Below are 144,179 nucleotides of genomic sequence, written 5' to 3'. Positions count from 1 at the left end.
TTACAGAAAACCGTATATTTCGATGCAAATCGACGATTTCTCGCCGATTTTCGTTGTTTTCTGGCTTGAATTCGCAAAGAAGAGCACGAAATCTACAAAATCATCACTTTTTACCAAGATTCTACGGCTGAATTGCAAGAAAACAGCAGAATTCTGCACGAAATCATCAAAATTCTTACAGAAAACCGCATATTTCGATGCAAAACAACGATTTCTCGCCGATTTTCGTTGTTTTCTGGCTTGAATTCGCAAAGAAAAGCACGAAATCTACAAAATCATCACTTTTTACCAAGATTCTACGGCTGAATTGCAAGAAAACAGCAGAATTCTGCACAAAATCATCAAAATTCTAACAGAAAACCGCATATTTCGATGCAAAACGACGATTTCTCGCCGATTTTCGTTGTTTTCTGGCTTGAATTCGCAAAGAAGAGCACGAAATCTACAAAATCATGACTTTTTACCAAGATTCAACGGCTGAATTGCAAGAAAACAGCAGGATTCTGCACGAAATCATCAAAATTCTTAGAGAAAACTGCATATTTCGATGCAAAACAACGATTTCTCGCCGATTTTCGTTGTTTTCTATCTTGAATTCGCCAAGAAGAGCACGAAATCTACAAAATCATGACTTTTTACCAAGATTCAACGGCTGAATTGCAAGAAAACAGCAGAATTCTGCACGAAATCGTCAAAATTCTTAGAGAAAACCGCATATTTCGATGCAAAACGACGATTTCTCGGCGATTTTCGTTGTTTTCTGGCATGAATTTGCAAAGAAGAGCACGAAATCTACAACATCATGACTTTTTACCAAGATTCAACTGCTGAATTGCAAGAAAACAGCAGAATTCTGCACAAAGTCATCAAAATTCTTAGAGAAAACCGCATATTTCGATGCAAAACGACGATTTCTCGCTGATTTTCGTTGTTTTCTATCTTGAATTCGCAAAGAAGCGCACGAAATCTACAAAATCATGACTTTTTACCAAGATTTAACAGCTGAATTGCAAGTAAACAGCAGAATTCTGCACGAAATCGTCAAAATTCTTAGAGAAAACCGCATATTTCGATGCAAAACGACGATTTCTCGCCGATTTTCGTTGTTTTCTGGCTTGAATTCGCAAAGAAGAGCACGAAATCTACAAAATCATCACTTTTTACCAAGATTCAACGGCTGAATTGCAAGAAAACAGCAGAATTCTGCACGAAATCATCAAAATTCTTAAAGAAAACCGCATATTTCGATGCAAAACGACGATTTCTCGCCGATTTTCATTGTTTTCTGGCTTGAATTCGCAAAGAAGAGCACGAAATCTACAAAATCATCACTTTTTACCAAGATTCAACGGCTGAATTGCAAGAAAACAGCAGAATTCTGCACGAAATCAACAAAATTCTTAGAGAAAACCGCATATTTCGATGCAAAACGACGATTTCTCGCTGATTTTCGTTGTTTTCTATTTTGAATTCGCAAAGAAGAGCACGGAATCTACAAAATCATGATTTTTACCAAGATTCAACGGCTGAGTTGCAAGAAAACAGCAGAATTCTGCACGAAATCATCAAAATTCTTACAGAAAACCGCATATTTCGATGCAAAACGACGATTTCTCGCCGATTTTCGTTGTTTTCTGGCTTGAATTCGCAATGAAGAGCACGAAATCTACAAAATCATGAATTTTTACCAAGATTCAACGGCTGAATTGCAAGAAAACAGCAGAATTCTGCACGAAATCATCAAAATTATTACAGAAAACCGCATTTTTCGATGCAAAACGACGATTTCTCGCCGATTTTCGTTGTTTTCTGGCTTGAATTCGCAAAGAAGAGCACGAAATCTACAAAATCATGACTTTATACCAAGATTCAACGGCTGAATTGCAAGAAAACAGCAAAATTCTGCACGAAATCATCAAAATTCTTACAGAAAACCGCATATTTCGATGCGAAACAACGATTTCTTGCCGATTTTCGTTGTTTTCTGGCTTGAATTCGCAAAGAAGAGCACGAAATCTACAAAATCATCACTTTTTACCAAGATTCGACGGCTGAATTGCAAGAAAACAGCAGAATTCTGCACGAAATCATCAAAATTCTTAGAGAAAACCGCATATTTCGATGCAAAACGACAATATCTCGCCGATTTTTGTGGTTTTCTGGCTTGAATTCGCAAAAAAGAGCACGAAATCTACAAAATCATGACTTTTTACCAAGATTCAACGGCTGAATTGCAAGAAAACAGCAGAATTCTGCACGAAATCATCAAAATTCTTACAGAAAACCGCATATTTCGATGCAAAACGATTATTTCTCGCCGATTTTCGTTGTTTTCTGGCTTGAATTCGCAAAGTAGAGCACGAAATCTACAAAATCATGACTTTTTACCAAGATTCAACGGCTGAATTGCAAGATAACAGCAGAATTCTGCACGAAATCATCAAAATTCTTACAGAAAACCGCATATATCGATGCAAAACGACGATTTCTCGCCGATTTTCGTTGTTTTCTGGCTTGAATTCGCAAAGAAGAGCACGAAATCTACAAAATCATGACTTTTTACCAAGATTCAACAGCTGAATTGCAAGAAAACCGCAGAATTCTGCACGAAATCATCAAAATTCTTAGAGAAAACCGCATATTTCGATGCAAAACGACGATTTCTCGCTGATTCTCGTTGTTTTCTATCTTGAACTCGCAAAGAAGAGCACGAAATCTACAAAATCATGACTTTTTACCAAGATTCAACGGCTGAATTGCAAGAAAACAGCAGAATTCTGCACGAAATCATCAAAATTCTTAGAGAAAACCGCATATTTCGATGCAAAACGACGATTTCTCGCTGATTCTCGTTGTTTTCTATCTTGAATTCGCAAAGAAGAGCACGAAATCTACAAAATCATGACTTTTTACCAAGATTCAACGGCTGAATTGCAAGAAAACAGCAGAATTCTGCACGAAATCGTCAAAATTCTTAGAGAAAACCGCATATTTCGATGCAAAACGACGATTTTTCGCCGATTTTCGTTGTTTTCTGGCTTGAATTCGCAAAGAAGAGCACGAAATCTACAAAATCATCACTTTTTACCAAGATTCAACAGCTGAATTGCAAGAAAACAGCAGAATTCTGCACGAAATCATCAAAATTCTTAGAGAAAACCGCATATTTCGATGCAAAACGACGATTTCTCGCTGATTCTCGTTGTTTTCTATCTTGAATTCGCAAAGAAGAGCACGAAATCTACAAAATCATGACTTTTTACCAAGATTCAACGGCTGAATTGCAAGAAAACAGCAGAATTCTGCACGAAATCGTCAAAATTCTTAGAGAAAACCGCATATTTCGATGCAAAACGACGATTTCTCGCCGATTTTCGTTGTTTTCTGGCTTGAATTCGCAAAGAAGAGCACGAAATCTACAAAATCATCACTTTTTACCAAGATTCAACGGCTGAATTGCATGAAAACAGCAGAATTCTGCACGAAATCATCAAAATTCTTAGAGAAAACTGCATATTTCGATGCAAAACAACGATTTTTCGCCGATTTTCGTTGTTTTCTATCTTGAATTCGCCAAGAAGAGCACGAAATCTACAAGATCATGACTTTTTACCTAGATTCAACGGCTGAATTGCAAGAAAACAGCAGAATTCTGCACGAAATCATCAAAATTTTTACAGAAAACCGCATATTTCGATGCAAAACGACGATTTCTCGCCGATTTTCGTTGTTTTCTGGCTTGAATTTGCAAAGAAGAGCACGAAATCTACAAAGTCATGACTTTTTACCAAGATTCAACGGCTGAATTGCAAGAAAACAGCAGAATTCTGCACGAAATCATCAAAATTCTTACAGAAAACCGCATATTTCGATGCAAAAGGACGATTTCTCGCCGATTTTCGTTGTTTTCTGGCTTGAATTCGCAAAGAAGAGCACGAAATCTACAAAATCATGACTTTTTACCAAGATTCAACGGCTAAATTGCAAGAAAACAGCAGAATTCTGCACGAAATCATCAAAATTCTTAGAGAAAACTGCATATTTCGATGCAAAACAACGATTTCTCGCCGATTTTCGTTGTTTTCTATCTTGAATTTGCCAAGAAGAGCACGAAATCTACAAAATCATGACTTTTTACATAGATTCAACGGCTGAATTGCAAGAAAACAGCAGAATTCTGCACGAAATCATCAAAATTCTTACAGAAAACCGCATATTTCGATGCAAAACAACGATTTCTCGCCGATTTTCGTTGTTTTCTGTCTTGAATTCGCCAAGAAGAGCACGAAATCTACAAAATCATGACTTTTTACCTAGATTCAACAGCTGAATTGCAAGAAAACAGCAGAATTCTGCACGAAATCATCAAAATTCTTACAGAAAACCGCATATTTCGATGCAAAACGACGATTTCTCGCCGATTTTCGTTGTTTTCTAGCTTGAATTCGCAAAGAAGAGAACGAAATCTACAAAACCATGACTTTTTACCAAGATTCAACGGCTGAATTGCAAGAAAACAGCAGAATTCTGCACGAAATCATCAAAATTCTTAGAGAAAACCGCATATTTCGATGCAAAACGACGATTTCTCGCCGATTTTCGTTGTTTTCTGGCTTGAATTCGCAAAGAAGAGCACGAAATCTACAAAATCATCACTTTTTACCAAGATTCAACGGCTGAATTGCAAGAAAACAGCAGAATTCTGCACGAAATCATCAAAATTCTTAGAGAAAACCGCATATTTCGATGCAAAACGACGATTTCTCGCCGATTTTCGTTGTTTTCTGGCTTGAATTTGCAAAGAAGAGCACGAAATCTACAAAATCATGACTTTTTATCAAGATTCAACGGCTGAATTGCAAGAAAACAGCAGAATTCTGCACGAAATCATCAAAATTCTTAGAGAAAACCGCATATTTCGATGCAAAACGACGATTTCTCGCCGATTTTTGTGGTTTTCTAGCTTGAATTCGCAAAAAAGAGCACGAAATCTACAAAATCATGACTTTTTACCAAGATTCAACGGCTGAATTGCAAGAAAACAGCAGAATTCTGCACGAAATCATCAAAATTCTTACAGAAAACCGCATATTTCGATGCAAAACGATTATTTCTCGCCGATTTTCGTTGTTTTCTGGCTTGAATTCGCAAAGAAGAGCACGAAATTTACAAAATCATGACTTTTTACCAAGATTCAACGGCTGATTTGCAAGATATCAGCAGAATTCTGCACGAAATCATCAAAATTCTTACAGAAAACCGCATATTTCGATGCAAAACGACGATTTTTCGCCGATTTTCGTTGTTTTCTGGCTTGAATTTGCAAAGAAGAGCACGAAATCTACAAAATCATGACTTTTTACCAAGATTCAACGGCTGAATTGCAAGAAAACAGCAGAATTCTGCACGAAATCATCAAAATTCTTAGAGAAAACCGCATATTTCGATGCAAAACGACGATTTCTCGCTGATTCTCGTTGTTTTCTATCTTGAATTCGCAAAGAAGAGCACGAAATCTACAAAATCATGACTTTTTACCAAGATTCAACGGCTGAATTGCAAGAAAACAGCAGAATTCTGCACGAAATCGTCAAAATTCTTAGAGAAAACCGCATATTTCGATGCAAAACGACGATTTCTCGCCGATTTTCGTTGTTTTCTGACTTGAATTCGCAAAGAAGAGCACGAAATCTACAAAATCATCACTTTTTACCAAGATTCAACGGCTGAATTGCAAGAAAACAGCAGAATTCTGCACGAAATCATCAAAATTCTTAGAGAAAACCGCATATTTCGATGCAAAACGACGATTTCTCGCCGATTTTCGTTGTTTTCTGGCTTGAATTTGCAAAAAAGAGCACGAAATCTACAAAATCATCACTTTTTATCAAGATTCAACGGCTGAATTGCAAGAAAACAGCAGAATTCTGCACGAAATCATCAAAATTCTTAGAGAAAACCGCATATTTCGATGCAAAACGACGATTTCTCGCCGATTTTTGTGGTTTTCTGGCTTGAATTCGCAAAAAAGAGCACGAAATCTACAAAATCATGACTTTTTACCAAGATTCACCGGCTGAATTGCAAGAAAACAGCAGAATTCTGCACGAAATCATCAAAATTCTTACAGAAAACCGCATATTTCGATGCAAAACGATTATTTCTCGCCGATTTTCGTTGTTTTCTGGCTTGAATTCGCAAAGAAGAGCACGAAATTTACAAAATCATGACTTTTTACCAAGATTCAACGGCTGATTTGCAAGATAACAGCAGAATTCTGCACGAAATCATCAAAATTCTTACAGAAAACCGCATATTTCGATGCAAAACGACGATTTCTCGTAGATTTTCGTTGTTTTCTGGCTTGAATTCGCAAAGAAGAGCACGAAATCTACAAAATCATGACTTTTTACCAAGATTCAACGGCTGAATTGCAAGAAAACAGCAGAATTCTGCACGAAATCATCACAATTCTTACAGAAAACCGCATATTTCGATGCAAAACGATTATTTCTCGCCGATTTTCGTTGTTTTCTGACTTGAATTCGCAAAGAAGAGCACGAAATCTACAAAATCATGACTTTTTACCAAGATTCAACAGCTGAATTGCAAGAAAACAGCAGAATTCTGCACGAAATCATCAAAATTCTTAGAGAAAACCGCATATTTCGATGCAAAACGACGATTTCTCGCCGATTTTCGTTGTTTTCTGGCTTGAATTTGCAAAGAAGAGCACGAAATCTACAAAATCATGTCTTTTTACCAAGATTCAACGGCTGAATTGCAAGAAAACAGCAGAATTCTGCACGAAATCGTCAAAATTCTTAGAGAAAACCGCATATTTCGATGCAAAACGACGATTTCTCGCCGATTTTCGTTGTTTTCTGGCTTGAATTCGCAAAGAAGAGCACGAAATCTACAAAATCATCACTTTTTACCAAGATTCAACGGCTGAATAGCAAGAAAACAGCAGAATTCTGCACGAAATCATCAAAATTCTTAGAGAAAACCGCATATTTCGATGCAAAACGACGATTTCTCGCCGATTTTCGTTGTTTTCTGGCTTGAATTTGCAAAGAAGAGCACGAAATCTACAAAATCATCACTTTTTATCAAGATTCAACGGCTGAATTGCAAGAAAACAGCAGAATTCTGCACGAAATCATCAAAATTCTTAGAGAAAACCGCATATTTCGATGCAAAACGATTATTTCTCGCCGATTTTCGTTGTTTTCTGGCTTGAATTCGCAAAGAAGAGCACGAAATCTACAAAATCATGACTTTTTACCAAGATTCAACGGCTGAATTGCAAGATAACAGCAGAATTCTGCACGAAATCATCAAAATTCTTACAGAAAACCGCATATTTCGATGCAAAACGACGATTTCTCGCCGATTTTCGTGGTTTTCTGGCTTGAATTCGCAAAGAAGAGCACGAAATCTACAAAATCATGACTTTTTACCAAGATTCAACGGCTGAATTGCAAGAAAACAGCAGAATTCTGCACGAAATCTTCAAAATTCTTACAGAAAACCGCATATTTCGATGCAAAACGATTATTTCTCGCCGATTTTCGTTGTTTTCTGGCTTGAATTCGCAAAGAAGAGCACGAAATCTACAAAATCATGACTTTTTACCAAGATTCAACGGCTGAATTGCAAGAAAACAGCAGAATTCTGCACGAAATCTTCAAAATTCTTACAGAAAACCGCATATTTCGATGCAAAACGACGATTTCTCGCCGATTTTCGTTGTTTTCTGGCTTGAATTCGCAAAGAAGAGCACGAAATCTACAAAATCATGACTTTTTACTAAGATTCTACGGCTGAATTGCAAGAAAACAGCAGAATTCTGCAGGAAATCATCAAAATTCTTACAGAAAACCGCATATTTCGATGCAAAACGACGATTTCTCGCCGATTTACGTTGTTTTCTGGCTTGAATTCGCAAAGAAGAGCACGAAATCTACAAAATCATGACTTTTTACCAAGATTCAACGGCTGAATTGCAAGAAAACAGCAGAATTCTGCACAAAATCATCAAAATTCTTAGAGAAAACTGCATATTTCGATGCAAAACAACGATTTCTCGCCGATTTTCGTTGTTTTCTATCTTGAATTCGCCAAGAAGAGCACGAAATCTACAAAATCATGACTTTTTACCTAGATTCAACGGCTGAATTGCAAGAAAACAGCAGAATTCTGCACGAAATCATCAAAATTCTTACAGAAAACCGCATATTTCGATGCTAAACAACGATTTCTCGCCGATTTTCGTTGTTTTCTAACTTGAATTCGCCAAGAAGAGCACGAAATCTATAAAATCATGACTTTTTACCTAGATTCAACGGCTGAATTGCAAGAAAACAGCAGAATTCTGCACGAAATCATCAAAATTCTTACAGAAAACCGCATATTTCGATGCAAAACGACGATTTCTCGCCGATTTTCGTTGTTTTCTGGCTTGAATTCGCAAAGAAGAGCACGAAATCTACAAAATCATGACCAAGATTCAACGGCTGAATTGCAAGAAAACAGCAGAATTCTGCACGAAATCATCAAAATTCTTAGAGAAAACTGCATATTTCGATGCAAAACAACGATTTCTCGCCGATTTTCGTTGTTTTCTATCTTGAATTCGCCAAGAAGAGCACGAAATCTACAAAATCATGACTTTTTACCAAGATTCAACCGCTGAATTGCAAGAAAACAGCAGAATTCTGCACGAAATCGTCAAAATTCTTAGAGAAAACCGCATATTTCGATGCAAAACGACGATTTCTCGCCGATTTTCGTTGTTTTCTGGCATGAATTCGCAAAGAAGAGCACGAAATCTACAAAATCATGACTTTTTACCAAGATTCAACGGCTGAATTGCAAGAAAACAGCAGAGTTCTGCACGAAATCGTCAAAATTCTTAGAGAAAACCGCATATTTCGATGCAAAACGACGATTTCTCGCCGATTTTCGTTGTTTTCTGGCTTGAATTCGCAAAGAAGAGCACGAAATCTACAAAATCATCACTTTTTACCAAGATTCTACGGCAGAATTGCAAGAAAACAGCAAAATTCTGCACGAAATCATCAAAATTCTTACAGAAAACCGCATATTTCGATGCAAAACGACGATTTCTCGCCGATTTTTGTTGTTTTCTGGCTTGAATTCTCAAAGAAGAGCACGAAATCTACAAAATCATGACTTTTTACCAAGATTCAACGGCTGAATTGCAAGAAAACCGCAGAATTCTGCACGAAATTATTAAAATTCTTACAGAAAACCGCATATTTCGATGCAAAACAACGATTTTTCGCCGATTTTCGTTGTTTTCTGGCTTGAATTCGCAAAAAGAGCACGAAATCTACAAAATCATCACTTTTTACCAAGATTCTACGGCAGAATTGCAAGAAAACAGCAAAATTCTGCACGAAATCATCAAAATTCTTACAGAAAACCGCATATTTCGATGCAAAACAACAATTTCTCGCCGATTTTCGTTGTTTTCTGGCTTGAATTCGCAAAGAAGAGCACGAAATCTACAAAATCATCACTTTTTACCAAGATTCTACGGCTGAATTGCAAGAAAACAGCAGAATTCTGCACGAAATCATCAAAATTCTTACAGAAAACCGCATATTTCGATGCAAAACGACGATTTCTCGCCGATTTTCGTTGTTTTCTGGCTTGAATTCGCAAAGAAGAGCACGAAATCTACAAAATCATGACTTTTTACCAAGATTCAACAGCTGAATTGCAAGAAAACAGCAGAATTCTGCACGAAATCATCAAAATTCTTAGAGAAAACTGCATATTTCGATGCAAAACAACGATTTCTCGCCGATTTTCGTTGTTTTCTATCTTGAATTCGCCAAGAAGAGCACGAAATCTACAAAATCATGACTTTTTACCAAGATTCAACGGCTGAATTGCAAGAAAACAGCAGAATTCTGCACGAAATCGTCAAAATTCTTAGAGAAAACCGCATATTTCGATGCAAAACGACGATTTCTCGCCGATTTTCGTTGTTTTCTGGCTTGAATTCGCAAAGAAGAGCACGAAATCTACAAAATCATGACTTTTTACCAAGATTCAACGGCTGAATTGCAAGAAAACAGCAGAATTCTGCACGAAATCATCAAAATTCTTACAGAAAACCGCATATTTCGATGCAAAACGACGATTTCTCGCCGATTTTTGTTGTTTTCTGGCTTGAATTCTCAAAGAAGAGCACGAAATCTACAAAATCATGACTTTTTACTAAGATTCAACGGCTGAATTGCAAGAAAACCGCAGAATTCTGCACGAAATTATCAAAATTCTTACAGAAAACCGCATATTTCGATGCAAAACAACGATTTTTCGCCGATTTTCGTTGTTTTCTGGCTTGAATTCGCAAAGAAGAGCACGAAATCTACAAAATCATCACTTTTTACCAAGATTCTACGGCAGAATTGCAAGAAAACAGCAAAATTCTGCACGAAATCATCAAAATTCTTACAGAAAACCACATATTTCGATGCAAAACGACGATTTCTCGCCGATTTTTGTTGTTTTCTGGCTTGAATTCTCAAAGAAGAGCACGAAATCTACAAAATCATGACTTTTTACCAAGATTCAACGGCTGAATTGCAAGAAAACCGCAGAATTCTGCACGAAATTATCAAAATTCTTACAGAAAACCGCATATTTCGATGCAAAACAACGATTTTTCGCCGATTTTCGTTGTTTTCTGGCTTGAATTCGCAAAAAAGAGCACAAAATCTACAAAATCATCACCTTTTACCAAGATTCTACGGCAGAATTGCAAGAAAACAGCAAAATTCTGCACGAAATCATCAAAATTCTTACAGAAAACCGCATATTTCGATGCAAAACAACGATTTCTCGCCGATTTTCGTTGTTTTCTGGCTTGAATTCGCAAAGAAGAGCACGAAATCTACAAAATCATCACTTTTTACCAAGATTCTACGGCTGAATTGCAAGAAAACAGCAGAATTCTGCACGAAATCATCAAAATTCTTACAGAAAACCGCATATTTCGATGCAAAACGACGATTTCTCGCCGATTTTCGTTGTTTTCTGGCTTGAATTCGCAAAGAAGAGCACGAAATCTACAAAATCATGACTTTTTACCAAGATTCAACGGCTGAATTGCAAGAAAACAGCAGAATTCTGCACGAAATCATCAAAATTCTTAGAGAAAACTGCATATTTCGATGCAAAACAACGATTTCTCGCCGATTTTCGTTGTTTTCTATCTTGAATTCGCCAAGAAGAGCACGAAATCTACAAAATCATGACTTTTTACCAAGATTCAACGGCTGAATTGCAAGAAAACAGCAGAATTCTGCACGAAATCGTCAAAATTCTTAGAGAAAACCGCATATTTCGATGCAAAACGACGATTTCTCGCCGATTTTTGTTGTTTTCTGGCTTGAATTCTCAAAGAAGAGCACGAAATCTACAAAATCATCACTTTTTACCAAGATTCTACGGCAGAATTGCAAGAAAACAGCAAAATTCTGCACGAAATCATCAAAATTCTTACAGAAAACCACATATTTCGATGCAAAACGACGATTTCTCGCCGATTTTTGTTGTTTTCTGGCTTGAATTCTCAAAGAAGAGCACGAAATCTACAAAATCATGACTTTTTACCAAGATTCAACGGCTGAATTGCAAGAAAACAGCAGAATTCTGCACGAAATCATCAAAATTCTTAGAGAAAACTGCATATTTCGATGCAAAACAACGATTTCTCGCCGATTTTCGTTGTTTTCTATCTTGAATTCGCCAAGAAGAGCACGAAATCTACAAAATCATGACTTTTTACCAAGATTCAACGGCTGAATTGCAAGAAAACAGCAGAATTCTGCACGAAATCGTCAAAATTCTTAGAGAAAACCGCATATTTCGATGCAAAACGACGATTTCTCGCCGATTTTCGTTGTTTTCTGGCTTGAATTCGCAAAGAAGAGCACGAAATCTACAAAATCATGACTTTTTACCAAGATTCAACGGCTGAATTGCAAGAAAACAGCAGAATTCTGCACGAAATCATCAAAATTCTTACAGAAAACCGCATATTTCGATGCAAAACGACGATTTCTCGCCGATTTTTGTTGTTTTCTGGCTTGAATTCTCAAAGAAGAGCACGAAATCTACAAAATCATGACTTTTTACTAAGATTCAACGGCTGAATTGCAAGAAAACCGCAGAATTCTGCACGAAATTATCAAAATTCTTACAGAAAACCGCATATTTCGATGCAAAACAACGATTTTTCGCCGATTTTCGTTGTTTTCTGGCTTGAATTCGCAAAGAAGAGCACGAAATCTACAAAATCATCACTTTTTACCAAGATTCTACGGCAGAATTGCAAGAAAACAGCAAAATTCTGCACGAAATCATCAAAATTCTTACAGAAAACCACATATTTCGATGCAAAACGACGATTTCTCGCCGATTTTTGTTGTTTTCTGGCTTGAATTCTCAAAGAAGAGCACGAAATCTACAAAATCATGACTTTTTACCAAGATTCAACGGCTGAATTGCAAGAAAACCGCAGAATTCTGCACGAAATTATCAAAATTCTTACAGAAAACCGCATATTTCGATGCAAAACAACGATTTTTCGCCGATTTTCGTTGTTTTCTGGCTTGAATTCGCAAAAAAGAGCACGAAATCTACAAAATCATCACCTTTTACCAAGATTCTACGGCAGAATTGCAAGAAAACAGCAAAATTCTGCACGAAATCATCAAAATTCTTACAGAAAACCGCATATTTCGATGCAAAACAACGATTTCTCGCCGATTTTCGTTGTTTTCTGGCTTGAATTCGCAAAGAAGAGCACGAAATCTACAAAATCATCACTTTTTACCAAGATTCTACGGCTGAATTGCAAGAAAACAGCAGAATTCTGCACGAAATCATCAAAATTCTTACAGAAAACCGCATATTTCGATGCAAAACGACGATTTCTCGCCGATTTTCGTTGTTTTCTGGCTTGAATTCGCAAAGAAGAGCACGAAATCTACAAAATCATGACTTTTTACCAAGATTCAACGGCTGAATTGCAAGAAAACAGCAGAATTCTGCACGAAATCATCAAAATTCTTAGAGAAAACTGCATATTTCGATGCAAAACAACGATTTCTCGCCGATTTTCGTTGTTTTCTATCTTGAATTCGCCAAGAAGAGCACGAAATCTACAAAATCATGACTTTTTACCAAGATTTAACGGCTGAATTGCAAGAAAACAGCAGAATTCTGCACGAAATCGTCAAAATTCTTAGAGAAAACCGCATATTTCGATGCAAAACGACGATTTCTCGCCGATTTTCGTTGTTTTCTAGCTTGAATTTGCAAAGAAGAGCACGAAATCTACAAAATCATCACTTTTTACCAAGATTCAACGGCTGAATTGCAAGAAAACAGCAGAATTCTGCACGAAATCATCAAAATTCTTAGAGAAAACCGCATATTTCGATGCAAAACGACGATTTCTCGCCGATTTTCGTGGTTTTCTGGCTTGAATTCGCAAAGAAGAGCACGAAATCTACAAAATCATGACTTTTTACCAAGATTCAACGGCTGAATTGCAAGAACACAGCAGAATTCTGCACGAAATCATCAAAATTCTTACAGAAAACCGCATATTTCGATGCAAAACGATTATTTCTCGCCGATTTTCGTTGTTTTCTGGCTTGAATTCGCAAAGACGAGCACGAAATCTACAAAATCATGACTTTTTACCAAGATTCAACGGCTGAATTGCAAGAAAACAGCAGAATTCTGCACGAAATCATCAAAATTCTTAGAGAAAACTGCATATTTCGATGCAAAACAACGATTTCTCGCCGATTTTCGTTGTTTTCTATCTTGAATTCGCCAAGAAGAGCACGAAATCTACAAGATCATGACTTTTTACCTAGATTCAACGGCTGAATTGTAAGAAAACAGCAGAATTCTGCACGAAATCATCAAAATTCTTAGAGAAAACCGCATATTTCGATGCAAAACGACGATTTCTCGCCGATTTTCGTTGTATTCTGGCTTGAATTCGCAAAGAAGAGCACGAAATCTACAAAATCATGACTTTTTACCAAGATTCAACGGCTGAATTGCAAGAAAACAGCAGAATTCTGCACGAAATCATCAAAATTCTTAGAGAAAACTGCATATTTCGATGCAAAACAACGATTTCTCGCCGATTTTCGTTGTTTTCTATCTTGAATTCGCCAAGAAGAGCACGAAATCTACAAAATCATGACTTTTTACCAAGATTCAACGGCTGAATTGCAAGAAAACAGCAGAATTCTGCACGAAATCGTCAAAATTCTTAGAGAAAACCGCATATTTCGATGCAAAACGACGATTTCTCGCCGATTTTCGTTGTTTTCTGGCTTGAATTCGCAAAGAAGAGCACGAAATCTACAAAATCATGACTTTTTACCAAGATTCAACGGCTGAATTGCAAGAAAACAGCAGAATTCTGCACGAAATCATCAAAATTCTTACAGAAAACCGCATATTTCGATGCAAAACGACGATTTCTCGCCGATTTTTGTTGTTTTCTGGCTTGAATTCTCAAAGAAGAGCACGAAATCTACAAAATCATGACTTTTTACTAAGATTCAACAGCTGAATTGCAAGAAAACCGCAGAATTCTGCACGAAATTATCAAAATTCTTACAGAAAACCGCATATTTCGATGCAAAACAACGATTTTTCGCCGATTTTCGTTGTTTTCTGGCTTGAATTCGCAAAGAAGAGCACGAAATCTACAAAATCATCACTTTTTACCAAGATTCTACGGCAGAATTGCAAGAAAACAGCAAAATTCTGCACGAAATCATCAAAATTCTTACAGAAAACCACATATTTCGATGCAAAACGACGATTTCTCGCCGATTTTTGTTGTTTTCTGGCTTGAATTCTCAAAGAAGAGCACGAAATCTACAAAATCATGACTTTTTACCAAGATTCAACGGCTGAATTGCAAGAAAACCGCAGAATTCTGCACGAAATTATCAAAATTCTTACAGAAAACCGCATATTTCGATGCAAAACAACGATTTTTCGCCGATTTTCGTTGTTTTCTGGCTTGAATTCGCAAAAAAGAGCACGAAATCTACAAATTCATCACCTTTTACCAAGATTCTACGGCAGAATTGCAAGAAAACAGCAAAATTCTGCACGAAATCATCAAAATTCTTACAGAAAACCGCATATTTCGATGCAAAACAACGATTTCTCGCCGATTTTCGTTGTTTTCTGGCTTGAATTCGCAAAGAAGAGCACGAAATCTACAAAATCATCACTTTTTACCAAGATTCTACGACTGAATTGCAAGAAAACAGCAGAATTCTGCACGAAATCATCAAAATTCTTACAGAAAACCGCATATTTCGATGCAAAACGACGATTTCTCGCCGATTTTCGTTGTTTTCTGGCTTGAATTCGCAAAGAAGAGCACGAAATCTACAAAATCATGACTTTTTACCAAGATTCAACGGCTGAATTGCAAGAAAACAGCAGAATTCTGCACGAAATCATCAAAATTCTTAGAGAAAACTGCATATTTCGATGCAAAACAACGATTTCTCGCCGATTTTCGTTGTTTTCTATCTTGAATTCGCCAAGAAGAGCACGAAATCTACAAAATCATGACTTTTTACCAAGATTCAACGGCTGAATTGCAAGAAAACAGCAGAATTCTGCACGAAATCGTCAAAATTCTTAGAGAAAACCGCATATTTCGATGCAAAACGACGATTTCTCGCCGATTTTCGTTGTTTTCTAGCTTGAATTTGCAAAGAAGAGCACGAAATCTACAAAATCATCACTTTTTACCAAGATTCAACGGCTGAATTGCAAGAACACAGCAGAATTCTGCACGAAATCATCAAAATTCTTACAGAAAACCGCATATTTCGATGCAAAACGATTATTTCTCGCCGATTTTCGTTGTTTTCTGGCTTGAATTCGCAAAGACGAGCACGAAATCTACAAAATCATGACTTTTTACCAAGATTCAACGGCTGAATTGCAAGAAAACAGCAGAATTCTGCACGAAATCATCAAAATTCTTAGAGAAAACTGCATATTTCGATGCAAAACAACGATTTCTCGCCGATTTTCGTTGTTTTCTATCTTGAATTCGCCAAGAAGAGCACGAAATCTACAAGATCATGACTTTTTACCTAGATTCAACGGCTGAATTGTAAGAAAACAGCAGAATTCTGCACGAAATCATCAAAATTCTTAGAGAAAACCGCATATTTCGATGCAAAACGACGATTTCTCGCCGATTTTCGTTGTATTCTGGCTTGAATTCGCAAAGAAGAGCACGAAATCTACAAAATCATGACTTTTTACCAAGATTCAACGGCTGAATTGCAAGAAAACAGCAGAATTCTGCACGAAATCATCAAAATTCTTAGAGAAAACTGCATATTTCGATGCAAAACAACGATTTCTCGCCGATTTTCGTTGTTTTCTATCTTGAATTCGCCAAGAAGAGCACGAAATCTACAAAATCATGACTTTTTACCAAGATTCAACGGCTGAATTGCAAGAAAACAGCAGAATTCTGCACGAAATCGTCAAAATTCTTAGAGAAAACCGCATATTTCGATGCAAAACGACGATTTCTCGCCGATTTTCGTTGTTTTCTGGCTTGAATTCGCAAAGAAGAGCACGAAATCTACAAAATCATGACTTTTTACCAAGATTCAACGGCTGAATTGCAAGAAAACAGCAGAATTCTGCACGAAATCATCAAAATTCTTACAGAAAACCGCATATTTCGATGCAAAACGACGATTTCTCGCCGATTTTTGTTGTTTTCTGGCTTGAATTCTCAAAGAAGAGCACGAAATCTACAAAATCATGACTTTTTACTAAGATTCAACGGCTGAATTGCAAGAAAACCGCAGAATTCTGCACGAAATTATCAAAATTCTTACAGAAAACCGCATATTTCGATGCAAAACAACGATTTTTCGCCGATTTTCGTTGTTTTCTGGCTTGAATTCGCAAAGAAGAGCACGAAATCTACAAAATCATCACTTTTTACCAAGATTCTACGGCAGAATTGCAAGAAAACAGCAAAATTCTGCACGAAATCATCAAAATTCTTACAGAAAACCACATATTTCGATGCAAAACGACGATTTCTCGCCGATTTTTGTTGTTTTCTGGCTTGAATTCTCAAAGAAGAGCACGAAATCTACAAAATCATGACTTTTTACCAAGATTCAACGGCTGAATTGCAAGAAAACCGCAGAATTCTGCACGAAATTATCAAAATTCTTACAGAAAACCGCATATTTCGATGCAAAACAACGATTTTTCGCCGATTTTCGTTGTTTTCTGGCTTGAATTCGCAAAAAAGAGCACGAAATCTACAAATTCATCACCTTTTACCAAGATTCTACGGCAGAATTGCAAGAAAACAGCAAAATTCTGCACGAAATCATCAAAATTCTTACAGAAAACCGCATATTTCGATGCAAAACAACGATTTCTCGCCGATTTTCGTTGTTTTCTGGCTTGAATTCGCAAAGAAGAGCACGAAATCTACAAAATCATCACTTTTTACCAAGATTCTACGACTGAATTGCAAGAAAACAGCAGAATTCTGCACGAAATCATCAAAATTCTTACAGAAAACCGCATATTTCGATGCAAAACGACGATTTCTCGCCGATTTTCGTTGTTTTCTGGCTTGAATTCGCAAAGAAGAGCACGAAATCTACAAAATCATGACTTTTTACCAAGATTCAACGGCTGAATTGCAAGAAAACAGCAGAATTCTGCACGAAATCATCAAAATTCTTAGAGAAAACTGCATATTTCGATGCAAAACAACGATTTCTCGCCGATTTTCGTTGTTTTCTATCTTGAATTCGCCAAGAAGAGCACGAAATCTACAAAATCATGACTTTTTACCAAGATTCAACGGCTGAATTGCAAGAAAACAGCAGAATTCTGCACGAAATCGTCAAAATTCTTAGAGAAAACCGCATATTTCGATGCAAAACGACGATTTCTCGCCGATTTTCGTTGTTTTCTAGCTTGAATTTGCAAAGAAGAGCACGAAATCTACAAAATCATCACTTTTTACCAAGATTCAACGGCTGAATTGCAAGAAAACAGCAGAATTCTGCACGAAATCATCAAAATTCTTAGAGAAAACCGCATATTTCGATGCAAAACGACGATTTCTCGCCGATTTTCGTGGATTTCTGGCTTGAATTCGCAAAGAAGAGCACGAAATCTACAAGATCATGACTTTTTACCTAGATTCAACGGCTGAATTGTAAGAAAACAGCAGAATTCTGCACGAAATCATCAAAATTCTTAGAGAAAACCGCATATTTCGATGCAAAACGACGATTTCTCGCTGATTTTCGTTGTTTTCTATCTTGAATTCGCAAAGAAGAGCACGAAATCTACAAAATCATGACTTTTTACCAAGATTCAACGGCTGAATTGCAAGAAAACAGCAGAATTCTGCACGAAATCGTCAAAATTCTTAGAGAAAACCGCATATTTCGATGTGAAACGACGATTTCTCGCCGATTTTCGTTGTTTTCTGGCTTGAATTCGCAAAGAAAAGCACGAAATCTACAAAATCATCACTTTTTACCAAGATTCAACGGCTGAATTGCAAGAAAACAGCAGAATTCTGCACGAAATCATCAAAATTCTTAGAGAAAACCGCATTTTTCGATGCAAAATGATTATTTCTCGCCGATTTTCGTTGTTTTCTGGCTTCAATTCGCAAAGAAGAGCACGAAATCTACAAAATCATGACTTTTTACCAAGATTCAACGGCTGAATTGCAAGAAAACAGCAGAATTCTGCACGAAATTGTCAATATTCTTACAGAAAACCGCATATTTCGATGCAAAACGACGATTTCTCGCCGATTTTCGTTGTTTTCTAGCTTGAATTCGCAAAAAAGAGCACGAAATCTACAAAATCATGACTTTTTACCAAGATTCAACAGCTGAATTGCAAGAAAACAGCAGAATTCTGCACGAAATCATCAAAATTCTTACAGAAAACCGCATTTTTCGATGCAAAACGACGATTTCTCGCCGATTTTCGTTGTTTTCTGGCTTGAATTCGCAATGAAGAGCACGAAATCTACAAAATCATGACTTTTTACCAAGATTCAACGGCTGAATTGCAAGAAAACAGCAGAATTCTGCACGAAATCATCAAAATTCTTACAGAAAACCGCATATTTCGAAGCAAAACAACGATTTCTCGCCGATTTTCGTTGATTTCTGGCTTGAATTCGCAAAGAAGAGCACGAAATCTACAAAATCATGACTTTTTACCAAGATTCAACGGCTGAATTGCAAGAAAACAGCAGAATTCTGCACGAAATCATCAAAATTCTTACAGAAAACCGCATATTTCGATGCAAAACAACGATTTCTCGCCGATTTTCGTTGTTTTCTGGCTTGAATTCGCAAAGAAGAGCACGAAATCTACAAAATCATCACTTTTTACCAAGATTCTACGGCTGAATTGCAAGAAAACAGCAGAATTCTGCACGAAATCATCAAAATTCTTACAGAAAACCGCATATTTCGATGCAAAACGACGATTTCTCGCCGATTTTCGTTGTTTTCTGGCTTGAATTCGCAAAGAAGAGCACGAAATCTACAAAATCATGACTTTTTACCAAGATTCAACGGCTGAATTGCAAGAAAACAGCAGAATTCTGCACGAAATCATCAAAATTCTTAGAGAAAACCGCATTTTTCGATGCAAAATGATTCTTTCTCGCCGATTTTCGTTGTTTTCTGGCTTGAATTCGCAAATAAGAGCACGAAATCTACAAAATCATGACTTTTTACCAAGATTCAACGGCTTAATTGCAAGAAAACAGCAGAATTCTGCACGAAATCATCAAAATTCTTACAGAAAACCGCATATTTCGATGCAAAACGACGATTTCTCGCCGATTTTCGTTGTTTTCTGGCTTGAATTCGCAAAGAAGAGCACGAAATCTACAAAATCATGACTTTTTACCAAGATTCAACGGCTGAATTGCAAGAAAACAGCAGAATTCTGCACGAAATCGTCAAAATTCTTAGAGAAAACCGCATATTTCGATGCAAAACGACGATTTCTCGCCGATTTTCGTTGTTTTCTGGCTTGAATTTGCAAAGAAGAGCACGAAATCTACAAAATCATCACTTTTTACCAAGATTCAACGGCTGAATTGCAAGAAAACAGCAGAATTCTGCACGAAATCATCAAAATTCTTAGAGAAAACCGCATATTTCGATGCAAAACGACGATTTATCGCCGATTTTCGTGGTTTTCTGGCTTGAATTCGCAAAGAAGAGCACGAAATCTACAAAATCATGACTTTTTACCAAGATTCAACGGCTGAATTGCAAGAAAACAGCAGAATTCTGCACGAAATCATCAAAATTCTTACAGAAAACCGCATATTTCGAAGCAAAACAACGATTTCTCGCCGATTTTCGTTGTTTTCTGGCTTGAATTCGCAAAGAAGAGCACGAAATCTACAAAATCATGACTTTTTACCAAGATTCAACGGCTGAATTGCAAGAAAACAGCAGAATTCTGCACGAAATCATCAAAATTCTTACAGAAAACCGCATATTTCGAAGCAAAACAACGATTTCTCGCCGATTTTCGTTGTTTTCTGGCTTGAATTCGCAAAGAAGAGCACGAAATCTACAAAATCATGACTTTTTACCAAGATTCAACGGCTGAATTGCAAGAAAACAGCAGAATTCTGCACGAAATCATCAAAATTCTTACAGAAAACCGCATATTTCGATGCAAAACAACGATTTCTCGCCGATTTTCGTTGTTTTCTGGCTTGAATTCGCAAAGAAGAGCACGAAATCTACAAAATCATCACTTTTTACCAAGATTCTACGGCTGAATTGCAAGAAAACAGCAGAATTCTGCACGAAATCATCAAAATTCTTACAGAAAACCGCATATTTCGATGCAAAACGACGATTTCTCGCCGATTTTCGTTGTTTTCTGGCTTGAATTCGCAAAGAAGAGCACGAAATCTACAAAATCATGACTTTTTACCAAGATTCAACGGCTGAATTGCAAGAAAACAGCAGAATTCTGCACGAAATCATCAAAATTCTTAGAGAAAACCGCATTTTTCGATGCAAAATGATTCTTTCTCGCCGATTTTCGTTGTTTTCTGGCTTGAATTCGCAAATAAGAGCACGAAATCTACAAAATCATGACTTTTTACCAAGATTCAACGGCTTAATTGCAAGAAAACAGCAGAATTCTGCACGAAATCATCAAAATTCTTACAGAAAACCGCATATTTCGATGCAAAACGACGATTTCTCGCCGATTTTCGTTGTTTTCTGGCTTGAATTCGCAAAGAAGAGCACGAAATCTACAAAATCATGACTTTTTACCAAGATTCAACGGCTGAATTGCAAGAAAACAGCAGAATTCTGCACGAAATCGTCAAAATTCTTAGAGAAAACCGCATATTTCGATGCAAAACGACGATTTCTCGCCGATTTTCGTTGTTTTCTGGCTTGAATTTGCAAAGAAGAGCACGAAATCTACAAAATCATCACTTTTTACCAAGATTCAACGGCTGAATTGCAAGAAAACAGCAGAATTCTGCACGAAATCATCAAAATTCTTAGAGAAAACTGCATATTTCGATGCAAAACAACGATTTCTCGCCGATTTTCGTTGTTTTCTATCTTGAATTCGCCAAGAAGAGCACGAAATCTACAAGATCATGACTTTTTACCTAGATTCAACGGCTGAATTGTAAGAAAACAGCAGAATTCTGCACGAAATCATCAAAATTCTTAGAGAAAACCGCAAATTTCGATGCAAAACGACGATTTCTCGCTGATTTTCGTTGTTTTCTATCTTGAATTCGCAAAGAAGAGCACGAAATCTACAAAATCATCACTTTTTACCAAGATTCAACGGCTGAATTGCAAGAAAACAGCAGAATTCTGCACGAAATCATCAAAATTCTTAGAGAAAACCGCATTTTTCGATGCAAAACGACGTTTTCTCGCTGATTTTCGTTGTTTTCTATCTTGAATTCGCAAAGAAGCACAAAATCTACAAAATCATGACTTTTTACCAAGATTCAACGGCTGAATTGCAAGAAAACAGCAGAATTCTGCACGAAATCATCAAATTTCTTACAGAAAACCGCATATTTCGATGCAAAACGACGATTTCTCGCCGATTTTCGTTGTTTTCTGGCTTGAATTTGCAAAGAAGAGCACGAAATCTACAAAATCATCACTTTTTACCAAGATTCAACGGCTGAATTGCAAGAAAACAGCAGAATTCTGCACGAAATCATCAAAATTCTTAGAGAAAACCGCATATTTCGATGCAAAACGACGATTTCTCGCCGATTTTCGTTGTTTTCTATCTTGAATTCGCCAAGAAGAGCACGAAATCTACAAAATCATGACTTTTTACCAAGATTCAACGGCTGAATTGCAAGAAAACAGCAGAATTCTGCACGAAATCGTTAAAATTCTTAGAGAAAACCGCATATTTCGATGCAAAACGACGATTTCTCGCCGATTTTCGTTGTTTTCTGGCTTGAATTTGCAAAGAAGAGCACGAAATCTACAAAATCATCACTTTTTACCAAGATTCAACGGCTGAATTGCAAGAAAACAGCAGAATTCTGCACGAAATCACCAAAATTCTTAGAGAAAACCGCATATTTCGATGCAAAACGACGATTTCTCGCCGATTTTCGTGGTTTTCTGGCTTGAATTCGCAAAGAAGAGCACGAAATCTACAAAATCATGACTTTTTACCAAGATTCAACGGCTGAATTGCAAGAACACAGCAGAATTCTGCACGAAATCATCAAAATTCTTACAGAAAACCGCATATTTCGATGCAAAACGATTATTTCTCGCCGATTTTCGTTGTTTTCTGGCTTAAATTCGCAAAGACGAGCACGAAATCTACAAAATCATGACTTTTTACCAAGATTCAACGGCTGAATTGCAAGAAAACAGCAGAATTCTGCACGAAATCATCAAAATTCTTAGAGAAAACTGCATATTTCGATGCAAAACAACGATTTCTCGCCGATTTTCGTTGTTTTCTATCTTGAATTCGCCAAGAAGAGCACGAAATCTACAAGATCATGACTTTTTACCTAGATTCAACGGCTGAATTGTAAGAAAACAGCAGAATTCTGCACGAAATCATCAAAATTCTTAGAGAAAACCGCATATTTCGATGCAAAACGACGATTTCTCGCTGATTTTCGTTGTTTTCTATCTTGAATTCGCAAAGAAGAGCACGAAATCTACAAAATCATGACTTTTTACCAAGATTCAACGGCTGAATTGCAAGAAAACAGCAGAATTCTGCACAAAATCGTCAAAATTCTTAGAGAAAACCGCATATTTCGATGTAAAACGACGATTTCTCGCCGATTTTCGTTGTTTTCTGGCTTGAATTCGCAAAGAAGAGCACGAAATCTACAAAATCATCACTTTTTACCAAGATTCAACGGCTGAATTGCAAGAAAACAGCAGAATTCTGCACGAAATCATCAAAATTCTTAGAGAAAACCGCATTTTTCGATGCAAAATGATTATTTCTCGCCGATTTTCGTTGTTTTCTGGCTTCAATTCGCAAAGAAGAGCACGAAATCTACAAAATCATGACTTTTTACCAAGATTCAACGGCTGAATTGCAAGAAAACAGCAGAATTCTGCACGAAATTATCAATATTCTTACAGAAAACCGCATATTTCGATGCAAAACGACGATTTCTCGCCGATTTTCGTTGTTTTCTGGCTTGAATTCGCAAAGAAGAGCACGAAATCTACAAAATCATGACTTTTTACCAAGATTCAACGGCTGAATTGCAAGAAAACAGCAGAATTCTGCACGAAATCATCAAAATTCTTACAGAAAACCGCATATTTCGATGCAAAACGACGATTTCTCGCCGATTTTCGTTGTTTTCTGGCTTGAATTCGCAAAGAAGAGCACGAAATCTACAAAATCATGACTTTTTACCAAGATTCAACGGCTGAATTGCAAGAAAACAGCAGAATTCTGCACGAAATCATCAAAATTCTTAGAGAAAACTGCATATTTCGATGCAAAACAACGATTTCTCGCCGATTTTCGTTGTTTTCTATCTTGAATTCGCCAAGAAGAGCACGAAATCTACAAAATCATGACTTTTTACCAAGATTCAACGGCTGAATTTGCAGAATTCTGCTGTTTTCTTGCAATTCAGCCGTAGAATCTTGGTAAAAAGTGATGATTTTGTAGATTTCGTGCTCTTCTTTGCGAATTCAAGCCAGAAAACAACGAAAATCGGCGAGAAATCGTTGTTTTGCATCGAAATATGCGGTTTTCTGTAAGAATTTTGATGATTTCGTGCAGAATTCTGCTGTTTTCTTGCAATTCAGCCGTTGAATCTAGGTAAAAAGTCATGATTTTGTAGATTTCGTGCTCTTCTTGGCGAATTCAAGCCAGAAAACAACGAAAATCGGCGAGAAATCGTCGTTTTGCATCGAAATATGCGGTTTTCTGTAAGAATTTTTGATGATTTCGTGCAGAATTCTGCTGTTTTCTTGCAATTCAGCTGTTGAATCTTGGTAAAAAGTGATGATTTTGTAGATTTAATGCTCTTCTTTGCGAATTCAAGCCAGAAAACAACGAAAATCGGCGAGAAATCGTCGTTTTGCATCGAAATATGCGGTTTTCTCTAAGAATTTTGACGATTTCGTGCAGATTTCTGCTGTTTTCCTGCAATTTAGCCGTTGAATCTTGGTAAAAAGTCATGATTTTGTAGATTTCGTGCTCTTCTTTGCAAATTTATGCCAGAAAACAACGAAAATCGGCGAGAAATCGTTGTTTTGCATCGAAATATGCGGTTTTCTGTAAGAATTTTGATGATTTCGTGCAGAATTTTGCTGTTTTCTTGCAATTCAGCTGTTGAATCTTGGTAAAAAGTCATGATTTTGTAGATTTCGTGCTCTTCTTTGCGAATTCATGCCAGAAAACAACGAAAATCGGCGAGAAATCGTCGATTTGCATCGAAATATGCGGTTTTCTGTAAGAATTTTGATGATTTCGTGCAGAATTCTGCTGTTTTCTTGCAATTCAGCTGTTGAATCTTGGTAAAAAGTGATGATTTTGTAGATTTAATGCTCTTCTTTGCGAATTCAAGCCAGAAAACAACGAAAATCGGCGAGAAATCGTCGTTTTGCATCGAAATATGCGGTTTTCTCTAAGAATTTTGACGATTTCGTGCAGATTTCTGCTGTTTTCCTGCAATTTAGCCGTTGAATCTTGGTAAAAAGTCATGATTTTGTAGATTTCGTGCTCTTCTTTGCAAATTTATGCCAGAAAACAACGAAAATCGGCGAGAAATCGTTGTTTTGCATCGAAATATGCGGTTTTCTGTAAGAATTTTGATGATTTCGTGCAGAATTTTGCTGTTTTCTTGCAATTCAGCCGTTGAATCTAGGTAAAAAGTCATGATTTTGTAGATTTCGTGCTCTTCTTGGCAAATTCAAGATAGAAAACAACGAAAATCGGCGAGAAATCGTTGTTTTCCCTCGAAATATGCAGTTTTCTCTAAAAATTTTGATGATTTCGTGCAGAATTCTGCTGTTTTCTTGCAATTCAGCCGTTGAATCTTGGTAAAAAGTCATGATTTTGTAGATTTCGTGCTCTTCTTTGCGAATTCAAGCCAGAAAACAACGAAAATCGGCGAGAAATCGTCGTTTTGCATCGAAATATGCGGTTTTCTGTAAGAATTTTGATGATTTCGTGCAGAATTCTGCTGTTTTCTTGCAATTCAGCAGTAGAATCTTGGTAAAAAGTGCTGATTTTGTAGATTTCGTGCTCTTCTTTGCAAATTTATGCCAGAAAACAACGAAAATCGGCGAGAAATCGTTGTTTTGCATCGAAATATGCGGTTTTCTGTAAGAATTTTGATGATTTCGTGCAGAATTTTGCTGTTTTCTTGCAATTCAGCCGTTGAATCTTGGTAAAAAGTCATGATTTTGTAGATTTCGTGCTCTTCTTTGCGAATTCATGCCAGAAAACAACGAAAATCGGCGAGAAATCGTCGTTTTGCATCGAAATATGCGGTTTTCTGTAAGAATTTTGATGATTTCGTGCAGAATTCTGCTGTTTTCTTGCAATTCAGCTGTTGAATCTTGGTAAAAAGTGATGATTTTGTAGATTTAATGCTCTTCTTTGCGAATTCAAGCCAGAAAACAACGAAAATCGGCGAGAAATCGTCGTTTTGCATCGAAATATGCGGTTTTCTCTAAGAATTTTGACGATTTCGTGCAGATTTCTGCTGTTTTCCTGCAATTTAGCCGTTGAATCTTGGTAAAAAGTCATGATTTTGTAGATTTCGTGCTCTTCTTTGCAAATTTATGCCAGAAAACAACGAAAATCGGCGAGAAATCGTTGTTTTGCATCAAAATATGCGGTTTTCTGTAAGAATTTTGATGATTTCGTGCAGAATTTTGCTGTTTTCTTGCAATTCAGCCGTTGAATCTAGGTAAAAAGTCATGATTTTGTAGATTTCGTGCTCTTCTTGGCAAATTCAAGATAGAAAACAACGAAAATCGGCGAGAAATCGTTGTTTTCCCTCGAAATATGCAGTTTTCTCTAAAAATTTTGATGATTTCGTGCAGAATTCTGCTGTTTTCTTGCAATTCAGCCGTTGAATCTTGGAAAAAGTCATGATTTTGTAGATTTCGTGCTCTTCTTTGCGAATTCAAGCCAGAAAACAACGAAAATCGGCGAGAAATCGTCGTTTTGCATCGAAATATGCGGTTTTCTGTAAGAATTTTGATGATTTCGTGCAGAATTCTGCTGTTTTCTTGCAATTCAGCAGTAGAATCTTGGTAAAAAGTGCTGATTTTGTAGATTTCGTGCTCTTCTTTGCGAATTCAAGCCAGAAATCAACGAAAATCGGCGAGAAATCGTTGTTTTGCATCGAAATATGCGGTTTTCTGTAAGAATTTTGATGATTTCGTGCAGAATTCTGCTGTTTTCTTGCAATTCAGCTGTTGAATCTTGGTAAAAAGTGATGATTTTGTAGATTTCATGCTCTTTTTTGCGAATTCAAGCCAGAAAACAACGAAAATCGGCGAGAAATCGTCGTTTTGCATCGAAATATCCGGTTTTCTCTAAGAATTTTGACGATTTCGTGCAGAATTCTGCTGTTTTCTTGCAATTCAGCCGTTGAATCTTGGTAAAAAGTCATGATTGTGTAGATTTCGTGCTCTTCTTTGCGAATTCAAGCCAGAAAACAACGAAAATCGGCGAGAAATCGTCGTTTTGCATCGAAAAATGCGGTTTTCTGTAAGAATTTTGATGATTTCGTGCAGAATTCTGCTGTTTTCTTGCAATTCAGCCGTAGAATCTTGGTAAAAAGTGATGATTTTGTAGATTTCGTGCTCTTCTTTGCGAATTCAAGCCAGAAAACAACGAAAATCGGCGAGAAATCGTTGTTTTGCATCGAAATGTGCGGTTTTCTGTAAGAATTTTGATGATTTCGTGCAGAATTCTGCTGTTTTCTTGCAATTCAGCCGTTGAATCTTGGTAAAAAGTCAAGATTTTGTAGATTTCGTTCTCTTCTTTGCGAATTCAAGCCAGAAAACAACGAAAATCGGCGAGAAATCGTCGTTTTGCATCAAAATATGCGGTTTTCTGTAAGAATTTTGATGATTTCGTGCAGAATTCTGCTGTTTTCTTGCAATTCAGCTGTTGAATCTAGGTAAAAAGTCATGATTTTGTAGATTTCGTGCTCTTCTTGGCGAATTCAAGCCAGAAAACAACGAAAATCGGCGAGAAATCGTCGTTTTGCATCGAAATATGCGGTTTTCTGTAAGAATTTTGATGATTTCGTGCAGAATTCTGCTGTTTTCTTGCAATTCAGCTGTTGAATCTTGGTAAAAAGTGATGATTTTGTAGATTTCGTGCTCTTCTTTGCGAATTCAAGCCAGAAAACAACGAAAATCGGCGAGAAATCGTCGTTTTGCATCCAAATATGCGGTTTTCTCTAAGAATTTTGACGATTTCGTGCAGAATTCTGCTGTTTTCTTGCAATTCAGCCGTTGAATCTTGGTAAAAAGTCACGATTTTGTAGATTTCGTGCTCTTTGCGAATTCAAGATAGAAAACAACGAAAATCAGCGAGAAATCGTCGTTTTGCATCGAAATATGCGGTTTTCTCTAAGAATTTTGATGATTTCGTGCAGAATTCTGCCGTTTTCTTGCAATTCAGCCGTTGAATCTTGGTAAAAAGTCATGATTTTGTAGATTTCGTGCTCTTCTTGGCAAATTCATGCCAGAAAACAACGAAGATCGGCGAGAAATCGTCGTTTTGCATCGAAATATGCGGTTTTCTGTAAGAATTTTGATGATTTCGTGCAGAATTCTGCTGTTTTCTTGCAATTCAGCTGTAGAATCTTGGTAAAAAGTCATGATTTTGTTCATTTCGTGCTCTTCTTTGCGAATTCAAGCCAGAAAACAACGAAAATCGGCGAGAAATCGTCGTTTTGCATCGAAAAATGCGGTTTTCTGTAAGAATTTTGATGATTTCGTGCAGAATTCTGCTGTTTTCTTGCAATTCAGCCGTAGAATCTTGGTAAAAAGTGATGATTTTGTAGATTTCGTGCTCTTCTTTGCAAATTCAAGCCAGAAAACAACGAAAATCGGCGAGAAATCGTCGTTTTGCATCGAAATATGCGGTTTTCTGTAAGAATTTTGATGATTTCGTGCAGAATTCTGCTGTTTTCTTGCAATTCAGCCGTTGAATCTAGGTAAAAAGTCATGATTTTGTAGATTTCGTGCTCTTCTTGGCGAATTCAAGATAGAGAACAACGAAAATCGGCGAGAAATCGTTGTTTTGCATCGAAATATGCGGTTTTCTGTAAGAATTTTGATGATTTCGTGCAGAATTCTGCTGTTTTCTTGCAATTCAGCCGTTGAATCTTGGTAAAAAGTCATGATTTTGTAGATTTCGTGCTCTTTTTTGCGAATTCAAGCCAGAAAACAACGAAAATCGGCGAGAAATCGTCGTTTTGCATCGAAATATGCGGTTATCTCAAAGAATTTTGACGATTTCGTGCAGAATTCTGCTGTTTTCTTGCAATTCAGCTGTTGAATCTTGGTAAAAAGTGATGATTTTGTAGATTTCGTGCTCTTCTTTGCGAATTCAAGCCAGAAAACAACGAAAATCGGCGAGAAATCGTCGTTTTGCATCGAAATATGCGGTTTTCTCTAAGAATTTTGACGATTTCGTGCAGAATTCTGCTGTTTTCTTGCAATTCAGCCGTTGAATCTTGGTAAAAAGTCACGATTTTGTAGATTTCGTGCTCTTTGCGAATTCAAGATAGAAAACAACGAAAATCAGCGAGAAATCGTCGTTTTGCATCGAAATATGCGGTTTTCTCTAAGAATTTTGATGATTTCGTGCAGAATTCTGCCGTTTTCTTGCAATTCAGCCGTTGAATCTTGGTAAAAAGTCATGATTTTGTAGATTTCGTGCTCTTCTTGGCAAATTCATGCCAGAAAACAACGAAGATCGGCGAGAAATCGTCGTTTTGCATCGAAATATGCGGTTTTCTGTAAGAATTTTGATGATTTCGTGCAGAATTCTGCTGTTTTCTTGCAATTCAGCTGTTGAATCTTGGTAAAAAGTCATGATTTTGTTCATTTCGTGCTCTTCTTTGCGAATTCAAGCCAGAAAACAACGAAAATCGTGAGAAATCGTCGTTTTGCATCGAAATATGCGGTTTTCTCTAAGAATTTTGACGATTTCGCGCAGAATTCTGCTGTTTTCTTGCAATTCAGCCGTTGAATCTTGGTAAAAAGTCATGATTTCGTAGATTTCGTGCTCTTCTTTGCAAATTCATGCCAGAAAACAACGAAAATCGGCGAGAAATCGTCGTTTTGCATCGAAATATGAGGTTTTCTGTAAGAATTTTGATGATTTCGTGCAGAATTCTGCTGTTTTCTTGCAATTCAGCCGTTGAATCTTGGTAAAAAGTCATGATTTTGTAGATTCCGTGCTCTTCTTTGCGAATTCAAGATAGAAAACAACGAAAATCAGCGAGAAATCGTCGTTTTGCATCGAAATATGCGGTTTTCTCTAAGAATTTTGATGATTTCGTGCAGAATTCTGCTGTTTTCTTGCAATTCAGCCGTTGAATCTTGGTAAAAAGTGATGATTTCGTAGATTTCGTGCTCTTCTTTGCGAATTCAAGCCAGAAAACAACGGAAATCGGCGAGAAATCGTCGTTTTGCATCGAAATATGCGGTTTTCTCTAAGAATTTTGACGATCTCGTGCAGAATTCTGCTGTTTTCTTGCAATTCAGCCGTTGAATCTTGGTAAAAAGTCATGATTTAGTAGATTTCGTGCTCTTCTTTGCGAATTCAAGCCAGAAAACAACGAAAATCGGCGAGAAATCGTCGTTTTGCATCGAAAAATGCGGTTTTCTGTAAGAATTTTGATGATTTCGTGCAGAATTCTGCTGTTTTCTTGCAATTCAGCCGTTGAATCTTGGTAAAAAGTCATGATTTTGTAGATTTCGTGCTCTTCTTTGCGAATTCAAGCCAGAATACAACGAAAATCGGCAAGAAATCGTCGTTTTGCATCGAAAAATGCGGTTTTCTGTGAGAATTTTGATGATTTCGTGCAGAATTCTGCTGTTTTCTTGCAATTCAGCCGTTGAATCTAGGTAAAAAGTCATGATTTTGTAGATTTCGTGCTCTTCTTTGCGAATTCAAGCCAGAAAACAACGAAAATCGGCGAGAAATCGTCGTTTTGCATCGAAATATGCGGTTATCTGTAAGAATTTTGATGATTTCGTGCAGAATTCTGCTGTTTTCTTGCAATTCAGCCGTTGAATCTTGGTAAAAAGTGATGATTTTGTAGATTTCGTGCTCTTCTTTGCGAATTCAAGATAGAAAACAACGAAAATCGGCGAGAAATCGTTGTTTTGCATCGAAAAATGCGGTTTTCTGTAAGAATTTTGATGATTTCGTGCAGAATTCTGCTGTTTTCTTGCAATTCAGCCGTTGAATCTTGGTAAAAAGTCATGATTTTGTAGATTCCGTGCTCTTCTTTGCGAATTCAAGATAGAAAACAACGAAAATCAGCGAGAAATCGTCGTTTTGCATCGAAATATGCGGTTTTCTCTAAGAATTTTGATGATTTCGTGCAGAATTCTGCTGTTTTCTTGCAATTCAGCCGTTGAATCTTGGTAAAAAGTGATGATTTTGTAGATTTCGTGCTCTTCTTTGCGAATTCAAGCCAGAAAACAACGGAAATCGGCGAGAAATCGTCGTTTTGCATCGAAATATGCGGTTTTCTCTAAGAATTTTGACGATCTCGTGCAGAATTCTGCTGTTTTCTTGCAATTCAGCCGTTGAATCTTGGTAAAAAGTCATGATTTAGTAGATTTCGTGCTCTTCTTTGCGAATTCAAGCCAGAAAACAACGAAAATCGGCGAGAAATCGTCGTTTTGCATCGAAAAATGCGGTTTTCTGTAAGAATTTTGATGATTTCGTGCAGAATTCTGCTGTTTTCTTGCAATTCAGCCGTTGAATCTTGGTAAAAAGTCATGATTTTGTAGATTTCGTGCTCTTCTTTGCGAATTCAAGCCAGAAAACAACGAAAATCGGCAAGAAATCGTCGTTTTGCATCGAAAAATGCGGTTTTCTGTGAGAATTTTGATGATTTCGTGCAGAATTCTGCTGTTTTCTTGCAATTCAGCCGTTGAATCTAGGTAAAAAGTCATGATTTTGTAGATTTCGTGCTCTTCTTTGCGAATTCAAGCCAGAAAACAACGAAAATCGGCAAGAAATCGTCGTTTTGCATCGAAATATGCGGTTATCTGTAAGAATTTTGATGATTTCGTGCAGAATTCTGCTGTTTTCTTGCAATTCAGCCGTTGAATCTTGGTAAAAAGTGATGATTTTGTAGATTTCGTGCTCTTCTTTGCGAATTCAAGATAGAAAACAACGAAAATCGGCGAGAAATCGTCGTTTTGCATCGAAATATGAGGTTTTCTGTAAGAATTTTGATGATTTCGTGCAGAATTCTGCTGTTTTCTTGCAATTCAGCCGTTGAAGCTTGGTAAAAAGTCATGATTTTGTAGATTTCGTGCTCTTCTTTGCGAATTCAAGCCAGAAAACAACGAAAATCGGCGAGAAATCGTCGTTTTGCATCGAAAAATGCGGTTTTCTCTAAGAATTTTGACGATTTCGCGCAGAATTCTGCTGTTTTCTTGCAATTCAGCCGTTGAATCTTGGTAAAAAGTCATGATTTCGTAGATTTCGTGCTCTTCTATGCAAATTCATGCCAGAAAACAACGAAAATCGGCGAGAAATCGTCGTTTTGCATCGAAATATGAGGTTTTCTGTAAGAATTTTGATGATTTCGTGCAGAATTCTGCTGTTTTCTTGCAATTCAGCCGTTGAATCTTGGTAAAAAGTCATGATTTTGTAGATTTCGTGCTCTTCTTTGCGAATTCAAGCCAGAAAACAACGAAAATCGGCGAGAAATCGTCGTTTTGCATCGAAATATGCGGTTTTCTGTAAGAATTTTGATGATTTCGTTCAGAATTCTGCTGTTTTCTTGCAATTCAGCCGTTGAATCTAGGTAAAAAGTCATGATTTTGTAGATTTCGTGCTCTTCTTGGCGAATTCATAATAGAAAACAACGAAAATCGGCGAGAAATCGTTGTTTGGCATCGAAATATGCGGTTTTCTGTAAGAATTTTGATGATTTCGTGCAGAATTCTGCTGTTTTCTTGCAATTCAGCCGTTGAATCTTGGTAAAAATTCATGATTTTGTAGATTTCGTGCTTTTCTTGGCGAATTCATAATAGAAAACAACAAAAATCGGCGAGAAATCGTCGTTTTGCATCGAAATATGCGGTTTTCTGTAAGAATTTTGATGATTTCGTGCAGAATTCTGCTGTTTTCTTGCAATTCAGCCGTTGAATCTAGGTAAAAAGTCATGATTTTGTAGATTTCGTGCTCTTCTTGGCGAATTCATAATAGAAAACAACGAAAATCGGCGAGAAATCGTTGTTAGGCATCGAAATATGCGGTTTTCTGTAAGAATTTTGATGATTTCGTGCAGAATTCTGCTGTTTTCTTGCAATTCAGACGTTGAATCTAGGTAAAAAGTCATGATTTTGTAGATTTCGTGCTCTTCTTGGCGAATTCAAATTAGAAAACAACGAAAATCGGCGAGAAATCGTTGGTTGCATCGAAATATGCAGTTTTCTCTAAGAATTTTGATGATTTCGTGCAGAATTCTGCTGTTTTCTTGCAATTCAGCCGTTGAATCTTGGTAAAAAGTCATGATTTTGTAGATTTCGTGCTCTTCTTTGCGAATTCAAGCCAGAAAACAACGAAAATCGGCGAGAAATCGTCGTTTTGCATCAAAATATGCGGTTTTCTGTAAGAATTTTGATGATTTTGTGCAGAATTCTGCTGTTTTCTTGCAATTCAGCCGTTAAATCTAGGTAAAAAGTCATGATTTTGTAGATTTCGTGCTCTTCTTGGCGAATTCATAATAGAAAACAACGAAAATCGGCGAGAAATCGTTGTTTGGCATCGAAATATGCGGTTTTCTGTAAGAATTTTGATGATTTCGTGCAGAATTCTGCTGTTTTCTTGCAATTCAGCCGTTGAATCTAGGTAAAAAGTCATGATTTTGTAGATTTCGTGCTCTTCTTGGCGAATTCAAAATAGAAAACAACGAAAATCGGCGAGAAATCGTTGTTTTGCATCGAAATATGCAGTTTTCTCTAAGAATTTTGATGATTTCGTGCAGAATTCTGCTGTTTTCTTGCAATTCAGCCGTTGAATCTTGGTAAAAAGTCATGATTTTGTAGATTTCGTGCTCTTCTTTGCGAATTCAAGCCAGAAAACAACGAAAATCGGCGAGAAATCGTCGTTTTGCATCGAAATATGCGGTTTTCTCTAAGAATTTTGATGATTTCGTGCAGAATTCTGCTGTTTTCTTGCAATTCAGCCGTTGAATCTTGGTAAAAAGTCATGATTTTGTAGATTTCGTGCTCTTCTTTGCGAATTCAAGCCAGAAAACAACGAAAATCGGCGAGAAATCGTTGTTTTGCATCGAAATATGCGGTTTTCTCTATGAATTTTGATGATTTCGTGCAGAATTCTGCTGTTTTCTTGCAATTCAGCCGTTGAATCTTTGTAAAAAGTGATGATTTTGTAGATTTCGTGCTCTTTTTTGCGAATTCAAGACAGAAAACAACGAAAATCGGCTAGAAATCGTCGTTTTGCATCGAAATATGCGGTTTTCTCTAAGAATTTTGACGATTTCGTGCAGAATTCGGCTGTTTTCTTGCAATTCAGCCGTTGAATCTTGGTAAAAAGTCATGATTTTGTAGATTTAGTGCTCTTCTTTGCGAATTCATGCCAGAAAACAACGAAAATCGGCGAGAAATCGTCGTTTTGAATCGAAATATGCGGTTTTCTGTAAGAATTTTGATGATTTCGTGCAGAATTCTGCTGTTTTCTTGCAATTCAGCCGTTGAATCTAGGTAAAAAGTCATGATTTTGTAGATTTCGTGCTCTTCTTGGCGAATTCAAGATAGAAAACAACGAAAATCGGCGAGAAATCGTTGTTTTGCATCGAAAAATGCGGTTTTCTGTAAGAATTTTGATGATTTCGTGCAGAATTCTGCTGTTTTCTTGCAATTCAGCCGTTGAATCTTGGTAAAAAGTCATGATTTTGTAGATTCCGTGCTCTTCTTTGCGAATTCAAGATAGAAAACAACGAAAATCAGCGAGAAATCGTCGTTTTGCATCGAAATATGCGGTTTTCTCTAAGAATTTTGATGATTTCGTGCAGAATTCTGCTCTTTTCTTGCAATTCAGCCGTTGAATCTTGGTAAAAAGTGATGATTTTGTAGATTTCGTGCTCTTCTTTGCGAATTCAAGCCAGAAAACAACGGAAATCGGCGAGAAATCGTCGTTTTGCATCGAAATATGCGGTTTTCTCTAAGAATTTTGACGATCTCGTGCAGAATTCTGCTGTTTTCTTGCAATTCAGCCGTTGAATCTTGGTAAAAAGTCATGATTTAGTAGATTTCGTGCTCTTCTTTGCGAATTCAAGCCAGAAAACAACGAAAATCGGCGAGAAATCGTCGTTTTGCATCGAAAAATGCGGTTTTCTGTAAGAATTTTGATGATTTCGTGCAGAATTCTGCTGTTTTCTTGCAATTCAGCCGTTGAATCTTGGTAAAAAGTCATGATTTTGTAGATTTCGTGCTCTTCTTTGCGAATTCAAGCCAGAAAACAACGAAAATCGGCAAGAAATCGTCGTTTTGCATCGAAATATGCGGTTATCTGTAAGAATTTTGATGATTTCGTGCAGAATTCTGCTGTTTTCTTGCAATTCAGCCGTTGAATCTTGGTAAAAAGTGATGATTTGGTAGATTTCGTGCTCTTCTTTGCGAATTCAAGATAGAAAACAACGAAAATCGGCGAGAAATCGTCGTTTTGCATCGAAATATGAGGTTTTCTGTAAGAATTTTGATGATTTCGTGCAGAATTCTGCTGTTTTCTTGCAATTCAGCCGTTGAAGCTTGGTAAAAAGTCATGATTTTGTAGATTTCGGGCTCTTCTTTGCGAATTCAAGCCAGAAAACAACGAAAATCGCCGAGAAATCGTCGTTTTGCATCGAAATATGCGGTTTTCTGTAAGAATTTTGATGATTTCGTGCTGAATTCTGCAGTTTTCTTGCAATTCAGCCGTAGAATCTTGGTAAAAAGTCATGATTTTGTAGATTTCGTGCTCTTCTTTGCGAATTCAAGCCAGAAAACAACGAAAATCGGCGAGAAATCGTTGTTTTGCATCGAAATATGCGGTTTTCTCTATGAATTTTGATGATTTCGTGCAGAATTCTGCTGTTTTCTTGCAATTCAGCCGTTGAATCTTTGTAAAAAGTGATGATTTTGTAGATTTCGTGCTCTTCTTTGCGAATTCAAGACAGAAAACAACGAAAATCGGCTAGAAATCGTCGTTTTGCATCGAAATATGCGGTTTTCTCTAAGAATTTTGACGATTTCGTGCAGAATTCGGCTGTTTTCTTGCAATTCAGCTGTTGAATCTTGGTAAAAAGTCATGATTTTGTAGATTTAGTGCTCTTCTTTGCGAATTCATGCCAGAAAACAACGAAAATCGGCGAGAAATCGTCGTTTTGCATCGAAATATGCGGTTTTCTGTAAGAATTTTGATGATTTCATGCAGAATTCTGCTGTTTTCTTGCAATTCAGCCGTTGAATCTAGGTAAAAAGTCATGATTTTGTAGATTTCGTGCTCTTCTTGGCGAATTCAAGATAGAAAAGAACGAAAATCGGCGAGAAATCGTTGTTTTGCATCGAAATATGCGGTTTTCTGTAAGAATTTTGATGATTTCGTGCAGAATTCTGCTGTTTTCTTGCAATTCAGCCGTTGAATCTTGGTAAAAAGTCATGATTTTGTAGATTTCGTGCTCTTTTTTGCGAATTTAAGCCAGAAAACAACGAAAATCGGCGAGAAATCGTCGTTTTGCATCGAAATATGCGGTTATCTCAAAGAATTTTGACGATTTCGTGCAGAATTCTGCTGTTTTCTTGCAATTCAGCTGTTGAATCTTGGTAAAAAGTGATTATTTAGTAGATTTCGTGCTCTTCTTTGCGAATTCAAGCCAGAAAACAACGAAAATCGGCGAGAAATAGTTGTTTTGCATCGAAAAATGCGGTTTTCTGTAAGAATTTTGATGATTTCGTGGAGAATTCTGCTGTTTTCTTGCAATTCAGCCGTTGAATCTTGGTAAAAAGTCATGATTTTGTAGATTCCGTGCTCTTCTTTGCGAATTCAAGATAGAAAACAACGAAAATCAGCGAGAAGTCGTCGTTTTGCATCGAAATATGCGGTTTTCTCTAAGAATTTTGATGATTTCGTGCAGAATTCTGCACTTTTCTTGCAATTCAGCCGTTGAATCTTGGAAAAAAGTGATGATTTTGTAGATTTCGTGCTCTTCTTTGCGAATTCAAGCCAGAAAACAACGGAAATCGGCGAGAAATCGTCGTTTTGCATCGAAATATGCGGTTTTCTCTAAGAATTTTGACGATCTCGTGCAGAATTCTGCTGTTTTCTTGCAATTCAGCCGTTGAATCTTGGTAAAAAGTCATGATTTAGTAGATTTCGTGCTCTTCTTTGCGAATTCAAGCCAGAAAACAACGAAAATCGGCGAGAAATCGTCGTTTTGCATCGAAAAATGCGGTTTTCTGTAAGAATTTTGATGATTTCGTGCAGAATTCTGCTGTTTTCTTGCAATTCAGCCGTTGAATCTTGGTAAAAAGTCATGATTTTGTAGATTTCGTGCTCTTCTTTGCGAATTCAAGCCAGAAAACAACGAAAATCGGCGAGAAATCGTCGTTTTGCATCGAAATATGCGGTTTTCTGTAAGAATTTTGATGATTTCGTGCAGAATTCTGCTGTTTTCTTGCAATTCAGCCGTTGAATCTTGGTAAAAAGTGATGATTTTGTAGATTTCGTGCTCTTCTTTGCGAATTCAAGCCAGAAAACAACGAAAATCGCCGAGAAATCGTCGTTTTGCATCGAAATATGCGGTTTTCTGTAAGAATTTTGATGATTTCGTGCAGAATTCTGCTGTTTTCTTGCAATTCAGCCGTTGAATCTTGGTAAAAAGTCATGATTTTGTAGATTTCGTGCTCTTCTTTGCGAATTCAAGATAGAAAACAACGAAAATCAGCGAGAAAACGTCGTTTTGCATCGAAATATGCGGTTTTCTCTAAGAAATTTGATGATTTCGTGCAGAATTCTGCTGTTTTCTTGCAATTCAGCCGTTGAATCTTGGTAAAAAGTCATGATTTTGTAGATTTCGTGCTCTTCTTTGCAAATTCATGCCAGAAAACAACGAAAATCGGCGAGAAATCGTCGTTTTGCATCGAAATATGCGGATTTCTGTAAGAATTTTGATGATTTCGTGCAGAATTCTGCTGTTTTCTTGCAATTCAGCCGTTGAATCTTGGTAAAAAGTCATGATTTTGTGGATTTCGTGCTCTTCTTGGCGAATTCAAGATAGAAAACAACGAAAATCGGCGAGAAATCGTTGCTTTGCATCGAAATATGCGGTTTTCTGTAAGAATTTTGATGATTTCGTGCAGAATTCTGCTGTTTTCTTGCAATTCAGCCGTTGAGTCTTGGTAAAAAGTCATGATTTTGTAGATTTCGTGCTCTTCTTTGCGAATTCAAGCCAGAAAACAACGAAAATCGGCGAGAAATCGTCGTTTTGCATCGAAATATGCGGTTTTCTGTAAGAATTTTGATGATTTCGTGCAGAATTCTGCTGTTTTCTTGCAATTCAGCCGTTGAATCTTGGTAAAAAGTGATGATTTTGTAGATTTCGTGCTCTTCTTTGCGAATTCAAGCCAGAAAACAACGAAAATTGCCGAGAAATCGTCGTTTTGCATCGAAATATGCGGTTTTCTGTAAGAATTTTGATGATTTCGTGCAGAATTCTGCTGTTTTCTTGCAATTCAGCCGTTGAATCTTGGTAAAAAGTCATGATTTTGTAGATTTCGTGCTCTTTTTTGCGAATTCAAGACAGAAAACAACGAAAATCAGCGAGAAAACGTCGTTTTGCATCGAAATATGCGGTTTTCTCTGAGAAATTTGATGATTTCGTGCAGAATTCTGCTGTTTTCTTGCAATTCAGCCGTTGAATCTTGGAAAAAAGTCATGATTTTGTAGATTTCGTGCTCTTCTTTGCGAATTCAAGATAGAAAACAACGAAAATCAGCGAGAAAACGTCGTTTTGCATCGAAATATGCGGTTTTCTCTAAAAATTTTGATGATTTCGTGCAGAATTCTGCTGTTTTCTTGCAATTCAGCCGTTGAATCTTGGTAAAAAGTGATGATTTTGTAGATTTCGTGCTCTTCTTTGCAAATTCAAGCCAGAAAACAACGAAAATCGGCGAGAAATCGTCGTTTTGCATCGAAATATGCGGTTTTCTGTAAGAATTTTGATGATTTCGTGCTAAATTCTGCTGTTTTCTTGCAATTCAGCCGTTGAATCTTGGTAAAAAGTCATGATTTAGTAGATTTCGTGCTCTTCTTTGCGAATTCAAGCCAGAAAACAACGAAAATCGCCTAAAAATCGTCGTTTTGCATCGAAATATGCGGTTTTCTGTAAGAATTTTGATGATTTCGTGCAGAATTCTGCTGTTTTCTTGCAATTCAGCCGTTGAATCTTGGTAAAAAGTCATGATTTTGTAGATTTCGTGCTCTTCTTTGCGAATTCAAGATAGAAAACAACGAAAATCAGCGAGAAAACGTCGTTTTGCATCGAAATATGCGGTTTTCTCTGAGAAATTTGATGATTTCGTGCAGAATTCTGCTGTTTTCTTGCAATTCAGCCGTTGAATCTTGGAAAAAAGTCATGATTTTGTAGATTTCGTGCTCTTCTTTGCGAATTCAAGATAGAAAACAACGAAAATCAGCGAGAAAACGTCGTTTTGCATCGAAATATGCGGTTTTCTCTAAAAATTTTGATGATTTCGTGCAGAATTCTGCTGTTTTCTTGCAATTCAGCCGTTGAGTCTTGGTAAAAAGTCATGATTTTGTAGATTTCGTGCTCTTCTTTGCGAATTCAAGCCAGAAAACAACGAAAATCGGCGAGAAATCGTCGTTTTGCATCGAAATATGCGGTTTTCTGTAAGAATTTTGATGATTTCGTGCAGAATTCTGCTGTTTTCTTGCAATTCAGCCGTTGAATCTTGGTAAAAAGTGATGATTTTGTAGATTTCGTGCTCTTCTTTGCGAATTCAAGCCAGAAAACAACGAAAATTGCCGAGAAATCGTCGTTTTGCATCGAAATATGCGGTTTTCTGTAAGAATTTTGATGATTTCGTGCAGAATTCTGCTGTTTTCTTGCAATTCAGCCGTTGAATCTTGGTAAAAAGTCATGATTTTGTAGATTTCGTGCTCTTCTTTGCGAATTCAAGCCAGAAAACAACGGAAATCGGCGAGAAATCGTCGTTTTGCATCGAAATATGCGGTTTTCTCTAAGAATTTTGACGATCTCGTGCAGAATTCTGCTGTTTTCTTGCAATTCAGCCGTTGAATCTTGGTAAAAAGTCATGATTTAGTAGATTTCGTGCTCTTCTTTGCGAATTCAAGCCAGAAAACAACGAAAATCGCCTAAAAATCGTCGTTTTGCATCGAAATATGCGGTTTTCTGTAAGAATTTTGATGATTTCGTGCAGAATTCTGCTGTTTTCTTGCAATTCAGCCGTTGAATCTTGGTAAAAAGTCATGATTTTGTAGATTTCGTGCTCTTCTTTGCGAATTCAAGATAGAAAACAACGAAAATCAGCGAGAAAACGTCGTTTTGCATCGAAATATGCGGTTTTCTCTAAAAATTTTGATGATTTCGTGCAGAATTCTGCTGTTTTCTTGCAATTCAGCCGTTGAATCTTGGTAAAAAGTGATGATTTTGTAGATTTCGTGCTCTTCTTTGCAAATTCAAGCCAGAAAACAACGAAAATCGGCGAGAAATCGTCGTTTTGCATCGAAATATGCGGTTTTCTGTAAGAATTTTGATGATTTCGTGCTAAATTCTGCTGTTTTCTTGCAATTCAGCCGTTGAATCTTGGTAAAAAGTCATGATTTTGTAGATTTCGTGCTCTTCTTTGCGAATTCAAGCCAGAAAACAACGAAAATCGCCGAGAAATCGTCGTTTTGCATCGAAATATGCGGTTTTCTGTAAGAATTTTGATGATTTCGTGCAGAATTCTGCTGTTTTCTTGCAATTCAGCCGTTGAATCTTGGTAAAAAGTCATGATTTTGTAGATTTCGTGCTATTCTTTGCGAATTCAAGATAGAAATCAACGAAAATCAGCGAGAAAACGTCGTTTTGCATCGAAATATGCGGTTTTCTCTAAGAAATTTGATGATTTCGTGCAGAATTCTGCTGTTTTCTTGCAATTCAGCCGTTGAATCTTGGTAAAAAGTCATGATTTTGTAGATTTCGTGCTCTTCTTTGCAAATTCATGCCAGAAAACAACGAAAATCGGCGAGAAATCGTCGTTTTGCATCGAAATATGCGGTTTTCTGTAAGAATTTTGATGATTTCGTGCAGAATTCTGCTGTTTTCTTGCAATTCAGCCGTTGAATCTTGGTAAAAAGTTATGATTTTGTAGATTTCGTGGTCTTCTTTGCAAATTCAAGCCAGAAAACAACGAAAATCGGCGAGAAATCGTCGTTTTGCATCGAAATATGCGGATTTCTGTAAGAATTTTGATGATTTCGTGCAGAATTCTGCTGTTTTCTTGCAATTCAGCCGTTGAATCTTGGTAAAAAGTCATGATTTTGTAGATTTCGTGCTCTTCTTTGCGAATTCAAGATAGAAAACAACGAAAATCGGCGAGAAATCGTCGTTTTGCATCGAAATATGCGGTTTTCTCTAAGAATTTTGATGATTTCGTGCAGAATTCTGCTGTTTTCTTGCAATTCAGCTGTTGAATCTTGGTAAAAAGTGATGATTTTGTAGATTTCGTGCTCTTCTTTGCAAATTCAAGCCAGAAAACAACGAAAATCGGTGAGAAATCGTCGTTTTGCATCCAAATATGCGGTTTTCTGTAAGAACTTTGATGATTTCGTGCAGAATTCTGCTGTTTTCTTGCAATTCAGCCGTTGAATCTTGGTAAAAAGTCATGATTTTGTAGATTTCGTGCTCTTCTTTGCGAATTCAAGATAGAAAACATCGAAAATCAGCGAGAAAACGTCGTTTTGCATCGAAATATGCGGTTTTCTGTAAGAATTTTGATGATTTCGTGCAGAATTCTGCTGTTTTCTTGCAATTCAGCCGTTGAATCTTGGTAAAAAGTCATGATTTTGTAGATTTCGTGCTCTTCTTTGCGAATTCAAGATAGAAAACAACGAAAATCAGCGAGAAAACGTCGTTTTGCATCGAAATATGCGGTTTTCTCTAAAAATTTTGATGATTTCGTGCAGAATTCTGCTGTTTTCTCGCAATTCAGCCGTAGAATCTTGGTAAAAAGTGATGATTTTGTAGATTTCGTGCTCTTCTTTGCGAATTCAAGCCAGAAAACAACGAAAATCGGTGAGAAGTCGTCGTTTTGCATCGAAATATGCGGTTTTCTGTAAGAATTTTGATGATTTCGTGCAGAATTCTGCTGTTTTCTCGCAATTCAGCCGTAGAATCTTGGTAAAAAGTGATGATTTTGTAGATTTCGTGCTCTTCTTTGCGAATTCAAGCCAGAAAACAACGAAAATCGGTGAGAAGTCGTCGTTTTGCATCGAAATATGCGGTTTTCTGTAAGAATTTTGATGATTTCGTGCAGAATTCTGCTGTTTTCTTGCAATTCAGCCGTAGAATCTTGGTAAAAAGTGATGATTTTGTAGATTTCGTGCTCTTCTTTGCGAATTCAAGCCAGAAAACAACGAAAATCGGCGAGAAATCGTTGTTTTGCATCGAAATATGCGGTTTTCTGTAAGAATTTTGATGATTTCGTGCAGAATTTTGCTGTTTTCTAGCAATTCAGCCGTTGAATCTTGGTAAAAAGTCATGATTTTGTAGATTTCGTGCTCTTCTTTGCGAATTCAAGCCAGAAAACAACGAAAATCGGCGAGAAATCGTCGTTTTGCATCGAAAAATGCGGTTTTCTGTAAGAATTTTGATGATTTCGTGCAGAATTCTGCTGTTTTCTTGCAATTCAGCCGTTGAATCTTGGTAAAAAGTCATGATTTTGTAGATTTCGTGCTCTTCTTTGCGAATTCAAGCCAGAAAACAACGAAAATCGGCGAGAAATCGTCGTTTTGCATCGAAATATGCGGTTTTCTGTAAGAATTTTGATGATTTCGTGCAGAATTCTGCTGTTTTCTTGCAATTCAGCCGTTGAGTCTTGGTAAAAATCATGATTTTGTAGATTCCGTGCTCTTCTTTGCGAATTCAAGATAGAAAACAACGAAAATCAGCGCGAAATCGTCATTTTGCATCGAAATATGCGGTTTTCTCTAAGAATTTTGATGATTTCGTGCAGAATTCTGCTGTTTTCTTGCAATTCAGCTGTTGAATCTTGGTAAAAAGTGATGATTTTGTAGATTTTGTGCTCTTCTTTGCGAATTCAAGCCAAAAAACAACGAAAATCGGCGAGAAATCGTCGTTTTGCATCGAAATATGCGGTTTTCTTTAAGAATTTTGATGATTTCGTGCAGAATTCTGCTGTTTTCTTGCAATTCAGCCGTTGAATCTTGGTAAAAAGTGATGATTTTGTAGATTTCGTGCTCTTCTTTGCGAATTCAAGCCAGAAAACAACGAAAATCGGCGAGAAATCGTCGTTTTGCATCGAAATATGCGGTTTTCTCTAAGAATTTTGACGATTTCGTCCAGAATTCTGCTGTTTACTTGCAATTCAGCCGTTGAATCTTGGTAAAAAGTCATGATTTTGTAGATTTCGTGCTTTTCTTTGCGAATTCAAGATAGAAAACAACGAAAATCAGCGAGAAATCGTCGTTTTGCATCGAAATATGCGGTTTTCTCTAAGAATTTTGATGATTTCGTGCAGAATTCTGCTGTTTTCTTGCAATTCAGCCGTTGAATCTTGGTAAAAAGTCATGATTTTGTAGATTTCGTGCTCTTCTTTGCAAATTCATGCCAGAAAACAACGAAAATCGGCGAGAAATCGTCGTTTTGCATCGAAATATGCGGTTTTCTGTAAGAATTTTGATGATTTCGTGTAGAATTCTGCTGTTTTCTTGCAATTCAGCCGTTGAATCTTGGTAAAAAGTCATGATTTTGTAGATTTCGTGCTCTTCTTTGCGAATTCAAGCCAGAAAACAACGAAAATCGGCGAGAAATCGTCGTTTTGCATCGAAATATGCGGTTTTCTGTAAGAATTTTGATGATTTCGTGCAGAATTCTGCTGTTTTCAAGCAATTCAGCCGTTGAATCTAGGTAAAAAGTCATGATTTTATAGATTTCGTGCTCTTCTTGGCGAATTCAAGATAGAATACAACGACAATCGGCGAGAAATCGTTGTTTTGCATCGAAATATGCGGTTTTCTGTAAGAATTTTGATGATTTCGTGCAGAATTCTGCTGTTTTCTTGCAATTCAGCCGTTGAATCTAGGTAAAAAGTCATGATTTTGTAGATTTCGTGCTCTTCTTGGCGAATTCAAGATAGAAAACAACGAAAATCGGTGAGAAATCGTCGTTTTGCATCGAAATATGCGGTTTTCTGTAAGAACTTTGATGATTTCGTGCAGAATTCTGCTGTTTTCTTGCAATTCAGCCGTTGAATCTTGGTAAAAAGTCATGATTTTGTAGATTTCGTGCTCTTCTTTGCGAATTCAAGATAGAAAACATCGAAAATCAGCGAGAAAACGTCGTTTTGCATCGAAATATGCGGTTTTCTGTAAGAATTTTGATGATTTCGTGCAGAATTCTGCTGTTTTCTTGCAATTCAGCCGTTGAATCTTGGTAAAAAGTCATGATTTTGTAGATTTCGTGCTCTTCTTTGCAAATTCATGCCAGAAAACAACGAAAATCGGCGAGAAATCGTCGTTTTGCATCGAAATATGCGGTTTTCTGTAAGAATTTTGATGATTTCGTGCAGAATTCTGCTGTTTTCTTGCAATTCAGCCGTTGAATTTTGGTAAAAAGTCATGATTTTGTAGATTTCGTGCTCTTCTTTGCGAATTCAAGATAGAAAACAACGAAAATCAGCGAGAAAACGTCGTTTTGCATCGAAATATGCGGTTTTCTCTAAAAATTTTGATGATTTCGTGCAGAATTCTGCTGTTTTCTTGCAATTCAGCCGTTGAATCTTGGTAAAAAGTGATGATTTTGTAGATCTCGTGCTCTTCTTTGCAAATTCAAGCCAGAAAACAACGAAAATCGGCGAGAAATCGTCGTTTTGCATCGAAATATGCGGTTTTCTGTAAGAATTTTGATGATTTCGTGCAGAATTCTGCTGTTTTCTCGCAATTCAGCCGTAGAATCTTGGTAAAAAGTGATGATTTTGTAGATTTCGTGCTCTTCTTTGCGAATTCAAGCCAGAAAACAACGAAAATCGGTGAGAAATCGTCGTTTTGCATCGAAATATGCGGTTTTCTGTAAGAATTTTGATGATTTCGTGCAGAATTCTGCTGTTTTCTTGCAATTCAGCCGTAGAATCTTGGTAAAAAGTGATGATTTTGTAGATTTCGTGCTCTTCTTTGCAAATTCAAGCCAGAAAACAACGAAAATCGGCGAGAAATCGTTGTTTTGCATCGAAATATGCGGTTTTCTGTAAGAATTTTGATGATTTCGTGCAGAATTTTGCTGTTTTCTAGCAATTCAGCTGTTGAATCTTGGTAAAAAGTCATGATTTTGTAGATTTCGTGCTCTTCTTTGCAAATTCAAGCCAGAAAACAACGAAAATCGGCGAGAAATCGTCGTTTTGCATCGAAAAATGCGGTTTTCTGTAAGAATTTTGATGATTTCGTGCAGAATTCTGCTGTTTTCTTGCAATTCAGCCGTTGAATCTTGGTAAAAAGTCATGATTTTGTAGATTTCGTGCTCTTCTTTGCGAATTCAAGCCAGAAAACAACGAAAATCGGCGAGAAATCGTCGTTTTGCATCGAAATATGCGGTTTTCTGTAAGAATTTTGATGATTTCGTGCAGAATTCTGCTGTTTTCTTGCAATTCAGCCGTTGAGTCTTGGTAAAAATCATGATTTTGTAGATTCCGTGCTCTTCTTTGCGAATTCAAGATAGAAAACAACGAAAATCAGCGCGAAATCGTCATTTTGCATCGAAATATGCGGTTTTCTCTAAGAATTTTGATGATTTCGTGCAGAATTCTGCTGTTTTCTTGCAATTCAGCTGTTGAATCTTGGTAAAAAGTGATGATTTTGTAGATTTCGTGCTCTTCTTTGCGAATTCAAGCCAAAAAACAACGAAAATCGGCGAGAAATCGTCGTTTTGCATCGAAATATGCGGTTTTCTTTAAGAATTTTGATGATTTCGTGCAGAATTCTGCTGTTTTCTTGCAATTCAGCGGTTGAATCTTGGTAAAAAGTGATGATTTTGTAGATTTCGTGCTCTTCTTTGCGAATTCAAGCCAGAAAACAACGAAAATCGGCGAGAAATCGTCGTTTTGCATCGAAATATGCGGTTTTCTCTAAGAATTTTGACGATTTCGTGCAAAATTCTGCTGTTTACTTGCAATTCAGCCGTTGAATCTTGGTAAAAAGTGATGATTTTGTAGATTTCGTGCTCTTCTTTGCGAATTCAAGCCAGAAAACAACGAAAATCGGCGAGAAATCGTCGTTTTGCATCGAAATATGCGGTTTTCTCTAAGAATTTTGACGATTTCGTGCAGAATTCTGCTGTTTTCTTGCAATTCAGCCGTTGAATCTTGGTAAAAAGTCATGATTTTGTAGATTTCGTGCTCTTCTTTGCAAATTCATGCCAGAAAACAACGAAAATCGGCGAGAAATCGTCGTTTTGCATCGAAATATGCGGTTTTCTGTAAGAATTTTGATGATTTCGTGCAGAATTCTGCTGTTTTCTTGCAATTCAGCCGTTGAATCTTGGTAAAAAGTCATGATTTTGTAGATTTCGTGCTCTTCTTTGCGAATTCAAGCCAGAAAACAACGAAAATCGGCGAGAAATCGTCGTTTTGCATCGAAATATGCGGTTTTCTGTAAGAATTTTGATGATTTCGTGCAGAATTCTGCTGTTTTCAAGCAATTCAGCCGTTGAATCTAGGTAAAAAGTCATGATTTTATAGATTTCGTGCTCTTCTTGGCGAATTCAAGATAGAATACAACGAAAATCGGCGAGAAATCGTTGTTTTGCATCGAAATATGCGGTTTTCTGTAAGAATTTTGATGATTTCGTGCAGAATTCTGCTGTTTTCTTGCAATTCAGCCGTTGAATCTAGGTAAAAAGTCATGTTTTTGTAGATTTCGTGCTCTTCTTGGCGAATTCAAGATAGAAAACAACGAAAATCGGCGAGAAATCGTTGTTTTGCATCGAAATATGCAGTTTTCTCTAAAAATTTTGATGATTTCGTGCAGAATTCTGCTGTTTTCTTGCATTCAGCCGTTGAATCTAGGTAAAAAGTCATGATTTTATAGATTTCGTGCTCTTCTTGGCGAATTCAAGATAGAAAACAACGAAAATCGGCGAGAAATCGTTGTTTTGCATCGAAATATGCGGTTTTCTGTAAGAATTTTGATGATTTCGTGCAGAATTCTGCTGTTTTCTTGCAATTCAGCCGTTGAATCTAGGTAAAAAGTCATGATTTTGTAGATCTCGTGCTCTTCTTGGCAAATTCAAGATAGAAAACAACGAAAATCGGCGAGAAATCGTTGTTTTGCATCGAAATATGCAGTTTTCTCTAAGAATTTTGATGATTTCGTGCAGAATTCTGCTGTTTTCTTGCAATTCAGCCGTTGAATCTTGGTAAAAAGTCATGATTTTGTAGATTTCGTGCTCTTTTTTGCAAATTCAAGCCAGAAAACAACGAAAATCGGCGAGAAATCGTCGATTTGCATCGAAATATGCGGTTTTCTGTAAGAATTTTGATGATTTCGTGCAGAATTCTGCTGTTTTCTTGCAATTCAGCCGTTGAATCTTGGTAAAAAGTCATGATTTTGTAGATTTCGTGCTCTTCTTTGCGAATTCAAGCCAGAAAACAACGAAAATCGGCGAGAAATCGTCGATTTGCATCGAAATATGCGGTTTTCTCTAGGAATTTTGACGATTTCGTGCAGAATTCTGCTGTTTACTTGCAATTCAGCCGTTGAATCTTGGTAAAAAGTCATGATTTTGTAGATTTTGTGCTCTTCTTTGCGAATTCAAGACAGAAAACAACGAAAATCAGCGAGAAATCGTCGTTTTGCATCGAAATATACGGTTTTCTCTAAGAATTTTGATGATTTCGTGCAGAATTCTGCTGTTTTCTTGCAATTCAGCAGTTGAATCTTGGTAAAAAGTCATGCTTTTGTAGATTTCGTGCTCTTCTTTGCAAATTCATGCCAAAAAACAACGAAAATCGCCGAGAAATCGTCGTTTTGCATCGAAATATGCGGTTTTCTGTAAGAATTTTGATGATTTCGTGCAGAATTCTGTTGTTTTCTTGCAATTCAGCCGTTGAATCTTGGTAAAAAGTCATGATTTTGTAGATTTCGTGCTCTTCTTTGCGAATTCAAGCCAGAAAACAACGAAAATCGGCGAGAAATCGTCGTTTTGCATCGAAATATGCGGTTTTCTGTAAGAATTTTGATGATTTCGTGCAGAATTCTGCTGTTTTCTTGCAATTCAGCCGTTGAATCTAGGTAAAAAGTCATGATTTTATAGATTTCGTGCTCTTCTTGGCGAATTCAAGATAGAAAACAACGAAAATCGGCGAGAAATCGTTGTTTTGCATCGAAATATGCGGTTTTCTGTAAGAATTTTGATGATTTCGTGCAGAATTCTGCTGTTTTCTTGCAATTCAGCCGTTGAATCTAGGAAAAAAGTCATGATTTTGTAGATTTCGTGCTCTTCTTTGCGAATTCAAGCCAGAAAACAACGAAAATCGGCGAGAAATCGTCGTTTTGCATCGAAATATGCGGTTTTCTGTAAGAATTTTGATGATTTCGTGCAGAATTCTGCTGTTTTCTTGCAATTCAGCCGTAGAATCTTGGTAAAAAGTGATGATTTTGTAGATTTCGTGCTCTTCTTTGCGAATTCAAGCCAGAAAACAACGAAAATCGGCGAGAAATCGTTGTTTTGCATCGAAATATGCGGTTTTCTGTAAGAATTTTGATGATTTCGTGCAGAATTCTGCTGTTTTCTCGCAATTCAGCCGTAGTATCTTGGTAAAAAGTGATGATTTTGTAGATTTCGTGCTCTTCTTTGCGAATTCAAGCCAGAAAACAACGAAAATCGGTGAAAAATCGTCGTTTTGCATCGAAATATGCGGTTTTCTGTAAGATTTTTGATGATTTCGTGCAGAATTCTGCTGTTTTCTTGCAATTCAGCCGTAGAATCTTGGTAAAAAGTGATGATTTTGTAGATTTCGTGCTCTTCTTTGCGAATTCAAGCCAGAAAACAACGAAAATCGGCGAGAAATCGTTGTTTTGCATCGAAATATGCGGTTTTCTGTAAGATTTTTGATGATTTCGTGCAGAATTTTGCTGTTTTCTTGCAATTCAGCCGTTGAATCTTGGTAAAAAGTCATGATTTTGTAGATTTCGTGCTCTTCTTTGCGAATTCAAGCCAGAAAACAACGAAAATCGGCGAGAAATCGTCGTTTTGCATCGAAATATGCGGTTTTCTGTAAGAATTTTGATGATTTCGTGCAGAATTCTGCTGTTTTCTTGCAATTCAGCCGTTGAGTCTTGGTAAAAATCATGATTTTGTAGATTCCGTGCTCTTCTTTGCGAATTCAAGATAGAAAACAACGAAAATCAGCGCGAAATCGTCATTTTGCATCGAAATATGCGGTTTTCTCTAAGAATTTTGATGATTTCGTGCAGAATTCTGCTGTTTTCTTGCAATTCAGCTGTTGAATCTTGGTAAAAAGTGATGATTTTGTAGATTTCGTGCTCTTCTTTGCGAATTCAAGCCAAAAAACAACGAAAATCGGCGAGAAATCGTCGTTTTGCATCGAAATATGCGGTTTTCTTTAAGAATTTTGATGATTTCGTGCAGAATTCTGCTGTTTTCTTGCAATTCAGCCGTTGAATCTTGGTAAAAAGTGATGATTTTGTAGATTTCGTGCTCTTCTTTGCGAATTCAAGCCAGAAAACAACGAAAATCGGCGAGAAATCGTCGTTTTGCATCGAAATATGCGGTTTTCTCTAAGAATTTTGACGATTTCGTGCAGAATTCTGCTGTTTACTTGCAATTCAGCCGTTGAATCTTGGTAAAAAGTCATGATTTTGTAGATTTCGTGCTCTTCTTTGCGAATTCAAGATAGAAAACAACGAAAATCAGCGAGAAATCGTCGTTTTGCATCGAAATATGCGGTTTTCTCTAAGAATTTTGATGATTTCGTGCAGAATTCTGCTGTTTTCTTGCAATTCAGCCGTTGAATCTTGGTAAAAAGTCATGATTTTGTAGATTTCGTGCTCTTCTTTGCAAATTCATGCCAGAAAACAACGAAAATCGGCGAGAAATTGTCGTTTTGCATCGAAATATGCGGTTTTCTGTAAGAATTTTGATGATTTCGTGCAGAATTCTGCTGTTTTCTTGCAATTCAGCCGTTGAACCTTGGTAAAAAGTCATGATTTTGTAGATTTCGTGCTCTTCTTTGCGAATTCAAGCCAGAAAACAACGAAAATCGGCGAGAAATCGTCGCTTTGCATCGAAATATGCGGTTTTCTGTAAGAATTTTGATGATTTCGTGCAGAATTCTGCTGTTTTCAAGCAATTCAGCCGTTGAATCTAGGTAAAAAGTCATGATTTTATAGATTTCGTGCTCTTCTTGGCGAATTCAAGATAGAATACAACGAAAATCGGCGAGAAATCGTTGTTTTGCATCGAAATATGCGGTTTTCTGTAAGAATTTTGATGATTTCGTGCAGAATTCTGCTGTTTTCTTGCAATTCAGCCGTTGAATCTAGGTAAAAAGTCATGATTTTGTAGATTTCGTGCGCTTCTTGGCGAATTCAAGATAGAAAACAACGAAAATCGGCGAGAAATCGTTGTTTTGCATCGAAATATGCAGTTTTCTCTAAGAATTTTGATGATTTCGTGCAGAATTCTGTTGTTTTCTTGCAATTCAGCTGTTGAATCTTGGTAAAAAGTCATGATTTTGTAGATTTCGTGCTCTTCTTTGCGAATTCAAGCCAGAAAACAACGAAAATCGGCGAGAAATCGTCGTTTTGCATCGAAATATGCGGTTTTCTCTAAGAATTTTGACGATTTCGTGCAGAATTCTGCTGTTTACTTGCAATTCAGCCGTTGAATCTTGGTAAAAAGTCATGATTTTGTAGATTTCGTGCTCTTCTTTCCGAATTCAAGATAGAAAACAACGAAAATCGGCGAGAAATCGTTGTTTTGCATCGAAATATGCGGTTTTCTGTAAAAATTTTGATGATTTCGTGCAGAATTTTGCTGTTTTCTTGCAATTCAGCCGTTGAAACTTGGTAAAAAGTCATGATTTTGTAGATTTCGTGCTCTTCTTTGCGAATTCAAGATAGAAAACAACGAAAATCAGCGAGAAATCGTCGTTTTGCATCGAAATATGCGGTTTTCTCTAAGAATTTTGATGATTTCGTGCAGAATTCTGCTGTTTTCTTGCAATTCAGCCGTTGAATCTTGGTAAAAAGTCATGATTTTGTAGATTTCGTGCTCTTCTTTGCAAATTCATGCCAGAAAACAACGAAAATCGGCGAGAAATCTTCGTTTTGCATCGAAATATGCGGTTTTCTGTAAGAATTTTGATGATTTCGTGCAGAATTCTGCTGTTTTCTTGCAATTCAGCCGTTGAATCTTGGTAAAAAGTCATGATTTTGTAGATTTCGTGCTCTTCTTTGCGAATTCAAGCCAGAAAACAACGAAAATCGGCGAGAAATCGTCGATTTGCATCGAAATATGCGGTTTACTCTAGGAATTTTGACGATTTCGTGCAGAATTCTGCTGTTTACTTGCAATTCAGCCGTTGAATCTTGGTAAAAAGTCATGATTTTGTAGATTTTGTGCTCTTCTTTGCGAATTCAAGCCAGAAAACAACGAAAATCGGCGAGAAATCGTCGTTTTGCATCGAAATATGCGGTTTTCTGTAAGAAAAACGACGATTTCTCGCCGATTTTCGTTGTTTTCTGGCTTGAATTCGCAAAGAAGAGCACGAAATCTACAAAATCATGACTTTTTACCAAGATTCAACGGCTGAATTGCAAGAAAACAGCAGAATTCTGCACGAAATCATCAAAATTCTTACAGAAAACCGCATTTTTCGATGCAAAACGACGATTTCTCGCCGATTTTCGTTGTTTTCTGGCTTGAATTCGCAAAGAAGAGCACGAAATCTACAAAATCATGACTTTTTACCAAGATTCAACGGCTGAATTGCAAGAAAACAGCAAAATTCTGCACGAAATCATCAAAATTCTTACAGAAAACCGCATATTTCGATGCAAAACAACGATTTCTCGCCGATTTTCGTTGTTTTCTGGCTTGAATTCGCAAAGAAGAGCACGAAATCTACAAAATCATCACTTTTTACCAAGATTCTACGGCTGAATTGCAAGAAAACAGCAGAATTCTGCACGAAATCATCAAAATTCTTACAGAAAACCGCATATTTCGATGCAAAACGACGATTTCTCGCCGATTTTCGTTGTTTTCTGGCTTGAATTCGCAAAGAAGAGCACGAAATCTACAAAATCATGATTTTTTACCAAGATTCAACGGCTGAATTGCAAGAAAACAGCAAAATTCTGCACGAAATCATCAAAATTCTTACAGAAAACCGCATATTTCGATGCAAAACGACGATTTCTCGCCGATTTTCGTTGTTTTCTGGCTTGAATTTGCAAAGAAGAGCACGAAATCTACAAAATCATGACTTTTTACCAAGATTCAACGGCTGAATTGCAAGAAAACAGCAGAATTCTGCACGAAATCATCAAAATTCTTAGAGAAAACTGCATATTTCGATGCAAAACAACGATTTCTCGCCGATTTTCGTTGTTTTCTATCTTGAATTCGCCAAGAAGAGCACGAAATCTACAAAATCATGACTTTTTACCAAGATTCAACGGCTGAATTGCAAGAAAACAGCAGAATTCTGCACGAAATCGTCAAAATTCTTAGAGAAAACCGCATATTTCGATGCAAAACGACGATTTCTCGCCGATTTTCGTGGTTTTCTGGCTTGAATTTGCAAAAAAGAGCACGAAATCTACAAAATCATGACTTTTTACCAAGATTCAACGGCTGAATTGCAAGAAAACAGCAGAATTCTGCACGAAATCATCAAAATTCTTACAGAAAACCGCATATTTCGATGCAAAACGATTATTTCTCGCCGATTTTCGTTGTTTTCTGGCTTGAATTCGCAAAGAAGAGCACGAAATCTACAAAATCATGACTTTTTACCAAGATTCAACGGCTGAATTGCAAGAAAACAGCAGAATTCTGCACGAAATCATCAAAATTCTTACAGAAAACCGCATATTTCGATGCAAAACGACGATTTCTCGCCGATTTTCGTTGTTTTCTGGCTTGAATTCGCAAAGAAGAGCACGAAATCTACAAAACCATGACTTTTACCAAGATTCAACGGCTGAATTGCAAGAAAACCGCAGAATTCTGCACGAAATCATCAAAATTCTTACAGAAAACCGCATTTTTCGATGCAAATCGACGATTTCTCGCCGATATTTGTTGTTTTCTGGCTTGAATTCGCAAAGAAGAGCACGAAATCTACAAAATCATGACTTTTTACCAAGATTCAACGGCTGAATTGCAAGAAAACAGCAGAATTCTGCACGAAATCATCAAAATTCTTACAGAAAACCGCATATTTCGATGCAAAACAACGATTTCTCGCCGATTTTCGTTGTTTTCTGGCTTGAATTCGCAAAGAAGAGCACGAAATCTACAAAATCATCACTTTTTACCAAGATTCAACGGCTGAATTGCAAGAAAACAGCAGAATTCTGCACGAAATCATCAAAATTCTTACAGAAAACCGCATATTTCGATGCAAAACGACGATTTCTCGCCGATTTTCGTTGTTTTCTGGCTTGAATTCGCAAAGAAGAGCACGAAATCTACAAAATCATGATTTTTTACCAAGATTCAACGGCTGAATTGCAAGAAAACAGCAAAATTCTGCACGAAATCATCAAAATTCTTACAGAAAACCGCATATTTCGATGCAAAACGACGATTTCTCGCCGATTTTCGTTGTTTTCTGGCTTGAATTTGCAAAGAAGAGCACGAAATCTACAAAATCATGACTTTTTACCAAGATTCAACGGCTGAATTGCAAGAAAACAGCAGAATTCTGCACGAAATCATCAAAATTCTTAGAGAAAACTGCATATTTCGATGCAAAACAACGATTTCTCGCCGATTTTCGTTGTTTTCTATCTTGAATTCGCCAAGAAGAGCACGAAATCTACAAAATCATGACTTTTTACCAAGATTCAACGGCTGAATTGCAAGAAAACAGCAGAATTCTGCACGAAATCGTCAAAATTCTTAGAGAAAACCGCATATTTCGATGCAAAACGACGATTTCTCGCCGATTTTCGTGGTTTTCTGGCTTGAATTTGCAAAAAAGAGCACGAAATCTACAAAATCATGACTTTTTACCAAGATTCAACGGCTGAATTGCAAGAAAACAGCAGAATTCTGCACGAAATCATCAAAATTCTTACAGAAAACCGCATATTTCGATGCAAAACGATTATTTCTCGCCGATTTTCGTTGTTTTCTGGCTTGAATTCGCAAAGAAGAGCACGAAATCTACAAAATCATGACTTTTTACCAAGATTCAACGGCTGAATTGCAAGAAAACAGCAGAATTCTGCACGAAATCATCAAAATTCTTACAGAAAACCGCATATTTCGATGCAAAACGACGATTTCTCGCCGATTTTCGTTGTTTTCTGGCTTGAATTCGCAAAGAAGAGCACGAAATCTACAAAACCATGACTTTTACCAAGATTCAACGGCTGAATTGCAAGAAAACCGCAGAATTCTGCACGAAATCATCAAAATTCTTACAGAAAACCGCATTTTTCGATGCAAATCGACGATTTCTCGCCGATATTTGTTGTTTTCTGGCTTGAATTCGCAAAGAAGAGCACGAAATCTACAAAATCATGACTTTTTACCAAGATTCAACGGCTGAATTGCAAGAAAACAGCAGAATTCTGCACGAAATCATCAAAATTCTTACAGAAAACCGCATATTTCGATGCAAAACAACGATTTCTCGCCGATTTTCGTTGTTTTCTGGCTTGAATTCGCAAAGAAGAGCACGAAATCTACAAAATCATCACTTTTTACCAAGATTCAACGGCTGAATTGCAAGAAAACAGCAGAATTCTGCACGAAATCATCAAAATTCTTACAGAAAACCGCATATTTCGATGCAAAACGACGATTTCTCGCCTATTTTCGTTGTTTTCTGGCTTGAATTCGCAAAGAAGAGCACGAAATCTACAAAATCATCACTTTTTACCAAGATTCAACGCCTGAATTGCAAGAAAACAGCAGAATTCTGCACGAAATCATCAAAATTCTTAGAGAAAACCGCATATTTCGATGCAAAACGACGATTTCTCGCTGATTTTCGTTGTTTTCTATCTTGAATTCGCAAAGAAGAGCACGGAATCTACAAAATCATGACTTTTTACCAAGATTCAACGGCTGAATTGCAAGAAAACAGCAGAATTCTGCACGAAATCATCAAAATTCTTACAGAAAACCGCATATTTCGATGCAAAACGACGATTTCTCGCCGATTTTCGTTGTTTTCTGGCTTGAATTCGCAAAGAAGAGCACGAAATCTACAAAATCATGACTTTTTACCAAGATTCAACGGCTGAATTGCAAGAAAACAGCAGAATTCTGCACGAAATCATCAAAATTTTTACAGAAAACCGCATTTTTCGATGCAAAACGACGATTTCTCGCCGATTTTCGTTGTTTTCTGGCTTGAATTCGCAAAGAAGAGCACGAAATCTACAAAATCATGACTTTTTACCAAGATTCAACGGCTGAATTGCAAGAAAACAGCAGAATTCTGCACGAAATCATCAAAATTCTTACAGAAAACCGCATATTTCGATGCAAAACAACGATTTCTCGCCGATTTTCGTTGTTTTCTGGCTTGAATTCGCAAAGAAGAGCACGAAATCTAAAAAATCATCACTTTTTACCAAGATTCAACGGCTGAATTGCAAGAAAACAGCAGAATTCTGCACGAAATCATCAAAATTCTTAGAGAAAACTGCATATTTCGATGCAAAACAACGATTTCTCGCCGATTTTCGTTGTTTTCTATCTTGAATTCGCCAAGAAGAGCACGAAATCTACAAAATCATGACATTTTACCTAGATTCAACGGCTGAATTGCAAGAAAACAGCAGAATTCTGCACGAAATCATCAAAATTCTTACAGAAAACTGAATATTTCGTTCTTTTCGTAACAAAGTAGGCTTATTGGAAAATGAGCCTGGAATTACAAATTAGAGCTTGATTTAAGCGTTTTATTTACACTAAAAAGATAATTGGAGTTCAATTTAATTTGAGCTGGGTTTTTTATTAATTATTTTTTTTTATTTTTATTTTTGAGAAAAATTTTATTTTTTATTAATTTTGTTTGAAAAAATTTTTTTAATTATAGATAATAGTATTGTGAGAGAAAGAGTGTTAAGTTTATAAAAGTTAATTTTATTTGTTGTACCTTGTGTATCAGGGTTGATTAATTTAGGATTAATAATTTAATTTTCCCGAATCTTTAAGAGTTATAGGTTTATAATTTTTACTGTTTCATAAGTATTTATAATAAATTTATAGTAATGAAATGTTATTCGTTTAAAGGTATATTTGGTTTTCTAAGAAATGAATTTAATTCATTGAGAAAAAATTTGAGTGTAAGTGTTTACTTTTACTTTTTTTCTTAATAATATTTAGGGGGATAAGCTTTTAATTAAAAGTTTAAAAATTTTTTGTTTGGGGATTTTATATAGGATTAGAATTTTCTATTATTTTTAGTATGTTAAAATCGTCGTTTTGCATCGAAATATGCGGTTTTCTGTAAGAATTTTGATGATTTCGTGCAGAATTCTGCTGTTTTCTTGCAATTCAGCCGTTGAATCTTGGTAAAAAGTCATGATTTTGTAGATTTCGTGCTCTTCTTTGCGAATTCAAGCCAGAAAACAACGAAAATCGGCGAGAAATCGTTGTTTTGCATCGAAATATGCGGTTTTCTGTAAGAATTTTGATGATTTCGTGCAGAATTCTGCTGTTTTCTTGCAATTCAGCCGTTGAATCTTGGTAAAAAGTTATGATTTTGTAGATTTCGTGCTCTTCTTTGCGAATTCAAGCCAGAAAACAACGAAAATCGGCGAGAAATCGTCGTTTTGCATCGAAAAATGCGGTTTTCTGTAAGAATTTTGATGATTTCGTGCAGAATTCTGCTGTTTTCTTGCAATTCAGCCGTTGAATCTTGGTAAAAAGTCATGATTTTGTAGATTTCGTGCTCTTCTTTGCGAATTCAAGCCAGAAAACAACGAAAATCGGCGAGAAATCGTCGTTTTGCATCGAAATATGCGGTTTTCTCTAAGAATTTTGACGATTTCGTGCAGAATTCTGCTGTTTACTTGCAATTCAGCCGTTGAATCTTGGTAAAAAGTCATGATTTTGTAGATTTCGTGCTCTTCTTTGCGAATTCAAGACAGAAAACAACGAAAATCAGCGAGAAATCGTCGTTTTGCATCGAAATATGCGGTTTTCTCTAAGAATTTTGATGATTTCGTGCAGAATTCTGCTGTTTTCTTGCAATTCAGCAGTTGAATCTTGGTAAAAAGTCATGATGTTGTAGATTTCGTGCTCTTCTTTGCAAATTCATGCCAGAAAACAACGAAAATCGCCGAGAAATCGTCGTTTTGCATCGAAATATGCGGTTTTCTGTAAGAATTTTGATGATTTCGTGCAGAATTCTGCTGTTTTCTTGCAATTCAGCCGTTGAATCTTGGTAAAAAGTCATGATTTTGTTGATTTCGTGCTCTTCTTTGCGAATTCAAGCCAGAAAACAACGAAAATCGGCGAGAAATCGTCGATTTGCATCGAAAAATGCGGTTTTCTGTAAGAATTTTGATGATTTCGTGCAGAATTCTGCGGTTTTCTTGCAATTCAGCCGTTGAATCTTGGTAAAAAGTCATGATTTTGTAGATTTCGTGCTCTTCTTTGCGAATTCAAGCCAGAAAACAACGAAAATCGGCGAGAAATCGTCGTTTTGCATCGAAATATGCGGTTTTCTGTAAGAATTTTGATGATTTCGTGCAGAATTCTGCTGTTTTCTTGCAATTCAGCCGTTGAATCTTGGTAAAAAGTCATGATTTTGTAGATTTCGTGCTCTTCTTTGCGAATTCAAGCCAGAAAACAACGAAAATCGGCGAGAAATCGTCGTTTTGCATCGAAATATGCGGTTTTCTGTAAGAATTTTGATGATTTCGTGCAGAATTCTGCTGTTTTCTTGCAATTCAGCCGTAGAATCTTGGTAAAAGGTGATGATTTTGTAGATTTCGTGCTCTTCTTTGCGAATTCAAGCCAGAAAACAACGAAAATCGGCGAGAAATCGTTGTTATGCGTCGAAATATGCGGTTTTCTGTAAGAATTTTGATGATTTCGTGCAGAATTCTGCTGTTTTCTTGCAATTCAGCCGTAGAATCTTAGTAAAAAGTGATGATTTTGTAGATTTCGTGCTCTTTTTGCGAATTCAAGCCAGAAAACAACGAAAATCGGCGAGAAATCGTCGTTTTGCATCGAAATATGCGGTTTTCTGTAAGAATTTTGATGATTTCGTGCAGAATTCTGCTGTTTTCTTGCAATTCAGCCGTAGAATCTTGGTAAAAAGTGATGATTTTGTAGATTTCGTGCCCTTCTTTGCGAATTCAAGCCAGAAAACAACGAAAATCGGCGAGAAATCGTTGTTTTGCATCGAAATATGCGGTTTTCTGTAAGAATTTTGATGATTTCGTGCAGAATTCTGCTGTTTTCTTGCAATTCAGCCGTTGAATCTTGGTAAAAAGTTATGATTTTGTAGATTTCGTGCTCTTCTTTGCGAATTCAAGCCAGAAAACAACGAAAATCGGCGAGAAATCGTCGTTTTGCATCGAAAAATGCGGTTTTCTGTAAGAATTTTGATGATTTTGTGCAGAATTCTGCTGTTTTCTTGCAATTCAGCCGTTGAATCTTGGTAAAAAGTCATGATTTTGTAGATTTCGTGCTCTTCTTTGCGAATTCAAGCCAGAAAACAACGAAAATCGGCGAGAAATCGTCGTTTTGCATCGAAATATGCGGTTTTCTCTAAGAATTTTGATGATTTCGTGCAGTATTCTGCTGTTTTCTTGCAATTCAGCCGTTGAATCTTGGTAAAAAGTGATGATTTTGTAGATTTCGTGCTCTTCTTTGCGAATTCAAGCCAGAAAACAACGAAAATCGGCGAGAAATCGTCGTTTTGCATCGAAATATGCGGTTTTCTCTAAGAATTTTGATGATTTCGTGCAGATTTCTGCTGTTTTCTTGCAATTCAGCCGTTGAATCTTGGTAAAAAGTGATGATTTTGTAGATTTCGTGCTCTTCTTTGCGAATTCAAGCCAGAAAACAACGAAAATCGGCGAGAAATCGTCGTTTTGCATCGAAATATGCGGTTTTCTCTAAGAATTTTGACGATTTCGTGCAGAATTCTGCTGTTTACTTGCAATTCAGCCGTTGAATCTTGGTAAAAAGTCATGATTTTGTAGATTTCGTGCTCTTCTTTGCGAATTCAAGATAGAAAACAACGAAAATCAGCGAGAAATCGTCGTTTTGCATCGAAATATGCGGTTTTCTCTAAAAATTTTGATGATTTCGTGCAGAATTCTGCTGTTTTCTTGCAATTCAGCCGTTGAATCTTGGTAAAAGTCATGATTTTGTAGATTTCGTGCTCTTCTTTGCGAATTCAAGCGAGAAAACAACGAAAATCGGCGAGAAATCGTCGTTTTGCATGGAAATATGCGGTTTTCTGTAAGAATTTTGATGATTTCGTGCAGAATTCTGCTGTTTTCTTGCAATTCAGCCGTTGAATCTTGGTAAAAGTCATGATTTTGTAGATTTCGTGCTCTTCTTTGCGAATTCAAGCGAGAAAACAACGAAAATCGGCGAGAAATCGTCGTTTTGCATCGAAATATGCGGTTTTCTGTAAGAATTTTGATGATTTCGTGCAGAATTCTGCTGTTTTCTTGCAATTCAGATGTTGAAATCTACAAAATTATCACTTTTTACCAAGATTCAACGGCTGAATTGCAAGAAAACAGCAGAATTCTGCACGAAATCATAAAAATTCTTAGAGAAAACCGCATATTTCGATGCAAAACGACAATTTCTCGCCGATTTTCGTGGTTTTCTGGCTTGAATTCGCAAAGAAGAGCACGAAATCTACAAAATCATGACTTTTTACCAAGATTCAACGGCTGAATTGCAAGAAAACAGCAGAATTCTGCACGAAATCATCAAAATTCTTATAGAAAACCGCATATTTCGATGCAAAACGACGATTTCTCGCCGATTTTCGTTGTTTTCTGGCTTGAATTCGCAAAGAAGAGCACGAAATCTACAAAATCATGACTTTTTACCAAGATTCAACGGCTGAATTGCAAGAAAACAGCAGAATTCTGCACGAAATCATCAAAATTCTTATAGAAAACCGCATATTTCGATGCAAAACGACGATTTCTCGCCGATTTTCGTTGTTTTCTGGCTTGAATTCGCAAAGAAGAGCACGAAATCTACAAAATCATGACTTTTTACCAAGATTCAACGGCTGAATTGCAAGAAAACAGCAGAATTCTGCACGAAATCATCAAAATTCTTACAGAAAACTGCATTTGTCGATGCAAAACGACGATTTCTCGCCGATTTTCGTTGTTTTCTGGCTTGAATTTGCAAAGAAGAGCACGAAATCTACAAAATCATGACTTTTACCAAGATTCAACGGCTGAATTGCAAGAAAACAGCAGAATTCTGCAGGAAATCATCAAAATTCTTACAGAAAACCGCATATTTCGATGCAAAACGACGATTTCTCGCCGATTTTCGTTGTTTTCTGGCTTGAACTCGCAAAGAAGAGCACGAAATCTACAAAATCATGACTTTTTACCAAGATTCAACGGCTGAATTGCAAGAAAACAGCAGAATTCTACACGAAATCATCAAAATTCTTAGAGAAAACTGCATATTTCGATGCAAAACAACGATTTCTCGCCGATAAAAAGTCATGATTTTGTAGATTTCGTGCTCTTCTTTGCGAATTCAAGCCAGAAAACAACAAAAATCGGCGAGAAATCGTCGTTTTGCATCGAAATATGCGGTTTTCTGTAAGAATTTTGATGATTTCGTGCAGAATTCTGCTGTTTTCTTGCAATTCAGCCGTAGAATCTTGGTAAAAAGTGATGATTTTGTAGATTTCGTGCTCTTCTTTGCGAATTCAAGCCAGAAAACAACGAAAATCGGCGAGAAATCGTTGTTTTGCATCGAAATATGCGGTTTTCTGTAAGAATTTTGATGATTTCGTGCAGAATTCTGCTGTTTTCTTGCAATTCAGCCGTTGAATCTTGGTAAAAAGTCATGATTTTGTAGATTTCGTGCTCTTCTTTGCGAATTCAAGCCAGAAAACAACGAAAATCGGCGAGAAATCGTCGATTTGCATCGAAAAATGCGGTTTTCTGTAAGAATTTTGATGATTTCGTGCAGAATTCTGCGGTTTTCTTGCAATTCAGCCGTTGAATCTTGGTAAAAAGTCATGGTTTTGTAGATTTCGTGCTCTTCTTTGCGAATTCAAGCCAAAAAACAACGAAAATCGGCGAGAAATCGTCGTTTTGCATCGAAATATGCGGTTTTCTGTAAGAATTTTGATGATTTCGTGCTGAATTCTGCTGTTTTCTTGCAATTCAGCCGTTGAATCTTGGTAAAAAGGCATGATTTTGTAGATTTCGTGCTCTTCTTTGCGAATTCAAGCCAGAAAACAACGAAAATCGGCGAGAAATAATCGTCTTGCATCGAAATATGCGGTTTTCTGTAAGAATTTTGATGATTTCGTGCAGAATTCTGCTGTTTACTTGCAATTCAGCCGTTGAATCTTGGTAAAAAGTCATGATTTTGTAGATTTCGTGCTCTTTTTTGCAAATTCAAGCCAGAAAACCACGAAAATCGGCGAGAAATCGTCGTTTTGCATCGAAATATGCGGTTTTCTCTAAGAATTTTGACGATTTCGTGCAGAATTCTGCTGTTTTCTTGCAATTCAGCCGTTGAATCTTGGTAAAAAGTCATGATTTTGTAGATTTCGTGCTCTTCTTGGCGAATTCAAGATAGAAAACAACGAAAATCGGCGAGAAATCGTTGTTTTGCATCGAAATATGCAGTTTTCTCTAAGAATTTTGATGATTTCGTGCAGAATTCTGCTGTTTTCTTGCAATTCAGCCGTTGAATCTTGGTAAAAAGTCATGATTTTGTAGATTTCGTGCTCTTCTTTGCGAATTCAAGCCAGAAAACAACGAAAATCGGCGAGAAATCGTCGTTTTGCATCGAAATATGCGGTTTTCTGTAAGAATTTTGATGATTTCGTGCAGAATTCTGCTGTTTTCTTGCAATTCTGCCGTTGAATCTAGGTAAAAAGTCATGATTTTGTAGATTTCGTGCTCTTCTTGGCGAATTCAAGGTAGAAAACAACGAAAATCGGCGAGAAATCGTCGTTTTGCATCGAAATATGCGGTTTTCTCTAAGAATTTTGATGATTTCGTGCAGAATTCTGCTGTTTTCTTGCAATTCAGCCGTTGAATCTTGGTAAAAAGTCATAATTTTGTAGATTTCGTGCTCCTCTTTGCGAATTCAAGCCAGAAAGCAACGAAAATCGCCGAGAAATCGTCGTTTTGCATCGAAATATGCGGTTTTCTGTAAGAATTTTGATGATTTCGTGCAGAATTCTGCTGTTTTCTTGCAATTCAGCCGTTGAATCTTGGTAAAAAGTCATGATTTTGTAGATTTCGTGCTCTTCTTTGCGAATTCAAGATAGAAAACAACGAAAATCAGCGAGAAAACGTCGTTTTGCATCGAAATATGCGGTTTTCTGTAAGAATTTTGATGATTTCGTGCAGAATTCTGCTGTTTTCTTGCAATTCAGCCGTTGAATCTTGGTAAAAAGTCATGATTTTGTAGATTTCGTGCTCTTCTTTGCAAATTCATGCCAGAAAACAACGAAAATCGGCGAGAAATCGTCGTTTTGCAACGAAATATGCGGTTTTCTGTAAGAATTTTGATGATTTCGTGCAGAATTCTGCTGTTTTCTTGCAATTCAGCCGTTGAATCTTGGTAAAAAGTCATGATTTTTTAGATTTCGTGCTCTTCTTTGCGAATTCAAGATAGAAAACAACGAAAATCGGCGAGAAGTCGTCGTTTTGCATCGAAATATGCGGTTTTCTCTAAAAATTTTGATGATTTCGTGCAGAATTCTGCTGTTTTCTTGCAATTCAGCCGTTGAATCTTGGTAAAAAGTGATGATTTTGTAGATTTCGTGCTCTTCTTTGCAAATTCAAGCCAGAAAACAACGAAAATCGGCGAGAAATCGTCGTTTTGCATCGAAATATGCGGTTTTCTGTAAGAATTTTGATGATTTCGTGCAGAATTCTGCTGTTTTCTTGCAATTCAGCCGTTGAGTCCTGGTAAAAAGTCATGATTTTGTAGATTTCGTGCTCTTCTTTGCGAATTCAAGATAGAAAACAACGAAAATGAGCGAGAAATCGTCGTTTTGCATCGAAATATGCGGTTTTCTCTAAGAATTTTGATGATTTCGTGCAGAATTCTGCTGTTTTCTTGCAATTCAGCCGTTGAATCTTGGTAAAAAGTCATGATTTTGTAGATTTCGTGCTCTTCTTTGCAAATTCATGCTAGAAAACAACGAAAATCGGCGAGAAATCGTCGTTTTGCATCGAAATATGCGGTTTTCTGTAAGAATTTTGATGATTTCGTGCAGAATTCTGCTGTTTTCTTGCAATTCAGCCGTTGAATCTTGGTAAAAAGTCATGATTTTGTAGATTTCGTGCTCTTCTTTGCGAATTCAAGCCAGAAAACAACGAAAATCGGCGAGAAATCGTCGTTTTGCATCGAAATATGCGGTTTTCTGTAAGAATTTTGATGATTTCGTGCAGAATTCTGCTGTTTTCTTGCAATTCAGCCGTTGAATCTAGGTAAAAAGTCATGATTTTGTAGATTTCGTGCTCTTCTTGGCGAATTCAAGATAGAAAACAACGAAAATCGGCGAGAAATCGTCGTTTTGCATCGAAATATGCGGTTTTCTGTAAGAATTTTGATGATTTCGTGCAGAATTCTGCTGTTTTCTTGCAATTCAGCCGTTGAATCTTGGTAAAAAGTCATGATTTTGTAGATTCCGTGCTCTTCTTTGCGAATTCAAGATAGAAAACAACGAAAATCAGCGAGAAATCGTCGTTTTGCATCGAAATATGCGGTTTTCTCTAAGAATTTTGATGATTTCGTGCAGAATTCTGCTGTTTTCTTGCAATTCAGCCGTTGAATCTTGGTAAAAAGTGATGATTTTGTAGATTTCGTGCTCTTCTTTGCGAATTCAAGCCAGAAAACAACGAAAATCGGCGAGAAATCGTCGTTTTGCATCAAAATATGCGGTTTTCTCTAAGAATTTTGATGATTTCGTGCAGAATTCTGCTGTTTTCTTGCAATTCAGCCGTTGAATCTTGGTAAAAAGTCATGATTTTGTAGATTTCGTGCTCCTCTTTGCGAATTCAAGCCAGAAAACAACGAAAATCGCCGAGAAATCGTCGTTTTGCATCGAAATATGCGGTTTTCTCTAAAAATTTTGATGATTTCGTTCAGAATTCTGCTGTTTTCTTGCAATTCAGCCGTTGAATCTTGGTAAAAAGTGATGATTTTGTAGATTTCGTGCTCTTCTTTGCAAATTCAAGCCAGAAAACAACGAAAATCGGCGAGAAATCGTCGTTTTGCATCGAAATATGCGGTTTTCTGTAAGAATTTTGATGATTTCGTGCAGAATTCTGCTGTTTTCTTGCAATTCAGCCGTTGAGTCTTGGTAAAAAGTCATGATTTTGTAGATTTCGTGCTCTTCTTTGCGAATTCAAGATAGAAAACAGCGAAAATCAGCGAGAAATCGTCGTTTTGCATCGAAATATGCGGTTTTCTCTAAGAATTTTGATGATTTTGTGCAGAATTCTGCTGTTTTCTTGCAATTCAGCCGTTGAATCTTGGTAAAAAGTCATGATTTTGTAGATTTCGTGCTCTTCTTTGCGAATTCAAGCCAGAAAACAACGAAAATCGCCGAGAAATCGTCGTTTTGCATCGAAATATGCGGTTTTCTGTAAGAATTTTGATGATTTCGTGCAGAATTCTGCTGTTTTCTTGCAATTCAGCCGTTGAATCTAGGTAAAAAGTCATGATTTTGTAGATTTCGCGCTCTTCTTGGCGAATTCAAGATAGAAAACAACGAAAATCGGCGAGAAATCGTCGATTTGCATCGAAATATGCGGTTTTCTCTAAGAATTTTGATGATTTCGTGCAGAATTCTGCTGTTTTCTTGCAATTCAGCTGTTGAATCTTGGTAAAAAGTCATGATTTTGTAGATTTCGTGCTCCTCTTTGCGAACTCAAGCCAGAAAACAACGAAAATCGCCGAGAAATCGTCGTTTTGCATCGAAATATGCGGTTTTCTGTAAGAATTTTGATGATTTCGTGCAGAATTCTGCTGTTTTCTTGCAATTCAGCCGTTGAATCTTGGTAAAAAGTCATGATTTTGTAGATTTCGTGCTCTTCTTTGCGAATTCAAGATAGAAAACAGCGAAAATCAGCGAGAAATCGTCGTTTTGCATCGAAATATGCGGTTTTCTCTAAGAATTTTGATGATTTCGTGCAGAATTCTGCTGTTTTCTTGCAATTCAGCTGCTGAATCTTGGTAAAAAGTCATAATTTTGTAGATTTCGTGCTCTTCTTTGCAAATTCATGCTAGAAAACAACGAAAATCGGCGAGAAATCGTCGTTTTGCATCGAAATATGCGGTTTTCTGTAAGAATTTTGATGATTTCGTGCAGAATTCTGCTGTTTTCTTGCAATTCAGCCGTTGAATCTTGGTAAAAAGTCATGATTTTGTAGATTTCGTGCTCTTCTTTGCGAATTCAAGCCAGAAAACAACGAAAATCGGCGAGAAATCGTCGTTTTGCATCGAAATATGCGGTTTTCTGTAAGAATTTTGATGATTTCGTGCAGAATTCTGCTGTTTTCTTGCAATTCAGCCGTTGAATCTAGGTAAAAAGTCATGATTTTGTAGATTTCGTGCTCTTCTTGGCGAATTCAAGATAGAAAACAACGAAAATCGCCGAGAAATCGTCGTTTTGGATCGAAATATGCGGTTTTCTCTAAGAATTTTGATGATTTCGTGCAGAATTCTGCTGTTTTCTTGCAATTCAGCCGTTGAATCTCGGTAAAAAGTCATGATTTTGTAGATTTCGTGCTCCTCTTTGCGAATTCAAGCCAGAAAACAACGAAAATCGCCGAGAAATCGTCGTTTTGCATCGAAATATGCGGTTTTCTGTAAGAATTTTGATGATTTCGTGCAGAATTCTGCTGTTTTCCTGCAATTCAGCCGTTGAATCTTGGTAAAAAGTCATGATTTTGTAGATTTCGTGCTCTTCTTTGCGAATTCAAGATAGAAAACAACGAAAATCAGCGAGAAAACGTCGTTTTGCATCGAAATATGCGGTTTTCTGTAAGAATTTTGATGATTTCGTGCAAAATTCTGCCGTTTTCTTGCAATTCAGCTGTTGCATCTTGGTAAAAAGTCATGATTTTGTAGATTTCGTGCTCTTCTTTGCAAATTCATGCCAGAAAACAACGAAAATCGGCGAGAAATCGTCGTTTTGCATCGAAATATGCGGTTTTCTGTAAGAATTTTGATGATTTCGTGCAGAATTCTGCTGTTTTCTTGCAATTCAGCTGTTGAATCTTGGGAAAAAGTCATGATTTTGTAGATTTCGTGCTCTTCTTTGCGAATTCAAGATAGAAAACAACGAAAATCGGCGAGAAATCGTCGTTTTGCATCGAAATATGCGGTTTTCTCTAAAAATTTTGATGATTTCGTGCAGAATTCTGCTGTTTTCTTGCAATTCAGCCGTTGAATCTTGGTAAAAAGTGATGATTTCGTAGATTTCGTGCTCTTCTTTGCAAATTCAAGCCAGAAAACAACGAAAATCGGCGAGAAATCGTCGTTTTGCATCGAAATATGCGGTTTTCTGTAAGAATTTTGATGATTTCGTGCAGAATTCTGCTGTTTTCTTGCAATTCAGCCGTTGAGTCTTGGTAAAAAGTCATAATTTTGTAGATTTCGTGCTCTTCTTTGCGAATTCAAGATATAAAACAACGAAAATCAGCGAGAAAACGTCGTTTTGCATCGAAATATGCGGTTTTCTCTAAGAATTTTGATGATTTCGTGCAGAATTCTGCTGTTTTCTTGCATTCAGCCGTTGAAACTTGGTAAAAAGTCGTGATTTTGTAGATTTCGTGCTCTTCTTTGCAAATTCATGCCAGAAAACAACGAAAATCGGCGAGAAATCGTCGTTTTGCATCGAAAAATGCGGTTTTCTGAAAGAATTTTGATGATTTCGTGCAGAATTCTGCTGTTTTCTTGCAATTCAGCCGTTGAATCTTGGTAAAAAGTCATGATTTTGTAGATTTCGTGCTCTTCTTTGCGAATTAAAGCCAGAAGACAACGAAAATCGGCGAGAAATCGTCGTTTTGCATCGAAATATGCGGTTTTCTGTAAGAATTTTGATGATTTCGTGCAGAATTCTGCTGTTTTCTTGCAATTCAGCCGTTGAATCTAGGTAAAAAGTCATGACTTTGTAGATTTCGTGCTCTTCTTGGCGAATTCAAGATAGAAAACAACGAAAATCGGCGAGAAATCGTTGTTTTGCATCGAAATATGCAGTTTTCTCTAAGAATTTTGATGATTTCGTGCAGAATTCTGCTGTTTTCTTGCAATTCAGCCGTTGAATCTTCGTAAAAAGTGATGATTTTGTAGATTTCGTGCTCTTCTTTGCGAATTCAAGCCAGAAAACAACGAAAATCGGCGAGAAATCGTTGTTTTGCATCGAAATATGCGGTTTTCTGTAAGAATTTTGATGATTTCGTGCAGAATTCTGCTGTTTTCTTGCAATTCAGCAGTTGAATCTTGGTAAAAAGTCATGATTTTGTAGATTTCGTGCTCTTCTTTGCGAATTCAAGCCAGGAAGCAACAAAAATCGGCGAGAAATTTTCGTTTTGCATCGAAATATGCGGTTTTCTGTAAGAATTTTGATGATTTCGTGCAGAATTCTGCTGTTTTCTTGCAATTCAGCCGTTGAATCTAGATAAAAAGTCATGATTTTGTAGATTTCGTGCTCTTCTTGGCGAATTCAAGATAGAAAACAACGAAAATCGGCGAGAAATCGTCGATTTGCATCGAAATATGCGGTTTTCTCTAAGAATTTTGATGATTTCGTGCAGAATTCTGCTGTTTTCTTGCAATTCAGCCGTTGAATCTTGGTAAAAAGTGATGATTTTGTAGATTTTGTGCTCTTCTTTGCAAATTCAAGCCAGAAAACAACGAAAATCGGCGAGAAATCGTCGTTTTGCATCGAAATATGCGGTTTTCTGTAAGAATTTTGATGATTTCGTGCAGAATTCTGCTGTTTTCTTGCAATTCAGCTGTTGAATCTTGGTAAAAAGTCATGATTTTGTAGATTTCGTGCGCTTCTTTGCGAATTCAAGATAGAAAACAACGAAAATCAGCGAGAAAACGTCGTTTTGCATCGAAATATGCGGTTTTCTCTAAGAAATTTGATGATTTCGTGCAGAATTCTGCTGTTTTCTTGCAATTCAGCCGTTGAATCTTGGTAAAAAGTCATGATTTTGTAGATTTCGTGCTCTTCTTTGCAAATTCATGCCAGAAAACAACGAAAATCGGCGAGAAATCGTCGTTTTGCATCGAAATATGCGGTTTTCTGTAAGAATTTTGATGATTTCGTGCAGAATTCTGCTGTTTTCTTGCAATTCAGCTGTTGAATCTTGGTAAAAAGTCATCATGTTGTAGATTTCGTGCTCTTCTTTGCGAATTCAAGATAGAAAACAACGAAAATCAGCGAGAAAACGTCGTTTTGCATCGAAATATGCGGTTTTCTCTAAGAACTTTGATGATTTCGTGCAGAATTCTGCTGTTTTCTTGCAATTCAGCCGTTGAATCTTGGTAAAAAGTCATGATTTTGTAGATTTCGTGCTCTTCTTTGCAAATTCAAGCCAGAAAACAACGAAAATCGGCGAGAAATCGTCGTTTTGCATCGAAATATGCGGATTTCTGTAAGAATTTTGATGATTTCGTGCAGAATTCTGCTGTTTTCTTGCAATTCAGCCGTTGAATCTTGGTAAAAAGTGATGATTTTGTAGATTTCGTGCTCTTCTTTGCAAATTCAAGCTAGAAAACAACGAAAATCGGCGAGAAATCGTCGTTTTGCATCGAAATATGCGGTTTTCTGTAAGAACTTTGATGATTTCGTGCAGAATTCTGCTGTTTTCTTGCAATTCAGCCGTTGAATCTTGGTAAAAAGTCATGATTTTGTAGATTTCGTGCTCTTCTTTGCGAATTCAAGATAGAAAACAACGAAAATCAGCGAGAAAACGTCGTTTTGCATCGAAATATGCAGTTTTCTCTAAAAATTTTGATGATTTCGTGCAGAATTCTGATGTTTTCTTGCAATTCAGCCGTTGAATCTTGGTAAAAAGTCATGATTTTGTAGATTTCGTGCTCTTCTTTGCGAATTCAAGATAGAAAACAACGAAAATCAGCGAGAAAACGTCGTTTTGCATCGAAATATGCGGTTTTCTCTAAGCATTTTGATGATTTCGTGCAGAATTCTGCTGTTTTCTTGCAATTCAGCTGTTGGAACTTGGTAAAAAGTCATGATTTTGTAGATTTCGTGCTCTTTGCAAATTCATGCCAGAAAACAACGAAAATCGGCGAGAAATCGTCGTTTTGCATCGAAATATGCGGTTTTCTGTAAGAATTTTGATGATTTCGTGCAGAATTCTGCTGTTTTCTTGCAATTCAGCCGTTGAATCTTGGTAAAAAGTGATGATTTTGTAGATTTTGTGCTCTTCTTTGCAAATTCAAGCCAGAAAACAACGAAAATCGGCGAGAAATCGTCGTTTTGCATCGAAATATGCGGTTTTCTGTAAGAATTTTGATGATTTCGTGCAGAATTCTGCTGTTTTCTTGCAATTCAGCTGTTGAATCTTGGTAAAAAGTCATGATTTTGTAGATTTCGTGCGCTTCTTTGCGAATTCAAGATAGAAAACAACGAAAATCAGCGAGAAAACGTCGTTTTGCATCGAAATATGCGGTTTTCTCTAAGAAATTTGATGATTTCGTGCAGAATTCTGCTGTTTTCTTGCAATTCAGCCGTTGAATCTTGGTAAAAAGTCATGATTTTGTAGATTTCGTGCTCTTCTTTGCAAATTCATGCCAGAAAACAACGAAAATCGGCGAGAAATCGTCGTTTTGCATCGAAATATGCGGTTTTCTGTAAGAATTTTGATGATTTCGTGCAGAATTCTGCTGTTTTCTTGCAATTCAGCTGTTGAATCTTGGTAAAAAGTCATCATGTTGTAGATTTCGTGCTCTTCTTTGCGAATTCAAGATAGAAAACAACGAAAATCAGCGAGAAAACGTCGTTTTGCATCGAAATATGCGGTTTTCTCTAAGAATTTTGATGATTTCGTGCAGAATTCTGCTGTTTTCTTGCAATTCAGCCGTTGAATCTTGGTAAAAAGTCATGATTTTGTAGATTTCGTGCTCTTCTTTGCAAATTCAAGCCAGAAAACAACGAAAATCGGCGAGAAATCGTCGTTTTGCATCGAAATATGCGGATTTCTGTAAGAATTTTGATGATTTCGTGCAGAATTCTGCTGTTTTCTTGCAATTCAGCCGTTGAATCTTGGTAAAAAGTGATGATTTTGTAGATTTCGTGCTCTTCTTTGCAAATTCAAGCCAGAAAACAACGAAAATCGGCGAGAAATCGTCGATTTGCATCGAAATATGCGGTTTTCTGTAAGAACTTTGATGATTTCGTGCAGAATTCTGCTGTTTTCTTGCAATTCAGCCGTTGAATCTTGGTAAAAAGTCATGATTTTGTAGATTTCGTGCTCTTCTTTGCGAATTCAAGATAGAAAACAACGAAAATCAGCGAGAAAACGTCGTTTTGCATCGAAATATGCGGTTTTCTCTAAAAATTTTGATGATTTCGTGCAGAATTCTGATGTTTTCTTGCAATTCAGCCGTTGAATCTTGGTAAAAAGTCATGATTTTGTAGATTTCGTGCTCTTCTTTGCGAATTCAAGATAGAAAACAACGAAAATCAGCGAGAAAACGTCGTTTTGCATCGAAATATGCGGTTTTCTCTAAGCATTTTGATGATTTCGTGCAGAATTCTGCTGTTTTCTTGCAATTCAGCCGTTGGAACTTGGTAAAAAGTCATGATTTTGTAGATTTCGTGCTCTTTGCAAATTCATGCCAGAAAACAACGAAAATCGGCGAGAAATCGTCGTTTTGCATCGAAATATGCGGTTTTCTGTAAGAATTTTGATGATTTCGTGCAGAATTCTGCTGTTTTCTTGCAATTCAGCCGTTGAATCTTGGTAAAAAGTCATGATTTTGTAGATTTCGTGCTCTTCTTTGCGAATTAAAGCCAGAAAACAACGAAAATCGGCGAGAAATCGTCGTTTTGCATCGAAATATGCGGTTTTCTGTAAGAATTTTGATGATTTCGTGCAGAATTCTGCTGTTTTCTTGCAATTCAGCCGTTGAATCTAGGTAAAAAGTCATGATTTTGTAGATTTCGTGCTCTTCTTGGCGAATTCAAGATAGAAAACAACGAAAATCGGCGAGAAATCGTTGTTTTGCATCGAAATATGCAGTTTTCTCTAAGAATTTTGATGATTTCGTGCAGAATTCTGCTGTTTTCTTGCAATTCAGCCGTTGGAACTTGGTAAAAAGTCATGATTTTGTAGATTTCGTGCTCTTCTTTGCAAATTCATGCCAGAAAACAACGAAAATCGGCGAGAAATCGTCGTTTTGCATCGAAATATGCGGTTTTCTGTAAGAATTTTGATGATTTCGTGCAGAATTCTGCTGTTTTCTTGCAATTCAGCCGTTGAATCTTGGTAAAAAGTCATGATTTTGTAGATTTCGTGCTCTTCTTTGCGAATTAAAGCCAGAAAACAACGAAAATCGGCGAGAAATCGTCGTTTTGCATCGAAATATGCGGTTTTCTGTAAGAATTTTGATGATTTCGTGCAGAATTCTGCTGTTTTCTTGCAATTCAGCCGTTGAATCTAGGTAAAAAGTCATGATTTTGTAGATTTCGTGCTCTTCTTGGCGAATTCAAGATAGAAAACAACGAAAATCGGCGAGAAATCGTTGTTTTGCATCGAAATATGCAGTTTTCTCTAAGAATTTTGATGATTTCGTGCAGAATTCTGCTGTTTTCTTGCAATTCAGCCGTTGAATCTTGGTAAAAAGTGATGATTTTGTAGATTTCGTGCTCTTCTTTGCGAATTCAAGCCAGAAAACAACGAAAATCGGCGAGAAATCGTTGTTTTGCATCGAAATATGCGGTTTTCTGTAAGAATTTTGATGATTTCGTGCAGAATTCTGCTGTTTTCTTGCAATTCAGCCGTTGAATCTTGGTAAAAAGTCATGATTTTGTAGATTTCGTGCTCTTCTTGGCGAATTCAAGATAGAAAACAACGAAAATCAGCGAGAAAACGTCGTTTTGCATCGAAATATGCGGTTTTCTCTAAGAAATTTGATGATTTCGTGCAGAATTCTGCTGTTTTCTTGCAATTCAGCCGTTAAATCTTGGTAAAAAGTCATGATTTTGTAGATTTCGTGCTCTTCTTTGCAAATTCATGCCAGAAAACAACGAAAATCGGCGAGAAATCGTCGTTTTGCATCGAAATATGCAGTTTTCTGTAAGAATTTTGATGATTTCGTGCAGAATTCTGCTGTTTTCTTGCAATTCAGCCGTTGAATCTTGGTAAAAAGTGATGATTTTGTAGATTTCGTGCTCTTCTTTGCAAATTCAAGCCAGAAAACAACGAAAATCGGCGAGAAATCGTCGTTTTGCATCGAAATATGCGGTTTTCTGTAAGAACTTTGATGATTTCGTGCAGAATTCTGCTGTTTTCTTGCAATTCAGCCGTTGAATCTTGGTAAAAAGTCATGATTTTGTAGATTTTGTGCTCTTCTTTGCGAATTCAAGATAGAAAACAACGAAAATCAGCGAGAAAACGTCGTTTTGCATCGAATTATGCGGTTTTCTCTAAAAATTTTGATGATTTCGTGCAGAATTCTGATGTTTTCTTGCAATTCAGCCGTTGAATCTTGGTAAAAAGTCATGATTTTGTAGATTTCGTGCTCTTCTTTGCAAATTCATGCCAGAAAACAACGAAAATCGGCGAGAAATCGTCGTTTTGCATCGAAATATGCGGTTTTCTGTAAGAATTTTGATGATTTCGTGCAGAATTCTGCTGTTTTCTTGCAATTCAGCCGTTGAATCTAGGTAAAATGTCATGATTTTGTAGATTTCGTGCTCTTCTTGGCGAATTCAAGATAGAAAACAACGAAAATCGGCGAGAAATCGTTGTTTTGCATCGAAATATGCAGTTTTCTCTAAGAATTTTGATGATTTCGTGCAGAATTCTGCTGTTTTCTTGCAATTCAGCCGTTGAATCTTGGTAAAAAGTGATGATTTTGTAGATTTCGTGCTCTTCTTTGCGAATTCAAGCCAGAAAACAACGAAAATCGGCGAGAAATCGTTGTTCTGCATCGAAATATGCGGTTTTCTGTAAGAATTTTGATGATTTCGTGCAGAATTCTGCTGTTTTCTTGCAATTCAGCCGTTGAATCTTGGTAAAAAGTCATGATTTTGTAGATTTCGTGCTCTTCTTTGCGAATTCAAGCCAGAAAACAACGAAAATCGGCGAGAAATCGTCGTTTTGCATCGAAAAATGCGGTTTTCTGTAAAAATTTTGATGATTTCGTGCAGAATTCTGCTGTTTTCTTGCAATTCAGCTGTTGAATCTTGGTAAAAAGTCATGATTTTGTAGATTTCGTGCTCTTCTTTGCGAATTCAAGCCAGAAAACAACGAAAATCGGCGAGAAATCGTCGTTTTGCATCGAAATAAGCGGTTTTCTGTAAGAATTTTGATGATTTCGTGCAGAATTCTGCTGTTTTCTTGCAATTCAGCCGTTGAATCTTGGTAAAAAGTCATGATTTTGTAGATTCCGTGCTCTTCTTTGCGAATTCAAGATAGAAAACAACGAAAATCAGCGAGAAATCGTCGTTTTGCATCGAAATATGCGGTTTTCTCTAAGAATTTTGATGATTTCGTGCAGAATTCTGCTGTTTTCTTGCAATTCAGGCGTTGAATCTTGGTAAAAAGTGATGATTTTGTAGATTTCGTGCTCTTCTTTGCGAATTCAAGCCAGAAAACAACGAAAATAGGCGAGAAATCGTCGTTTTGCATCGAAATATGCGGTTTTCTGTAAGAATTTTGATGATTTCGTGCAGAATTCTGCTGTTTTCTTGCAATTCAGCTGTTGAATCTTGGTAAAAAGTGATGATTTTGTAGATTTCGTGCTCTTCTTTGCGAATTCAAGCCAGAAAACAACGAAAATCGGCGAGAAATCGTTGTTTTGCATCGAAATATGCGGTTTTCTGTAAGAATTTTGATGATTTCGTGCAGAATTCTGCTGTTTTCTTGCAATTCAGCCGTTGAATCTTGGTAAAAAGTCATGATTTTGTAGATTTCGTGCTCTTCTTTGCGAATTCAAGCCAGAAAACAACGAAAATCGGCGAGAAATCGTCGTTTTGCATCGAAATATGCGGTTTTCTGTAAGAATTTTGATGATTTCGTGCAGAATTCTGCTGTTTTCTTGCAATTCAGCCGTAGAATCTTGGTAAAAAGTGATGATTTTGTAGATTTCGTGCTCTTCTTTGCGAATTCAAGCCAGAAAACAACGAAAATCGGCCTAGAAATCGTTGTTTTGCATCGAAATATGCGGTTTTCTGTGAGAATTTTGATGATTTCGTGCAGAATTCTGCTGTTTTCTTGCAATTCAGCCGTAGAATCTTGGTAAAAAGTGATGATTTTGTAGATTTCGTGCTCTTCTTTGCGAATTCAAGCCAGAAAACAACGAAAATCGGCGAGAAATCTTTGTTTTGCATCGAAATATGCGGTTTTCTGTAAGAATTTTGATGATTTCGTGCAGAATTTTGCTGTTTTCTTGCAATTCAGCCGTTGAATCTTGGTAAAAAGTCATGATTTTGTAGATTTCGTGCTCTTCTTTGCGAATTCAAGCCAGAAAACAACGAAAATCGGCGAGAAATCGTCGTTTTGCATCGAAAAATGCGGTTTTCTGTAAGAATTTTGATGATTTCGTGCAGAATTCTGCTGTTTTCTTGCAATTCAGCCGTTGAATCTTGGTAAAAAGTCATGATTTTGTAGATTTCGTGCTCTTCTTTGCGAATTCAAGCCAGAAAACAACGAAAATCGGCGAGAAATCGTCGTTTTGCATCGAAATATGCGGTTTTCTGTAAGAATTTTGATGATTTCGTGCAGAATTCTGCTGTTTTCTTGCAATTCAGCCGTAGAATCTTGGTAAAAAGTGATGATTTTGTAGATTTCGTGCTCTTCTTTGCGAATTCAAGCCAGAAAACAACGAAAATCGGCCTAGAAATCGTTGTTTTGCATCGAAATATGCGGTTTTCTGTGAGAATTTTGATGATTTCGTGCAGAATTCTGCTGTTTTCTTGCAATTCAGCCGTAGAATCTTGGTAAAAAGTGATGATTTTGTAGATTTCGTGCTCTTCTTTGCGAATTCAAGCCAGAAAACAACGAAAATCGGCGAGAAATCGTCGTTTTGCATCGAAATATGCGGTTTTCTCTAAGAATTTTGATGATTTCGTGCAGAATTCTGCTGTTTTCTTGCAATTTAGCCGTAGAATCTTGGTAAAAAGTGATGATTTTGTAGATTTCGTGCTCTTCTTTGCGAATTCAAGCCAGAAAACAACGAAAATCTTCGAGAAATCGTTGTTTTGCATCGAAATATGCGGTTTTCTGTAAGAATTTTGATGATTTCGTGCAGAATTCTGCGGTTTTCTTGCAATTCAGCCGTTGAATCTTGGTAAAAAGTCATGGTTTTGTAGATTTCGTGCTCTTCTTTGCGAATTCAAGCCAGAAAACAACGAAAATCTTCGAGAAATCGTTGTTTTGCATCGAAATATGCGGTTTTCTGTAAGAATTTTGATGATTTCGTGCAGAATTCTGCTGTTTTCTTGCAATTCAGCCGTTGAATCTTGGTAAAAAGTCATGATTTTGTAGATTTCGTGCTCTTTTTTGCAAATTCAAGCCAGAAAACCACGAAAATCGGCGAGAAATCGTCGTTTTGCATCGAAATATGCGGTTTTCTCTAAGAATTTTGACGATTTCGTGCAGAATTCTGCTGTTTTCTTGCAATTCAGCCGTTGAATCTTGGTAAAAAGTCATGATTTTGTAGATTTCGTGCTCTTCTTGGCGAATTCAAGATAGAAAACAACGAAAATCGGCGAGAAATCGTTGTTTTGCATCGAAATATGCAGTTTTCTCTAAGAATTTTGATGATTTCGTGCAGAATTCTGCTGTTTTCTTGCAATTCAGCCGTTGAATCTTGGTAAAAAGTCATGATTTTGTAGATTTCGTGCTCTTCTTTGCAAATTCAAGCCAGAAAACAACGAAAATCGGCGAGAAATCGTCGTTTTGCATCGAAATATGCGGTTTTCTGTAAGAATTTTGATGGTTTCGTGCAGAATTCTGCTGTTTTCTTGCAATTCAGCCGTAGAATCTTGGTAAAAAGTGATGATTTTGTAGATTTCGTGCTCTTCTTTGCGAATTCAAGCCAGAAAACAACGAAAATCGGCGAGAAATCGTCGTTTTGCATCGAAATATGCGGTTTTCTGTAAGAATTTTGATGATTTCGTGCAAAATTCTGCTGTTTTCTTGCAATTTAGCCGTAGAATCTTGGTAAAAAGTGATGATTTTGTAGATTTCGTGCTCTTCTTTGCGAATTCAAGCCAGAAAACAACGAAAATCGGCGAGAAATCGTTGTTTTGCATCGAAATATGCGGTTTTCTGTAAGAATTTTGATGATTTCGTGCAGAATTCTGCGGTTTTCTTGCAATTCAGCCGTTGAATCTTGGTAAAAAGTCATGGTTTTGTAGATTTCGTGCTCTTCTTTGCGAATTCAAGCCAGAAAACAACGAAAATCGGCGAGAAATCGTCGTTTTGCATCGAAATATGCGGTTTTCTGTAAGAATTTTGATGATTTCGTGCAGAATTCTGCTGTTTTCTTGCAATTCAGCCGTTGAATCTTGGTAAAAAGTCATGATTTTGTAGATTTCGTGCTCTTCTTTGCAAATTCAAGCCAGAAAACAACGAAAATCGGCGAGAAATCGTCGTTTTGCATCGAAATATGCGGTTTTCTGTAAGAATTTTGATGGTTTCGTGCAGAATTCTGCTGTTTTCTTGCAATTCAGCCGTAGAATCTTGGTAAAAAGTGATGATTTTGTAGATTTCGTGCTCTTCTTTGCGAATTCAAGCCAGAAAACAACGAAAATCGGCGAGAAATCGTCGTTTTGCATCGAAATATGCGGTTTTCTGTAAGAATTTTGATGGTTTCGTGCAGAATTCTGCTGTTTTCTTGCAATTCAGCCGTAGAATCTTGGTAAAAAGTGATGATTTTGTAGATTTCGTGCTCTTCTTTGCGAATTCAAGCCAGAAAACAACGAAAATCGGCGAGAAATCGTCGTTTTGCATCGAAATATGCGGTTTTCTGTAAGAATTTTGATGATTTCGTGCAGAATTCTGCTGTTTTGTTGCAATTTAGCCGTAGAATCTTGGTAAAAAGTGATGATTTTGTAGATTTCGTGCTCTTCTTTGCGAATTCAAGCCAGAAAACAACGAAAATCGGCGAGAAATCGTTGTTTTGCATCGAAATATGCGGTTTTCTGTAAGAATTTTGATGATTTCGTGCAGAATTTTGCTGTTTTCTTGCATTCAGCCGTTGAATCTTGGTAAAAAGTCATGATTTTGTAGATTTCGTGCTCTTCTTTGCGAATTCAAGCCAGAAAACAACGAAAATCGGCGAGAAATCGTCGTTTTGCATCGAAATATGCGGTTTTCTCTAAGAATTTTGACGATTTCGTGCAGAATTCTGCTGTTTTCTTGCAATTCAGCCGTTGAATCTTGGTAAAAAGTCATGATTTTGTAGATTTCGTGCTCTTCTTGGCGAATTCAAGATAGAAAACAACGAAAATCGGCGAGAAATCGTTGTTTTGCATCAAAATATGCAGTTTTCTCTAAGAATTTTGATGATTTCGTGCAAAATTCTGCTGTTTTCTTGCAATTCAGCCGTTGAATCTTGGTAAAAAGTCATGATTTTGTAGATTTCGTGCTATTCTTTGCGAATTCAAGCCAGAAAACAACGAAAATCGGCGAGAAATCGTCGTTTTGCATCGAAATATGCGGTTTTCTGTAAGAATTTTGATGATTTCGTGCAGAATTCTGCTGTTTTCTTGCAATTCAGCCGTAGAATCTTGGTAAAAAGTGATGATTTTGTAGATTTCGTGCTCTTCTTTGCGAATTCAAGCCAGAAAACAACGAAAATCGGCGAGAAATCGTCGTTTTGCATCGAAATATGCGGTTTTCTGTAAGAATTTTGATGATTTCGTGCAGAATTCTGCTGTTTTCTTGCAATTCAGCCGTTGAATCTTGGTAAAAAGTGATGATTTTGTAGATTTCGTGCTCTTCTTTTCGAATTCAAGCCAGAAAACAACGAAAATCGGCGAGAAATCGTTGTTTTGCATCGAAATATGCGGTTTTCTGTAAGAATTTTGATGATTTCGTGCAGAATTTTGCTGTTTTCTTGCAATTCAGCCGTTGAATCTTTGTAAAAAGTCATGATTTTGTAGATTTCGTGCTCTTTTTTGCGAATTCAAGCCAGAAAACAACGAAAATCGGCGAGAAATCGTCGTTTTGCATCGAAAAATGCGGTTTTCTGTAAGAATTTTGATGATTTCGTGCAGAATTCTGCTGTTTTCTTGCAATTCAGCCGTTGAATCTTGGTAAAAAGTCATGATTTTGTAGATTTCGTGCTCTTCTTTGCGAATTCAAGCCAGAAAACAACGAAAATCGGCGAGAAATCGTCGTTTTGCATCGAAATATGCGGTTTTCTGTAAGAATTTTGATGATTTCGTGCAGAATTCTGCTGTTTTCTTGTAATTCAGCCGTAGAATCTTGGTAAAAAGTGATGATTTTGTAGATTTCGTGCTCTTCTTTGCGAATTCAAGCCAGAAAACAACGAAAATCGGCCTAGAAATCGTTGTTTTGCATCGAAATATGCGGTTTTCTGTAAGAATTTTGATGATTTCGTGCAGAATTTTGCTGTTTTCTTGCAATTCAGCCGTTGAATCTTTGTAAAAAGTCATGATTTTGTAGATTTCGTGCTCTTCTTTGCGAATTCAAGCCAGAAAACAACGAAAATCGGCGAGAAATCGTCGTTTTGCATCGAAAAATGCGGTTTTCTGTAAGAATTTTGATGATTTCGTGCAGAATTCTGCTGTTTTCTTGCAATTCAGCCGTTGAATCTTGGTAAAAAGTCATGATTTTGTAGATTTCGTGCTCTTCTTTGCAAATTCAAGCCAGAAAACAACGAAAATCGGCGAGAAATCGTCGTTTTGCATCGAAATATGCGGTTTTCTGTAAGAATTTTGATGATTTCGTGCAGAATTCTGCTGTTTTCTTGTAATTCAGCCGTAGAATCTTGGTAAAAAGTGATGATTTTGTAGATTTCGTGCTCTTCTTTGCGAATTCAAGCCAGAAAACAACGAAAATCGGCCTAGAAATCGTTGTTTTGCATCGAAATATGCGGTTTTCTGTGAGAATTTTGATGATTTCGTGCAGAATTCTGCTGTTTTCTTGCAATTCAGCCGTAGAATCTTGGTAAAAAGTCATGATTTTGTAGATTTCGTGCTATTCTTTGCGAATTCAAGCCAGAAAACAACGAAAATCGGCGAGAAATCGTCGTTTTGCATCGAAATATGCGGTTTTCTGTAAGAATTTTGATGATTTCGTGCAGAATTCTGCTGTTTTCTTGCAATTCAGCCGTAGAATCTTGGTAAAAAGTGATGATTTTGTAGATTTCGTGCTCTTCTTTGCGAATTCAAGCCAGAAAACAACGAAAATCGGCGAGAAATCGTCGTTTTGCATCGAAATATGCGGTTTTCTGTAAGAATTTTGATGATTTCGTGCAGAATTCTGCTGTTTTCTTGCAATTCAGCCGTTGAATCTTGGTAAAAAGTGATGATTTTGTAGATTTCGTGCTCTTCTTTTCGAATTCAAGCCAGAAAACAACGAAAATCGGCGAGAAATCGTTGTTTTGCATCGAAATATGCGGTTTTCTGTAAGAATTTTGATGATTTCGTGCAGAATTTTGCTGTTTTCTTGCAATTCAGCCGTTGAATCTTTGTAAAAAGTCATGATTTTGTAGATTTCGTGCTCTTCTTTGCGAATTCAAGCCAGAAAACAACGAAAATCGGCGAGAAATCGTCGTTTTGCATCGAAAAATGCGGTTTTCTGTAAGAATTTTGATGATTTCGTGCAGAATTCTGCTGTTTTCTTGCAATTCAGCCGTTGAATCTTGGTAAAAAGTCATGATTTTGTAGATTTCGTGCTCTTCTTTGCGAATTCAAGCCAGAAAACAACGAAAATCGGCGAGAAATCGTCGTTTTGCATCGAAATATGCGGTTTTCTGTAAGAATTTTGATGATTTCGTGCAGAATTCTGCTGTTTTCTTGTAATTCAGCCGTAGAATCTTGGTAAAAAGTGATGATTTTGTAGATTTCGTGCTCTTCTTTGCGAATTCAAGCCAGAAAACAACGAAAATCGGCCTAGAAATCGTTGTTTTGCATCGAAATATGCGGTTTTCTGTGAGAATTTTGATGATTTCGTGCAGAATTCTGCTGTTTTCTTGCAATTCAGCCGTAGAATCTTGGTAAAAAGTGATGATTTTGTAGATTTCGTGCTCTTCTTTGCGAATTCAAGCCAGAAAACAACGAAAATCGGCGAGAAATCGTCGTTTTGCATCGAAATATGCGGTTTTCTGTAAGAATTTTGATGATTTCGTGCAGAATTCTGCTGTTTTCTTGCAATTTAGCCGTAGAATCTTGGTAAAAAGTGATGATTTTGTAGATTTCGTGCTCTTCTTTGCGAATTCAAGCCAGAAAACAACGAAAATCGGCGAGAAATCGTTGTTTTGCATCGAAATATGCGGTTTTCTGTAAGAATTTTGATGATTTCGTGCAGAATTTTGCTGTTTTCTTGCAATTCAGCCGTTGAATCTTGGTAAAAAGTCATGATTTTGTAGATTTCGTGCTCTTCTTTGCGAATTCAAGCCAGAAAACAACGAAAATCGGCGAGAAATCGTCGTTTTGCATCGAAATATGCGGTTTTCTGTAAGAATTTTGATGATTTCGTGCAGAATTTTGCTGTTTTCTTGCAATTCAGCCGTTGACTCTTGGTAAAAAGTCATGATTTTGTAGATTTCGTGCTCTTCTTTGCGAATTCAAGCCAGAAAACAACGAAAATCGGCGAGAAATCGTCGTTTTGCATCGAAAAATGCGGTTTTCTGTAAGAATTTTGATGATTTCGTGCAGAATTCTGCTGTTTTCTTGCAATTCAGCCGTTGAATCTTGATAAAAAGTGATGATTTTGTAGATTTCGTGCCCTTCTTTGCAAATTCAAGCCAGAAAACAACGAAAATCGGCCTAGAAATCGTTGTTTTGCATCGAAATATGCGGTTTTCTGTGAGAATTTTGATGATTTCGTGCAGAATTCTGCTGTTTTCTTGCAATTCAGCCGTAGAATCTTGGTAAAAAGTGATGATTTTGTAGATTTCGTGCTCTTCTTTGCGAATTCAAGCCAGAAAACAACGAAAATCGGCGAGAAATCGTCGTTTTGCATCGAAATATGCGGTTTTCTGTAAGAATTTTGATGATTTCGTGCAGAATTCTGCTGTTTTCTTGCAATTTAGCCGTAGAATCTTGGTAAAAAGTGATGATTTTGTAGATTTTGTGCTCTTCTTTGCGAATTCAAGCCAGAAAACAACGAAAATCGGCGAGAAATCGTCGTTTTGCATCGAAATATGCGGTTTTCTGTAAGAATTTTGATGATTTCGTGCAGAATTCTGCTGTTTTCTTGCAATTTAGCCGTTGAATCTTGGTAAAAAGTCATGATTTTGTAGATTTCGTGCTCTTCTTTGCGAATTCAAGCCAGAAAACAACGAAAATCGGCGAGAAATCGTCGTTTTGCATCGAAATATGCGGTTTTCTGTAAGAATTTTGATGATTTCGTGCAGAATTTTGCTGCTTTCTTGCAATTCAGCCGTTGAATCTTGGTAAAAAGTCATGATTTTGTGGATTTCGTGCTCTTCTTTGCGAATTCAAGCCAGAAAACAACGAAAATCGGCGAGAAATCGTCGTTTTGCATCGAAAAATGCGGTTTTCTGTAAGAATTTTGATGATTTCGTGCAGAATTCTGCTGTTTTCTTGCAATTCAGCCGTTGAATCTTGGTAAAAAGTCATGATTTTGTAGATTTCGTGCTCTTCTTTGCGAATTCAAGCCAGAAAACAACGAAAATCGGCGAGAAATCGTCGTTTTGCATCGAAATATGCGGTTTTCTCTAGGAATTTTGAAGATTTCGTGCAGAATTCTGCTGTTTACTTGCAATTCAGCCGTTGAATCCTGGTAAAAAGTCATGATTTTGTAGATTTCGTGCTCTTCTTTGCGAATTCAAGACAGAAAACAACGAAAATCAGCGAGAAATCGTCGTTTTGCATCGAAATATGCGGTTTTCTCTAAGAATTTTGATGATTTCGTGCAGAATTCTGCTGTTTTCTTGCAATTCAGCAGTTGAATCTTGGTAAAAAGTCATGCTTTTGTAGATTTCGTGCTCTTCTTTGCAAATTCATGCCAAAAAACAACGAAAATCGCCGAGAAATCGTCGTTTTGCATCGAAATATGCGGTTTTCTGTAAGAATTTTGATGATTTCGTGCAGAATTCTGCTGTTTTCTTGCAATTCAGCCGTTGAATCTTGGTAAAAAGTCATGATTTTGTAGATTTCGTGCTCTTCTTTGCGAATTCAAGATAGAAAACAACGAAAATCGGCGAGAAATCGTCGTTTTGCATCGAAATATGCGGTTTTCTGTAAGAATTTTGATGATTTCGTGCAGAATTCTGCTGTTTTCTTGCAATTCAGCCGTTGAATCTTGGTAAAAAGTCATGATTTTGTAGATTTCGTGCTTTTCTTTGCGAATTCAAGCCAGAAAACAACGAAAATCGGCGAGAAATCGTCGATTTGCATCGAAAAATGCGGTTTTCTCTAAGAATTTTGATGATTTCGTGCAGAATTCTGCTGTTTTCTTGCAATTCAGCCGTTGAATCTTGGTAAAAAGTCATGATTTTGTAGATTTCGTGCTCTTCTTTGCGAATTCAAGCCAGAAAACAACGAAAATCGGCGAGAAATCGTCGTTTTGCATCGAAATATGCGGTTTTCTGTAAGAATTTTGATGATTTCGTGCAGAATTCTGCTGTTTTCATGCAATTCAGCCGTTGAATCTAGGTAAAAATTCATGATTTTATAGATTTCGTGCTCTTCTTGGCAAATTCAAGATAGAAAACAACGAAAATCGGCGAGAAATCGTTGTTTTGCATCGAAATATGCGGATTTCTGTAAGAATTTTGATGATTTCGTGCAGAATTCTGCTGTTTTCTTGCAATTCAGCCGTTGAATCTAGGTAAAAAGTCATGATTTTGTAGATTTCGTGCTCTTCTTGGCGAATTCAAGATAGAAAACAACGAAAATCGGCGAGAAATCGTTGTTTTGCATCGAAATATGCAGTTTTCTCTAAGAATTTTGATGATTTCGTGCAGAATTCTGCTGTTTTCTTGCAATTCAGCCTTTGAATCTTGGTAAAAAGTCATGATTTTGTAGATTTCGTGCTCTTCTTTGCAAATTCAAGCCAGAAAACCACGAAAATCGGCGAGAAATCGTCGTTTTGCATCGAAATATGCGGTTTTCTGTAAGAATTTTGATGATTTCGTGCAGAATTCTGCTGTTTTCTTGCAATTCAGCCGTTGAATCTTGGTAAAAAGTCATGATTTTGTAGATTTCGTGCTCTTCTTTGCGAATTCAAGCCAGAAAACAACGAAAATCGGCGAGAAATCGTCGTTTTGCATCGAAATATGCGGTTTTCTCTAGGAATTTTGAAGATTTCGTGCAGAATTCTGCTGTTTACTTGCAATTCAGCCGTTGAATCCTGGTAAAAAGTCATGATTTTGTAGATTTCGTGCTCTTCTTTGCGAATTCAAGACAGAAAACAACGAAAATCAGCGAGAAATCGTCGTTTTGCATCGAAATATGCGGTTTTCTCTAAGAATTTTGATGATTTCGTGCAGAATTCTGCTGTTTTCTTGCAATTCAGCAGTTGAATCTTGGTAAAAAGTCATGCTTTTGTAGATTTCGTGCTCTTCTTTGCAAATTCATGCCAAAAAACAACGAAAATCGCCGAGAAATCGTCGTTTTGCATCGAAATATGCGGTTTTCTGTAAGAATTTTGATGATTTCGTGCAGAATTCTGCTGTTTTCTTGCAATTCAGCCGTTGAATCTTGGTAAAAAGTCATGATTTTGTAGATTTCGTGCTCTTCTTTGCGAATTCAAGCCAGAAAACAACGAAAATCGGCGAGAAATCGTCGTTTTGCATCGAAATATGCGGTTTTCTGTAAGAATTTTGATGATTTCGTGCAGAATTCTGCTGTTTTCTTGCAATTCAGCCGTTGAATCTTGGTAAAAAGTCATGATTTTGTAGATTTCGTGCTTTTCTTTGCGAATTCAAGCCAGAAAACAACGAAAATCGGCGAGAAATCGTTGTTTTGCATCGAAATATGCAGTTTTCTCTAAGAATTTTGATGATTTCGTGCAGAATTCTGCTGTTTTCTTGCAATTCAGCCGTTGAATCTTGGTAAAAAGTCATGATTTTGTAGATTTCGTGCTCTTCTTTGCAAATTCAAGCCAGAAAACCACGAAAATCGGCGAGAAATCGTCGTTTTGCATCGAAATATGCGGTTTTCTGTAAGAATTTTGATGATTTCGTGCAGAATTCTGCTGTTTTCTTGCAATTCAGCCGTTGAATCTTGGTAAAAAGTCATGATTTTGTAGATTTCGTGCTCTTCTTTGCGAATTCAAGCCAGAAAACAACGAAAATCGGCGAGAAATCGTCGTTTTGCATCGAAATATGCGGTTTTCTCTAGGAATTTTGAAGATTTCGTGCAGAATTCTGCTGTTTACTTGCAATTCAGCCGTTGAATCCTGGTAAAAAGTCATGATTTTGTAGATTTCGTGCTCTTCTTTGCGAATTCAAGACAGAAAACAACGAAAATCAGCGAGAAATCGTCGTTTTGCATCGAAATATGCGGTTTTCTCTAAGAAGTTTGATGATTTCGTGCAGAATTCTGCTGTTTTCTTGCAATTCAGCAGTTGAATCTTGGTAAAAAGTCATGCTTTTGTAGATTTCGTGCTCTTCTTTGCGAATTCAAGCCAGAAAACAACGAAAATCGGCGAGAAATCGTCGTTTTGCATCGAAATATGCGGTTTTCTGTAAGAATTTTGATGATTTCGTGCAGAATTCTGCTGTTTTCTTGCAATTCAGCCGTTGAATCTTGGTAAAAAGTCATGATTTTGTAGATTTCGTGCTCTTCTTTGCGAATTCAAGCCAGAAAACAACAAAAATCGGCGAGAAATAATCGTTTTGCATCGAAATATGCGGTTTTCTGTAAGAATTTTGATGATTTCGTGCAGAATTCTGCTGTTTTCTTGCAATTCAGCCGTTGAATCTTGGTAAAAAGTCATGATTTTGTAGATTTCGTGCTTTTCTTTGCGAATTCAAGCCAGAAAACCACGAAAATCGGCGAGAAATCGTCGTTTTGCATCGAAATATGCGGTTTTCTCCAAGAGTTTTGATGATTTCGTGCAGAATTCTGCTGTTTTCTTGCATTCAGCCGTTGAATCTTGGTAAAAAGTGATGATTTTGTAGATTTCGTGCTCTTCTTTGCGAATTCAAGCCAGAAAACAACGAAATTCGGCGGGAAATCGTCGTTTTGCATCGAAATATGCGGTTTTCTCTAAGAATTTCGACGATTTCGTGCAGAATTCTGCTGTTTTCTTGCAATTCAGCCGTTGAATCTTGGTAAAAAGTCATGATTTTGTAGATTTCGTGCTCTTCTTGGCGAATTCAAGATAGAAAACAACGAAAATAGGCGAGAAATCGTTGTTTTGCATCGAAATATGCAGTTTTCTCTAAGAATTTTGATGATTTCGTGCAGAATTCTGCTGTTTTCTTGCAATTCAGCCGTTGAATCTTGGTAAAAAGTCATGATTTTGTAGATTTCGTGCTCTTCTCTGCGAATTTAAGCCAGAAAACAACGAAAATCGGCGAGAAATAGTCGTTTTGCATCGAAATATGCGGTTTTCTGTAAGAATTTTGATGATTTCGTGCAGAATTCTGCTGTTTTCTTGCAATTCAGCCGTAGAATCTTGGTAAAAAGTGATGATTTTGTAGATTTCGTGCTCTTCTTTGCAAATTCAAGCCAGAAAACAACGAAAATCGGCGAGAAATCGTTGTTATGCATCGAAATATGCGGTTTTCTATAAGAATTTTGATGATTTCGTGCAGAATTCTGCTGTTTTCTTGCAATTCAGCCGTAGAATCTTGGTAAAAAGTGATGATTTTGTAGATTTCGTGCTCTTCTTTGCGAATTCAAGCCAGAAAACAACGAAAATAGGCGAGAAATCGTTGTTTTGCATCGAAATATGCGGTTTTCTGTAAGAATTTTGATGATTTCGTGCAGAATTCTGCTGTTTTCTTGCAATTCAGCCGTTGAATCTTGGTAAAAAGTCATGATTTTGTAGATTTCGTGCTCTTCTCTGCGAATTTAAGCCAGAAAACAACGAAAATCGGCGAGAAATAGTCGTTTTGCATCGAAATATGCGGTTTTCTGTAAGAATTTTGATGATTTCGTGCAGAATTCTGCTGTTTTCTTGCAATTCAGCCGTAGAATCTTGGTAAAAAGTGATGATTTTGTAGATTTCGTGCTCTTCTTTGCAAATTCAAGCCAGAAAACAACGAAAATCGGCGAGAAATCGTTGTTATGCATCGAAATATGCGGTTTTCTATAAGAATTTTGATGATTTCGTGCAGAATTCTGCTGTTTTCTTGCAATTCAGCCGTAGAATCTTGGTAAAAAGTGATGATTTTGTAGATTTCGTGCTCTTCTTTGCAAATTCAAGCCAGAAAACAACGAAAATCGGCGAGAAATCGTCGTTTTGCATCGAAATATGCGGTTTTCTGTAAGAATTTTGATGATTTCGTGCAGAATTCTGCTGTTTTCTTGCAATTCAGCCGTAGAATCTTGGTAAAAAGTGATGATTTTGTAGATTTCGTGCTCTTCTTTGCGAATTCAAGCCAGAAAACAACGAAAATCGGCGAGAAATCGTTGTTTTGCATCGAAATATGCGGTTTTCTGTAAGAATTTTGATGATTTCGTGCAGAATTCTGCTGTTTTCTTGCAATTCAGCCGTTGAATCTTGGTAAAAAGTCATGATTTTGTAGATTCCGTGCTCTTCTTTGCAAATTCAAGCCAGAAAACAACGAAAATCGGCGAGAAATCGTCGTTTTGCATCGAAATATGCGGTTTTCTCTAAGAATTTTGATGATTTCGTGCAGAATTCTGCTGTTTTCTTGCAATTCAGCCGTTGAATCTTGATAAAAAGTGATGATTTTGTAGATTTCGTGCTCTTCTTTGCGAATTCAAGCCAGAAAACAACGAAAATCGGCGAGAAATCGTTGTTTTGCATCGAAATATGCGGTTTTCTCTAAGAATTTTGATGATTTCGTGCAGAATTCTGCTGTTTTCTTGCAATTCAGCTGTTGAATCTTGGTAAAAAGTCATGATTTTGTAGATTTCGTGCTCTTCTTTGCAAATTCATGCCAGAAAACAACGAAAATCGGCGATAAATCGTCGTTTTGCATCGAAATATGCGGTTTTCTGTAAGAATTTTGATGATTTCGTGCAGAATTCTACTGTTTTCTTGCAATTCAGCCGTTGAATCTAGGTAAAAAGTCATGATTTTGTAGATTTCGTGCTATTCTTTGCGAATTCAAGCGAGAAAACAACGAAAATCGGCGAGAAATCGTCGTTTTGCATCGAAATATGCGGTTTTCTGTAAGAATTTTGATGATTTCGTGCAGAATTCTGCTGTTTTCTTGCAATTCAGCAGTTGAATCTTGGTAAAAAGTCATGATTTTGTAGATTTCGTGCTCTTCTTTGCGAATTCAAGATAGAAAACAACGAAAATCAGCGAGAAATCGTCGTTTTGCATCGAAATATGCGGTTTTCTCTAAGAATTTTGATGATTTCGTGCAGAATTCTGCTGTTTTCTTGCAATTCAGCCGTTGAATCTTGGTAAAAAGTCATGATTTTGTAGATTTCGTGCTCTTCTTTGCAAATTCATGCCAGAAAACAACGAAAATCGGCGAGAAATCGTCGTTTTGCATCGAAATATGCGGTTTTCTGTAAGAATTTTGATGATTTCGTGCAGAATTCTGCTGTTTTCATGCAATTCAGCCGTTGAATCTAGGTAAAAAGTCATGATTTTATAGATTTCGTGCTCTTCTTGGCAAATTCAAGATAGAAAACAACGAAAATCGGCGAGAAATCGTCGTTTTGCATCGAAATATGCGGTTTTCTCTAGGAATTTTGACGATTTCGTGCAGAATTCTGCTGTTTACTTGCAATTCAGCCGTTGAATCTTGGTAAAAAGTCATGATTTTGTAGATTTCGTGCTCTTCTTTGCGAATTCAAGACAGAAAACAACGAAAATCAGCGAGAAATCGTCGTTTTGCATCGAAATATGCGGTTTTCTCTAAGAATTTTGATGATTTCGTGCAGAATTCTGCTGTTTTCTTGCAACTCAGCAGTTGAATCTTGGTAAAAAGTCATGCTTTTGTAGATTTCGTGCTCTTCTTTGCAAATTCATGCCAAAAAACAACGAAAATCGCCGAGAAATCGTCGTTTTGCATCGAAATATGCGGTTTTCTGTAAGAATTTTGATGATTTCGTGCAGAATTCTGCGGTTTTCTTGCAATTCAGCCGTTGAATCTTGGTAAAAAGTCATGATTTTGTAGATTTCGTGCTCTTCTTTGCGAATTCAAGCCAGAAAACAACGAAAATCGGCGAGAAATCGTCGTTTTGCATCGAAATATGCGGTTTTCTGTAAGAATTTTGATGATTTCGTGCAGAATTCTGCTGTTTTCTTGCAATTCAGCCGTTGAATCTTGGTAAAAAGTCATGATTTTGTAGATTTCGTGCTCTTCTTTGCGAATTCAAACCAGAAAACAACGAAAATCGGCGAGAAATCGTCGATTTGCATCGAAAAATGCGGTTTTCTGTTAGAATTTTGATGATTTCGTGCAGAATTCTGCGGTTTTCTTGCAATTCAGCCGTTGAATCTTGGTAAAAAGTCATGATTTTGTAGATTTCGTGCTCTTCTTTGCGAATTCAAGCCAGAAAACAACGAAAATCGGCGAGAAATCGTCGTTTTGCATCGAAATATGCGGTTTTCTGTAAGAATTTTGATGATTTCGTGCAGAATTCTGCTGTTTTCTTGCAATTCAGCCGTTGAATCTTGGTAAAAAGTCATGATTTTGTAGATTTCGTGCTCTTCTTTGCGAATTCAAGCCAGAAAACCACGAAAATCGGCGAGAAATCGTCGTTTTGCATCGAAATATGCGGTTTTCTCCAAGAGTTTTGATGATTTCGTGCAGAATTCTGCTGTTTTCTTGCAATTCAGCCGTTGAATCTTGGTAAAAAGTGATGATTTTGTAGATTTCGTGCTCTTCTTTGCGAATTCAAGCCAGAAAACAACGAAAATCGGCGGGAAATCGTCGTTTTGCATCGAAATATGCGGTTTTCTCTAAGAATTTCGACGATTTCGTGCAGAATTCCGCTGTTTTCTTGCAATTCAGCCGTTGAATCTTGGTAAAAAGTCATGATTTTGTAGATTTCGTGCTCTTCTTGGCGAATTCAAGATAGAAAACAACGAAAATCGGCGAGAAATCGTTGTTTTGCATCGAAATATGCAGTTTTCTCTAAGAATTTTGATGATTTCGTGCAGAATTCTGCTGTTTTCTTGCAATTCAGCCGTTGAATCTTGGTAAAAAGTCATGATTTTGTAGATTTCGTGCTCTTCTCTGCGAATTCAAGCCAGAAAACAACGAAAATCGGCGAGAAATCGTCGTTTTGCATCGAAATATGCGGTTTTCTGTAAGAATTTTGATGATTTCGTGCAGAATTCTGCTGTTTTCTTGCAATTCAGCCGTAGAATCTTGGTAAAAAGTGATGATTTTGTAGATTTCGTGCTCTTCTTTGCGAATTCAAGCCAGAAAACAACGAAAATCGGCGAGAAATCGTTGTTATGCATCGAAATATGCGGTTTTCTGTAAGAATTTTGATGATTTCGTGCAGAATTCTGCTGTTTTCTTGCAATTCAGCCGTAGAATCTTGGTAAAAAGTGATGATTTTGTAGATTTCGTGCTCTTCTTTGCAAATTCAAGCCAGAAAACAACGAAAATCGGCGAGAAATCGTCGTTTTGCATCGAAATATGCGGTTTTCTGTTAGAATTTTGATGATTTCGTGCAGATTTCTGCTGTTTTCTTGCAATTCAGCTGTAGAATCTTGGTAAAAAGTGATGATTTTGTAGATTTCGTGCTCTTCTTTGCGAATTCAAGCCAGAAAACAACGAAAATCGGCGAGAAATCGTTGTTTTGCATCGAAATATGCGGTTTTCTGTAAGAATTTTGATGATTTCGTGCAGAATTCTGCTGTTTTCTTGCAATTCAGCCGTTGAATCTTGGTAAAAAGTCATGATTTTGTAGATTTCGTGCTCTTCTTTGCGAATTCAAGCCAGAAAACAACGAAAATCGGCGAGATATCGTCGTTTTGCATCGAAATATGCGGTTTTCTGTAAGAATTTTGATGATTTCGTGCAGAATTCTGCTGTTTTCTTGCAATTCAGCCGTTGAATTTAGGTAAAAAGTCATGATTTTATAGATTTCGTGCTCTTCTTGGCGAATTCAAGATAGAATACAACGAAAATCGGCGAGAAATCGTTGTTTTGCATCGAAATATGCGTTTTTCTGTAAGAATTTTGATGATTTCGTGCAGAATTCTGCTGTTTTCTTGCAATTCAGCCGTTGAATCTAGGTACAAAGTGATGATTTTGTAGATTTCGTGCTCTTCTTGGCGAATTCAAGATAGAAAACAACGAAAATCGGCGAGAAATCGTTGTTTTGCATCGAAATATGCAGTTTTCTCTAAGAATTTTGATGATTTCGTGCAGAATTCTGCTGTTTTCTTGCAATTCAGCCGTTGAATCTTGGTAAAAAGTCATGATTTTGTAGATTTCGTGCTTTTCTTTGCGAATTCAAGCCAGAAAACCACGAAAATCGGCGAGAAATCGTCGTTTTGCATCGAAATATGCGGTTTTCTCTAAGAATTTTGATGATTTCGTGCAGAATTCTGCTGTTTTCTTGCAATTCAGCCGTTGAATCTTGGTAAAAAGTGATGATTTTGTAGATTTCGTGCTCTTCTTTGCGAATTCAAGATAGAAAACAACGAAAATCGGCGAGAAATCGTTGTTTTGCATCGAAATATGCAGTTTTCTCTAAGAATTTTGATGATTTCGTGCAGAATTCTGCTGTTTTCTTGCAATTCAGCCGTTGAATCTTGGTAAAAAGTCATGATTTTGTAGATTTCGTGCTCTTCTCTGCGAATTCAAGCCAGAAAACAACGAAAATCGGCGAGAAATCGTCGTTTTGCATCGAAATATGCGGTTTTCTGTAAGAATTTTGATGATTTCGTGCAGAATTCTGCTGTTTTCTTGCAATTCAGCCGTAGAATCTTGGTAAAAAGTGATGATTTTGTAGATTTCGTGCTCTTCTTTGCGAATTCAAGCCAGAAAACAACGAAAATCGGCGAGAAATCGTTGTTATGCATCGAAATATGCGGTTTTCTGTAAGAATTTTGATGATTTCGTGCAGAATTCTGCTGTTTTCTTGCAATTCAGCCGTAGAATCTTGGTAAAAAGTGATGATTTTGAAGATTTCGTGCTCTTCTTTGCAAATTCAAGCCAGAAAACAACGAAAATCGGCGAGAAATCGTCGTTTTGCATCGAAATATGCGGTTTTCTGTAAGAATTTTGATGATTTCGTGCAGATTTCTGCTGTTTTCTTGCAATTCAGCTGTAGAATCTTGGTAAAAAGTGATGATTTTGTAGATTTCGTGCTCTTCTTTGCGAATTCAAGCCAGAAAACAACGAAAATCGGCGAGAAATCGTTGTTTTGCATCGAAATATGCGGTTTTCTGTAAGAATTTTGATGATTTCGTGCAGAATTCTGCTGTTTTCTTGCAATTCAGCCGTTGAATCTTGGTAAAAAGTCATGATTTTGTAGATTTCGTGCTCTTCTTTGCGAATTCAAGCCAGAAAACAACGAAAATCGGCGAGATATCGTCGTTTTGCATCGAAATATGCGGTTTTCTGTAAGAATTTTGATGATTTCGTGCAGAATTCTGCTGTTTTCTTGCAATTCAGCCGTTGAATCTAGGTAAAAAGTCATGATTTTATAGATTTCGTGCTCTTCTTGGCGAATTCAAGATAGAATACAACGAAAATCGGCGAGAAATCGTTGTTTTGCATCGAAATATGCGGTTTTCTGTAAGAATTTTGATGATTTCGTGCAGAATTCTGCTGTTTTCTTGCAATTCAGCCGTTGAATCTAGGTACAAAGTGATGATTTTGTAGATTTCGTGCTCTTCTTGGCGAATTCAAGATAGAAAACAACGAAAATCGGCGAAAAAATCGTTGTTTTGCATCGAAATATGCAGTTTTCTCTAAGAATTTTGATGATTTCGTGCAGAATTCTGCTGTTTTCTTGCAATTCAGCCGTTGAATCTTGGTAAAAAGTCATGATTTTGTAGATTTCGTGCTCTTCTTTGCGAATTCAAGCCAGAAAACCACGAAAATCGGCGAGAAATCGTCGTTTTGCATCGAAATATGCGGTTTTCTCTAAGAATTTTGATGATTTCGTGCAGAATTCTGCTGTTTTCTTGCAATTCAGCTGTTGAATCTTGGTAAAAAGTCATGATTTTGTAGATTTCGTGCTCTTCTTTGCGAATTCAAGCCAGAAAACCACGAAAATCGGCGAGAAATCGTCGTTTTGCATCGAAATATGCGGTTTTCTCTAAGAATTTTGATGATTTCGTGCAGAATTCTGCTGTTTTCTTGCAATTCAGCCGTTGAATCTTGGTAAAAAGTGATGATTTTGTAGATTTCGTGCTCTTCTTTGCGAATTCAAGCCAGAAGACAACGAAAATCGGCGAGAAATCGTCGTTTTGCATCGAAATATGCGGTTTTCTGTAAGAATTTTGATGATTTCGTGCAGAATTCTGCTGTTTTCTTGCAATTCAGCCGTTGAATCTTGGTAAAAAGTCATGATTTTGTAGATTTCGTGCTCTTCTTTGCGAAATCAAGCCAGAAAACAACGAAAATCGGCGAGAAATAATCGTTTTGCATCGAAATATGCGGTTTTCTGTAAGAATTTTGACGATTTCGTGCAGAATTCTGCTGTTTTCTTGCAATTCAGCCGTTGAATCTTGGTAAAAAGTCATGATTTTGTAGATTTCGTGCTCTTCTTTGCGAATTCAAGCCAGAAAACAACGAAAATCGGCGAGAAATAATCGTTTTGCATCGAAATATGCGGTTTTCTGTAAGAATTTTGACGATTTCGTGCAGAATTCTGTTGTTTTCTTGCAATTCAGCCGTTGAATCTTGGTAAAAAGTCATGATTTTGTAGATTTCGTGCTCTTCTTTGCGAATTCAAGCCAGAAAACAACGAAAATCGGCGAGAAATCGTCGTTTTGCATCGAAATATGCGGTTTTCTCAAAGAATTTTGACGATTTCGTGCAGAATTCTGCTGTTTACTTGCAATTCAGCCGTTGAATCTTGGTAAAAAGTCATGATTTTGTAGATTTCGTGCTCTTCTTTGCGAATTCAAGCCAGAAAACAACGAAAATCGGCGAGAAATCGTCGATTTGCATCGAAAAATGCGGTTTTCTGTAAGAATTTTGATGATTTCGTGCAGAATTCTGCGGTTTTCTTGCAATTCAGGAAGAGCACGAAATCTACAAAATCACGACTTTTTACCAAGATTCAACTGCTGAATTGCAAGAAAACAGCAGAATTCTGCACGAAATCAGCAAAATTCTTACAGAAAACCGCATATTTCGATGCAAAACAACGATTTCTCGCCGATTTTCGTTGTTTTCTGGCTTGAATTCGCAAAGAAGAGCACGAAATCTACAAAATCATCACTTTTTACCAAGATTCAACGGCTGAATTGCAAGAAAACAGCAGAATTCTGCACGAAATCATCAAAATTCTTAGAGAAAACTGCATATTTCGATGCAAAACAACGATTTCTCGCCGATTTTCGTTGTTTTCTATCTTGAATTCGCCAAGAAGAGCACGAAATCTACAAAATCATGACTTTTTACCTAGATTCAACGGCTGAATTGCAAGAAAACAGCAGAATTCTGCACGAAATCATCAAAATTCTTACAGAAAACCGCATATTTCGATGCAAAACGACGATTTCTCGCCGATTTTCGTTGTTTTCTGGCTTTAATTCGCAAAAAGAGCACGAAATCTACAAAATCATGACTTTTTACCAAGATTCAACGGCTGAATTGCAAGAAAACAGCAGAATTCTGCACGAAATCATCAAAATTCTTACAGAAAACCGCATATTTCGATGCAAAACGACGATTTCTCGCCGATTTTCGTTGTTTTCTGGCATGAATTTGCAAAGAAGAGCACGAAATCTACAAAATCATGAGTTTTTACCAAGTTCCAACGGCTGAATTGCAAGAAAACAGCAGAATTCTGCACGAAATCATCAAAATGCTTAGAGAAAACCGCATATTTCGATGCAAAACGACGTTTTCTCGCTGATTTTCGTTGTTTTCTATCTTGAATTCGCAAAGAAGAGCACGAAATCTACAAAATCATGACTTTTTACCAAGATTCAACGGCTGAATTGCAAGAAAACAGCAGAATTCTGCACGAAATCATCAAAGTTCTTACAGAAAACCGCATATTTCGATGCAAAACGACGATTTCTCGCCGATTTTCGTTGTTTTCTGGCTTGAATTTGCAAAGAAGAGCACGAAATCTTCAAAATCATCACTTTTTACCAAGATTCAACGGCTGAATTGCAAGAAAACAGCAGAATTCTGCACGAAATCATCAAAATTCTTACAGAAATCCGCATATTTCGATGCAAAACGACGATTTCTCGCCGATTTTCGTTGTTTTCTGGCTTGAATTTGCAAAGAAGAGCACGAAATCTACAAAATCATGACTTTTTACCAAGATTCAACGGCTGAATTGCAAGAAAACAGCAGAATTCTGCACGAAATCATCAAAATTCTTAGAGAAAACCGCATATTTCGATGCAAAACGACGTTTTCTCGCTGATTTTCGTTGTTTTCTATCTTGAATTCGCAAAGAAGAGCACGAAATCTACAACATGATGACTTTTTACCAAGATTCAACAGCTGAATTGCAAGAAAACAGCAGAATTCTGCACGAAATCATCAAAATTCTTACAGAAAACCGCATATTTCGATGCAAAACGACGATTTCTCGCCGATTTTTGTTGTTTTCTGGCATGAATTTGCAAAGAAGAGCACGAAATCTACAAAATCATGACTTTTTACCAAGATTCAACGGCTGAATTGCAAGAAAACAGCAGAATTCTGCACGAAATCATCAAATTTCTTAGAGAAAACCGCATATTTCGATGCAAAACGACGTTTTCTCGCTGATTTTCGTTGTTTTCTATCTTGAATTCGCAAAGAAGCGCACGAAATCTACAAAATCATGACTTTTTACCAAGATTCAACAGCTGAATTGCAAGAAAACAGCAGAATTCTGCACGAAATCATCAAAATTCTTACAGAAAACCGCATATTTCGATGCAAAACGACGATTTCTCGCCGATTTTCGTTGTTTTCTGGCTTGAATTTGCAAAGAAGAGCACGAAATCTACAAAATTATGACTTTTTACCAAGACTCAACGGCTGAATTGCAAGAAAACAGCAGAATTCTGCACGAAATCATCAAAATTCTTACAGAAAACCGCATATTTCGATGCAAAACGACGATTTCTCGCCGATTTTCGTTGTTTTCTGGCTTGAATTTGCAAAGAAGAGCACGAAATCTACGAAATCATCACTTTTTACCAAGATTCAACGGCTGAATTGCAAGAAAACAGCAGAATTCTGCACGAAATCATCAAAATTTTTAGAGAAAACCGCATATTTCGATGCAAAACGACGATTTCTCGCCGATTTTCGTTGTTTTCTATCTTGAATTCGCAAAGAAGAGCACGAAATCTACAAAATCATGACTTTTTACCAAAATTCAACGGCTGAATTGCAAGAAAACAGCAGAATTCTGCACGAAATCATCAAAATTCTTACAGAAAACCGCATATTTCGATGCAAAACGACGATTTCTCGCCGATTTTCGTTGTTTTCTGGCTTGAATTTGCAAAGAAGAGCACGAAATCTACAAAATCATGACTTTTTACCAAGATTCAACGGCTGAATTGCAAGAAAACAGCAGAATTCTGCACGAAATCATCAAAATTTTTAGAGAAAACCGCATATTTCGATGCAAAACGACGATTTCTCGCCGATTTTCGTTGTTTTCTATCTTGAATTTGCAAAGAAGAGCACGAAATCTACAAAATCATGACTTTTTACCAAAATTCAACGGCTGAATTGCAAGAAAACAGCAGAATTCTGCACGAAATCATCAAAATTCTTACAGAAAACCGCATATTTCGATGCAAAACGACGATTTCTCGCCGATTTTCGTTGTTTTCTGGCTTGAATTTGCAAAGAAGAGCACGAAATCTACAAAATCATGACTTTTTACCAAGATTCAACGGCTGAATTGCAAGAAAACAGCAGAATTCTGCACGAAATCATCAAAATTCTTAGAGAAAACCGCATATTTCGATGCAAAACGACGTTTTCTCGCTGATTTCCGTTGTTTTCTATCTTGAATTCGCAAAGAAGAGCACGAAATCTACAAAATCATGACTTTTTCCCAAGATTCAACAGCTGAATTGCAAGAAAACAGCAGAATTCTGCACGAAATCATCAAAATTCTTACAGAAAACCGCATATTTCGATGCAAAACGACGATTTCTCGCCGATTTTCGTTGTTTTCTGGCATGAATTTGCAAAGAAGAGCACGAAATCTACAAAATCATGACTTTTTACCAAGATGCAACGGCTGAATTGCAAGAAAACGGCAGAATTTTGCACGAAATCATCAAAATTCTTACAGAAAACCGCATATTTCGATGCAAAACGACGTTTTCTCGCTGATTTTCGTTGTTTTCTATCTTGAATTCGCAAAGAAGAGCACGAAATCTACAAAATCATGACTTTTTACCAAGATTCAACGGCTGAATTGCAAGAAAACAGCAGAATTCTGCACGAAATCATCAAAATTCTTACAGAAAACCGCATATTTCGATGCAAAACGACGATTTCTCGGCGATTTTCGTTGTTTTCTGGCTTGAATTCGCAAAGAGGAGCACGAAATCTACAAAATCATGACTTTTTACCAAGATTCAACTGCTGAATTGCAAGAAAACAGCAGAATTCTGCACGAAATCATCAAAATTCTTAGAGAAAACCGCATATTTCGATCCAAAACGACGATTTCTCGCCGATTTTCGTTGTTTTCTATCTTGAATTCGCCAAGAAGAGCACGAAATCTACAAAATCATGACTTTTTACCTAGATTCAACGGCTGAATTGCAAGAAAACAGCAGAATTCTGCACGAAATCATCAAAATTCTTACAGAAAACCGCATATTTCGATGCAAAACGACGATTTCTCGCCGATTTTCGTTGTTTTCTGGCTTGAATTCGCAAAGAAGAGCACGAAATCTACAAAATCATGACTTTTTACCTTTATTCAACGGCTGAATTGCAAGAAAACAGCAGAATTCTGCACGAAATCATCAAAATTCTTACAGAAAACCGCATATTTCGATGCAAAACGAAGATTTCTCGCCGATTTTCGTTGTTTTCTGGCTTGAATTCGCAAAGAAGAGCACGAAATCTACAAAATCATAACTTTTTACCAAGATTCAACGGCTGAATTGCAAGAAAACAGCAGAATTCTGCACGAAATCATCAAAATTCTTACAGAAAACCTCATATTTCGATGCAAAACGACGATTTCTCGCCGATTTTCGTTGTTTTCTGGCATGAATTTGCAAAGAAGAGCACGAAATCTACGAAATCATGACTTTTTACCAAGATTCAACGGCTGAATTGCAAGAAAACAGCAGAATTCTGCGCGAAATCGTCAAAATTCTTAGAGAAAACCGCATATTTCGATGCAAAACGACGATTTCTCGCCGATTTTCGTTGTTTTCTGGCTTGAATTTGCAAAGAAGAGCACGAAATCTACAAAATCATCACTTTTTACCAAGATTCAACGGCTGAATTGCAAGAAAACAGCAGAATTCTGCACGAAATCATCAAAATTTTTAGAGAAAACCGCATATTTCGATGCAAAACGACGATTTCTCGCCGATTTTCGTTGTTTTCTATCTTGAATTCGCAAAGAAGAGCACGAAATCTACAAAATCATGACTTTTTACCAAGATTCAACGGCTGAATTGCAAGAAAACAGCAGAATTCTGCACGAAATCATCAAAATTCTTACAGAAAACCGCATATTTCGATGCAAAACGACGTTTTCTCGCTGATTTTCGTTGTTTTCTATCTTGAATTCGCAAAGAAGAGCACGAAATCTACAAAATCATGACTTTTTACCAAGATTCAACGGCTGAATTGCAAGAAAACAGCAGAATTCTGCACGAAATCATCAAAATTCTTACAGAAAACCGCATATTTCGATGCAAAACGACGATTTCTCGGCGATTTTCGTTGTTTTCTGGCTTGAATTCGCAAAGAGGAGCACGAAATCTACAAAATCATGACTTTTTACCAAGATTCAACGGCTGAATTGCAAGAAAACAGCAGAATTCTGCACGAAATCATCAAAATTCTTAGAGAAAACCGCATATTTCGATGCAAAACGACGATTTCTCGCCGATTTTCGTTGTTTTCTATCTTGAATTCGCCAAGAAGAGCGCGAAATCTACAAAATCATGACTTTTTACCTAGATTCAACGGCTGAATTGCAAGAAAACAGCAGAATTCTGCACGAAATCATCAAAATTCTTACAGAAAACCGCATATTTCGATGCAAAACGACGATTTCTCGCCGATTTTCGTTGTTTTCTGGCTTGAATTCGCAAAGAAGAGCACGAAATCTACAAAATCATGACTTTTTACCAAGATTCAACGGCTGAATTGCAAGAAAACAGCAGAATTCTGCACAAAATCATCAAAATTCTTACAGAAAACTGCATATTTCGATGCAAAACGACGATTTCTCGCCGATTTTCGTTGTTTTCTAGCATGAATTTGCAAAGAAGAGCACGAAATCTACAAAATCATGACTTTTTACCAAGATTCAACAGCTGAATTGCAAGAAAACAGCAGAATTCTGCACGAAATCATCAAAATTCTTAGAGAAAACCGCATATTTCGATGCAAAACGACGATTTCTCGCTGATTTTCGCTGTTTTCTATCTTGAATTCGCAAAGAAGAGCACGAAATCTACAAAATCATGACTTTTTACCAAGACTCAACGGCTGAATTGCAAGAAAACAGCAGAATTCTGCACGAAATCATCAAAATTCTTACAGAAAACCGCATATTTCGATGCAAAACGACGATTTCTCGCCGATTTTCGTTGTTTCCTATCTTGAATTCGCAAAGAAGAGCACGAAATCTACAAAATCATGACTTTTTACCAAGATTCAACGGCTGAATTGCAAGAAAACAGCAGAATTCTGCACGAAATCCTCAAAATTCTTACAGAAAACCGCATATTTCGATGCAAAACGACGTTTTCTCTCTGATTTTCGTTGTTTTCTATCTTGAATTCGCAAAGAAGAGCACGAAATCTACAAAATCATGACTTTTTACCAAGATTCAACGGCTGAATTGCAAGAAAACAGCAGAATTCTGCACGAAATCATCAAAATTCTTACAGAAAACCGCAGATTTCGATGCAAAACGACGATTTCTCGGCGATTTTCGTTGTTTTCTGGCTTGAATTCGCAAAGAGGAGCACGAAATCTACAAAATCATGACTTTTTACCAAGATTCAACGGCTGAATTGCAAGAAAACAGCAGAATTCTGCACGAAATCATCAAAATTCTTAGAGAAAACCGCATATTTTGATGCAAAACGACGATTTCTCGCCGATTTTCGTTGTTTTCTGGCTTGAATTCGCAAAGAAGAGCACGAAATCTACAAAATCATCACTTTTTACCAAGATTCAACGGCTGAATTGCAAGAAAACAGCAGAATTCTGCACGAAATCATCAAAATTCTTAGAGAAAACCGCATATTTCGATGCAAAACGACGATTTCTCGCTGATTTTCGTTGTTTTCTATCTTGAATTCGCAAAGAAGAGCACGAAATCTACAAAATCATGACTTTTTACCAAGATTCAACGGCTGAATTGCAAGAAAACAGCAGAATTCTGCACGAAATCATCAAAATTCTTACAGAAAACCGCATATTTCGATGCAAAACGACGATTTCTCGGCGATTTTCGTTGTTTTCTGGCTTGAATTCGCAAAGAGGAGCACGAAATCTACAAAATCATGACTTTTTACCAAGATTCAACGGCTGAATTGCAAGAAAACAGCAGAATTCTGCACGAAATCATCAAAATTCTTAGAGAAAACCGCATATTTTGATGCAAAACGACGATTTCTCGCCGATTTTCGTTGTTTTCTGGCTTGAATTCGCAAAGAAGAGCACGAAATCTACAAAATCATGACTTTTTACCTAGATTCAACGGCTGAATTGCAAGAAAACAGCAGAATTCTGCACGAAATCATCAAAATTCTTACAGAAAACCGCATATTTCGATGCAAAACGACGATTTCTCGCCGATTTTCGTTGTTTTCTGGCTTGAATTCGCAAAGAAGAGCACGAAATCTACAAAATCATGACTTTTTACCAAGATTCAACGGCTGAATTGCAAGAAAACAGCAGAATTCTGCACGAAATCATCAAAATTCTTACAGAAAACCGCATATTTCGATGCAAAACGACGATTTCTCGCCGATTTTCGTTGTTTTCTGGCTTGAATTTGCAAAGAAGAGCACGAAATCTACAAAATCATCACTTTTTACCAAGATTCAACGGCTGAATTGCAAGAAAACAGCAGAATTCTGCACGAAATCATCAAAATTTTTAGAGAAAACCGCATATTTCGATGCAAAACGACGATTTCTCGCCGATTTTCGTTGTTTTCTATCTTGAATTCGCCAAGAAGAGCACGAAATCTACAAAATCATGACTTTTTACCTAGATTCAACGGCTGAATTGCAAGAAAACAGCAGAATTCTGCACGAAATCATCAAAATTCTTACAGAAAACCGCATATTTCGATGCAAAACGGATTTCTCGCCGATTTTCGTTGTTTTCTGGCTTGAATTCGCAAAGAAGAGCACGAAATCTACAAAATCATGACTTTTTACCAAGATTCAACGGCTGAATTGCAAGAAAACAGCAGAATTCTGCACGAAATCATCAAAATTCTTACAGAAAACCGCATATTTCGATGCAAAACGACGATTTCTCGCCGATTTTCGTTGTTTTCTAGCATGAATTTGCAAAGAAGAGCACGAAATCTACAAAATCATGACTTTTTACCAAGATTCAACGGCTGAATTGCAAGAAAACAGCAGAGTTTCGACGATTTCTCGCCGATTTTCGTTGTTTTCTGGCTTGAATTTGCAAAGAAGAGCACGAAATCTACAAAATCATCACTTTTTACCAAGATTCAACGGCTGAATTGCAAGAAAACAGCAGAATTCTGCACGAAATCATCAAAATTCTTAGAGAAAACTGCATATTTCGATGCAAAACAACGATTTCTCGCCGATTTTCGTTGTTTTCTATCTTGAATTCGCCAAGAAGAGCACGAAATCTACAAAATCATGACTTTTTACCAAGATTCAACGGCTGAATTGCAAGAAAACAGCAGAATTCTGCACGAAATCGTCAAAATTCTTAGAGAAAACCGCATATTTCGATGCAAAACGACGATTTCTCGCCGATTTTCGTGGTTTTCTGGCTTGAATTTGCAAAAAAAAGCACGAAATCTACAAAATCATGACTTTTTACCAAGATTCAACGGCTGAATTGCAAGTAAACAGCAGAATTCTGCACGAAATCATCAAAATTCTTACAGAAAACCGCATATTTCGATGCAAAACGATTATTTCTCGCCGATTTTCGTTGTTTTCTGGCTTGAATTCGCAAAGAAGAGCACGAAATCTACAAAATCATGCCTTTTTACCAAGATTCAACGGCTGAATTGCAAGAAAACAGCAGAATTCAGCACGAAATCATCAAAATTCTTACAGAAAACCGCATATTTCGATGCAAAACGACGATTTCTCGCCGATTTTCGTTGTTTTTTGGCTTGAATTCGCAAAGAAGAGCACGAAATCTACAAAACCATGACTTTTTACCAAGATTCAACGGCTGAATTGCAAGAAAACCGCAGAATTCTGCACGAAATCATCAAAATTCTTACAGAAAACCGCATTTTTCGATGCAAATCGACGATTTCTCGCCGATTTTCGTTGTTTTCTGGCTTTAATTCGCAAAGAAGAGTACGAAATCTACAAAATCATGACTTTTTACCAAGATTCAACGGCTGAATTGCAAGAAAACAGCAGAATTCTGCACGAAATCATCAAAATTCTTAGAGAAAACTGCATATTTCGATGCAAAACAACGATTTCTCGCCGATTTTCGTTGTTTTCTGGCTTGAATTCGCAAAGAAGAGCACGAAATCCACAAAATCATCACTTTTTACCAAGATTCTACGGCTGAATTGGAAGAAAACAGCAGAATTCTGCACGAAATCATCAAAATTCTTACAGAAAACCGCATTTTTCGATGCAAAACGACGATTTCTCGCCGATTTTCGTTGTTTTCTGGCTTGAATTCGCAAAGAAGAGCACGAAATCTACAAAATCATAACTTTTTACCAAGATTCAACGGCAGAATTGCAAGAAAACAGCAGAATTCTGCACGAAATCATCAAAATTCTTACAGAAAACCGCATATTTCGATGCAAAACAACGATTTCTCGCCGATTTTCGTTGTTTTCTGGCTTGAATTCGCAAAGAAGAGCACGAAATCTACAAAATCATCACTTTTTACCAAAATTCTACGGCTGAATTGCAAGAAAACAGCAGAATTCTGCACGAAATCATCAAAATTCTTACAGAAAACCGCATTTTTCGATGCAAAACGACGATTTCTCGCCGATTTTCGTTGTTTTCTGGCTTGAATTCGCAAAGAAGAGCACGAAATCTACAAAATCATAACTTTTTACCAAGATTCAACGGCTGAATTGCAAGAAAACATCAGAATTCTGCACGAAATCATCAAAATTCTTACAGAAAACCGCATATTTCGATGCAAAACAACGATTTCTCGCCGATTTTCGTTGTTTTCTGGCTTGAATTCGCAAAGAAGAGCACGAAATCTACAAAATCATCACTTTTTACCAAGATTCTACGGCTGAATTGCAAGAAAACAGCAGAATTCTGCACGAAATCATCATAATTCTTACAGAAAACCGCATATTTCGATGCAAAACGACGATTTCTCGCCGATTTTCGTTGTTTTCTGGCTTGAATTCGCAAAGAAGAGCACGAAATCTACAAAATCATCACTTTTTACTAAGATTCTACGGCTGAATTGCAAGAAAACAGCAGAATTCTGCACGAAATCATCAAAATTCTTACAGAAAACCGCATATTTCGACGCATAACAACGATTTCTCGCCGATTTTCGTTGTTTTCTGGCTTGAATTCGCAAAGAAGAGCACGAAATCTACAAAATCATCACCTTTTACCAAGATTCTACGGCTGAATTGCAAGAAAACAGCAGAATTCTGCACGAAATCATCAAAATTCTTACAGAAAACCGCATATTTCGATGCAAAACGACGATTTCTCGCCGATTTTCGTTGTTTTCTGGCTTGAATTCGCAAAGAAGAGCACGAAATCTACAAAATCATGACTTTTTACCAAGATTCAACGGCTGAATTGCAAGAAAACAGCAGAATTTTGCACGAAATCATCAAAATTCTTACAGAAAACCGCATATTTCGATGCAAAACGACGATTTCTCGCCGATTTTCGTTGTTTTCTGGCTTGAATTCGCAAAGAAGAGCACGAAATCTACAAAATCATGACTTTTTACCAAGATTCAACGGCTGAATTGCAAGAAAACCGCAGAATTCTGCACGAAATCATCAAAATTCTTACAGAAAACCGCATTTTTCGATGCAAATCGACGATTTCTCGCCGATTTTCGTTGTTTTCTGGCTTGAATTCGCAAAGAAGAGCACGAAATCAACAAAATCATGACTTTTTACCAAGATTCAACGGCTGAATTGCAAGAAAACAGCAGAATTCTGCACGAAATCATCAAAATTCTTACAGAAAACCGCATATTTCGATGCAAAACGACGATTTCTCGGCGATTTTCGTTGTTTTCTGGCATGAATTTGCAAAGAAGAGCACGAAATCTACAACATCATGACTTTTTACCAAGATTCAACTGCTGAATTGCAAGAAAACAGCAGAATTCTGCACGAAATCATCAAAATTCTTAGAGAAAACCGCATATTTCGATGCAAAACGACGATTTCTCGCTGATTTTCGTTGTTTTCTATCTTGAATTCGCAGAGAAGAGCACGGAATCTACAAAATCATGACTTTTTACCAAGATTCAACGGCTGAATTGCAAGAAAACAGCAGAATTCTGCACGAAATCATCAAAATTCTTACAGAAAACCGCATATTTCGATGCAAAACGACGATTTCTCGCCGATTTTCGTTGTTTTCTGGCTTGAATTCGCAAAGAAGAGCACGAAATCTACAAATTCATGACTTTTTACCAAGATTCAACGGCTGAATTGCAAGAAAACAGCAGAATTCTGCACGAAATCATCAAAATTCTTACAGAAAACCGCATATTTCGATGCAAAACGACGATTTTTCGCCGATTTTCGTTGTTTTCTGGCTTGACTTCGCAAAGAAGAGCACGAAATCTACAAAATCATGACTTTTTACCAAGATTCAACGGCTGAATTGCAAGAAAACAGCAGAATTCTGCACGAAATCATCAAAATTCTTATAGAAAACCGCATATTTCGATGCAAAACGACGATTTCTCGCCGATTTTCGTTGTTTTCTGGCTTGAATTCGCAAAGAAGAGCACGAAATCTACAAAATCATGACTTTTTACCAAGATTCAACGGCTGAATTGCAAGAAAACAGCAGAATTCTGCACGAAATCATCAAAATTCTTACAGAAAACTGCATTTGTCGATGCAAAACGACGATTTCTCGCCGATTTTCGTTGTTTTCTGGCTTGAATTCGCAAAGAAGAGCACGAAATCTACAAAATCATGACTTTTACCAAGATTGAACGGCTGAATTGCAAGAAAACAGCAGAATTCTGCAGGAAATCATCAAAATTCTTACAGAAAACCGCATATTTCGATGCAAAACGACGATTTCTCGCCGATTTTCGTTGTTTTCTGGCTTGAACTCGCAAAGAAGAGCACGAAATCTACAAAATCATGACTTTTTACCAAGATTCAACGGCTGAATTGCAAGAAAACAGCAGAATTCTACACGAAATCATCAAAATTCTTAGAGAAAACTGCATATTTCGATGCAAAACAACGATTTCTCGCCGATAAAAAGTCATGATTTTGTAGATTTCGTGCTCTTCTTTGCGAATTCAAGCCAGAAAACAACAAAAATCGGCGAGAAATCGTCGTTTTGCATCGAAATATGCGGTTTTCTGTAAGAATTTTGATGATTTCGTGCAGAATTCTGCTGTTTTCTTGCAATTCAGCCGTAGAATCTTGGTAAAAAGTGATGATTTTGTAGATTTCGTGCTCTTCTTTGCGAATTCAAGCCAGAAAACAACGAAAATCGGCGAGAAATCGTTGTTTTGCATCGAAATATGCGGTTTTCTGTAAGAATTTTGATGATTTCGTGCAGAATTCTGCTGTTTTCTTGCAATTCAGCCGTTGAATCTTGGTAAAAAGTCATGATTTTGTAGATTTCGTACTCTTCTTTGCGAATTCAAGCCAGAAAACAACGAAAATCGGCGAGAAATCGTCGATTTGCATCGAAAAATGCGGTTTTCTGTAAGAATTTTGATGATTTCGTGCAGAATTCTGCGGTTTTCTTGCAATTCAGCCGTTGAATCTTGGTAAAAAGTCATGGTTTTGTAGATTTCGTGCTCTTCTTTGCGAATTCAAGCCAAAAAACAACGAAAATCGGCGAGAAATCGTCGTTTTGCATCGAAATATGCGGTTTTCTGTAAGAATTTTGATGATTTCGTGCTGAATTCTGCTGTTTTCTTGCAATTCAGCCGTTGAATCTTGGTAAAAAGGCATGATTTTGTAGATTTCGTGCTCTTCTTTGCGAATTCAAGCCAGAAAACAACGAAAATCGGCGAGAAATAATCGTTTTGCATCGAAATATGCGGTTTTCTGTAAGAATTTTGATGATTTCGTGCAGAATTCTGCTGTTTACTTGCAATTCAGCCGTTGAATCTTGGTAAAAAGTCATGATTTTGTAGATTTCGTGCTCTTTTTTGCAAATTCAAGCCAGAAAACCACGAAAATCGGCGAGAAATCGTCGTTTTGCATCGAAATATGCGGTTTTCTCTAAGAATTTTGACGATTTCGTGCAGAATTCTGCTGTTTTCTTGCAATTCAGCCGTTGAATCTTGGTAAAAAGTCATGATTTTGTAGATTTCGTGCTCTTCTTGGCGAATTCAAGATAGAAAACAACGAAAATCGGCGAGAAATCGTTGTTTTGCATCGAAATATGCAGTTTTCTCTAAGAATTTTGATGATTTCGTGCAGAATTCTGCTGTTTTCTTGCAATTCAGCCGTTGAATCTTGGTAAAAAGTGATGATTTTGTAGATTTCGTGCTCTTCTTTGCAAATTCAAGCCAGAAAACAACGAAAATCGGCGAGAAATCGTCGAAACTCTGCTGTTTTCTTGCAATTCAGCCGTTGAATCTTGGTAAAAAGTCATGATTTTGTAGATTTCGTGCTCTTCTTTGCAAATTCATGCTAGAAAACAACGAAAATCGGCGAGAAATCGTCGTTTTGCATCGAAATATGCGGTTTTCTGTAAGAATTTTGATGATTTCGTGCAGAATTCTGCTGTTTTCTTGCATTCAGCCGTTGAATCTTGGTAAAAAGTCATGATTTTGTAGATTTCGTGCTCTTCTTTGCGAATTCAAGCCAGAAAACAACGAAAATCGGCGAGAAATCGTCGTTTTGCATCGAAATATGCGGTTTTCTGTAAGAATTTTGATGATTTCGTGCAGAATTCTGCTGTTTTCTTGCAATTCAGCCGTTGAATCTTGGTAAAAAGTCATGATATTGTAGATTTCGTGCTCCTCTTTGCGAATTCAAGCCAGAAAACAACGAAAATCACCGAGAAATCGTCGTTTTGCATCGAAATATGCGGTTTTCTGTAAGAATTTTGATGATTTCGTGCAGAATTCTGCTGTTTTCTTGCAATTCAGCCGTTGAATCTTGGTAAAAAGTCATGATTTTGTAGATTTCGTGCTCTTCTTTGCGAATTCAAGATAGAAAACAACGAAAATCAGCGAGAAAACGTCGTTTTGCATCGGAATATGCGGTTTTCTGTAAGAATTTTGATGATTTCGTGCAGAATTCTGCTGTTTTCTTGCAATTCAGTTGTTGAATCTTGGTAAAAAGTCATGATTTTGTAGATTTCGTGCTCTTCTTTGCAAATTCATGCCAGAAAACAACGAAAATCGGCGAGAAATCGTCGTTTTGCAACGAAATATGCGGTTTTCTGTAAGAATTTTGATGATTTCGTGCAGAATTCTGCTGTTTTCTTGCAATTTAGCCGTTGAATCTTGGTAAAAAGTCATGATTTTGTAGATTTCGTGCTCTTCTTTGCGAATTCAAGATAGAAAACAACGAAAATCGGCGAGAAGTCGTCGTTTTGCATCGAAATATGCGGTTTTCTCTAAAAATTTTGATGATTTCGTGCAGAATTCTGCTGTTTTCTTGCAATTCAGCCGTTGAATCTTGGTAAAAAGTGATGATTTTGTAGATTTCGTGCTCTTCTTTGCAAATTCAAGCCAGAAAACAACGAAAATCGGCGAGAAATCGTCGTTTTGCATCGAAATATGCGGTTTTCTGTAAGAATTTTGATGATTTCGTGCAGAATTCTGCTGTTTTCTTGCAATTCAGCCGTTGAGTCTTGGTAAAAAGTCATGATTTTGTAGATTTCGTGCTCTTCTTTGCGAATTCAAGATAGAAAACAACGAAAATGAGCGAGAAATCGTCGTTTTGCATCGAAATATGCGGTTTTCTCTAAGAATTTTGATGATTTCGTGCAGAATTCTGCACGAAATCGTCAAAATTCTTAGAGATAACCGCATATTTCGATGCAAAATGACGATTTCTCGCCGATTTTCGTTGTTTTCTGGCTTGAATTCGCAAAGAAGAGCACGAAATCTACAAAATCATGACTTTTTACCAAGATTCAACGACTGAATTGCAAGAAAACAGCAGAATTCTGCACGAAATCATCAAAATTCTTAGAGACAACTGCATTTTTCGATGCAAAACGACGATTTCTCGCCGATTTTCGTGGTTTTCTGGCTTGAATTCGCAAAGAAGAGCACGAAATCTACAAAATCATGACTTTTTACCAAGATTCAACAGCTGAATTGCAAGAAAACAGCAGAATTCTGCACGAAATCATCAAAATTCTTACAGAAAACCGCATATTTCGATGCAAAACAAAGATTTCTCGCCGATTTTCGTTGTTTTCTGGCTTGAATTCGCAAAGAAGAGCACGAAATCTACAAAATCATCACTTTTTACCAAGATTCTACGGCTGAATTGCAAGAAAACATCAGAATTCTGCACGAAATCATCAAAATTTTTAGAGAAAACCGCATATTTCGATGCAAAACGACGTTTTCTCGCTGATTTTCGTTGTTTTCTATCTTGAATTCGCAAAGAAGAGCACGAAATCTACAAAATCATGACATTTTACCAAGATTCAACGGCTGAATTGCAAGAAAACAGCAGAATTCTGCACGAAATCATCAAAATTCTTACAGAAAACCGCATATTTCGATGCAAAACGATTATTTCTCGCCGATTTTCGTTGTTTTCTGGCTTGAATTCGCAAAGAAGAGCACGAAATCTACAAAATCATGACTTTTTACCAAGATTCAACGGCTGAATTGCAAGAAAACAGCAGAATTCTGCACGAAATCATCAAAATTCTTACAGAAAACCGCATATTTCGATGCAAAACGACGATTTCTCGCCGATTTTCGTTGTTTTCTGGCTTGAATTCGCAAAGAAGAGCACGAAATCTACAAAACCATGACTTTTACCAAGATTCAACGGCTGAATTGCAAGAAAACCGCAGAATTCTGCACGAAATCATCAAAATTCTTACAGAAAACCGCATTTTTCGATGCAAATCGACGATTTCTCGCCGATATTTGTTGTTTTCTGGCTTGAATTCGCAAAGAAGAGCACGAAATCTACAAAATCATGACTTTTTACCAAGATTCAACGGCTGAATTGCAAGAAAACAGCAGAATTCTGCACGAAATCATCAAAATTCTCACAGAAAACCGCATATTTCGATGCAAAACAACGATTTCTCGCCGATTTTCGTTGTTTTCTGGCTTGAATTCGCAAAGAAGAGCACGAAATCTACAAAATCATCACTTTTTACCAAGATTCAACGGCTGAATTGCAAGAAAACAGCAGAATTCTGCACGAAATCATCAAAATGCTTACAGAAAACCGCATATTTCGATGCAAAACGACGATTTCTCGCCTATTTTCGTTGTTTTCTGGCTTGAATTCGCAAAGAAGAGCACGAAATCTACAAAATCATCACTTTTTACCAAGATTCAACGCCTGAATTGCAAGAAAACAGCAGAATTCTGCACGAAATCATCAAAATTTTTAGAGAAAACCGCATATTTCGATGCAAAACGATGATTTCTCGCTGATTTTTGTTGTTTTCTATCTTGAATTCGCAAAGAAGAGCACGGAATCTACAAAATCATGACTTTTTACCAAGATTCAACGGCTGAATTGCAAGAAAACAGCAGAATTCTGCACGAAATCATCAAAATTCTTACAGAAAACCGCATATTTCGATGCAAAACGACGATTTCTCGCCGATTTTCGTTGTTTTCTGGCTTGAATTCGCAAAGAAGAGCACGAAATCTACAAAATCATGACTTTTTACCAAGATTCAACGGCTGAATTGCAAGAAAACAGCAGAATTCTGCACGAAATCATCAAAATTTTTACAGAAAACCGCATTTTTCGATGCAAAACGACGATTTCTCGCCGATTTTCGTTGTTTTCTGGCTTGAATTCGCAAAGAAGAGCACGAAATCTACAAAATCATGACTTTTTACCAAGATTCAACGGCTGAATTGCAAGAAAACAGCAGAATTCTGCACGAAATCATCAAAATTCTTACAGAAAACCGCATATTTCGATGCAAAACAACGATTTCTCGCCGATTTTCGTTGTTTTCTGGCTTGAATTCGCAAAGAAGAGCACGAAATCTACAAAATCATCACTTTTTACCAAGATTCAACGGCTGAATTGCAAGAAAACAGCAGAATTCTGCACGAAATCATCAAAATTCTTAGAGAAAACTGCATATTTCGATGCAAAACAACGATTTCTCGCCGATTTTCGTTGTTTTCTATCTTGAATTCGCCAAGAAGAGCACGAAATCTACAAAATCATGACATTTTACCTAGATTCAACGGCTGAATTGCAAGAAAACAGCAGAATTCTGCACGAAATCATCAAAATTCTTACAGAAAACTGAATATTTCGATGCAAAACGACGATTTCTCGCCGATTTTCGTTGTTTTCTGGCTTGAATTCGCAAAGAAGAGCACGAAATCTACAAAATCATGACTTTTTACCAAGATTCAACGGCTGAATTGCAAGAAAACAGCAGAATTCTGCACGAAATCATCAAAATTCTTACAGAAAACCGCATATTTCGATGCAAAACGACGATTTCTCGCCGATTTTCGTTGTTTTCTGGCATGAATTTGCAAAGAAGAGCACGAAATCTACAAAATCATGACTTTTTACCAAGATTCAACGGCTGAATTGCAAGAAAACATCAGAATTCTGCACGAAATCATCAAAATTTTTAGAGAAAACCGCATATTTCGATGCAAAACGACGTTTTCTCGCTGATTTTCGTTGTTTTCTATCTTGAATTCGCAAAGAAGAGCACGAAATCTACAAAATCATGACTTTTTACCAAGATTCAACGGCTGAATTGCAAGAAAACAGCAGAATTCTGCACGAAATCATCAAAGTTCTTACAGAAAACCGCATATTTCGATGCAAAACGACGATTTCTCGCCGATTTTCGTTGTTTTCTGGCTTGAATTTGCAAAGAAGAGCACGAAATCTACAAAATCATCACTTTTTACCAAGATTCAACGGCTGAAATGCAAGAAAACAGCAGAATTCTGCACGAAATCATCAAAATTCTTACAGAAAACCGCATATTTCGATGCAAAACGACGATTTCTCGCCGATTTTCGTTGTTTTCTGGCATGAATTTGCAAAGAAGAGCACGAAATCTACAAAATCATGACTTTTTACCAAGATTTAACGGCTGAATTGCAAGAAAACAGCAGAATTCTGCACGAAATCATCAAATTTCTTAGAGAAAACCGCATATTTCGATGCAAAACGACGTTTTCTCGCTGATTTTCGTTGTTTTCTATCTTGAATTCGCAAAGAAGCGCACGAAATCTACAAAATCATGACTTTTTACCAAGATTCAACGGCTGAATTGCAAGAAAACAGCAGAATTCTGCACGAAATCATCAAAATTCTTACAGAAAACCGCATATTTCGATGCAAAACGACGATTTCTCGCCGATTTTCGTTGTTTTCTGGCTTGAATTTGCAAAGAAGAGCACAAAATCTACAAAATCATCACTTTTTACCAAGATTCAACGGCTGAATTGCAAGAAAACAGCAGAATTCTGCACGAAATCATCAAAATTCTTACAGAAAACCGCATATTTCGATGCAAATCGACGATTTCTCGCCGATTTTCGTTGTTTTCTATCTTGAATTCGCCAAGAAGAGCACGAAATCTACAAAATCATGACTTTTTACCAAGATTCAACTGCTGAATTGCAAGAAAACAGCAGAATTCTGCACGAAATCATCAAAATTCTTACAGAAAACCGCATATTTCGATGCAAAACAACGATTTCTCGCCGATTTTCGTTGTTTTCTGGCTTGAATTCGCAAAGAAGAGCACGAAATCTACAAAATCATCACTTTTTACCAAGATTCAACGGCTGAATTGCAAGAAAACAGCAGAATTCTGCACGAAATCATCAAAATTCTTAGAGAAAACTGCATATTTCGATGCAAAACAACGATTTCTCGCCGATTTTCGTTGTTTTCTATCTTGAATTCGCCAAGAAGAGCACGAAATCTACAAAATCATGACTTTTTACCTAGATTCAACGGCTGAATTGCAAGAAAACAGCAGAATTCTGCACGAAATCATCAAAATTCTTACAGAAAACCGCATATTTCGATGCAAAACGACGATTTCTCGCCGATTTTCGTTGTTTTCTGGCTTTAATTCGCAAAGAAGAGCACGAAATCTACAAAATCATGACTTTTTACCAAGATTCAACGGCTGAATTGCAAGAAAACAGCAGAATTCTGCACGAAATCATCAAAATTCTTACAGAAAACCGCATATTTCGATGCAAAACGACGATTTCTCGCCGATTTTCGTTGTTTTCTGGCATGAATTTGCAAAGAAGAGCACGAAATCTACAAAATCATGACTTTTTACCAAGTTCCAACGGCTGAATTGCAAGAAAACAGCAGAATTCTGCACGAAATCATCAAAATTCTTAGAGAAAACCGCATATTTCGATGCAAAACGACGTTTTCTCGCTGATTTTCGTTGTTTTCTATCTTGAATTCGCAAAGAAGAGCACGAAATCTACAAAATCATGACTTTTTACCAAGATTCAACGGCTGAATTGCAAGAAAACATCAGAATTCTGCACGAAATCATCAAAATTTTTAGAGAAAACCGCATATTTCGATGCAAAACGACGTTTTCTCGCTGATTTTTGTTGTTTTCTATCTTGAATTCGCAAAGAAGAGCACGAAATCTACAAAATCATGAGTTTTTACCAAGATTCAACGGCTGAATTGCAAGAAAACAGCAGAATTCTGCACGAAATCATCAAAGTTCTTACAGAAAACCGCATATTTCGATGCAAAACGACGATTTCTCGCCGATTTTCGTTGTTTTCTGGCTTGAATTTGCAAAGAAGAGCACGAAATCTACAAAATCATCACTTTTTACCAAGATTCAACGGCTGAATTGCAAGAAAACAGCAGAATTCTGCACGAAATCATCAAAATTCTTACAGAAATCCGCATATTTCGATGCAAAACGACGATTTCTCGCCGATTTTCGTTGTTTTCTGGCTTGAATTTGCAAAGAAGAGCACGAAATCTACAAAATCATGACTTTTTACCAAGATTCAACAGCTGAATTGCAAGAAAACAGCAGAATTCTGCACGAAATCATCAAAATTCTTAGAGAAAACCGCATATTTCGATGCAAAACGACGTTTTCTCGCTGATTTTCGTTGTTTTCTATCTTGAATTCGCAAAGAAGCGCACGAAATCTACAAAATCATGACTTTTTACCAAGATTCAACGGCTGAATTGCAAGAAAACAGCAGAATTCTGCACGAAATCATCAAAATTCTTACAGAAAACCGCATATTTCGATGCAAAACGACGATTTCTCGCCGATTTTCGTTGTTTTCTGGCTTGAATTTGCAAAGAAGAGCACAAAATCTACAAAATCATCACTTTTTACCAAGATTCAACGGCTGAATTGCAAGAAAACAGCAGAATTCTGCACGAAATCATCAAAATTCTTAGAGAAAACCGCATATTTCGATGCAAATCGACGATTTCTCGCCGATTTTCGTTGTTTTCTATCTTGAATTCGCCAAGAAGAGCACGAAATCTACAAAATCATGACTTTTTACCTAGATTCAACGGCTGAATTGCAAGAAAACAGCAGAATTCTGCACGAAATCATCAAAATTCTTACAGAAAACCGCATATTTCGATGCAAAACGACGATTTCTCGCCGATTTTTGTTGTTTTCTGGCTTGAATTCGCAAAGAAGAGCACGAAATCTACAAAATCACGACTTTTTACCAAGATTCAACTGCTGAATTGCAAGAAAACAGCAGAATTCTGCACGAAATCAGCAAAATTCTTACAGAAAACCGCATATTTCGATGCAAAACAACGATTTCTCGCCGATTTTCGTTGTTTTCTGGCTTGAATTCGCAAAGAAGAGCACGAAATCTACAAAATCATCACTTTTTACCAAGATTCAACGGCTGAATTGCAAGAAAACAGCAGAATTCTGCACGAAATCATCAAAATTCTTAGAGAAAACTGCATATTTCGATGCAAAACAACGATTTCTCGCCGATTTTCGTTGTTTTCTATCTTGAATTCGCCAAGAAGAGCACGAAATCTACAAAATCATGACTTTTTACCTAGATTCAACGGCTGAATTGCAAGAAAACAGCAGAATTCTGCACGAAATCATCAAAATTCTTACAGAAAACCGCATATTTCGATGCAAAACGACGATTTCTCGCCGATTTTCGTTGTTTTCTGGCTTTAATTCGCAAAAAGAGCACGAAATCTACAAAATCATGACTTTTTACCAAGATTCAACGGCTGAATTGCAAGAAAACAGCAGAATTCTGCACGAAATCATCAAAATTCTTACAGAAAACCGCATATTTCGATGCAAAACGACGATTTCTCGCCGATTTTCGTTGTTTTCTGGCATGAATTTGCAAAGAAGAGCACGAAATCTACAAAATCATGAGTTTTTACCAAGTTCCAACGGCTGAATTGCAAGAAAACAGCAGAATTCTGCACGAAATCATCAAAATTCTTACAGAAATCCGCATATTTCGATGCAAAACGACGATTTCTCGCCGATTTTCGTTGTTTTCTGGCTTGAATTTGCAAAGAAGAGCACGAAATCTACAAAATCATGACTTTTTACCAAGATTCAACGGCTGAATTGCAAGAAAACAGCAGAATTCTGCACGAAATCATCAAAATTCTTAGAGAAAACCGCATATTTCGATGCAAAACGACGTTTTCTCGCTGATTTTCGTTGTTTTCTATCTTGAATTCGCAAAGAAGAGCACGAAATCTACAAAATCATGACTTTTTACCTAGATTCAACGGCTGAATTGCAAGAAAACAGCAGAATTCTGCACGAAATCATCAAAGTTCTTACAGAAAACCGCATATTTCGATGCAAAACGACGATTTCTCGCCGATTTTCGTTGTTTTCTGGCTTGAATTTGCAAAGAAGAGCACGAAATCTTCAAAATCATCACTTTTTACCAAGATTCAACGGCTGAATTGCAAGAAAACAGCAGAATTCTGCACGAAATCATCAAAATTCTTACAGAAATCCGCATATTTCGATGCAAAACGACGATTTCTCGCCGATTTTCGTTGTTTTCTGGCTTGAATTTGCAAAGAAGAGCACGAAATCTACAAAATCATGACTTTTTACCAAGATTCAACGGCTGAATTGCAAGAAAACAGCAGAATTCTGCACGAAATCATCAAAATTCTTAGAGAAAACCGCATATTTCGATGCAAAACGACGTTTTCTCGCTGATTTTCGTTGTTTTCTATCTTGAATTCGCAAAGAAGAGCACGAAATCTACAACATGATGACTTTTTACCAAGATTCAACAGCTGAATTGCAAGAAAACAGCAGAATTCTGCACGAAATCATCAAAATTCTTACAGAAAACCGCATATTTCGATGCAAAACGACGATTTCTCGCCGATTTTTGTTGTTTTCTGGCATGAATTTGCAAAGAAGAGCACGAAATCTACAAAATCATGACTTTTTACCAAGATTCAACGGCTGAATTGCAAGAAAACAGCAGAATTCTGCACGAAATCATCAAATTTCTTAGAGAAAACCGCATATTTCGATGCAAAACGACGTTTTCTCGCTGATTTTCGTTGTTTTCTATCTTGAATTCGCAAAGAAGCGCACGAAATCTACAAAATCATGACTTTTTACCAAGATTCAACAGCTGAATTGCAAGAAAACAGCAGAATTCTGCACGAAATCATCAAAATTCTTACAGAAAACCGCATATTTCGATGCAAAACGACGATTTCTCGCCGATTTTCGTTGTTTTCTGGCTTGAATTTGCAAAGAAGAGCACGAAATCTACAAAATTATGACTTTTTACCAAGACTCAACGGCTGAATTGCAAGAAAACAGCAGAATTCTGCACGAAATCATCAAAATTCTTACAGAAAACCGCATATTTCGATGCAAAACGACGATTTCTCGCCGATTTTCGTTGTTTTCTGGCTTGAATTTGCAAAGAAGAGCACGAAATCTACGAAATCATCACTTTTTACCAAGATTCAACGGCTGAATTGCAAGAAAACAGCAGAATTCTGCACGAAATCATCAAAATTTTTAGAGAAAACCGCATATTTCGATGCAAAACGACGATTTCTCGCCGATTTTCGTTGTTTTCTATCTTGAATTCGCAAAGAAGAGCACGAAATCTACAAAATCATGACTTTTTACCAAAATTCAACGGCTGAATTGCAAGAAAACAGCAGAATTCTGCACGAAATCATCAAAATTCTTACAGAAAACCGCATATTTCGATGCAAAACGACGATTTCTCGCCGATTTTCGTTGTTTTCTGGCTTGAATTTGCAAAGAAGAGCACGAAATCTACAAAATCATGACTTTTTACCAAGATTCAACGGCTGAATTGCAAGAAAACAGCAGAATTCTGCACGAAATCATCAACATTTTTAGAGAAAACCGCATATTTCGATGCAAAACGACGATTTCTCGCCGATTTTCGTTGTTTTCTATCTTGAATTTGCAAAGAAGAGCACGAAATCTACAAAATCATGACTTTTTACCAAAATTCAACGGCTGAATTGCAAGAAAACAGCAGAATTCTGCACGAAATCATCAAAATTCTTACAGAAAACCGCATATTTCGATGCAAAACGACGATTTCTCGCCGATTTTCGTTGTTTTCTGGCTTGAATTTGCAAAGAAGAGCACGAAATCTACAAAATCATGACTTTTTACCAAGATTCAACGGCTGAATTGCAAGAAAACAGCAGAATTCTGCACGAAATCATCAAAATTCTTAGAGAAAACCGCATATTTCGATGCAAAACGACGTTTTCTCGCTGATTTCCGTTGTTTTCTATCTTGAATTCGCAAAGAAGAGCACGAAATCTACAAAATCATGACTTTTTCCCAAGATTCAACAGCTGAATTGCAAGAAAACAGCAGAATTCTGCACGAAATCATCAAAATTCTTACAGAAAACCGCATATTTCGATGCAAAACGACGATTTCTCGCCGATTTTCGTTGTTTTCTGGCATGAATTTGCAAAGAAGAGCACGAAATCTACAAAATCATGACTTTTTACCAAGATGCAACGGCTGAATTGCAAGAAAACGGCAGAATTTTGCACGAAATCATCAAAATTCTTACAGAAAACCGCATATTTCGATGCAAAACGACGTTTTCTCGCTGATTTTCGTTGTTTTCTATCTTGAATTCGCAAAGAAGAGCACGAAATCTACAAAATCATGACTTTTTACCAAGATTCAACGGCTGAATTGCAAGAAAACAGCAGAATTCTGCACGAAATCATCAAAATTCTTACAGAAAACCGCATATTTCGATGCAAAACGACGATTTCTCGGCGATTTTCGTTGTTTTCTGGCTTGAATTCGCAAAGAGGAGCACGAAATCTACAAAATCATGACTTTTTACCAAGATTCAACGGCTGAATTGCAAGAAAACAGCAGAATTCTGCACGAAATCATCAAAATTCTTAGAGAAAACCGCATATTTCGATCCAAAACGACGATTTCTCGCCGATTTTCGTTGTTTTCTATCTTGAATTCGCCAAGAAGAGCACGAAATCTACAAAATCATGACTTTTTACCTAGATTCAACGGCTGAATTGCAAGAAAACAGCAGAATTCTGCACGAAATCATCAAAATTCTTACAGAAAACCGCATATTTCGATGCAAAACGACGATTTCTCGCCGATTTTCGTTGTTTTCTGGCTTGAATTCGCAAAGAAGAGCACGAAATCTACAAAATCATGACTTTTTACCTTTATTCAACGGCTGAATTGCAAGAAAACAGCAGAATTCTGCACGAAATCATCAAAATTCTTACAGAAAACCGCATATTTCGATGCAAAACGAAGATTTCTCGCCGATTTTCGTTGTTTTCTGGCTTGAATTCGCAAAGAAGAGCACGAAATCTACAAAATCATGACTTTTTACCAAGATTCAACGGCTGAATTGCAAGAAAACAGCAGAATTCTGCACGAAATCATCAAAATTCTTACAGAAAACCTCATATTTCGATGCAAAACGACGATTTCTCGCCGATTTTCGTTGTTTTCTGGCATGAATTTGCAAAGAAGAGCACGAAATCTACGAAATCATGACTTTTTACCAAGATTCAACGGCTGAATTGCAAGAAAACAGCAGAATTCTGCGCGAAATCGTCAAAATTCTTAGAGAAAACCGCATATTTCGATGCAAAACGACGATTTCTCGCCGATTTTCGTTGTTTTCTGGCTTGAATTTGCAAAGAAGAGCACGAAATCTACAAAATCATCACTTTTTACCAAGATTCAACGGCTGAATTGCAAGAAAACAGCAGAATTCTGCACGAAATCATCAAAATTTTTAGAGAAAACCGCATATTTCGATGCAAAACGACGATTTCTCGCCGATTTTCGTTGTTTTCTATCTTGAATTCGCAAAGAAGAGCACGAAATCTACAAAATCATGACTTTTTACCAAGATTCAACGGCTGAATTGCAAGAAAACAGCAGAATTCTGCACGAAATCATCAAAATTCTTACAGAAAACCGAATATTTCGATGCAAAACGACGTTTTCTCGCTGATTTTCGTTGTTTTCTATCTTGAATTCGCAAAGAAGAGCACGAAATCTACAAAATCATGACTTTTTACCAAGATTCAACGGCTGAATTGCAAGAAAACAGCAGAATTCTGCACGAAATCATCAAAATTCTTAGAGAAAACCGCATATTTCGATGCAAAACGACGATTTCTCGCCGATTTTCGTTGTTTTCTATCTTGAATTCGCCAAGAAGAGCGCGAAATCTACAAAATCATGACTTTTTACCTAGATTCAACGGCTGAATTGCAAGAAAACAGCAGAATTCTGCACGAAATCATCAAAATTCTTACAGAAAACCGCATATTTCGATGCAAAACGACGATTTCTCGCCGATTTTCGTTGTTTTCTGGCTTGAATTCGCAAAGAAGAGCACGAAATCTACAAAATCATGACTTTTTACCAAGATTCAACGGCTGAATTGCAAGAAAACAGCAGAATTCTGCACAAAATCATCAAAATTCTTACAGAAAACTGCATATTTCGATGCAAAACGACGATTTCTCGCCGATTTTCGTTGTTTTCTAGCATGAATTTGCAAAGAAGAGCACGAAATCTACAAAATCATGACTTTTTACCAAGATTCAACAGCTGAATTGCAAGAAAACAGCAGAATTCTGCACGAAATCATCAAAATTCTTAGAGAAAACCGCATATTTCGATGCAAAACGACGATTTCTCGCTGATTTTCGCTGTTTTCTATCTTGAATTCGCAAAGAAGAGCACGAAATCTACAAAATCATGACTTTTTACCAAGACTCAACGGCTGAATTGCAAGAAAACAGCAGAATTCTGCACGAAATCATCAAAATTCTTACAGAAATCCGCATATTTCGATGCAAAACGACGATTTCTCGCCGATTTTCGTTGTTTCCTATCTTGAATTCGCAAAGAAGAGCACGAAATCTACAAAATCATGACTTTTTACCAAGATTCAACGGCTGAATTGCAAGAAAACAGCAGAATTCTGCACGAAATCATCAAAATTCTTACAGAAAACCGCATATTTCGATGCAAAACGACGTTTTCTCTCTGATTTTCGTTGTTTTCTATCTTGAATTCGCAAAGAAGAGCACGAAATCTACAAAATCATGACTTTTTACCAAGATTCAACGGCTGAATTGCAAGAAAACAGCAGAATTCTGCACGAAATCATCAAAATTCTTACAGAAAACCGCAGATTTCGATGCAAAACGACGATTTCTCGGCGATTTTCGTTGTTTTCTGGCTTGAATTCGCAAAGAGGAGCACGAAATCTACAAAATCATGACTTTTTACCAAGATTCAACGGCTGAATTGCAAGAAAACAGCAGAATTCTGCACGAAATCATCAAAATTCTTAGAGAAAACCGCATATTTTGATGCAAAACGACGATTTCTCGCCGATTTTCGTTGTTTTCTGGCTTGAATTCGCAAAGAAGAGCACGAAATCTACAAAATCATCACTTTTTACCAAGATTCAACGGCTGAATTGCAAGAAAACAGCAGAATTCTGCACGAAATCATCAAAATTCTTAGAGAAAACCGCATATTTCGATGCAAAACGACGATTTCTCGCTGATTTTCGTTGTTTTCTATCTTGAATTCGCAAAGAAGAGCACGAAATCTACAAAGTCATGACTTTTTACCAAGATTCAACGGCTGAATTGCAAGAAAACAGCAGAATTCTGCACGAAATCATCAAAATTCTTACAGAAAACCGCATATTTCGATGCAAAACGACGATTTCTCGGCGATTTTCGTTGTTTTCTGGCTTGAATTCGCAAAGAGGAGCACGAAATCTACAAAATCATGACTTTTTACCAAGATTCAACGGCTGAATTGCAAGAAAACAGCAGAATTTTGCACGAAATCATCAAAATTCTTAGAGAAAACCGCATATTTTGATGCAAAACGACGATTTCTCGCCGATTTTCGTTGTTTTCTGGCTTGAATTCGCAAAGAAGAGCACGAAATCTACAAAATCATGACTTTTTACCTAGATTCAACGGCTGAATTGCAAGAAAACAGCAGAATTCTGCACGAAATCATCAAAATTCTTACAGAAAACCGCATATTTCGATGCAAAACGACGATTTCTCGCCGATTTTCGTTGTTTTCTGGCTTGAATTCGCAAAGAAGAGCACGAAATCTACAAAATCATGACTTTTTACCAAGATTCAACGGCTGAATTGCAAGAAAACAGCAGAATTCTGCACGAAATCATCAAAATTCTTACAGAAAACCGCATATTTCGATGCAAAACGACGATTTCTCGCCGATTTTCGTTGTTTTCTGGCTTGAATTTGCAAAGAAGAGCACGAAATCTACAAAATCATCACTTTTTACCAAGATTCAACGGCTGAATTGCAAGAAAACAGCAGAATTCTGCACGAAATCATCAAAATTTTTAGAGAAAACCGCATATTTCGATGCAAAACGACGATTTCTCGCCGATTTTCGTTGTTTTCTATCTTGAATTCGCCAAGAAGAGCACGAAATCTACAAAATCATGACTTTTTACCTAGATTCAACGGCTGTGTTAACGCAGGTGGGGTTAACTTCCAAATTATTGGGTGCTGGTTTCTACAGTTTATTTTACTTGTACATTACTGTCTTACCGCCGACAACACACTGCTTGTGGCGGCGGCTAGCGCATCCCCACCACACATCTCTGTCTGAATCAGTGTGGCGCTTTCCATGAAAATGCATGTGCGTTGGGTACGCAACATAGCCGCCCCCCTTGAAGGTTTGTAGGCTTCAACAAAAAACTTGAAATACAATGAATAAATAAAAAATAAAAATAAACAAATAACAAAAACAAGAAAAAATCAAAACACAATTAACAAAAAATTGAACGAAATAAATTGTTCAAGAAAACTCGCTGTTCCCCTTTTTTCGCTTCACCTTTTCACTACTTGTCATTAATTGGGAGCACACACAACTTAGAAACACCACGTTTGTACACTCCTTTTGTGGTTCGAACCGAGGCCACTCTTGCGACACCATCCCTTCCTGGATGGATTGCCTGGATACGCCCCAAGGCCCAACATAGTGGAGGTAAACCGTCTTCTACCATTAATACCATAGCTCCTGGTTGGAGGCCAATTGCATCTCCGGATCTCCATTTGGAGCGGCCTTGTAGCTGAGATGTGTACTCCTTCTTCCACCTGTTCCAAAAATGCCAGCGCATTTTCTCTATTAACTGCCAGCGCGAAAGTTTATTCTCTGCTAGTTCTCGTAAATCATGTTCAAGCGGAGCAGTTAGGACTTCTCCAATCAAAAAGTGAGCAGGGGTTAGAGCCATCAAGTCGTTCGGGTCGTTTGATAATGGAATTAAAGGACGGGAATTAAGGCATGCTTCTACTCGTGTTAGCAGTGTGTACAACTCCTCATACGTAAGTAAAGTGTCACCCACGACACGTTTGAGATGATATTTAACTGATTTTACTCCAGCTTCCATTAAACCAGCAAAGTTAGGTGACCTTGGTGGTGAAAAGGACCATTTGATGTTATCATTGGACAAAACGGTGATAACATCTTTATAAAAGTCGGAAGTTTTGAAGAATTCAGCTAATTTGACAAGTTCATTATTAGCTCCGACAAAATTTTTTCCGTTATCCGACCGAAAATGTTTGACCATGCCTCGTCGGGAAATAAGTCGTCTTAAGGCGTTCAAAAAACTGTCTGTTGTCAAATCTGTGACCAGTTCAAGGTGAATCGCCTTGGTGCAAAGACAAATGAATACACAAATATATGACTTTAATGTTTTTCTACCACGACCTTTAGACTCCTTGATCAAAATAGGCCCACCATAGTCTACTCCAGTGTTAATGAAGGGTCTAGCCGGCTCTAATCTGTCTTGCGGAAGATCACCCATTTTTTGATAGGCAATAATTGGCTTTACCTTGAAGCATGATATACATTTATGGAGTACTTGTCTCACTTTGCTCCTTCCGGCAACAATCCAGAACCTTTGCCGCAGCGCTGATAATGTGGCTTGGGCGCCCGCATGTAAATTTTGTTTGTGATAAAATTGAATTATTAAAGAGGTAACAAAATGATTTTTTGGTAAAACCATGGGATGCTTCTTGTCGAATGGGTATCGAGAATTTTTTAGTCTACCTCCTACTCTTAGTACTCCGTTATTATCAACAAATGGATCTAGACCTTTTAATGAACTGCTTTTATTAACAACATTTGAAGATTTTAATTCTTGAATTTGTTGAGCAAAAGACTCGAGTTGCATTAATTTGATGATTAACCTTTCTGAGTTATTTAGCTCCTCAGAACTTAAATGACCTGTTTGTTTCGCGTTTCCTTTTTTGGTATTGTTTGCAAATCTCAAAATGTATGCTATGATCCGTTTTAATTTAGTAAAACTTGAAAATCTGTTCAACAAGTCACATGAGTTCGTAGTACTAACCAAAGTCGTTTTAGTTATCCTTTTTTGTTCCGGAATGTTTTCAAAATCCTCGTTTTGGATAAATGCGTCTGAACACATTTCACGATCACAAATTAACCAGTTGGGGCCATGCCACCATAAACAATTGTTTATCAATTGTTCAGCTGTACTTCCTCGCGAAATTATGTCAGCTGGGTTTTCATTACTAGGTACGTGGTGCCAATCATGAATGTTTGTCAAGTTTTGAATATCCGCAACTCGATTTGAGACAAATGTTTTCCAGGTAGATGGAGGTTTTGATAACCAACAGAGAACGATGGTTGAATCTGTCCAAAAATTGAGCTTGTCGATTTTTAAATTTAATGATTGTGTTGTTTGATTTGTTAACTGAGCGAGCAGTTGCGCCGCAAGAAGTTCAAGTCTGGGAATCGTTTGCGTTTTAAGAGGAGCCACGCGCGATTTTGCAATTAATAAATTTGCATGCGTTTCACCGTTTGAATTTGTGCATTTTAAATACAGGGCAGCTCCATACGCTCTTTCCGACGCATCGCTAAAACCGTGGAGTTCGATAGAAACCGTTTCTGCTGGTACCACGTTCCGAGGAATTCGACATTTTCCGATTTTTTGTAAATCGTTGGCCAATTGTGTCCACTGTTCACTAATGTCGTCAGGTAGCGATTCATCCCATGATAATTTCAATCCCCATAGTTGTTGCATAAGAAGTTTTGCCACTGTTACAATCGGGTTAATTAAGCCAAGTGGATCGAAGATGCGACAAATCATCGAAAGTAACGTTCTTTTTGTTAACTCACTTGGTATAAGAATGTTTTGAACATTATACCGTAACGTATCTTGATTGCAATTCCAAAAAAGACCCAATGTTTTGGTATCTTGTTGTTTATCGAGATTTATTGTGGTATCTATTAAATCCTTGCCAGAGTTTGGCAATAAGTTTATGTTGTTTGACGCCCATTTAGCTAATTCGAATTTAGCTGATCGCAAAATTTCTATCAGTTGATGTTGAATTGATTGTAGTTCTTCAATTGAGTTACCGCCCGTAATTAAGTCGTCTATGTAAAAATCTCGTAAAATAATATCTGCCGCCTCCGGGAATTTTTCACGATTTTCATGCGCCAATTGATGTAAACAACGTACGGCCAAGAATGGCGCCGATGAAGTACCATACGTGACCGTTGTTAAGCGATAAGTCCGCAATTCGTCATCGCTATCGCTGCGCCAAAATATACGCTGATAATCAGTTTGATTCGAATCGATTAAAATTTGTCTGTACATTTTGACGATATCAGCACAAAATACGTATTGAAATGTACGAAAACGCAGAATGATGGATAATAGTTCGTCTTGAATTGTGGGGCCCACGACCAAATTATCGTTCAAACTTTTGCCATTGGTCGATTTGGCGGAAGCATCGAAGACGACGCGTAATTTTGAGGACGGTTGTTTGTCCTTAAAGACAGGATGATGCGGTAAATAATACGTTTCTGAATTGTCTGATTCATTATTCGAGACTAATTCCATGTGGCCCAAGTCAGAATATTCCGTCATAAATTCGACATACTTTGCTTTAAGTGCTGGACTTTTCTTTAATCGATTTTCAAGATTAAAAAAACGCCTTTTGGCTTGTTGGTCTGATTGTCCTAGTGACATGACATTGTCCTTTATAGGAAGATTAACTACAAAACGACCATCATCACGTGTGAACGTGTTCAAGAAATGCGTTTCCGCAAATTTTTCATCGGAAGTCAAATGTTTTTGGATGGGGTGATAACCTTCAAGTTCCCAGAATCGTTCTATTTGGTTTTCCAAGTCCAGAGATGAATTTATGGCAAGGTTACACCGACTCACTTTATTTCGCGGAATATCAAGCGGTCCCGCAATGATCCAACCTAGTTGGGTATTCTGTAAGTACAGCCGTTTACCGTCAATTTGAAATTTACCATCTAGCAGGAGTTCGAAAAACAATTCTGTGCCCAAAAGTAAATCAATTTTATCTGAAAGGTAAAATTGATCGTCCGCTAAAGGTAACTCGGAAGGAATGTGTAGGTTATCAATTGAGAAACTATTTGAAGGCAAGCTTGCACTAATTTCTTTCAAGACAAAACATGTGACGTGTGCGTTGTAATTTTTATGAACCGATTTGATTGTAACGTCTACGGATTCTGTCGAGACGGTTTGCTGATTACCAACGCCTACGATTGCATTATTCGAAGAAGTCGTTTTCAAGCCTAACATTTTACACATTCGTTTGGTTATAAAATTTGACTGTGACCCGTTGTCGAGTAAAACTCTGCATTTCTGTAAATAACCATTAATGTCCTTTATGAGAACAATAGCAGTTGCGAGAAGCATCTCTTGCTTTGAACCGTTCTTAGAATGAAGAGAAGAGCTTGTTGACGTAACCGACTCTTTTGAATCTTCACCGGAATTGTGATGCAATAATGTGTTATGATTTTGGTTGCATTCGCGACACGTTCGTTTTGATTTACAATGTTCCGTTAGGTGATTATCATGTAAACAATTAACGCATAGCTTTAACGAGTTTATTTGTTTTATTCGTTCCGCAACTTTCATACGGAGAAAATGATTGCAATTGTAGATAAAATGATTTTTACCCTTGCAAATTACACAGTGTCTTTTTTCATTTGTTACGACATGTGATTGAAATTTAGGTTTAGAGTGTCCCTTTGTTAGAACAGTTGCGCTTTGAGGCTTTTGAAAATTGTATTCAATTGATTCTAGATACTGACACCGAGATTGAAGAAAGGTCTTTAATTCATCCAATGTTGGCAAATTGTTTGATAGTCTTGATTGCCATTCTTTCGAAGATTGAAAATCCAATTTTTCTGTAATAACTGGAATCAGAATCGCGTCCCATGTATCAATTGATACGTTTAACGATTTTAACGCTTCAAGGTTAATTGATAAGTCATCGACTAGTTGTCTTAAATTGGTAGCCGAACTTTTTGGAATATTTGGGAAATTCAGAATTTTCCGAACATGTGCATGAATTAATAATCGCTCGTTTTCGAACCGATTTTTTAACAAAGACCAAGCCACTTCATAATTTGTTTCAATTAATGGAAGGCTCTCTATTGTTTTGGATGCATCGCCCTTGAGAGATGACCTTAAGTAATGAAATTTTTCGATGTTATTCAGTTCTGGATTGTTGTGAATCAGAGTCTGAAAAATATCCCTGAATGCTAACCATGCTTCAAAGGCTCCATTGAATTCCGGAATTTGAATTGTTGGCAAAATTAATTTGCTACGATTTTGACTCTTCGCATCTTTGAGAATAGCTGTTGCAGTCTCATTTTGTTGTACTGCATTTTCAATTAAATTTTCTAAATTTGATACAATACTGTAATATAAAGTTTCAAATTGTATTTGTTCATTTGCCTGTGCTTGTGATTCAACTGGTGTCCGGTCAACAATGTCGAAGTTAACTTTTTCAAATTCTGCAAGTGTTGATCGAGCTACATCCAAACGAGACTTAACCAAAGAAATTTGATCAGTTGGCTTGAACGTAGTGATGAATTCATTAATTCTGCTTAATTTGTTAAAGATTTGCGATCTTTTGAATTTGAGATTTATTAATTTTTGTTCTGCCATTTTAGCAAAGTAAAAATCGCGATGCTTTATGAAAAGTTACACACAATGCCTATTTGAGCAAGCAAAAAAAGGGATAATGATAAATGGAAGGGCTGACCTTTTTGATGAGCTTTCGTTCTGTTGACGATGGCTGTGAGATCGTTTGCAGACGATGACGTCTTGGTGACGTTGTCTGATGAACGATGAATATGAAGTCGTCTTGTTGACGATCAATGTGAAAATTTGTCTTGTTGACGATGGCGTCTTGGTGACGTCGCTGTGAGTGTGTACACCTGGTGTTGATACCGGTGAGAGAGAGGATGCTTCCTCGTTGGCTCGTACTGAGAGAACCAAAATTGTCGACGGTACCCAAAATGTTGCTACTGCCAATGTGGCTTCGAAGGACCAAATGTTAACGCAGGTGGGGTTAACTTCCAAATTATTGGGTGCTGGTTTCTACAGTTTATTTTACTTGTACATTACTGTCTTACCGCCGACAACACACTGCTTGTGGCGGCGGCTAGCGCATCCCCACCACACATCTCTGTCTGAATCAGTGTGGCGCTTTCCATGAAAATGCATGTGCGTTGGGTACGCAACAGGCTGAATTGCAAGAAAACAGCAGAATTCTGCACGAAATCATCAAAATTCTTACAGAAAACCGCATATTTCGATGCAAAACGGATTTCTCGCCGATTTTCGTTGTTTTCTGGCTTGAATTCGCAAAGAAGAGCACGAAATCTACAAAATCATGACTTTTTACCAAGATTCAACGGCTGAATTGCAAGAAAACAGCAGAATTCTGCACGAAATCATCAAAATTCTTACAGAAAACCGCATATTTCGATGCAAAACGACGATTTCTCGCTGATTTTCGTTGTTTTCTAGCATGAATTTGCAAAGAAGAGCACGAAATCTACAAAATCATGACTTTTTACCAAGATTCAACGGCTGAATTGCAAGAAAACAGCAGAGTTTCGACGATTTCTCGCCGATTTTCGTTGTTTTCTGGCTTGAATTTGCAAAGAAGAGCACGAAATCTACAAAATCATCACTTTTTACCAAGATTCAACGGCTGAATTGCAAGAAAACAGCAGAATTCTGCACGAAATCATCAAAATTCTTAGAGAAAACTGCATATTTCGATGCAAAACAACGATTTCTCGCCGATTTTCGTTGTTTTCTATCTTGAATTCGCCAAGAAGAGCACGAAATCTACAAAATCATGACTTTTTACCAAGATTCAACGGCTGAATTGCAAGAAAACAGCAGAATTCTGCACGAAATCGTCAAAATTCTTAGAGAAAACCGCATATTTCGATGCAAAACGACGATTTCTCGCCGATTTTCGTGGTTTTCTGGCTTGAATTTGCAAAAAAGAGCACGAAATCTACAAAATCATGACTTTTTACCAAGATTCAACGGCTGAATTGCAAGTAAACAGCAGAATTCTGCACGAAATCATCAAAATTCTTACAGAAAACCGCATATTTCGATGCAAAACGATTATTTCTCGCCGATTTTCGTTGTTTTCTGGCTTGAATTCGCAAAGAAGAGCACGAAATCTACAAAATCATGCCTTTTTACCAAGATTCAACGGCTGAATTGCAAGAAAACAGCAGAATTCAGCACGAAATCATCAAAATTCTTACAGAAAACCGCATATTTCGATGCAAAACGACGATTTCTCGCCGATTTTCGTTGTTTTTTGGCTTGAATTCGCAAAGAAGAGCACGAAATCTACAAAACCATGACTTTTTACCAAGATTCAACGGCTGAATTGCAAGAAAACCGCAGAATTCTGCACGAAATCATCAAAATTCTTACAGAAAACCGCATTTTTCGATGCAAATCGACGATTTCTCGCCGATTTTCGTTGTTTTCTGGCTTGAATTCGCAAAGAAGAGTACGAAATCTACAAAATCATGACTTTTTACCAAGATTCAACGGCTGAATTGCAAGAAAACAGCAGAATTCTGCACGAAATCATCAAAATTCTTAGAGAAAACTGCATATTTCGATGCAAAACAACGATTTCTCGCCGATTTTCGTTGTTTTCTGGCTTGAATTCGCAAAGAAGAGCACGAAATCCACAAAATCATCACTTTTTACCAAGATTCTACGGCTGAATTGCAAGAAAACAGCAGAATTCTGCACGAAATCATCAAAATTCTTACAGAAAACCGCATTTTTCGATGCAAAACGACGATTTCTCGCCGATTTTCGTTGTTTTCTGGCTTGAATTCGCAAAGAAGAGCACGAAATCTACAAAATCATAACTTTTTACCAAGATTCAACGGCAGAATTGCAAGAAAACAGCAGAATTCTGCACGAAATCATCAAAATTCTTACAGAAAACCGCATATTTCGATGCAAAACAACGATTTCTCGCCGATTTTCGTTGTTTTCTGGCTTGAATTCGCAAAGAAGAGCACGAAATCTACAAAATCATCACTTTTTACCAAAATTCTACGGCTGAATTGCAAGAAAACAGCAGAATTCTGCACGAAATCATCAAAATTCTTACAGAAAACCGCATTTTTCGATGCAAAACGACGATTTCTCGCCGATTTTCGTTGTTTTCTGGCTTGAATTCGCAAAGAAGAGCACGAAATCTACAAAATCATAACTTTTTACCAAGATTCAACGGCTGAATTGCAAGAAAACATCAGAATTCTGCACGAAATCATCAAAATTCTTACAGAAAACCGCATATTTCGATGCAAAACAACGATTTCTCGCCGATTTTCGTTGTTTTCTGGCTTGAATTCGCAAAGAAGAGCACGAAATCTACAAAATCATCACTTTTTACCAAGATTCTACGGCTGAATTGCAAGAAAACAGCAGAATTCTGCACGAAATCATCAAAATTCTTACAGAAAACCGCATATTTCGATGCAAAACGACGATTTCTCGCCGATTTTCGTTGTTTTCTGGCTTGAATTCGCAAAGAAGAGCACGAAATCTACAAAATCATCACTTTTTACTAAGATTCTACGGCTGAATTGCAAGAAAACAGCAGAATTCTGCACGAAATCATCAAAATTCTTACAGAAAACCGCATATTTCGACGCATAACAACGATTTCTCGCCGATTTTCGTTGTTTTCTGGCTTGAATTCGCAAAGAAGAGCACGAAATCTACAAAATCATCACCTTTTACCAAGATTCTACGGCTGAATTGCAAGAAAACAGCAGAATTCTGCACGAAATCATCAAAATTCTTACAGAAAACCGCATATTTCGATGCAAAACGACGATTTCTCGCCGATTTTCGTTGTTTTCTGGCTTGAATTCGCAAAGAAGAGCACGAAATCTACAAAATCATGACTTTTTACCAAGATTCAACGGCTGAATTGCAAGAAAACAGCAGAATTTTGCACGAAATCATCAAAATTCTTACAGAAAACCGCATATTTCGATGCAAAACGACGATTTCTCGCCGATTTTCGTTGTTTTCTGGCTTGAATTCGCAAAGAAGAGCACGAAATCTACAAAATCATGACTTTTTACCAAGATTCAACGGCTGAATTGCAAGAAAACCGCAGAATTCTGCACGAAATCATCAAAATTCTTACAGAAAACCGCATTTTTCGATGCAAATCGACGATTTCTCGCCGATTTTCGTTGTTTTCTGGCTTGAATTCGCAAAGAAGAGCACGAAATCAACAAAATCATGACTTTTTACCAAGATTCAACGGCTGAATTGCAAGAAAACAGCAGAATTCTGCACGAAATCATCAAAATTCTTACAGAAAACCGCATATTTCGATGCAAAACGACGATTTCTCGGCGATTTTCGTTGTTTTCTGGCATGAATTTGCAAAGAAGAGCACAAAATCTACAACATCATGACTTTTTACCAAGATTCAACTGCTGAATTGCAAGAAAACAGCAGAATTCTGCACGAAATCATCAAAATTCTTAGAGAAAACCGCATATTTCGATGCAAAACGACGATTTCTCGCTGATTTTCGTTGTTTTCTATCTTGAATTCGCAGAGAAGAGCACGGAATCTACAAAATCATGACTTTTTACCAAGATTCAACGGCTGAATTGCAAGAAAACAGCAGAATTCTGCACGAAATCATCAAAATTCTTACAGAAAACCGCATATTTCGATGCAAAACGACGATTTCTCGCCGATTTTCGTTGTTTTCTGGCTTGAATTCGCAAAGAAGAGCACGAAATCTACAAATTCATGACTTTTTACCAAGATTCAACGGCTGAATTGCAAGAAAACAGCAGAATTCTGCACGAAATCATCAAAATTCTTACAGAAAACCGCATATTTCGATGCAAAACGACGATTTTTCGCCGATTTTCGTTGTTTTCTGGCTTGACTTCGCAAAGAAGAGCACGAAATCTACAAAATCATGACTTTTTACCAAGATTCAACGGCTGAATTGCAAGAAAACAGCAGAATTCTGCACGAAATCATCAAAATTCTTATAGAAAACCGCATATTTCGATGCAAAACGACGATTTCTCGCCGATTTTCGTTGTTTTCTGGCTTGAATTCGCAAAGAAGAGCACGAAATCTACAAAATCATGACTTTTTACCAAGATTCAACGGCTGAATTGCAAGAAAACAGCAGAATTCTGCACGAAATCATCAAAATTCTTACAGAAAACTGCATTTGTCGATGCAAAACGACGATTTCTCGCCGATTTTCGTTGTTTTCTGGCTTGAATTCGCAAAGAAGAGCACGAAATCTACAAAATCATGACTTTTACCAAGATTCAACGGCTGAATTGCAAGAAAACAGCAGAATTCTGCAGGAAATCATCAAAATTCTTACAGAAAACCGCATATTTCGATGCAAAACGACGATTTCTCGCCGATTTTCGTTGTTTTCTGGCTTGAACTCGCAAAGAAGAGCACGAAATCTACAAAATCATGACTTTTTACCAAGATTCAACGGCTGAATTGCAAGAAAACAGCAGAATTCTACACGAAATCATCAAAATTCTTAGAGAAAACTGCATATTTCGATGCAAAACAACGATTTCTCGCCGATAAAAAGTCATGATTTTGTAGATTTCGTGCTCTTCTTTGCGAATTCAAGCCAGAAAACAACAAAAATCGGCGAGAAATCGTCGTTTTGCATCGAAATATGCGGTTTTCTGTAAGAATTTTGATGATTTCGTGCAGAATTCTGCTGTTTTCTTGCAATTCAGCCGTAGAATCTTGGTAAAAAGTGATGATTTTGTAGATTTCGTGCTCTTCTTTGCGAATTCAAGCCAGAAAACAACGAAAATCGGCGAGAAATCGTTGTTTTGCATCGAAATATGCGGTTTTCTGTAAGAATTTTGATGATTTCGTGCAGAATTCTGCTGTTTTCTTGCAATTCAGCCGTTGAATCTTGGTAAAAAGTCATGATTTTGTAGATTTCGTACTCTTCTTTGCGAATTCAAGCCAGAAAACAACGAAAATCGGCGAGAAATCGTCGATTTGCATCGAAAAATGCGGTTTTCTGTAAGAATTTTGATGATTTCGTGCAGAATTCTGCGGTTTTCTTGCAATTCAGCCGTTGAATCTTGGTAAAAAGTCATGGTTTTGTAGATTTCGTGCTCTTCTTTGCGAATTCAAGCCAAAAAACAACGAAAATCGGCGAGAAATCGTCGTTTTGCATCGAAATATGCGGTTTTCTGTAAGAATTTTGATGATTTCGTGCTGAATTCTGCTGTTTTCTTGCAATTCAGCCGTTGAATCTTGGTAAAAAGGCATGATTTTGTAGATTTCGTGCTCTTCTTTGCGAATTCAAGCCAGAAAACAACGAAAATCGGCGAGAAATAATCGTTTTGCATCGAAATATGCGGTTTTCTGTAAGAATTTTGATGATTTCGTGCAGAATTCTGCTGTTTACTTGCAATTCAGCCGTTGAATCTTGGTAAAAAGTCATGATTTTGTAGATTTCGTGCTCTTTTTTGCAAATTCAAGCCAGAAAACCACGAAAATCGGCGAGAAATCGTCGTTTTGCATCGAAATATGCGGTTTTCTCTAAGAATTTTGACGATTTCGTGCAGAATTCTGCTGTTTTCTTGCAATTCAGCCGTTGAATCTTGGTAAAAAGTCATGATTTTGTAGATTTCGTGCTCTTCTTGGCGAATTCAAGATAGAAAACAACGAAAATCGGCGAGAAATCGTTGTTTTGCATCGAAATATGCAGTTTTCTCTAAGAATTTTGATGATTTCGTGCAGAATTCTGCTGTTTTCTTGCAATTCAGCCGTTGAATCTTGGTAAAAAGTGATGATTTTGTAGATTTCGTGCTCTTCTTTGCAAATTCAAGCCAGAAAACAACGAAAATCGGCGAGAAATCGTCGAAACTCTGCTGTTTTCTTGCAATTCAGCCGTTGAATCTTGGTAAAAAGTCATGATTTTGTAGATTTCGTGCTCTTCTTTGCAAATTCATGCTAGAAAACAACGAAAATCGGCGAGAAATCGTCGTTTTGCATCGAAATATGCGGTTTTCTGTAAGAATTTTGATGATTTCGTGCAGAATTCTGCTGTTTTCTTGCATTCAGCCGTTGAATCTTGGTAAAAAGTCATGATTTTGTAGATTTCGTGCTCTTCTTTGCGAATTCAAGCCAGAAAACAACGAAAATCGGCGAGAAATCGTCGTTTTGCATCGAAATATGCGGTTTTCTGTAAGAATTTTGATGATTTCGTGCAGAATTCTGCTGTTTTCTTGCAATTCAGCCGTTGAATCTTGGTAAAAAGTCATGATATTGTAGATTTCGTGCTCCTCTTTGCGAATTCAAGCCAGAAAACAACGAAAATCACCGAGAAATCGTCGTTTTGCATCGAAATATGCGGTTTTCTGTAAGAATTTTGATGATTTCGTGCAGAATTCTGCTGTTTTCTTGCAATTCAGCCGTTGAATCTTGGTAAAAAGTCATGATTTTGTAGATTTCGTGCTCTTCTTTGCGAATTCAAGATAGAAAACAACGAAAATCAGCGAGAAAACGTCGTTTTGCATCGGAATATGCGGTTTTCTGTAAGAATTTTGATGATTTCGTGCAGAATTCTGCTGTTTTTTTTGCAATTCAGTTGTTGAATCTTGGTAAAAAGTCATGATTTTGTAGATTTCGTGCTCTTCTTTGCAAATTCATGCCAGAAAACAACGAAAATCGGCGAGAAATCGTCGTTTTGCAACGAAATATGCGGTTTTCTGTAAGAATTTTGATGATTTCGTGCAGAATTCTGCTGTTTTCTTGCAATTTAGCCGTTGAATCTTGGTAAAAAGTCATGATTTTGTAGATTTCGTGCTCTTCTTTGCGAATTCAAGATAGAAAACAACGAAAATCGGCGAGAAGTCGTCGTTTTGCATCGAAATATGCGGTTTTCTCTAAAAATTTTGATGATTTCGTGCAGAATTCTGCTGTTTTCTTGCAATTCAGCCGTTGAATCTTGGTAAAAAGTGATGATTTTGTAGATTTCGTGCTCTTCTTTGCAAATTCAAGCCAGAAAACAACGAAAATCGGCGAGAAATCGTCGTTTTGCATCGAAATATGCGGTTTTCTGTAAGAATTTTGATGATTTCGTGCAGAATTCTGCTGTTTTCTTGCATTCAGCCGTTGAGTCTTGGTAAAAAGTCATGATTTTGTAGATTTCGTGCTCTTCTTTGCGAATTCAAGATAGAAAACAACGAAAATGAGCGAGAAATCGTCGTTTTGCATCGAAATATGCGGTTTTCTCTAAGAATTTTGATGATTTCGTGCAGAATTCTGCTGTTTTCTTGCAATTCAGCCGTTGAATCTTGGTAAAAAGTCATGATTTTGTAGATTTCGTGCTCTTCTTTGCAAATTCATGCTAGAAAACAACGAAAATCGGCGAGAAATCGTCGTTTTGCATCGAAATATGCGGTTTTCTGTAAGAATTTTGATGATTTCGTGCAGAATTCTGCTGTTTTCTTGCAATTCAGCCGTTGAATCTTGGTAAAAAGTCATGATTTTGTAGATTTCGTGCTCTTCTTTGCGAATTCAAGCCAGAAAACAACGAAAATCGGCGAGAAATCGTCGTTTTGCATCGAAATATGCGGTTTTCTGTAAGAATTTTGATGATTTCGTGCAGAATTCTGCTGTTTTCTTGCAATTCAGCCGTTGAATCTAGGTAAAAAGTCATGATTTTGTAGATTTCGTGCTCTTCTTGGCGAATTCAAGATAGAAAACAACGAAAATCGGCGAGAAATCGTCGTTTTGCATCGAAATATGCGGTTTTCTGTAAGAATTTTGATGATTTCGTGCAGAATTCTGCTGTTTTCTTGCAATTCAGCCGTTGAATCTTGGTAAAAAGTCATGATTTTGTAGATTCCGTGCTCTTCTTTGCGAATTCAAGATAGAAAACAACGAAAATCAGCGAGAAATCGTCGTTTTGCATCGAAATATGCGGTTTTCTCTAAGAATTTTGATGATTTCGTGCAGAATTCTGCTGTTTTCTTGCAATTCAGCCGTTGAATCTTGGTAAAAAGTGATGATTTTGTAGATTTCGTGCTCTTCTTTGCGAATTCAAGCCAGAAAACAACGAAAATCGGCGAGAAATCGTCGTTTTGCATCAAAATATGCGGTTTTCTCTAAGAATTTTGATGATTTCGTGCAGAATTCTGCTGTTTTCTTGCAATTCAGCCGTTGAATCTTGGTAAAAAGTCATGATTTTGTAGATTTCGTGCTCCTCTTTGCGAATTCAAGCCAGAAAACAACGAAAATCGCCGAGAAATCGTCGTTTTGCATCGAAATCTGCGGTTTTCTGTAAGAATTTTGATGATTTCGTGCAGAATTCTGCTGTTTTCTTGCAATTCAGCCGTTGAATCTTGGTAAAAAGTCATGATTTTGTAGATTTCGTGCTCTTCTTTGCGAATTCAAGGTTTTCTTGCAATTCAGCCGTTGAATCTTGGTAAAAAGTCATGGTTTTGTAGAGGCTTGAATTCGCAAAGAAGAGCACGAAATCTACAAAGTCATGACTTTTTACCAAGATTCAACAGCTGAATTGCAAGAAAACAGCAGAATTTTGCACGAAATCATCAAAATTCTTAGAGAAAACCGCATATTACGATGCGAAACAACGATTTCTCGCCGATTTTCGTTGTTTTCTGGCTTGAATTCGCAAAGAAGAGCACGAAATCAACTAAATAATCACTTTTTACCAAGATTCAACATCTGAATTGCAAGAAAACAGCAGAATTCTGCACGAAATCGTCAAAATTCTTAGAGATAACCGCATATTTCGATGCAAAATGACGATTTCTCGCCGATTTTCGTTGTTTTCTGGCTTGAATTCGCAAAGAAGAGCACGAAATCTACAAAATCATGACTTTTTACCAAGATTAAACGACTGAATTGCAAGAAAACAGCAGAATTCTGCACGAAATCATCAAAATTCTTAGAGACAACTGCATTTTTCGATGCAAAACGACGATTTCTCGCCGATTTTCGTGGTTTTCTGGCTTGAATTCGCAAAGAAGAGCACGAAATCTACAAAATCATGACTTTTTACCAAGATTCAACAGCTGAATTGCAAGAAAACAGCAGAATTCTGCACGAAATCATCAAAATTCTTACAGAAAACCGCATATTTCGATGCAAAACAAAGATTTCTCGCCGATTTTCGTTGTTTTCTGGCTTGAATTCGCAAAGAAGAGCACCAAATCTACAAAATCATCACTTTTTACCAAGATTCTACGGCTGAATTGCAAGAAAACAGCAGAATTCTGCACGAAATCATCAAAATTCTCACAGAAAACCGCATATTTCGATGCAAAACGACGATTTCTCGCCGATTTTCGTTGTTTTCTCGCTTGAATTCGCAAAGAATAGCACGAAATCTACAAAATCATGACTTTTTACCTAGATTCAACGGCTGAATTGCAAGAAAACAGTAGAATTCTGCACGAAATCATCAAAATTCTTACAGAAACCGCATATTTCGATGCAAAACGACGATTTATCGCCGATTTTCGTTGTTTTCTGGCATGAATTTGCAAAGAAGAGCACGAAATCTACAAAATCATGACTTTTTACCAAGATTCAACAGCTGAATTGCAAGAAAACAGCAGAATTCTGCACGAAATCATCAAAATTCTTACAGAAAACCGCATATTTCGATGCAAAACAACGATTTCTCGCCGATTTTCGTTGTTTTCTGGCTTGAATTCGCAAAGAAGAGCACGAAATCTACAAAATCATCACTTTTTACCAAGATTCTACGGCTGAATTGCAAGAAAACAGCAGAATTCTGCACGAAATCATCAAAATTCTTACAGAAAACCGCATATTTCGATGCAAAACGACGATTTCTCGCCGATTTTCGTTGTTTTCTGGCTTGAATTCGCAAAGAAGAGCACGAAATCTACAAAATCATCACTTTTTACCAAGATTCTACGGCTGAATTGCAAGAAAACAGCAGAATTCTGCACGAAATCATCAAAATTCTTACAGAAAACCGCATATTTCGATGCAAAACAACGATTTCTCGCCGATTTTCGTTGTTTTCTGGCTTGAATTCGCAAAGAAGAGCACGAAATCTACAAAATCATCACTTTTTACCAAGATTCTATGGCTGAATTGCAAGAAAACAGCAGAATTCTGCACGAAATCATCAAAATTCTTACAGAAAACCGCATATTTCGATGCAAAACGACGATTTCTCGCCGATTTTCGTTGTTTTCTGGCTTGAATTTGCAAAGAAGAGCACGAAATCTACAAAATCATGACTTTTTACCAAGATTCAACGGCTGAATTGCAAGAAAACAGCAGAATTCTGCACGAAATCATCAAAATTCTTAGAGAAAACTGCATATTTCGATGCAAAACAACGATTTCTCGCCGATTTTCGTTGTTTTCTATCTTGAATTCGCCAAGAAGAGCACGAAATCTACAAAATCATGACTTTTTACCAAGATTCAACGGCTGAATTGCAAGAAAACAGCAGAATTCTGCACGAAATCGTCAAAATTCTTAGAGAAAACCGCATATTTCGATGCAAAACGACGATTTCTCGCCGATTTTCGTGGTTTTCTGGCTTGAATTTGCAAAAAAGAGCACGAAATCTACAAAATCATGACTTTTTACCAAGATTCAACGGCTGAATTGCAAGAAAACAGCAGAATTCTGCACGAAATCATCAAAATTCTTACAGAAAACCGCATATTTCGATGCAAAACGATTATTTCTCGCCGATTTTCGTTGTTTTCTGGCTTGAATTCGCAAAGAAGAGCACGAAATCTACAAAATCATGACTTTTTACCAAGATTCAACGGCTGAATTGCAAGAAAACAGCAGAATTCTGCACGAAATCATCAAAATTCTTACAGAAAACCGCATATTTCATTTCGATGCAAAACGACGATTTCTCGCCGATTTTCGTTGTTTTCTGGCTTGAATTCGCAAAGAAGAGCACGAAATCTACAAAACCATGACTTTTACCAAGATTCAACGGCTGAATTGCAAGAAAACCGCAGAATTCTGCACGAAATCATCAAAATTCTTACAGAAAACCGCATTTTTCGATGCAAATCGACGATTTCTCGCCGATATTTGTTGTTTTCTGGCTTGAATTCGCAAAGAAGAGCACGAAATCTACAAAATCATGACTTTTTACCAAGATTCAACGACTGAATTGCAAGAAAACAGCAGAATTCTGCACGAAATCATCAAAATTCTTACAGAAAACCGCATATTTCGATGCAAAACAACGATTTCTCGCCGATTTTCGTTGTTTTCTGGCTTGAATTCGCAAAGAAGAGCACGAAATCTACAAAATCATCACTTTTTACCAAGATTCAACGGCTGAATTGCAAGAAAACAGCAGAATTCTGCACGAAATCATCAAAATGCTTACAGAAAACCGCATATTTCGATGCAAAACGACGATTTCTCGCCTATTTTCGTTGTTTTCTGGCTTGAATTCGCAAAGAAGAGCACGAAATCTACAAAATCATCACTTTTTACCAAGATTCAACGCCTGAATTGCAAGAAAACAGCAGAATTCTGCACGAAATCATCAAAATTCTTACAGAAAACCGCATATTTCGATGCAAAACAAAGATTTCTCGCCGATTTTCGTTGTTTTCTGGCTTGAATTCGCAAAGAAGAGCACGAAATCTACAAAATCATGACTTTTTACCAAGATTCTACGGCTGAATTGCAAGAAAACAGCAGAATTCTGCACGAAATCATCAAAATTCTCACAGAAAACCGCATATTTCGATGCAAAACGACGATTTCTCGCTGATTTTCGTTGTTTTCTATCTTGAATTCGCAAAGAAGAGCACGAAATCTACAAAATCATCACTTTTTACCAAGATTCTACGGCTGAATTGCAAGAAAACAGCAGAATTCTGCACGAAATCATCAAAATTCTTACAGAAAACCGCATATTTCGATGCAAAACGACGATTTCTCGCCGATTTTCGTTGTTTTCTCGCTTGAATTTGCAAAGAATAGCACGAAATCTACAAAATCATGACTTTTTACCTAGATTCAACGGCTGAATTGCAAGAAAACAGTAGAATTCTGCACGAAATCATCAAAATTCTTACAGAAACCGCATATTTCGATGCAAAACGACGATTTATCGCCGATTTTCGTTGTTTTCTGGCATGAATTTGCAAAGAAGAGCACGAAATCTACAAAATCATGACTTTTTACCAAGATTCAACAGCTGAATTGCAAGAAAACAGCAGAATTCTGCACGAAATCATCAAAATTCTTACAGAAAACCGCATATTTCGATGCAAAACGACGATTTCTCGCCGATTTTCGTTGTTTTCTGGCTTGAATTTGCAAAGAAGAGCACGAAATCTACAAAATCATGACTTTTTACCAAGATTCAACGGCTGAATTGCAAGAAAACAGCAGAATTCTGCACGAAATCATCAAAATTCTTAGAGAAAACTGCATATTTCGATGCAAAACAACGATTTCTCGCCGATTTTCGTTGTTTTCTATCTTGAATTCGCCAAGAAGAGCACGAAATCTACAAAATCATGACTTTTTACCAAGATTCAACGGCTGAATTGCAAGAAAACAGCAGAATTCTGCACGAAATCGTCAAAATTCTTAGAGAAAACCGCATATTTCGATGCAAAACGACGATTTCTCGCCGATTTTCGTGGTTTTCTGGCTTGAATTTGCAAAAAAGAGCACGAAATCTACAAAATCATGACTTTTTACCAAGATTCAACGGCTGAATTGCAAGAAAACAGCAGAATTCTGCACGAAATCATCAAAATTCTTACAGAAAACCGCATATTTCGATGCAAAACGATTATTTCTCGCCGATTTTCGTTGTTTTCTGGCTTGAATTCGCAAAGAAGAGCACGAAATCTACAAAATCATGACTTTTTACCAAGATTCAACGGCTGAATTGCAAGAAAACAGCAGAATTCTGCACGAAATCGTCAAAATTCTTAGAGAAAACCGCATATTTCGATGCAAAACGACGATTTCTCGCCGATTTTCGTGGTTTTCTGGCTTGAATTTGCAAAAAAGAGCACGAAATCTACAAAATCATGACTTTTTACCAAGATTCAACGGCTGAATTGCAAGAAAACAGCAGAATTCTGCACGAAATCATCAAAATTCTTACAGAAAACCGCATATTTGGATGCAAAACGATTATTTCTCGCCGATTTTCGTTGTTATCTGGCTTGAATTCGCAAAGAAGAGCACAAAATCTACAAAATCATGACTTTTTACCAAGATTCAACGGCTGAATTGCAAGAAAACAGCAGAATTCTGCACGAAATCATCAAAATTCTTACAGAAACCGCATATTTCATTTCGATGCAAAACGACGATTTCTCGCCGATTTTCGTTGTTTTCTGGCTTGAATTCGCAAAGAAGAGCACGAAATCTACAAAACCATGACTTTTACCAAGATTCAACGGCTGAATTGCAAGAAAACCGCAGAATTCTGCACGAAATCATCAAAATTCTTACAGAAAACCGCATTTTTCGATGCAAATCGACGATTTCTCGCCGATATTTGTTGTTTTCTGGCTTGAATTCGCAAAGAAGAGCACGAAATCTACAAAATCATGACTTTTTACCAAGATTCAACGACTGAATTGCAAGAAAACAGCAGAATTCTGCACGAAATCATCAAAATTCTTACAGAAAACCGCATATTTCGATGCAAAACAACGATTTCTCGCCGATTTTCGTTGTTTTCTGGCTTGAATTCGCAAAGAAGAGCACGAAATCTACAAAATCATCACTTCTTACCAAGATTCAACGGCTGAATTGCAAGAAAACAGCAGAATTCTGCACGAAATCATCAAAATGCTTACAGAAAACCGCATATTTCGATGAAAAACGACGATTTCTCGCCTATTTTCGTTGTTTTCTGGCTTGAATTCGCAAAGAAGAGCACGAAATCTACAAAATCATCACTTTTTACCAAGATTCAACGCCTGAATTGCAAGAAAACAGCAGAATTCTGCACGAAATCATCAAAATTCTTAGAGAAAACCGCATATTTCGATGCAAAACGACGATTTCTCGCTGATTTTTGTTGTTTTCTATCTTGAATTCGCAAAGAAGAGCACGGAATCTACAAAATCATGACTTTTTACCAAGATTCAACGGCTGAATTGCAAGAAAACAGCAGAATTCTGCACGAAATCATCAAAATTCTTACAGAAAACCGCATATTTCGATGCAAAACGACGATTTCTCGCCGATTTTCGTTGTTTTCTGGCTTGAATTCGCAAAGAAGAGCACGAAATCTACAAAATCATGACTTTTTACCAAGATTCAACGGCTGAATTGCAAGAAAACAGCAGAATTCTGCACGAAATCATCAAAATTTTTACAGAAAACAGCATTTTTCGATGCAAAACGACGATTTCTCGCCGATTTTCGTTGTTTTCTGGCTTGAATTCGCAAAGAAGAGCACGAAATCTACAAAATCATGACTTTTTACCAAGATTCAACGGCTGAATTGCAAGAAAACAGCAGAATTCTGCACGAAATCATCAAAATTCTTACAGAAAACCGCATATTTCGATGCAAAACAACGATTTCTCGCCGATTTTCGTTGTTTTCTGGCTTGAATTCGCAAAGAAGAGCACGAAATCTACAAAATCATCACTTTTTACCAAGATTCAACGGCTGAATTGCAAGAAAACAGCAGAATTCTGCACGAAATCATCAAAATTCTTAGAGAAAACTGCATATTTCGATGCAAAACAACGATTTCTCGCCGATTTTCGTTGTTTTCTATCTTGAATTCGCCAAGAAGAGCACGAAATCCACAAAATCATGACATTTTACCTAGATTCAACGGCTGAATTGCAAGAAAACAGCAGAATTCTGCACGAAATCATCAAAATTCTTACAGAAAACTGAATATTTCGATGCAAAACGACGATTTCTCGCCGATTTTCGTTGTTTTCTGGCTTGAATTCGCAAAGAAGAGCACGAAATCTACAAAATCATGACTTTTTACCAAGATTCAACGGCTGAATTGCAAGAAAACAGCAGAATTCTGCACGAAATCATCAAAATTCTTACAGAAAACCGCATATTTCGATGCAAAACGACGATTTCTCGCCGATTTTTGTTGTTTTCTGGCATGAATTTGCAAAGAAGAGCACGAAATCTACAAAATCATGACTTTTTACCAAGATTCAACGGCTGAATTGCAAGAAAACATCAGAATTCTGCACGAAATCATCAAAATTTTTAGAGAAAACCGCATATTTCGATGCAAAACGACGTTTTCTCGCTGATTTTCGTTGTTTTCTATCTTGAATTCGCAAAGAAGAGCACGAAATCTACAAAATCATGACTTTTTACCAAGATTCAACGGCTGAATTGCAAGAAAACAGCAGAATTCTGCACGAAATCATCAAAGTTCTTACAGAAAACCGCATATTTCGATGCAAAACGACGATTTCTCGCCGATTTTCGTTGTTTTCTATCTTGAATTCGCAAAGAAGCGCACGAAATCTACAAAATCATGACTTTTTACCAAGATTCAACGGCTGAATTGCAAGAAAACAGCAGAATTCTGCACGAAATCATCAAAATTCTTACAGAAAACCGCATATTTCGATGCAAAACGACGATTTCTCGCCGATTTTCGTTGTTTTCTGGCTTGAATTCGCAAAGAAGAGCACGAAATCTACAAAATCATGACTTTTTACCAAGATTCAACGGCTGAATTGCAAGAAAACAGCAGAATTCTGCACGAAATCATCAAAATTCTTACAGAAAACCGCATATTTCGATGCAAAACGACGATTTCTCGCCGATTTTTGTTGTTTTCTGGCATGAATTTGCAAAGAAGAGCACGAAATCTACAAAATCATGACTTTTTACTAAGATTCAACGGCTGAATTGCAAGAAAACATCAGAATTCTGCACGAAATCATCAAAATTTTTAGAGAAAACCGCATATTTCGATGCAAAACGACGTTTTCTCGCTGATTTTCGTTGTTTTCTATCTTGAATTCGCAAAGAAGAGCACGAAATCTACAAAATCATGACTTTTTACCAAGATTCAACGGCTGAATTGCAAAAAAACAGCAGAATTCTGCACGAAATCATCAAAGTTCTCACAGAA

The 144,179-nt window shown here is 37.0% G+C and overlaps 1 protein-coding gene across 1 annotated transcript; it reads right to left on the bottom strand.

Moving 5' to 3' along the window:
• Window positions 1-56,657: 56,657 nt before the first annotated feature.
• LOC148165964 (uncharacterized) lies at window positions 56,658-127,630 on the bottom strand. The gene is made up of 5 exons (XM_088049555.1): window positions 122,538-127,630; window positions 122,436-122,496; window positions 122,217-122,366; window positions 122,158-122,174; window positions 56,658-56,685 (listed from the first exon to the last, which is right to left on the bottom strand). The coding sequence occupies exons 1-5, from the start codon at window positions 127,628-127,630 to the stop codon at window positions 56,658-56,660; spliced, it is 5,349 nt and encodes a 1,782-aa protein (XP_087905681.1).
• Window positions 127,631-144,179: the final 16,549 nt, after the last annotated feature.

The sequence above is a fragment of the Gnatocerus cornutus genome, unplaced genomic scaffold, assembly GCF_029298725.1.
Source record: "Gnatocerus cornutus isolate USDA-ARS CGAHR unplaced genomic scaffold, icGnaCorn1.1 ctg00000066.1, whole genome shotgun sequence".
NCBI classification, from domain to species: Eukaryota; Metazoa; Arthropoda; class Insecta; order Coleoptera; family Tenebrionidae; genus Gnatocerus; species Gnatocerus cornutus.
The sequence above is the reverse complement of the archived record's forward strand: the minus strand, read 5'-3'. Positions and strand labels throughout refer to the sequence as shown.

What these genes read in the sequence shown, in the direction of transcription:
- LOC148165964 (XM_088049555.1), bottom strand. Translation starts at nt 127,630, where the DNA reads ATGGCAGAACAAAAATTAATAAATCTCAAATTCAAAAGATCGCAAATC. An exon ending in AAACGTGGTGTTTCTAAGTT is followed by an intron (nt 122,497 to 122,537) that starts GTGTGTGCTCCC and finishes GAAAAGGTGAAG; the next exon opens with CGAAAAAAGGGGAACAGCGA. An exon ending in CGTTCAATTTTTTGTTAATT is followed by an intron (nt 122,367 to 122,435) that starts GTGTTTTGATTT and finishes TTGTATTTCAAG; the next exon opens with TTTTTTGTTGAAGCCTACAA.